The following is a 144,179-nucleotide window of genomic DNA, read 5'->3' on the forward strand; positions in this document are numbered from 1 at the left end:
CATGACAGAGCTGTCCACCTGCTGGTATCAGATGAGTTGAATTCTACTTCCCAAAATTCCTGTGTTGAAGTGCTAACCTGCGGTGCCTCAGAATGTGACAGTATTTGGAGATACGGTCTTTAAAGAGATAATTAAGTTAAACTAGGGTTGCTAGGAGGGGCCCTAATCCAATATGACTAGTGTTCTTATAAGAAGAGAAGATAAGGTCACAGACCTGCACAGAAGAAAAACCAGGTGAAGACCCAGGAAGGAGAAGACAGTCATCTACAAGCTAAGAGAAGCCTCAGAAGAAACAACCTTGCTGAACACCTTGATCTCTGGTTTCTGGCCTCCTTAACTGTAAGAGAGGTTTTTGTGTTTAAGCCACCCACCATGACACTTTTTTATAACAACAAACTAATATAGTATTAATGAGACCAGAATGCTTCCTCTTACTGGACCACCCACCCTTCAAGAGGCTTCCTAATTAATTACTTCTGGGGACAGGTGCAGGGAGGGGAAAGACTTTATCCATCTTCTCTAGTCTCCCAGAAGTCAATATTTCCCCCAAAGATATTATGACCTCTCCGTTCTGGAATGCTCAGATGTGGGCACTGAGTGGGTCTCCAAGTATCTCATATCGTAGCAACTATAGGAAGGTCCCACAGGAAAATCAGGAGGTCAGGAAAAGAGGAGGCCACTGTCAAGATACACCATGGGAGCAAGAAGAAGGCAAAGGTGACCCCCAGGCTTTCTGCTCAGGTAACTGGGTAGTTGGCAGTGTTTTTGTTGTGATGGGGAATAAAGGAGAAGAAACTGGTTTTGAAATGAATTTTGTATATATGGTATTCTCTTTTTTAACCTAAGTAAAGGGATCCTAAACTACTTTGAAAGGATATACTAATGTTGTGACTATTAAATGTCTCCCAATATCTAGTTTCCCTTTCCCATAATAATAGAACCTTTATTTTTTGGTAGGCTCAGGGTTACTCAGCAGGTAAGGGACCTAAAAATCACATTTCCTTCCTTGAAGCTAGATGTGGCCACAGGATTAAGCTCCAGGCAAAGGTATAGAACTCTGTACGTTAGAAAGTAAAGTGGAACTTCTGAGTCTGTCCTGGTAGCTGGAATATGACCATGACACTGGAGAGTGTCTATAACACAGGTCACAAGTCACATATTGAGGATGGCAGAGCAAGGAGGTGGAAGGATCCTGGGCTCCTGACACCTTTACCAGGGAAAATTGCCCTTCCAGCTTAGAATTTAGCATAAAACAGAAATAAGCTTCTATATTGGTTGAGCCATTGTTGAATTTGGGTTTTTTTTTTTTATATCCGTTCCACTCAATATGATCTTAGTAATAGAAGATCTAACCCAAGAAAAATTGTGAAATTGACAAATTTTGGGCTCTGTTCTCTTTCTCCCACCTTCTTCAGTATAATGTGTTCCTCAGGGATGTCCAGGATATTGTCCCCTAGATCCTCACTGGGGGATGTGTAAGGTGGGCATAATATCAGCACCAACTTTGACAATAGTTATAAGAATAACAAACTAAAATACAGTTGGCCCTCCATATCCACACATCCCACATCTGTGGATTCAACTAAACAATGGATCAAAAACATATGTCAAGAGCTTTGTAATGTTGTGAACAACCAATAAAAAAAAGAAAAAAAAAGAATATATATCTCCAATAAAAAAAAAAAGAGTGATCCAGAAGGTCTCAGAAAAAAAAAAAAACCATGAAAAAAATTGTGTCTGTACTGAACATGTACAGACTCTTTTTTTGGCATTATTTCTAGACAATATAGTCTACCAATTTTATAGTATGCCAGTATACTGGCATAGTATAGTATAGCAACATAGTGTTTACATTGCATTTGATATTATACGCAATCTAGGGATGGCTTAAAGTAAATAGGCAGGTATGGATACGTTATATGCAAACAGTACACCATTCTTCATAAGGAACTTGAGCATCCACAGATTTGGGTATCCATGAGGGGTCCTGGAACCAATTGCCCACAGATGCCAAAGGTTGATAGCATAGTGTTTAGTAGAGCTTCCAGAAGAGCATTAGAGTCAAATTAATTGTGATGGTTCCTGATTTGTGTATTTTCATCCAGGTTCAAGCTGAGCAAGTAAGATGGTCATTGATTCTGCCTTTAAAGGTCCCTGGGGATAGGATTTCCACAACCTCCTTAGCATGCATACTTAATTGACCTTGCAGCTTGTCTGTGGAGTCCTCTCACTGCCCTTTAAGCCTAGTTTAACATCTGTGGAGGACACACGGTCAGCTTCCTCCTTGAGATTCTTTGGTCTCTTCTGCAGATTAGAAACTTTGAATTCCTGATTGTTACCTCATAAAAAGCATTATCTGTTTCTGTGATAATTTAGCAATTTTGTCTTCGTTTTGAGGATTTAAAGGCGTTTTTTTGAGTCTTAAAGGCATTTAGTTAAGATCTCAGAAATTAGCAATTTGTAAAAGAAATTAATAGATTACTTTATCATAGGTCAAGTCTGGAATCCTAGGCTGGTGTTGTTCAGGTGTGGTCCCTGGATAAGCAGCAACGGTGGGTGCTAGAGATGCCAATTCTTAGGTCCTACCCCTGACCTCCTGCATCCGACAATCTGTGTGAGGCCCAGTGGTCTGTGCTTTAATAAGCTCTTTTGGTGATTCTGATGCTCATTAAATTTAGAAAACTACTGCTCTGCACAAAATGACAGTTTTGAACAAGTGGCTGAGGCCTGAGATGTAAACGAGCCTTTGTTGCTTCCTAAACCTAAATCTAGAACTCAGACTTCAGTCACCCTCTAGTTGGCAGAAAACAATAGAAAGGAACTTACATGGCTCATACAGGAGGAAAGAGACAGACTCCTAGGTTCCCTCTGGAACCAGCCAAGATCAACTACTTTGCCACTGAAAAGATAAAGGAAGATAGGTGGGTATCTTAATCTATTTTCAGTTGCTATAACTCAATACCACAGACTGGGTAATTTATAAAGAATATAGGTTTACCCAGCTTATGATTCTGGAGGCTGGGAGATCCAAGATCAAGAAGCCACATCTGGTGAAAGCCTTCTTGCTGGTGGGGAATTTCTGCAAAGGTCTAGTGACATGGGAAATCACCTGGCAAAAGAATTGCATAGAAGAGACAGAGCCAAACTGGCTTTTATAATAGACCCACTCTTAAAGTAGCACATCAGGCCATTAATCTGTCAATCCATGAATGGATGAAAACCTGGAAACAGCCTCAAAACACCTCACAATGGGACTAAATTTCAAATTAAGTCTTGTGGGAACATTCATGCCACAGCAGCAGGTCTGTACTGCCTCAGTGACACGCACAAAAGAGGGCATGAACTCCAGTGCCATTGTCCCCTGGTGAATGTGATCCAAAGTCCATGTCCTAGTATCTGAGCAACCAGATCTGCAGCATGTAAGAAGTAAGGAAGGGAGGGAGCGAGAGGAAAGACTTCACTGACAGGAATGAGAGGAGTCCAGGCTTCTGTCCGGCCCCGAGAACCACAGCTCTGCGGGTTTCTCTCCCTCTCAATTTACTGTGGGAGATAAACTTCCTTTGTTGTTTTTAATGAATTTATTTATTTTTGGTGGGGTGAACTAAAGTGCCCAGATTGTGGAGGTTTTATGATGTGTGGTAGGACTTATTAAGCAATAGACGCAAAATTTTCCCATATCAAAAGCTTGGGCATATTTCCAAGAACAGAACTTTCCATAGCAAAACATCATCTGATTTCAAATTACTCTAGAGGTCAAAGGCAATGAGAGTGTGGAAGATAGTTCAAATGCTCCAATTAGGAGCAGAACTCTCTCCCACGGTGTGAGGCTGGCCACTTCTAGGGCACCCACACTTTTGCCAGGTGTGGAAGGCCAGTCTGGGACCGAGAACAGCCAGACAAGCCGATTAAAATAAAAGGTATTTGTAGGACATGGTATTTTGTTTTTTTTTGTCCTGGCTTTCACTGTGGTATGAAGCTAGAAGTTTTACTTTTGTTCGACTCTCTGTTTTGTCACAATCAGTAGTATTCAAGAGTTTAAGATATTTAATCTAGAACAGTTGGGATCCCGTCTCTGTGCCCTGGATTTCAGCAAAGAAAAATTACATTATGTATTTGGGGAGAAAATCTTCATGAAAACGTTATAAATTTTATTTTATTATTGTTCTGCCTTTTTTTTTCTTTTTGCAAAATTATGCCTTTTCAAATTCAGTTCACATTAGTCACAGGCTATCTGAGGTAGGTCACTGGTTTGGTTTCCATAGTACTGTTGGCTGGGAAGCTAGCTGCACAGTAATTATTTATCCCATTTTGTCACAGGAAATGCTCATTCCAACCCAATATGCTCTCGAACTCTGCAGCAGTCTCAGTGTTTCAAAATAGATTAATTACAAGAGACCTTGTGTAAATCGGCTCTCTTCTAAATGATGTCCTATCTTCCTGCCCAAATTTACATCTGCTCATTTGTGAAGACACTGTGAGACACAAAGGATGTACGCGGGTTTGAAACTAATATTCATTCCTATTGTTGAATAAGATTTGAAGCACCAGACCCCAGACTGGCCTGCCATTCAAGTGAAGCAAGCCTATCACTTGTAACGAGTGGCCTTTAAGTTAGGCGGACCCCAGGGCCAAGGCTAGAGCGCAGGAGCTCCTAGCTGATAGAGCACCCGGTATCTGAGCCTTGTTCATGAAGCAGATATGTATGCAGAATGGCATATCAGGGTTGCAGGAAACACCTGCCCAATCCTGCAATAGGGAACTTGAACTCGGTCTGCAAAATGAGATAAGCTTAAGCTCATGAAGCACCCAGAGACACCACAAAACAATGAGAGACTGTGCTCAGACATTCTAGGTATCCTCTCTACCACCATCAGGGACTCAGGCTGGGATGCTGCTGCCTACAACACACTGAGTGAAGAGACTCGATAAACAAGCCCAGAGAGGATGTTAATCTGGCCACAGATTCAGCCCAATGTTGGCACCAAAGGATCTGTGTCATTCTCAACTTTGTCCCCTCTGAAGGAGATAATCACCCGACTGAAGCACATGGCCAGGGCGGGAGTGAAATTCTGAGCTTCTACTCAGTGGTTGCATGAGAATTCACACTTTTTTCAGGCATTTCCTTGAGTACAGTTTAGGAACCCCCAACAAGTCAAGGGACATTCTAGAAGCATTTTACAGAGTTTTTGGGCTGGGGGGGGGGGGAGAATGGTCCTTTAAATGACATGTCCATTCAGATTCCTGATGGCCAACCCACTGTATTCTAGGTCCTGGGGACACCAAGGTCAGGCAGATCCTGTCCTCAAGAGCCAAGAGTTTGATGTAGGAGGCAGGGAAGGAGATTAGGTGACAGCGCCTCTTTAGGAGGGAGCATGCACAGTGCTGAGGGAGGTGGAGGTGAGTGGGGAATCTTGCTTGTTCTCAGGTATTAGGTACCAGAGACTCAGGCAAGGGCCCTTAAAGAGGGCATGAGCTATTCGTTAGAATCCAAGTAGGTGTTACACAGGTAAGAGCAGGAGTGATTGGGTGGAGAGGAAAGTCAACGGGTTGGAATTCAGTATAACTTCCAGGGCCATCGGAAGGTGGAAGATAGTTATAAACACAGTCTTGGATTGATCCAGATAGGAGCTCCCTCTTAATTCTGGTAAATAATACTCAGCCTACACACTTCTTTCTCTCTAAGGCCATCAGTCAAGGAAAGGCTAGAGGAGCTCCTTAAGCTCAAACTCCCGCAACCCGGTGTTTTGATCTCAGGGATGGTACTAGCAGGGGTGGTGCAAAATGGCAATCATATTGTAGGGAAGAACCCATTAGATGATATTGCTGATGAGCAAACCACTTCAATTCTCTGGAAATTTTGTTTAAACTAAAATGTTAATTAGGAATTTTGGTCATTTGTACTAAAAAGTTAAGTGTGTGCGTGCGCGTTATCCCAATGTCACTCGTCTTTCCAGCTTTTAAGATTAACAGCTCAGCCTTGGAATTTTATGCTCAATTCAGATAAAAATCACGAAGAGGCAAGCAGTACCTTCCAAGGAAGGCTTGATTGGGTCTTAACCTGGAGCATCAGGGAAATGGTGCAGGAGCAATAGACAAATGGAGCAGGCTCGCGCAAGCGCACAGCCAGCTAGTGCACAGGATCCCAAGATTTCTGCAGTCCCGTTGGTTCTTTGCTCTTAGCACTGGGATTTGCACTTGACAGGGAGATGGGCTCACGCATGTTAGGTCTGTCTCCGCTCGCGGGTGAGGGATGGGGTGGGGCAAGAGATGAGATGGTGCTTAATACCGCCACCCTTAGAAAGTCACGTGTTAATCAAATTCAGAGATGTTGTTCGTGCAGGGGTTGTGGAAAAGCTTGGGGGAGGAGTCAGCAGCTCCTGAACTTGGTCATCGGAAGAAGCAATTTTTTGAAAGCAATTGTGTTGGATGGAAAAGCTTTGCTCTTATGAATGACTAGCATTGGCATGGAAGATGTTGGGGCAAAATGTTATCAATAGTGGAATCTAGGCAGATGGTATATGAGAGTTCATTGTAACTTTTGACTTTTATGTGTATTTGAAAATTTCCATAATAAAACATTGGAAATAATAGGGAAGTGATGGGTCCTCTTATACATGACTTTTCAAATCTCACACTTCAATTTCATGTTTAATGAATTGCCAAAATAGAACCGTGGAGTGAAAAGGTGTAAACAACTATAAGGATCATAATATACATTCCCCAATTGCCCTATGAGAGATTTGCATCACAGTGTAAGAAAGTGTATTCCATTTAATCCATGCCATCATTGAATGATATTGGTTTGATTACCATGAGCCCTCCTTTCATTAAAGAAAGTGGTGTCATTCAGTTTCTTTGATGACTAATAAGTTTGAGCAGTGCTTTCTTACTTTCATTAGCCCTTTGTATTTCTTTCTTGAATTGTAACTTTGACCCACGTTTCCATTGAAACTTTAATATTTTCTCATATCTTTGAATAAATTTTTAAAATTTAATGTTTTTTTTTTTTTCTTGGTAACACAAAGATTTGAACCTCATCCATCCTCTTCTCCAGAGATGATCCCTTGAGAGAGCTGTTTCTTCTGGTGGTTTTCTCTATGTATTTTTTTTCTCCCCCTTTTCAAATGTATTAAGATATCATTTACAAACAAGAAATTGAACATGTCTTAACTGTCCAGTTTGTTAAGTTTTCAAATTGTGGTAAAAAATACAGAACATAAAACTTATCCTCAACTATTTTTAAGCATGTGGTTCAGTATTGTTCACATTATTGGGTAACAGATCTCTAGAACTTTTTCATTTTGCAAAACTTAAATACTATACCAACTGAACAACTCTCCATATCTCACTCCCCCAGTTCCTGGAAACCATAACTCTCCTTTATATTTCCACGAGTTTGGCCATTTTATATACTTCATATAGGGGGAATCATATAGTAGTTGTCTTTTTGTGCTGGCTTATTTTACTTAGTATAATGTCTTAAATTTCATCTACATTTGTGGCATGTGGCAGGGTTTGCATCTTTTTTTAAGGCTGCACAATATTCTTTTAGGTGTATAGATTAGATTTTCTTTGTCATACATTTGTTGATGGCCATTCAGGCTGCTTTCACCTCTTGACTGCTGTAGATTTGCTGCAGTGAACAGGAAATTGGAAATATGTCTTCAAGGTCTCACTTCAATTCTTTAGGATAAACATGTAGAAGTGGGGTTACTGGATCATATGGTGATTCTATTTTTAATTTTTTGAGAAACTGTCATACTAAGCAATATGCTATTACAGATATTTCTTGATTTTTCCAATTTTATTTTTTAGAAGACGATCTTCCCATACTCTGGAAGATAAAGATATTTATTATAGGTCTCTGCCATCTCAATTTCCTCATTATACTGTCTTCCACGTTTATTTACATTCCAAGTTTTGGTTAAATTACTATCCTGTGTCTACATTTCTATGACTCTACAGGCGTTGTTATTAAATTTCCTTTCCTGTAGAGTGTTTTGTTTTTTCCTGGAGTTGATTTTGTTTATTTTTGATGCCCTTACATTTTCAAAATGCATATATCATTTATTTGTAGCCAGATTTACTTATTTAAAAGTGTGATCAAGCATATCAGGTAGCCAATTAGTCACACATTTTCCCTGGAGACATCCTCTGCCCACTTGTACCATCTTCTCTGCTTTCTTTGTTGACCTACTACAGAGCTATTCTCATGGAACTTACTTTCCTCATCATTTCTTTTCGTCATTTCTTTCCTGTGCTGGGTTTCCTATTTCCTGGATCCTATGTCTGAGCTTTCCTCCAGTCTGCTGACTATTGGCTGCTTATTTATCTTTAAGGGTCGAAGTTTTGTGCTTACAAGGAGGTTGCCAGTGAGAAGGTTGCTCTCCTGTTATGTCCCTAGGACAAGAGAATCTGAGGGCCTTGAAGAGAAGTAAAATTCAGAAGAAAACACACATGAACCACCACCACCACCCCTCTCCCCGCAAATCTAGAACAAGGACAGTGGTGGCACAGACAGGAAGAGTCAGCTGGTCCTTCTAGAATACGGTGATAGAGATAATGAGGATGGTAGCAGTAACAGCAGCTAACATTTAGTCAGAGACTACTAGGTACAGGTACAGTCAACGCCCTATTTAAGACCAACATTTTCCTTTGGTTTTGAAATAATAGCCTTTCCTGAAATAACAGAATTTGATTGTGTTGGGAAGGATGAGTCATAGATCAATAGTGTTAGAAGAATTGGCACAGGTTGACGAGTGGCATTTTGAACGTTTTTGTTTCTCCTTCAGTCACCATTCATCTTTTAAACTAAGACAAACTTTGTTAAAAATAATGCCCTTGTGAGGATGATCTGTATAATACATCGTTTTTGGAAAATAAATGGGTACATAATGCATATTGTTTGCACAAAATCCATATTTGCAAACATTTTTCTACAAGGGGATGTACAAGCATGTATAAACTAGAAGCGAGCTTTTTAATAAGTTTTCTAACCTTCTAATGAGTACGAATTTTAAACCATGTGTATGTATATTGCTTCTATAATTAAAAACTAATTTAAAATAAAGTAAAAATCTAACCATGTCAAAAATGGAATCCTACCTGGGTGTGGTGACACATCTCTATAATCCCAGGGATTCAAGAGACTAAGGCTGAAGGATCACAAGTTCAAAGCTAGCCTGGGCAATTTAGGGAGGCCCTAAGCAACTTAATGAGACCCTGTCTCAAAATTAAAAAAAGGGCTGGGGAATGTAGCTCAGTGGAAGTGCCCCAGTGTTAAATCCCCAGTAACCTCCCACCACCTCTGCCAAAGTACATGTACCTAAATAAATATAAATATTAAAGGAATGATTATAATGGGAAACACTCCATCAACATAAATCTTCTTAGAGTCTTTTTTCAGGACTAAAAGTCTCAAGTCGTGGGTGCGGAGGTAAGCTTTTACAGAATGTCACCCAACTGGGAGGAGAGTGAGAGAGGAAGCAATGAGGAAATATTATAAGAGCAGATTTGGGGAGCATTTTGGAGTGTTCACCTGCCTGTCGGCTCTCTGCCCTCCACTCACTTCCAACCTGTAGATGGCGCTGTCCCCAGGCCAGCGCTAGTTGGGTTCTGTTTTGCTCATGGGTTTTGCTTCTCTCCTGCAGCAGACCAGAGCCAAAGGCTAGTGATTTCAAGTTTAGCTTTGGGACTGTAAACAGGGTCTGGGATTGAAGACAAGAAACAGACAGAAATAAATCAATCTGACAGCAAAACTGGTTGGTCAAGACCAAGAAGTCAGGAGTGATTAAAATTGAGATCTCAAGTACATCTGTACTAGCAGAAATGCAAGGGTCAAAATGTTTTCCATAATAATAGTAGCTGGCATTTATGGAGCCAGGTATCATTCTGGGTTTCGTATGTGTTCATACACCTCACCCTGCCACCAACTCTAGGTTGACATTATTCTGATTCCTGCATTATAGTTGCAAAAACTAGGCTTAGATTAAGGTAGTGATTTACCTAAATCTGGTAGGTGTTGGTGATAGAATTTAAATCCTTGTAGTCTGGCTTTAGAGGAAGGAACTGTTCTAAGGATGGGGATGAAACACTCACTACATGAACTATTTCCTTACCTTTAATAAATGCATAATTGCAAATGAAGGTAAAAAGGCTAAATAGAAGAAAAACGCTTGTAGCTAAATGCTTGACCTATGCTGCAGGGTTAAGGTAAGATGTTCCTGATGGAAGGAAACTTAACAGAGACCCAGATTTGACTTTATTTAGATAAAAGGCTAGAGAGAGGAAGTCAGGGAAGCAAGAGAATTCTAGATAGCAGAGTTAACATGTGCAAAGTTCCTGTGGCAGAAGAGAGAATATTGAATTTGAGGAAAGCCAACATAGCAAGCTGGGCTGCAGGACAGCATAAGCCAATGACAGAACCACTTGGAGGTCCATGAAGGTTGATCAGAGCTTGTTAATTGCCATTGCATCCAGGATTTAGGGCAGAGTAATGCTCTGACAGGAAGGACCTGGGCTTCAAACAGGGGATTTGATGTGATCGTGTGTATCTCTATCTAGCACTATGTTTGCCCATGCACTGGTACATGTTCATTTTGTTCTTCCTCTTCCAGATCCTTATTCTTCACTTCTGCTATATCTCTGACTCTTTGGCACAGCCAGAAGTGAAAAACAATGCCCAGGTTGCACAGAGAACTGGGATGCGGCAGCCCCCGTTCATCTGCACTTTTCGTGACTGTTTTTTTAATATTTTTTAATTGATGCATTATAGCTATACACAATGGTGGGATTTGTTATTACATAGTCATACATTCACACAGTATAACAATATAATTTGGCCAATATCATTCCTTTGTATTTCCCCCTTACCCTCCCTTCTCCCTCTGCATGACCCCTCTCCTCTCCTCTCTGCTGATCTCCCCTTTGCAGTCTTCATAAGAGGCCTCTCTCCCTGCTTCCTCCGCCCTGGACTAGAGTGACTCACCGTAATGGAGAGGCAGACAGCTGAAGTGCATTTGGCCAAAGCCAGTAGCACATTGTGTTGCAGGGCTTGTCGGCTTTCCCTACCCTGGCCTCTCAAAAGCAATTCAAATAAGAGACGAACCAGGTGCCAGGCCCATTGATCTGTGTCTGTTAGAATTGAGGTGGATGTCAGCTGTGTCCCCATTTGGCACTACCCCTCTGCACTCTGCCAGAAAGGCCTTGGAGAATGCCTGTTGCGTGGGTGATGGAGAGCTGGCTGTCTGGCTTGCTCTCACTTTGTTTATCTGGGTCTCTGCACAGTGGCAAAGCCTCTGCCCACCATGAAATGGCCAAGCTCAGTGTATCCAACTTTGGGATTTTTCAGTTCTATGAGTATGAGATTATTTGTTTAATAATCAGAGGGCAATTGGTTATTCAAGAATGTCCTGTAAGCATTACAGGGATTTGTCCTTGACCCTCAGAAAGAAAGGCAACAGACACTCAGAATGATAAAAATCCAATTTAGGAACTATAGCAAAAAGGAGAAGGTTTTTAGTAGTGGTTTTGAACAGTGCTTCCAAAACTTCCTCTAAACTGGACTGACTTTGCAGAGCTGGACCTATATTGAATCTTAAACACTGAAAAGTATTCAACAATACTGAGTAATCCTCTCACATGGTCCAGCCCTGCTGCAGATCCTTGGATCCCAGAAGAGGAGAATACCATTATTATTCTGGAGCAGCTCACAATGGAATGGGGACATTGACTATCAATTACTTGGGGTGTGTGGGAGGGTGCCTCCAAAGAACCTAATGGAGGTTTGCACAAGGCATGATGGGAACAGAGTAAAACCCAGCTATGTTTGTCTGGGGAGGTCAGAGAAAGCCTCAGGAGGCCTTGCTAAAGTTCCCACTTGGAAGATAATTTGTTTTCAAAGCTTTATGGTTTAAGATCCCCTTTCTGTGCTTCTATAGCTTTCATCCTACTGTAGTCCCCTCTACCCTGATTGGGCTCCTGGCTTAGTAGTGATAGTTAACATTTGTGTTCTTACCAGGAGCTAGTCACTGCCCAGAGTGAGCCCATCTCACAGAATCTTAGAACAAGCTCACAAAGCAAACATTATTCATATTCCTACCCTACAAATAAGATATCTGAGACATGGAGGGATTAGTGGATTGACCAAAGTCCCACAGAGACAGAGCCAGGGTGGTCAAGCGCTCAGTCTGGTGGTAGAGACAAATCAGGGGTCAGCAAACTGTGGCCCACAGGTGAATCTAGCCTTGTTTTTGCAAATAAAGTTTTATTGGAATGTAGCTTTGTTCACTATGGTCTCTGGCTGCTCTCATGCAAAGGCAGAGTTACGTAGTGTGACAGTGACCATATGGCCCACAAAGCCATTTACTTATCTGACCCTCTTCAGAAGAAGTTTGCCAACCCCTGCTCCCAGTCACCACACGAAACAACTTCCTTTCTGATTAAATCAGAGGCTTCCTGAGGGCATGGATTGCCTCCTTCATCTCTGTCATCCAGCCTCTAACCTGGAAAGTTCCATTATTGGTGGTTACACTTCAGTAGAAATTAAAATGCTTATTCAATTTAATGAGTTTAATCTGTGTTTGAACAGTCCCAAAACTCCTTCTGAAAATGTAAAAATCATGTTTGCTGCAACCTTCATTAGTCCAAGCAAACCCAAGAGGTCAAGACTGATGGTTTTAACAGTGTAACAGGGACAAACTCTAAATTAAAGTGCATAGTACATCTGCTTTTCTTTTTTCCTGAATCTCTGCAATAAGCTGCCTGGTGGAGGAGGGGACCCAATATATCTTTCAGCACTTTGGAAACTGGAAAGTACCCAGAAGCAGAACCTCAAGAAGACAAGAATAAGCAGGAAAAGCTGACACTGAGTCCCCAGAGTCCTGAGCAGCCCTGAAAGGAAAAGCAAAGGGTAAGGGATGAAGCAGGTGTCATTCTTCAGTAGTAGGGAGGAGGTGAGGGCTTTCAGACTTGGAAGAAGCTACCCATTTCATGGTGGTCCCTAGAATGAGGTGAAATCACAAGTGCACCCCCCACCACCACATACACATACACTCTGGCTTTCCCCATGGAGCATGCCCCACTTGGGATCACAAGGGCTGCCTTGATGTGGGAGGAAAAACACGCCATGGAATAGGAGAGCTGGATCAGACCTGGCCCAGAGCCTGACACAGCACAGTAGTGACTGAGTTCCCCAAGGACTGTGTGTTGACCATCATAAGTGGTATCAAGTACTAGCATCAGCTGCAGGACTAATCTCAGCTTTGGCTGCACTAGCTCCAGTGCCTTGTGCAAGTAGTTTGTAAATTAGATTAAAAATTCTTTGAAGGCAGGGACTGCATCTTCTCCATCTTTATATTTCTAGAACCTAGGAAACAATAGATGCTCAATATTGAATTAATGAATCCCTCTAAACCTTGGGCATTCCTGTGACTATTAAGTGAGAAAATAAATGTCAGGCCCAAGCATTTAGTAAGTAGGACCGCAGATAACAGAGAATAAGGTTGAAGTAAAGCCAGCATTGCTGTGCCTCAGTTTCCTTGACAATAAAATGGAATCACAAGTGCCTGATAGAAATTAAGGATAGAATGAATACAAAAGCATTTTTTTCCTCTCACAGGAGCTTCTACCTATCTCCATGACAGCACTTGTTATATGCATCACAATTACCTGTTTCCAATTGCTCTACCTCCCAGCACAGGAGCTGGAAAATAGCAGGTGCTCAACAAATGTGTGCTAAGTTAACAGCCAATGTGATGCATAGCAGCATAATCAAGGAAAATGACAAATCAGCTTTTCATTTTGAATGTGGTAAACATTCTATAACGTTATAAAGAATCTTTAAGCAAAAAGCAAGTGGTTTTCAAATTGTGTATTTTATGCCAGTACATACATTTATTAACATTCCCCTGCCTTTGCCAATTTCTGGGGGTTTTCCCATCAAAAGAGTCAGCATTTCAGATCAGTGTGCTTTCCATATTTTGGTTCACATCTTTTATTTTCTGAAGTGGAAAATAATTTTTGTTTTTTGTCCAGGATTCTTACATCTTTGATGTTAGTGGAATCATTTCATCTATGCCACTAAGTTTGCCAAACTTGCTTGATTTTATAAATTACACCAGGGTGCTGATTTTCCTAGTCTTCAATAAAGGTGTTTCCCTCATGGAAGTCTACAAAGCACCTGAAAGCAAGCAAGATATTTCCACGCACCCACTTTCTCTGACTTCCAATTTGTTTTCATGTCCTGTGTCATACTTTTAGCTGAACGAGTATTATGAGCATACATCTTAAAAAATCTATGGAACTTAAGATGCATCTGATTGAATTATTACATTTGTAAATTTGGCTGAGCAGGTGGCTCCGTGAGAGTGCTTGTTTAGCATGCACGAGGTCCTGGGCTCTGTGAGAGTGCTTGTTTAGCATGCACGAGGTCCTGGGCTCCATCCCTAGCACTGTTAAAAAAAAAAAGTAAATTTTGCTAAAAACTAAATGATTAAGAGATTCTCAGCTATGGCATAATGTGAGGAATAAGATTCATGCAGTCTAGTAAAAAATGACAAACATGCACAGGCATTGATCAGCAGAGCCAGGGAGCACTAAAGCTATGCTTCTTTCCTCATTGTTGGTAGACATGGCAATCAATCACACCCAACTAAAGTTCTTAATCTTTGTTCTTTCTTCATGTGACATGAAACCAATAATTCCTATGCAGCAATGTGCAAGTCCTGGTACTGTCTCTGCAGCTCCATCTTTCTCAGCCACCCCTGAAAGTAATTCCCAATGTAAAGGAGTTACAAGAGCCATTCAATTGGGAGAACCTGGAGGCTACTTTGTTTTTAAGTCAGTCATTGGTCAAATTAGCATAAGTTGCAATAACCATTTTGCACTTGGTTGCCACAAAATAATGTTATAACTCTGTAAGAATCCTCAAGAAAAATGTATCATAGATAGGCACTATTGTGGACTGAATATTTGTGTCCCCCAGAATTCATGTTGGAATCCTAACCCCCAGAGTATTGGTAATTAGGAGGTGGGGCCTTTTGGGAGATGATTGGGCTATGAGCAAGCGTGGAAAGGTCCTGCATGGGATTAAAAGAGGCCCCAGAGAGCCCTTCTTCCTCTTCCACCAAGTGACAGCACAGCAAGAAGGTACACCTACGAGCCACACCAAGAGCTCGCACCAGACATAGAGTCTACTGGAACCTTGTCCTTGGACTTTCCAGTCTCCAGAACTGTGAGTAATGCATTTCTTTTGTTTATAAACTACCAGTTTACAGTATTTCGTTACAGCTGCCAGACTCAGACAGGCATGTGGGGTGCTTAGACTGTGGCCAGTCTATTTTACCTGGTGGGTGACTATTCATTTCTCCGAGTAAACATGACAGTTTTCTCATGGAATGTAGTTTAAATGAATGGTTTTTATGAATCCATTTGCCTTGCATTCTGTTTTGCAATCCAACTCCCCAGTTGATTTTAGTTAGCACACTTTTAGTCGGGTTCTTGAGACCTTCAAAACAAATAAAATGGAGCTTCATATTTAACTTTCTGTATAACGTGACTTTGCAGGAAATAAAACATACTTATAAAATCCAGCTCTTACTTTGTAATAGATCAGCCCAAAGTTTAGTAGATTCCAACAACAAATGTCATTATTTCTCAAATATTTAGTGTGGATTGAGTGGTACTTCTGGGCTGGCTTAATGGGAGTTGTTGGCCTCAGCTTAACTGCACTCAGGTGTTTTGGGATCTTGACTGGTAAAAGATTTCTTGGGCAGCTGGGACCTATCAAGGATAAACAAATCTAGACATTAAAAGCAACGAAAACAAAGCCAGGCATGGTGGCACCTGCCTGTAATCTCAGCTACTCAGGAGACTGAGGCGGGAGGAGCACATGTTTGAGGCCAGCCTGGGCAATTTAGTGAGACCCTCTTTCAAAATACAAAATAAAAAGGGCTGGAAGGGTGGGGATGTAGCTTTGTGGTAGAATGCCTCTAGATTCAATGCCCCCTATTGGGTGGGGGAGGGGGTCAGAATTTAAAAACAGATTATTCTATAAAAACAGCAGCCAGAAAGAGCTGAGCTCTATCCCAATTTGCAAAGCATAGACTGGGTCGTTTAAAGGGAGAATGATAGCTTTGCAGACACCCAGAGTCAGAAGTGAAGAATTACAAAAAGCCTGTGAGAATGCTGGCCAATGTCCATGTGATTAGGCCAGGGGTGTCTGCTAACTGGCCTTATCAGGTTTAGGCACCCATCTCCCCCAGAGACTGGGTGGCAAGATCCTGTCCTCCCTAAAGGTCACCTTTCAAAGGAATGGCCTTCAGATTCTGCAAAAAGACACTCTTGGCTGCAGGAGACACATATACATCTCATAAAGACACAGGAAGGATTTATGATTGCAAGCAGTTTTTGTTTTGTTTTGACTAAATGCTTAAAGAAAGGTTAGGGCCCTGTCTGCAGGCATTATCTGGAATGCACTGTAAATTCTTTGGGCAGCCTTGAGTTTGTCCAGACAAAGTCGGTCCGACAAACAAAGTTGTTAGAAACGATGCTAGAGTTTGGTCAGATGTCTCCAAGCTCTGGTGATTTTGCAGTTCTCAGACATCTGCACATGGAAGCTCATCTTCCAACAGGCTCATCACAAGTGACAGAGAAGGCAAGCCCCATATGTTGAAGTCTCTACTTGCTTCATGTGTAATAACATCTCAGTTGCCAAAGAGTCAGATGGTTAAGCCCAGATTCCAGGGAAGGAGAAACACACTCATCCACAGGATGAGCAGAGCATCAAGTTCTATTGCTGCAGGCTGTGCACAGATAAGTAGGAGGAATCATTGCAGCCAGCTTTGCAAACAATTACCAAAAAGGTGTGGTATATCATCAATCAGAATTTTCTCCCACAATCCTATTCCCCAAGCAAGCAAAAAAAAAGTAAATTTTAATCACATGGCATCTCAGCTTAAACTAGTATATTTGATCATTTAAATAGTCCACTTACATAGAGGGAGTCTCTCTGAAATAAAATTGGCTTTAGTCCTAATTGGCTAAGATGGTGTCTGGGGGTAGGAATGTGGTAGAGGAGAGTCTGGCCCAGTTTCTGTGTATGGTTGGTCCATTTGTGTCTTGAACTGGCTATGTTGTATTTGGAGTAGCGTTCCTTCTAGACCATGCCCTGTGTGCCACGTCATGATCCAACTGTAGCTGTATCAAATGAAGGGACATCTTTTTCCAGCTGATCATCCCAGATGGGTACTATTATAGTTCAAATATGAGGTATCCCCCTAAAGCTCACATATGAGACAATGCAAGAACATTCAGAAGTGAATGATTGGGTTTGGGTAGTCTTAACCTAATCAGTGCATTAATCCACTGATATATGGATTAACTGGGTGGTAACTGTAGATGGGTAGTGAGTGGCTGGAGGAGGCAGGTCACTCGGGGCATGCCTTTGGGGTTTATATTTTGTCTCCAGTGAGCAGGGATCTGCTTCCTGTTGCCATGTCTTGAGCTGCTTTTCTCTCCCCTGATGTTCTGCTACACTTTGGGTCCAGAGCTATGGAGTTGGCCCTCAATGGACTGAGACCCATGAAACTGGGTCAAAATAAATGTTTCCTCCTCTAATTGTTCTTGTCAGGTCTTTCTGTCACAGCAACAAAAATGATGACTAAAACGGGTACCCTTTTGCCTTATTCTAATGTACATAAAGACACTTTATATCTCTGGGCACAATGTTCCTCACCTTCTCTGGTCCCCTGCAGGGTGTTCCTTAGTGATCTACTTACTTCCTGCCTGCCTGGCCCTTGCAGTGGAAGCCTGGGTGGAGACTGACTAGTCTTGATTGGCCTCCCACAGCTTGCTAGGATCCAGTAGCACTTCCTGACTGGATCAGCCTCCCTCAGCTTTGGAAGGCACTAAAGATCTCTATGAGAGCTGTCTTCAGTCCCAGAGAGGGCCTTCCTGTGGGTTTGCTCAGTGGTATTCTCTCAAGAACTACTTGACTCTATCGTGTCCAGTATCTCCAGATATGTCTAAATCCTATTTTTGCCACAACAGATATGTGTGCTACTAAGTTGATGTGGCTGCTTTCTAGAATGTTCAGGGAGGGTCCCAACATGTGGGCTCTTTCCAGGATTCCACAGAAGCAGTATTCTCTGCCTCGGGAGCTCCCCTCAACTTCTCCATCCCCTCTACTCGGGATCTCCCTAGGCTGGAACTCAGGAGCACACAACTCTCTTTGTTTTCATTTTCCTACCAACATTGGGTCTGGAAATAGGCAAGCTTCCTTGTCATGGTCTCCTCACTCTGATTCTATCTAAGTTTTTATAAAATATTATTTTAGTTGTAGGTGGACATAATACTTTCATTTTATTGTATGTGGTGCTGAGAATCAAACCCAGGGCCTCACACATGCTAGGCAAGCACTCTACCGCTGAGCCACAACCCCAGCCCTCTATCTAAATTTTAATAGTGGGAAGGACAGTTAGTTCCCTCTATTCTGTAGACAGTCCTATCTGCTAATTGCTTCAAGTTTGATTTTTTTTAATATGCTAAAAGGATAAATTTCCAGATATGGATAATTATTTCTCAAAACAATAGCCTAACTTGTAGGATTACTGTCATTGTGTAATTGTATTTTGCATCACATTGAAGAGTTGACCTTCTTTGTCTTCCTTTGGAATAAATGCTAATCTCTGCCACATTTCTCCAAGAGAGGAATGAGGAACAGGAGGAGGGCTACCCACCCCCCACATCTACTGAATCAGAGTCTCTGTGAGTGGGGCCCAGGATTCTGTTTTAACAGTTCCTCCAGGAGACTTTGGTGCCCAGTGAAGTTTGAGAAATGCTGGACTTTGGTGTGGGAATTGTGCTATATATGAAAATGCATCTCAAAGCTTTCATGATTTCCCATGGAACAGTCTGGATCACTTGAGATGAGGTTGCTACAGTAGTTTGTAAATTGTCCACTTAATAAATGTACCATTACTCATTAATTGGCCCCAAACAGCAAAAACAATAAATCAATGAAGTTCCTCTCGCTTCTGTATAATGGTCTCCCATAGGACAAAAGCCAATACAGGAAAAGGAGGCCAGACATAATCCAGTGGATTTCTATTTTTCAGAGATTATCCCTCCATGATTATTCAATTGATCCTACTCTTTTTTTCCCCTTTTTGAGATGAGTTCTTGCTATGTTGCCAAAGCTACTCGTTTATTTCATATATGCAGAAGTAAACATTTCAAAAGGACTAGAGGTTGTGGGTTAATGAAGCCTTACCCAGGGCTTTGGGAGCACCTGTTCAGGAGGGCCCCAACTCTCATGGGAAGCTGTTGAGCCAGCACAAGGAATGTGGATCTTCTCTCAGACATCCAAAGGACGTCCAGCCCTCTGGAGTTAATTCTGCATTCAGGTGCTGCAATGCAGTTTTGGGTGGCTAGGGGGCAGCAGCAGGTTGAGTGTCTATGTAGCCAACTAGAAGGAAGAGAAGGGGCCACCACTCGGGAGGATCTTGCAGCCAACAGTGACATGACAAGGTCAGGAAAGGTGGCACTGACGAAGACAAGCATGGCACAGTTGAAACACAAGAGTCGAGGACCATTGCTGAAATATCATTCAGCTCGGGAGATGATAGAGTCGAAGCAAGAGCCCTTGAGCTGAGGATGGAGGTTAGATATGTGGGGAGACGATGCAACCCATCAGCCAGAGTGGCATCCAGGTCAGAGCTGGTGGTACCTCCTGTCCCTGGCCTCTGATCTCAGGACATCTCAGGACAGTGGTCTCCCAGAGAGGTAGCTCCAAGAGCAAGCCCAGCCCTTCACATTGCATCATTCTAAGTTTATCCATTTGTCAGTTTTCTGGCAGTAGGCTCTGTGCCTACTGCTGACTCATCTATTTCAGGACAAGAAGTCTAAGGACTTGGGGATGAAAAGCTCTTTAGCTGATCTGAAATGGAGGCAGCACCAGCCAGAGGGTTGGACACCAACATAGATCAAGACCTTCTTGTCTTTGGGGTCAAAGTTAGGGGAAACTGTGGCTTTGCTGTTTCTTTCTAGAAATATGTAGACTTGAAAAACCAGGGAGTAAAAACCTCCTGCCCACCTGTGAGCAAATGGCAGGAGGAGCCCAGAGAGTACTTCCCCGAGTATTGCCACATGTCGGGGTGATAGGTTCTGCTGCTGTGTGCTACAGGGGGTGACCTGGGGTGGCACAGCCATTCTGAGTCTCGTTAAAGGGAAGATGGTCATCCTGCTGGCCTCAAGGTGTCAGAGGATCTAGTAAATGCTCCTGTTTCCTCTCAACAGCTTCAGAATGTTATGACAACAGGAAGACCATTGCCTTCCACATTAAAATACAGAAGGAAAAGGAAGAAGGGTACCCTGTAAATATTACTTCCGGGAGGTCTCCTTACAGATGATAAAAAATCATTTCAACAGCAGGACAGTCTGTTCAAGGGGCAAGTTCCCTCATTGGAGGGCTGTGTGCCCTCCACTCGTCTGGCCCATCCACGATGTGGCATCGTTAATCAACAGGGCTAAGAGGGAGCGAAGCAGACAGTGCCAACTCCACATCAGGTGTTTTTCTCATATTTTGGTTTGGCTTTCCAGGGACATCTAAGCTTTATACATAGTGCTCAGAGCTGCTGACCAATTAGACTAAGGCTGTGAGAAAAAAAGACATTAAACTGAAGAAGGAAGGGAACCAAACCAACACTTTGTATCATTTTGATACCCTATTGAAAACATTTTAAAATTCTTCCAATCTGTTTGTGTCTGCTTTAGTATGGCGTTCTCAGAACCTATGACACCTACCAAATTCACATTTACTGATATGTAAAAATGGCTGTTCCCACACAGTGAAATACTATTGTTGTAGAGACAAACGAGGCAAGGCACCGAAGATAGCAGAAAACAGTTTTATTTGGCTGCAGCCAGGGTCAGAGGGCACAGCTTTGGCTGCAATCAATCAATCCCCTGAACCCCAAGTTTAGGTAGTTTCAGAATTTTATACCCAGCATGTAAGGGGAGGGGCTCAGAAGTTCACAGTCTGCAGAAGTTCGTATAAAAGCAGCTTTTCTTGCACTGTTCTGGGCAAGTTAACCCTTCAAGGACAACACCTGAGAAGGGGAGAGCTTCTTCTCCCCTTTCTTTCCTTCCCCTGCCAGCTGTTACCATGGAGCCCAACTGGTACCTTCTCTTATCTTAGAAATGTAGACATCTCTGTGAAGCCCAGCTCAAGGCCACAGGCCTTGTTTACACATTTCTACAAACTACTATACTGGATACATTTGTGGAAAAACTAGTAAGGGAGTGTCCAGCACCTGGAGTGCTGGTATCTTCTCTGCCAGTGGCCAAGTAAATCGGGGCAACAAGAAAATAGGAAGTTTATCTACATTGAACTCTTTTGCAGAGACTGTTTTGCTCTCGATCCTAAAATCGGCCATGGTGAAGATTTCTGGAGAAGCCCAGTTAAGACTTTTCTGTGGAGAAAGGGGGTGCCACTTTACTATGTTGTTATTTAGAGGGTCATGTATTTGTGGACGTGGGAAAGCCTTCACTTGAATATTAAAATAACATGTATTGTAAATATCCTTTTTGGGGAGAGACCCCAAAAATGTATGAATTAGTGTGTTAATTGTGTACATGGGATTATGATTCTTTCTTTTACTTAGGTATTTTTTTGTCTAATTTTTATGAAATAAACCTGTATCTTTTTACAAAGTTAAAGCATTTTTTTTTTAATAGTGAGTGACAGCACCAGGGAAAGGGCCTCTGCAATAGAATTTTCTAGAGTTGTGACATAGTCCAGGGTTGCTTTACAAACCAAGTCTTAATAAGTAAGGGCATTTAGTCATGCAAAAATTACTTCTGGAATACAGCGGGAATACTTTTTGTAATTGGCTCCAGCACCTCTGAGAAGCATTTGAGAAAGAGAGCCTATGTTCTGAGATAAGTCAGATATGAAGTGTTGTTCACTCAGAAATGTCATCAAGATGGCACAGGAGGACATCTAGCAGCCAGCAGCTAGATCTGTTTCTGTCCCTGTCTGGAGCCAACAGTCCCTGGACTCCAGGACTTGCCCTCAGAAAGTATATGTGTCTTTTTCGTCTGGTTCTGCTTTTCTGTGGCTGCTCCATTTCCTTGTGTTTGAGTTTTCTACAAGCCCAGAGCAACAGATGTGGAGAGGGAAGTGCACCAGGACCAGGGAGCAGAAACCAAAGGGCGTTGAGTGGCCTGAACACCCCGACTGCGGGGTCAGGCCTGCAGAGCGCCTCTCCTCACATATGTCGCTGGGTTCATCCTTCTGTGATCCATGTGGAGTATGGTGGCTTTTGTTTCTCATTCTATACTCAAATACCATAGAAATGCAAATTTTAAAAATTTTAATGTTAAAAAAAACTTGTGAACTGTTGATAGGAAATACCTAGTACTATCTTGGATGTGGTTTGAATATCTATCTTATACTGAAATTAGGATTAAATATTTTATATATTTAGCATAGTACCTGGTATGTCATAATAGATGCTAGCTAATAGTACTTTCTATTTTTCCTTTTTAGCATAAAATAAACTTGCCCATAATTCCAAATTTTGGCTATTTTGAATAAAAAGTTTAGATTAATTCTTGTCCCATGGAGAGTCAAAGTTCTCAGTTGTGAAATAATGCTTAATTTGATTCCCAGGCATAGATTCCTTGCTGTTTTCACCCTGATTACCCTACTTGATCTCCATCATGGTTTGGAAGTTTGGATAGTTTTTGCAATGCTTCTTTGCTCTGCTGATCTTGAGATGGGTGTTTGTGTTCTGGGACCCCCGGAGGTTCAATATCGGTGTTTTTATCTTGAGATCCAGTAGTTGCATCCAACTAGATTTTAGATAGTTAGCCCAGGAAGTTTGTGCCAGAAAAGGACTGTTGCTGCTGATCTGCTTTCTTCAGGCTGCCAAATGGTATAATAATGAAACTTCTAGAGACAACCAGGAGAAGCTATTAAAAAAAAAAAAGAGATGAGCAATTGCCAGCCGTGGCGATCCACTCCAAATGACACCTTAGGTAAGTGATGGATATGGGTTTTTTTGTTTCTTGTTCTTTTGTCTCATGGGAGAAACATGCCTTTCCTTCTTCATCCTGTGGTTCAGTCCTCATGTGACCTGAGTGGTCCCGCAGGGTACATCACAACCACACATTGGACTTTCTCAGGAACTCTTAAGAACTCCTTTCTTCACTTTAAAATTAACTGTGAGGATTATATAAATCAAAAGCTGCTTGTAGTCATCTGCCTTTACAAGGAGTGGTAGGGAAAATATTCCTAAGAATGAAGTAAAAATGGAGCTAAGAGGTGGAGAAATGGTCACCTGAATGCTCCTTATGAGCCCCACAGACCAGCCCTGCTAGAAGCCATCTGTGTCCTGCTCCTCCACAGGTATGAGAGGGAGCCAATAAAAGTCTGATTGGGCACAATGCCACATGCTTATAATCCCAACAACACAAGAGGCTGAGGCAGAAGGATCGCAATTTTGAGGCCAGGCTCAACACTTTAGCTAGACTCCGTCTCAAAATTTTTTTAAAAAATAAAAAGGGCTGAGGATGTAGCTCCATGGCAAAGCACCCTGGATTCAATTCCTAGTATCTACATACACACACACACACACACACACACACACACACACACGTCTGGATTGGTCTCTATCATTGACAATTGAAGATATTCCTGTATTACAAAGCTCCTTGAACAATATTTATTGACTTCCTCCTTTGTGACCGGCACAGAGCTATGATCTTTTCTTGATAGATTTTCATTCTACATTGAGGCAAATGAAGCAGATCTTCAGAAGTAGTGATCATCTCCTCAGAGTCCATGGAACCCAGAAATCTTGTTTGACCTCAACCTTAGAAGGTCAATAGATCATGAAATAGCAACAGTTTTCTCCTCTTCGGCCCATCAGATTCAGTCTAACCAAAAAGGAATATCACATCCCCAGCATTCCTCCAACATTGCCGTCGCCACTGGGACATCCAGGTCCATGCACCACATGGTGCTTTTAAGAATTCTTAGCTGACCCTGTGCCATTTCTGGAGATATTGGGTTCTCCATAAAGCCATCTCTATTTTCTAGAATTTCTGTAGCATTATCATAAACCAGGTGACCTAAGATCTAGAAATTTAAAATCACAATTCTGGTCAAAATGGCAGCAGGGCTACGTTCTGAAGGCTCTAAGAATCCTTCTTACCTCTTCCTAGGCTCTAGTGGTTTCCAGGAAACCTTGGAGTTGTTGGCTTGTAGCTGTACCAACCTCATCCCTGCCTCCATCCTCATATGCCTTCTAAATTCCCCTGTGACTCTGTCCTCACATGGCCTCCTGATCAGGACACCTGTCATTGGATGTCAGGCCCACCCTAATCCTGTATGATTGTCGCGACCCCCTTGCCCGCAAGGAAGACGCAACAACAGGAATCTTCTTTCAGCCGTTTATTCAGGTCCTTGATATTTCTTCTTCTTCCTTTCGGATGCCTCTCCCAGCCTTAATAAAGCATCTCAAGCCCCAATGCGAAGCTGCCACGTGGAGCTTTCTCATAGGGTGTTAAAAAACCATGCGCCAACTCTCCCAAATAAGGAGTTGTTTGTTACAGACCACAGCGGAGCCAGCGCCATCTTGTAATGGCGACCACAGTCCACAGAAACGGCTCACCACAGTTCCCCCTTTTGTTTTCCAAAAACAATACAGGCGAGAGTAGAGGTCCTATCCCACTGTGCAGAAGTGGCTGCATAGTATGGCTCAGCCCCAAGGAGGGCCCTTCCCCAGATCTGAGGCCATATCAGCCGACGCCTTTTTTCGTGGGACGGGGCGTGGACGCGTCTAACCCGCATGCAATAGGACATGCTCTCCTTGAGGTCCACTTCAAGGATCACTCAAGTGCAGTGCCTTGCCTCGCATCCTGTATCGTGACGATGGTGGACGAAGGGGGATAACCGAGGCTGAACTGTGGCTGTATAGAAATACGACGACAAACAAGTTGGCAACACCCTAAAAGAAAGGCACGGGTCTTAAGGCAATAGAAAAGCACTAGTGTGGAAACCCATCTGCGTGCAATGGCAGTAAAGCCGGCAGAGTGCAAGGGCTTTCCAACACTAAGAGAATAACAAAGAAAGACATGTCGATCCCAGTGCAATGTTCATAAAACTTGGGGTGCAACGACCATGTCAAAGATTTACTGTTTAATCTGCGCAAGCCAGACTTGAGGTGAGATGCCATTTTCTAAAGCTGCAAGAGCTTGTATGATCATAGCTTTATCTGGACCAATTTCCGGCCAAATATTCGCCAATGATACGGGAGGCATTCCTGGAATCATTAAATCATGAACCGGCATCGGCATTGGCCAAGCCCGTGCCGCTGCCCACCACTGCATTGGTGTCGTCCATGTCATCGGCACCAGCACCAGAGCCAGAGCACTCAGCAGAATGAAGATCCTCATCACGGGGTTGCTGTGGTATTTCTTGTTGCTGAGTAGCTGGTGTCAAGACTCTTCTTGTCAGGCGTTCAGGGACCCACAATGGTTCCGTGCGATCCTGGGAAAAAACACATACAGATCCTCGTGCCCATGTCAGCACGGTGTCGGGGCCGTTCCATTGGCCCGTAAGAACATCTTTCCACTTAACATAGCCAATCACAGAGGGCTGAGGGGACACATGTCTATCGGCCGCAGAGCGACCGTGAATATCCAAATTCAAAAAATTAATGGTAAAGAGAGCTAAGGACAGGCGTTCTTTAGGAGTATGTTCAGCTCCTATTCCCCCCTTTTGTTTTTGTAAAGTTTCCTTTAAGGTGCGATGAGCACGCTCAACAGTAGGCTGCCGCATAGTGGCAAGCACACATAATTGGAAAGGTTTATCACTCTGGAGCCTGCATAAAGTAGCATGTTGTATAGCTTCTTCTACTGTCATAAGGGCCGCTCTAGCCTCTTTAGTGAGGCTACGAGGGGAAGTAAGATCTGGATCACCCCTAAGAGTAGCATACAAAGGCTGTAGCATAACATTAGAAATATGTAAATATCCTCGTATCCAATTAATATCTCCCAGCAGTTTTTGATAATCATTTAGAGTTTGGAGATCCTGAGTTCGTATGGCGATTTTTTGTGGTCGTAATTTGCCATACCCAATTGTTGCTCCCAAATACTTAATAGAATCCCCTGTTTGAACCTTTTCAGGTGCAATATGCAGTCCATATTGAGCTAACAACTTCACTAGGTCTTTATAGGCCTCATGAATTGTCTGCTCTAATTTAGCAGCCAATAATACATCATCCATATAATGAATGATCTTGATGGAGGAATACTTTTGTCTGAGAGGTGCGAGTGTCTTCCCCACATACATCTGACACATCGTGGGACTATTAGCCATTCCCTGCGGCAACACTACCCACTCAAACCTTTGATCTGGTTCCTCGTGGTTACACGATGGTGCTGCTTTACATTCCTTGGTGCATTGCTCAAAGACCAATTGCTTAACAAGGGGCATGGCTCTATCAGGATCCCCAAAAATCTTTCCAGCGGCATCCACCATCCTTGCTACAAAGTCTGAAAAGGGTTCTGTAGGGCCTTGTATAATCTTGGTCAAATTACCAGATACCTCTCCTCTGTTTGGAAGTGACTTCCATGCCCGAATGCAAATGTTATTAATTTGATCATATACCTCAAGAGGGAATCCTGTCTGTTGATTAGCAAATCTACCTTGCCCCAAAAGCATGTCCTTATCCCAATGAGGATGTCCCGCCGCATGGTTTTGGGCGGCCTGTTCTATTGCGCCCTCTAACACGAATGTTCTCCAGTCCAAATATTTACCTGGGGAAACACAAGCCCGAACAAGGCTAGCCCAATCAGAGGGAGTCATACAGTATCTAGACAGACTCTCCACCTGAGTTAGTGTGAAGGCGGCATCCACCCCATAAGTGCGCACAGACTCCGCCAGGGTCTTCACAATTTTAAAATCTAAAGGCTCATGGAATCTTCCCCTATTATCGTCCTGAAAAACTGGATAAGCAAGACCCATCTCAGCGTGAACAGCCTTCCATGTTTGAGCATGGAAAGCTCTCCCCGAAACACCCCCACCATACGGCGGTGGATCCGGAGGATCACATTTCTTGAGCCCCTGCTTATCTTTGCTCCCTTCTCCTACAGCTAAACTCCCTAGCTGGCGAGACAGCCTCCCAAGCTCCTCCTCCTCATTCTCCTCTTCCTCTGACCCACTTTCACATGGAGGTGTGCGCAGCGCACTGAGATCTGGATACAATCGCCTCTTCCCCTGTTTCACGCTCCGCACACTTCCATCCTCCCGAGATACCTCACTTCCTGCCGTCTCTGATTTCTCCTCATGTAATTGTTCTAGAACTTCCTGTCCTTTAGTAAGTGCGTCATGACATCTGTCCTCTGTGAGGCAACTACGGACTATTCTCCAAAGGGGTATCACCCCGCCCTCTAATATGCCCTGCTCAGAAGCAAAGTCAAGATCTTTGCCTAATTTATCCCAACTAGGTATGGTAAGGCTGCCCGAAAATGCAAACCACGGTGCAGCAATATCTATCTTCTGTAAAAATCTCTGTAAAGTACGATGCTTCACTTCCAGGCCCTTGGAACGTAACAGGCCATCTAGGGCCAGGAGAAGCGGACTTGAAGATGCGGCACCCATGACACAACAACAAAAGAAACACAGAAAACAAAAGACACAGACGACAAAAGAAACACAGAAAACAAAAGTGAAAGTACACATTGCAGCTGCAATAAAATATGAGGCTCTCTCTTTCTTTGTAGAGGAGCTGACCCCGCTTTGGTCGCGGATCCCACTTACTGGGACTATCCCCGCTTTGGTCGCGGGTCCCACTTACCTGGGACTATCCGGTGCACCACCCCTGACGACTGAAAGTTCTGGTTCCCGGGTTTCGGCACCACTTGTCGCGACCCCCTTGCCCGCAAGGAAGACGCAACAACAGGAATCTTCTTTCAGCCGTTTATTCAGGTCCTTGATATTTCTTCTTCTTCCTTTCGGATGCCTCTCCCAGCCTTAATAAAGCATCTCAAGCCCCAATGCGAAGCTGCCACGTGGAGCTTTCTCATAGGGTGTTAAAAAACCATGCGCCAACTCTCCCAAATAAGGAGTTGTTTGTTACAGACCACAGCGGAGCCAGCGCCATCTTGTAATGGCGACCACAGTCCGCAGAAACGGCTCACCACATATGATGTCATCTTAACTTAGCTAATTACATCTGCAAAAGCTGTTTCCAAGTATAGAAGCCCAATTTATTTACAGAGGCTATGTTCTAAGACCCCCAGTGGATGTTTGAAACCTCAGAGAGGCTTGAGCTTGGTCTTAAAAAAAAAAAAAAAAAAATGTCAGGCAAAGAGAAAGTAAAGCCCAGCAGAGAGAAGAGTATAAGAACAAAGGAGATAAGGGAAAAGAGTGAAGGATCTAGTATGGGTAGAGGAGGGGCCCTCATTAGGGGGTTGACTCCATGATGATGTTCTCTTTGACCCCCAACTGGTACATGAAGAATGTGTCTGTCATCTTAAGTGCAAGGCATTTGAGCCCATATGGTCTTGTTTAAATAAATAAATAAATAAATAACACATTCTATACTTTGGAACGTTGTAATTTGGAAACCAATATCCAAGAATGGTCTATGAAAAAAACGGTATCTTTGCTATTTTTAGAAGCAACCACCCTCTTTCTCTGAGTAATAAGCCTAACACCCAGACTTATGATTCAAGGACTCAATGAAAACTATCAGATTAATTTTCTCACAATAGTATCCCTTTTGTACTCATAATGCTGCTCAAAATAACTCTGCCTACAAGGATATTGAGGCCCTTATGCACATGGTTTCACTTGCTGGAAAGAGCAAATGAAAAGCAGTGAGGCCTTGGGGGATGGTTATAAAGGGAGCCCTTGCAGGCACCAGCTATAGAACAACCTTTGAGAACATGTGCCACGACTACTTCTTCCCTACAATGGCAGCCACAGTGAGGCCCCTGAACTGCCCGGAGGACACGGGTGACCCATGCTGGGCCTCACGGAAGTGCTATATGGTTACTATTTGAAGGAGGTTTTTTGTTTCCATTTGTTTAAAAGTCTTGTCCCATGGTTCTTGATATTAGAAACTGCCACTTTTTTTTTTTTTTTTTTGGAAGAGCCCCATGATCACACATCTGAGTCTTAAGGTAACTGGAGCCAGGACAGAGCTTGAGAAGCCAAAAAAAAAAAAAAAAAAAAAAGTATTGATAAGTACCATTAACCATCACTCACTTTTTTTGTTTTTTGGTACCAGGGATTGAACTCGGGGGCACTCAACCACTGAGCCACATGCCCAGCCCTATTTTGTATTTTATTTAGAGACAGGGTCTCACTGGGTTGCTTAGCGCCTGATGACTTTGAACTCGGGATCTTCCTGTCTCAGCCTCCTGAGCTGCTGGGATTACAGGTGTCACCACCATGCCCAACCTAACACTAATCTTATTTCCTTTGTCCTTCACATCATCCTCATGGAGCATTGGCAGAGGAAACTCCTACCCAGCATCCATTTTGCTCATTCTGTTAAAAACTTTAGATCAATTAACTCCAACAGTTTATGTGAACAAAGAATGATTCAGCACTCTGAGCCAGAGGAGATTCGGAGAGCCCTACCCTGCCCAGTGAGCAAGGAGCTTTTATAGTCTGGACACGGGAACAAAGATTGGCCACAGCTAGGTGCTTGCCTTATTTGGGTACACTCTGATCAGTGGACTATTTGTGATTGCCTTAAACATTGTGGATTGTTACAAAATACACTTTTTTTTTTTTAAGAGTGAGAGGAGAGAGAGAGAGAGAGAATTTTTAATATTTATTTTTTAGTTCTCGGCAGACACAACATCTTTGTTTGTATGTGGTGCTGAGGATCGAACCCGGGCCGCACGCATGCCAGGCGAGGGCGCTACCGCTTGAGCCACATCCCCAGCCCCTACAAAATACACTCTTAAATTAGGTTTTGGTTTGTTTCTATACTAAGTTTGGTTGAGGTTCATTATGTTGGAACTCAGTATGGAGACAGCCTCGCACTAATGGTCTCTGATTGTGGAATTTCACACTTCTAATTGAACCCCAGTTTCCTTCTTCCCCAATATAACCTTGACCAAAGGGATCCATGCTCCAGGGAGGGCTCAGTTCACCTGAGGGTAATCCTGTCTCCATCCCAGGGACATTTGGGAATGCATATGTGCACCTCTTCTCTGGAAAGTGAGATTAGAGGAGGATGCTCCTGGGGATTATCAGAAAAATTTCCTTAATCTCTGACACCTGAATGGTGTAATCTCTGATGCCTGAGTGGTGGCAGCAGTCCAACTGACTATTTAGGCAGAGTTAGCACAAAGATGGCAGAGCTTCCTCAGTGGCACAGGTGAGCCATTGAGTTAAGAGCCTTCCAGATGTCCTCATGCCTAAGAGAAGCAAGGCCCTTACTGCTTAATCTAATTTGAGTTGAATTATCATGCTACTTGCAGCCAAAGGTATCCTAATTGACACTCTGCTATTATTTTCCTCACTTAGAAATCCAGAGTCAGTCAAGTGAGTAACTTGCTCAAAGCTTCCACCAAGTGAGTCAGAGTAGAGTTCAAGGTCATGTCTCTGACTAATGCCAAGCCCTAACCTGCTGATGAATGTAAGAATGGGCCAGCATCTTCGGGAGAAAAACCATGGAACCACAGATTCAGATGTTCATGGGGCTGGGATATGAGAAAGGAACTAGTCTAATTCCTCTCTGAATGTTCCTCACCACATTGGGGGAGATCTGAGATGGAGTCCCCCAAGCAGCCAGGGTGATGCAACATCCTGGCCTTTGGATGCTGGAGGGGTAGCATTTGGAAAGGACCCCATGGGTTTCTTTGGAAGAACTAAAGGGTCCTCGACCTCTTTTATAGCATTAAAAGTAACAACACTTTCACAGAACTTTTCTGTGTACAAGGTGCTTTTTGATATGAATTTAGTTCTGATTCTTTGAATAATTCTATTGAGATTATGAACTAGCCTCCACTTTACAGATGAGAAAACTGAGGCCCTGTGAAGTTATAGGGCTTGTCCCAAGTCTCTCAGCTAAGTGTTGGAGCTGGGACTTGGTTTGATGTCTGTCTGGTTCTAACTCCCCTGCTCTTCCCATGCCCCACTGTGTTGTCAATGTGATTCTTATTCCTGTGGGTGACAAGCTCAAGGACATAAACTTTAAAATTTTGAGCAACAACTTGGGCAATGGTGATTTGCATGGTTGATGCTATAACTCTAAGCAATTTAGAAGGTGGTTTAAAGTCTTACCCTTCTAGAAGGACCTAACTGTATTTGGAGTTCTCAACCAGTGTGCAGCCCTGGAGCCAAGAATCCTGATGGTCTAGTAATAGGAGAGTCCCTTTAGCACAGGTTGGAAAGCCTTGGGCAGTGAGCCTTTTGGCCAAACCTCAGGTAGGATTGGAGAATTTTGCAGGACAGAGAACCTTTCATTGAAAAGCTCTTTGCTCTCGACTAGTTCACTAGACAGGAGAAGATGCTTTCCACTGTCACCTGGCAATGTATCCTTGCTGAGAAAACTTTTGTCATAAAATCATGGAGGAATTCAGTCTATTGGTTTCTTAAAGCTACTTGCTGAGGTTTCTTCTTGATTGTTTCCAAAGATTATAAACTCACTTGCCTCAAGCAAGCACACACTCATCCAGAACTACTCTGTCACCAAAGGTTGTATATATTGCCAAGAGACTGGAATTGGGCATGTAGCCCCTGGTGTTGCCTTGGGATGGTCTGGTTTTTAAGAACATTAATTTGAATGCTGAGTACAAAGTACTAAACAAACCTTTAATCCTCATAACCTATGGCAGCAGGTGTTATCATTCCTATGGGAGTTCCAGAGTCTTATGTCCCATCTGACTTGGTAAAAGACCCACAATGAATAAGTAGTAGAGAAGACACTGTTTTGTGAGGGTCAACTTCTGTTGGCAGGTGTTAGTGCTACCCACTGTGACCCACCCATTGTGACGGGGTGACAAGAGCAGGATGTCGAGGCACTACTGGTTTATGGACCAGCATACTATGCATGCATATGTTAATATATGGTAGAATCAGGTTGGCCAGAGGCTTGGACCTCTATGAGCTTCCAGTCTAAAGGAGACAGATGGGGAAGAAACTTCCAGCTCAAAATGAACATCTCCCTGTCTTTGAAAGTGATGAGTGACAAGCTAACCCCTGAACTTCTCAGCATGCTTCACAGTTATAGTAAAGTTCTGGACAACGGGATATAAGAGAAAATGATCTGTGCAATTTATCAGTTGTGCCTTTAAAAATAAGCAATGTCCTCCACCCTTTCCCCTTTTCCTTTCTGTTGCTTCAGTCTTGATGGCAGGAGCTAGAGGTATAATCTAGAACCATGAGTTAGAGGTCACATATTGAGGACAGCAGAGCAGCAAGAATGAATGAACCTGGGCCCTGATGATTATGGAGCTGCCGTAGCATTCGGCATTGTGTCCCTGAGAGAAAGTCAATTATTCATTTAAATCACTGTTACTTAGGCCTCTGTTGAAGTTAGCATTCCATTGGAAAAATGTGCAGGTACAAATACCTAGGAATTTATGCCTAGTGACTAGATAGGCCCATCTGTATAAAGGTGGGAAATAAGAAAAGTACCACTGACTTGCTCCTGAAAGCCTTGAAAGGTGCCTCAAGAGCACCTACTAGTCTGTTGTGGTGTGTATTTGCTCTCTTTTTCTGCTCCCTGTCACCCACACGGCCTTCAGCGTGGCCAGTCTTCTCACAGCCATAGCAGATCAGTCTTCTAGTCTAGTGGAGTAAGATGCCGTGAAAAACATGTCCACAAAGAAGCTATAATCTTCAAGGACAGGTATGACGGACACAATTTTCGGGAGGAGGGAGCCACATCTTGCTGGAAGGAATCTGGATTGGCTGCCTAAAAGAAGCACCTTTTTTGTTTGTTTGTTTGTTTTCTGCAGGAGAATTTCAGGAAGGGAGAGCAGGGTCAGTAGCACCAAATGCTGCTCAGATGGAGGAAAATCCAGGGGAAGCCTGTTGACTTTGGCAAATAGGAGATAACAGGTCATCAAGAAGTGGGCATTCTAGGGAATAGGACTGAACAGTGGCAAAGCTACACAGGCAAGCAATGCCCCTTATCGGAGAGGACTGATTGGCAGGAAGTAAAAGAGGAAGAAAACACAGAGACCAGCAAGATAAGAAGAGATAATCTGAAATTGTAGGGAAAGGGGATGTAGGACAGGGAGAAATGGTTGATGCTGGAAAGGAACAGGAAGAGCAGACCTAAGAGGAAGGAGAGGAGGGTCCTGAGGGTTGGAACTTTGGCTGGAGCAGGGAAGCCTCCAAGAAAGGAAGGAAGCATCTCTCAGAAGACATCACAAATACCAAGACTGGCTTTAAATTCCCATTTCTTAAAAAAAAAAAAAAAAAAACACAATTTCGATGGAAGTTCATCTAAATAAATCTTTTTGATTTCAGGAAACATCTTTTGAGAAAATGGGAACTTGGAGAAAAGTTTTAAAGGGGGTTGGAGGCCATGCAAGTAAAGATGCACAAAATTCAGTTTGGCCCACGAGGAAACTAAGGGTGGGATTAGCATGAAGCATTTCTCTGGAGATGGAGAAAAATGTTCTAAAAGCCCATGTTAATAGAATGGGTTTATCTGTCAGGCAGAAAATAGCAATGACTCTCTTCATTATGAAACAGAAAAACAAAAGGATTAGACCACTATAAATTATTTTAAGAAGGTTTGGGAAAGATCTGTTGTGGTTACCCCCTTCACAGTGCATCCCAGCTCGCCCCTGTCAGGGAGAGCATTCGGCTTCTGCTCCTCTGCTGGGCCTGACTTTAGTTCTCCACTAACGCGAGCTCCAGATCTGGCTAGCACCAGCTGGTTCTCCTCAGTGGGTTCTTAGGAAGCCTCTATTTTCTTGTTACCCTAGTATTTATGACTCCACTAAATTTGTTCTCAATAGAATATTTAGTGACTTAATTTGTGACAATTTCACCACTCATGACCTCCAGGAAATTTCAGTAATTGTTTCTAAGGTGACATCAACTAGTGACAAGAAGCATGAATTGTGGCACATGCCTACTATGTGCTAGGCATGGCTCTAAATACACCATCTCATTCAATCCTGACAACAACCTCTGTCAAACTACTGCCACTCTCCGGCTATAAAACCTTAGGACAACTTCCTCCCTTTTCGTCAGTTGCTGCATTTTAAAATGTAATAATGATAATGATAATAATGAGTCTGTCATAGAGTTGTAAAGATTAAATGAGTTTAAGTCACTTTAAGTGCTTAAAAAAGTATTCAGTAAGCTCAATAAATGTTTATTATTTTGACATTAGGTGAGGGGCCATTATTATCTTTATTTTATATGTGGGGAAATTGCATGTTTAAATTACTTCCCTAATGTCGACATTGCCACCTAGAAAGTGGGTAGAGCCAATGATGCCAGAATCTTTTATTAAAAATAAAAATATATATAAAATAACCAATTAGGATGATGAACTAACAACTCCACACTTCAGGAAAGAAAAGTGAAGGCACCATGGTGGCATGGATTCCAGTCCCACCATCCTCTCTTTTTCAAGTGCAAGTGGTGATTGACAGCATCTCGCTCCATTTATTTATGTTCAGCTAGCTTCTGTGGTTTCTCCTGGGTGTTAGCTGTCCTGTGAAATTCTGTCACCACCCATACTTTAAAACTGACTACAGCATAAGCCATTTATGGGCAAAAATCTTCTGTAAACCTTGACCACAAGTATTTGCTCAACAGGGAGTTGTTTTTTTTTTTCCTCAGAGCCCTGATGGTTTATCATGTGAAAAGAACATGGGTCATGGAATTTGCAAAATGAATCGGAGACAAAGATTCCTTCATATGAAATGTTGTTAGAGGTTTCTGTTGGAAAAACATTGAATGTGCCTCATTTATTTTTCCTGATCCTCTTAGGAGTTGGCTCCGTTTCGGTGTATGCACCGCTGAAATTTCAAGACTTTTCACATCTATGCTAAAACTAGAGCTCAGTGAAGCTCTGTTATGCCACATGGAAAATCCCAGCCTAGATTTGAACATTCTGATGGACATACATTCCCAGTATCAGCATGCTATCTTTGCAGTGGTCAAGAGATTCTGAAGCCTCTGCTTTGTTCCTTTCAGTCCTGTTTTCACCAGATAGTTGTTATCATTACCCTTTGATGTCAACACTCTGTTCATGATGATAAGGAGAAGTGCAAAGATTTTATAGCCAAAGAAGAGCTAAATTGATGCCCCCCACGCTTTTTTTGTTATGGGGCATATAAATGTGTCATATTCTTTCAAGATTATGGATGGCTGCAATTAAACAAAAACCCAACTTAAGTGTTTAAAGACATAGGTGTGTGTGTGTGTGTGTGTGTGTGTGTGTGTGTATTTTTCACATAACAACCACAGAAAATCAAGAGGGGGATACTATTGATTCAGCAGCTCAATGTCAGGATCATTGTCTCATTTTCTCATTTGTAAATGACTGCTGAACATTTGAACACTTGTCCCTTTTTATCAAGGTATATCCCCCACCATTAACAGGCATGTGAGTACACTCATTTGCCAGAATGGCAGTATATAGCCACCCTTATCTAGCCACAAGAAAGGTTCAGATAGAAAGCAAGGAAGAAAAAAATTGGAGGTGGGTGCTTAAGAAGTACCCACTTTATTTTTATTGGTGCATCATAATTGTGCCTAACATGGGATTTGTTATTCTATATTTGCACACTATTACAATTTGCTCAATATCGCTCCCAAGCACTTCCCCAATCTTTCCTTCCTTCCCACCCCTTGGTCTCTTTCCTCTAGGGATCTCCCTTTGATTTTCATGAGCTCCAGCCCCACCTTTCTTTTCCTTTCTCCTCTCTAGCGTCCACATATGAGAGAAAACATATGACCCCACGGATCTTCTGAGTTTTACTTATTTCACTTAACATTATGGTCTTTAGTTACATCCATTTTCCTACAAATGACATAATTTCATTTTTCTGTAGGGATAAACAAAACTCCAAATGTATATATAAACACATTTTCTTTATCCATTCATCTGTTGATGGATACCTGGGCTGGTTCCATAGTTTGGCTATTGTGAATTATGCTGCTATAAACACGGGTATGCATGTAACACTGTAGTATGGTGACTTATGGTGACTTTAATTCTTGAGGATAAATACCAAGGAGTGGTAGTTTTTTGAGGAATTGCTGTGCTGATTTCCATAGTGGTTGTACTCATTTACAATCCCACAGTGTTAAATATTCCTTTTTTTTTTTACATCTTTTCCAGCATTTTATCATCTGTATTCTTAATGACTGCCATTCTGACTAGTGTGACATGAAACCTCAGTGTAGTTTTGATTTGCATTTCAAATGGCTGCTGCTGATGAACATCTTTTCCTTCAGTGTCTGGCCATTTGCATTTCTTCTTTTGAGAAGTGTCTGTTTAATTCATTTGCCCATTTATTGAGTTGGATTTTGGTGTAAAGTTTGAATTTAATATATTCTAGATATTAATCTTGTGTCAGAAGAGTTGCTAGCCAAGATTTTCTCCTATTCTATAGGTTCTCTTTTCACATTCCTAATTGTTTCCTTTGATGTACAGAAGCTTTTTAATTTTATGTCATCCAATTTATTAACTGTTATTATTTCCTAAGATTTAAGGATCCTACTGAGAAAGTCATTGCTTGTGCCCATATGCTGGAGTGTTGACCTTATTTCCTTCTAGGAATTGCATAGTTTATGGTCTAATTTCTAGGTCTGATCCATTTTGAGTTTTGTGTTTGAGAGATAAGGATCTAGTTTCATTCTTCTATGTATGGATAACCATTTTATTAAAAGGCTATCTTTTCTCCAATGTATGTTTTTGACACTTTCATCAAGGATCAGATGATTATAGATGTGTGTGTTTGTCTGTGTCTTCTGTACCATTGGTCTGTGTCTGTTTTTATGCCTGTACCATGCAGTTTTTGTTACTATAGCTCTGTAGTATAGTTCGAAGTCGGGTATTGTGATGACTCCAGCATTGCTCTTTTTGGCTTAAAATTGCTTTGGGTATTCTGGGTCTTTTATTCCTCCAAATTAATTTTAGGACTGTTTTTTCTAGTTCTGTGAAGAATGTCATTGGTATTTTGATGGGGATTGCATTGAGTCTATATATTGCTTTTAGTAGTATAGCCATTTTAACGATATTAATTCTGCCTATTCGTGAACATGGGAGGTTTATGCATCTTCTGAGGTCTTCTTTGAAAGAACAAACAAGGCTCGTCATCAGAGAAAATGCCCGTTTATTGAGGAACAGCTCTGCATATTTATAGAGCCGGGGGTGGTTTGACAGTTATGGCAGTTTAATGGTTGAACAGTTTGACAGTTGGCATGGGGTGCTTTCTGATTGGTGAGTAAGGATCAGGTGAGCCAGCAGGGCTAGTCTGATTGGTGGGTAAGGATCATGTGAGCCAGCAGGGCTCACTATTGGATGGCAGGATCATGTGAGCCAGCAGGGCTCACCATTGGATGGCTCTTCTCGGGGGATGGGGAAGTTAGTCTTTGGAGCCAGGGCAACTCCCAACATTCTTCAATTTCTTTTTTCAGTGTTCTATGGTTTTCATAGTAGAGGTAGTTCACCTCCTTAGTTATACTTATTCCTAGTTTTTGTTTTTATGCCTTCGCTTCTGATTCTTATTATATAATTCCCCCAAAACTAAAGTTTCTAAATCAAGAAGGGGATTGCATTGAGTCTATATATTGCTTTTGGTAGTGAAAAAAAAATATTTTGAGATTTCTTTGATGTATTGATCAACTGTGATTGTATATTTTATTATTCAATGGGTTGTTTAGCTTTGTTGGATTTATTTGGACAGTCTAATTCTGATAAAATTTTATGATTTTGATTTACTAAAATGATTAAAATCAGAACTAAGTCAATGGTTTGTAGTCACATTCAATGGATCAGTGTTTTGTTGGCTGCATAAGAATCACCTACCTATTCCTAAGTCAATTTGGGGAATTTTTAGAATTTTTAAAGAATTTTTCTATTTCATCCAAGTTTACAAATTTATTGGCACAAAGTCCATAGTATTCCCTTATTTTAAATGTTTGTCATATTGGTAGTGATGTCCCTTCTTTTGTTTCTGATACTGGCAATTTATATCCCCTCCCCACTTATCTTCCCTTATTTTTCTTTTCTCCCCTCCTAATCTTTATATGTCAATTTTTTCTTCTTAGCATGCCTAGCACTTTGTGATTGAATGTTGGACACTGAGTTACCCTGTTGAGCATCTGCATTTTACTATAGTCCTTTAAAGAGTGTCAGTCTTTATTTTGCAATCAGTTATGTGCTAATCTATTTTGTCCCTTTGACACTAGTTTTTAAGCTTTTCTATGAGAGGTCTAGAGTATTTTTCACTTCAAGCATGCATATTAACATGATGTGATTCCTCTTGGTTCTTCACTGAATGATGTAGGTAATCAAATAGAACTCATCAGTATGAGCCAGGCATAGTGGCACACACCTATAATCCTAGATACTCAGGGGCTTTAAGCAGGAGGATCACAAGTTCAAAGCCAGCCTGGGTGGTCTTAGCAAGACCCTGTCCAAAATAGAAGTTTACAAAGGGCTGGGAATAGAGTTCAGTGGTAGAGCACTTGCCTAGCATGGGTGAGGCCCTGGGTTCAATTTCCAAGTACTTAAAAAAAAAAAAAAAAGACAAATAAAACACCTTTCCTTGGTATGACTGGTCAGAGCCAAAACTTCTCCCCTCCCTATAGGAACTCTGGCAATTTTTCAGCGTGTAACTCTCTGATCATTCTATGCCAGGACTGGTGGAAATCTACACTTTATGCACATACAGCATAGTACTCAGCAATGACTTAGTTCTTTTTCTTAGATTATTCCCTTTTTCTTCCGCTCTAACAATTTCAGCCATCTTGACCTCCCCATACTCTCTTCTCCAGCTTGCTAACTCGGTCTGCTTCCCTCTTTGGACTCCTTCTTTTTGTCTCAGTGGTCTGTGAATTGCCTTTGAGCAGTGAGCTGAGCATTCACAAGGCATACTTTTGTCTGTTTCCCCTCAAGTATCAATCATGAGCTGCCTGTAGTGTCAAGTCTGAAAACAGTAGTTGCAAGTATTTTTGTCTAGTTTTCTAGTTTGTGTTTTTTGTTTTGTTTGGGTTTTGAGTTTTGTTTTTCTCTTGGTTGAAGGTTAAATCTAGACCCCTTTCCTCCATCATAGGAAGGTAAAGTTTTTTCATGTGAATTTTTTTTTTATATGCAGTCATGTTTGGGAACCACTAATAACACTGGTACTCTTATTCAGATTTTATCAATGTTACAATATTATTAATGTAATCACCTTTCCAGGTCCAATTTAAATAAGCATTTCTGATATCAATATATAGTATGCAGGTCATCTGCTAAGGGATTTGACATTTCATTTACTGTACACAAATACTATTGAGGTCCATCTCATAAAAGAAAAATGTGCAGTTCAGAGATGGCAATGTCATTGTTAGTAGTTGGCTTCTAACACAAGGTCCTGTGCTCTCAACCGTTCTATTGTGACGCATTCCAGCATGAATGGCACACAGATCACACATCTGCAGTTCATCTACCTTCAGAGCTGAAAACCATATTTGCATGGAGTTATATTAGTGCAGACTGCTGAGCATGAACAAAAGCAAAGAGATATTAGTAAAATTTGCATGCCTCCAATTCCTTGACATTTTGAAATGACTGTATTGATGATCAGATTATCTTACTGTGCCAAAAAAAATTCATCCCACTAAAAAAATTTTACATTTTAAAAATAACTACAATAAATGTAATACTTCAAGGTTGGCATCTTTACCACATCCCTAAATTTTGTCACATGACAATTCCTACCTGGAAATTACACTTGGGATGGTCTAGGAGGCACAGAGGATCCAGGGATAAAGAGATGGAGAAATCTTTTGGATACCTCACTTGGTAATTTAAAAGAACTAACAGTAATTTTTTATTTTGATAAAATATCAAAACAATAGGATCGAAACAGGTGCATCAAAATAATCCCTAAATCAAAATAACCATATCCAAATGGCTTTATTAAATCTTGTTAAAATGTTTCTGTTCAGGTATGTCATTTTAAAACCACAAATTGAAATCAAACTCCACTAAAAAAAATATCAGTTTGAAGTATATTTGGTTTGGACCATTGGTCATCTATTTTGTCTCTTTAGACAACTCCAATCCAATTTTGACTAAACAGACCTTGAAGTATAGGCATGAATTAAGAGACCAAATAGTAAGCTGAGTTGAAGACATCCATGTTGGCCCAGTCCTTGAGGCAATGGCTCTTCCCCTCCTCAAGGCCACAGGATCAGCACTCATTGCTGTTAGGCGAGTGTGTCTTCGGCAGGAACATTACAATGTTGGAGATACAGGAAAGGAATCCATGCCTGTGAACACATATTCCTAACATAGTAAATGACTGCAGGAATGTACTTGGATGCACATGGCTGTTGGCAGCCCCCAGGTTCTCGCTGACTCTTGACCAAGAACATCCGGTTTTTGTTTGGTTTGGTTTTTTGTCCATGTGAGCCTTTCCTTAGGACAGCTCATAATATGGCAGCTGGCTTCCCCTAGAACAAGCAAGTGAGAGAGCAAGACAGGGAAGCCTCAGATGCAGGCTTATTAGTATCAGAAATGCCATCCCTTCTGCTAGACTTTCACTAGGATTACAACACTAAATCCAGCCCACACCCATGGTAGGAGATTACAGAAAGGCATAAATACCAAGTATTGGGGCAATCTTAGAGGCTGTTGATTGAATTAATCTTTCATTCAGACTGCCACTCGTGTCACCCTGATTACCATTCAATTATTAAATTTCCTTGCCACCTATCAGTTCTGTTTTTCTACATTATACCTTGCCAATCACTTGTTCCTTCCCCCCCCCCCAATTTTTGTCAACACTTCAGTCCACAGGTTTTGCGTTATTTTTTTTGTTCAGTGATTCTATTCTTTGTCGTGGGCCATTTTACTCTGACAAACTTTGAGTTTTCAAAGTACTTTTATTCTTATTTTCTTCATCAGATGCCATATATTCTTATATGAATCAAATGAGCATTTACTGAGCCTCTGTCATGGTTTAGAGGCCCTGATGTAAACCACTTTAACCATTCAAAAATTGCTTTTGAATCAGTGGTCCGAGGTTTCTTTATAGGCATCTTATTGGTTCCAAAGGCAGAAGTACTGGAGATGTCTTTTGACTCTGCTTATAGATGTGAGATCACCTGCATACACAGGTGGGGTAAGAACAGATCATTCAGTTTTATTGTTTTCCATTTTGCTTTTGGAACATATGATGTAGTTTTAAAAGCTGGTAATGTTTGTCCTGAATTTGTTCATCTGAAAGTGATTTAAGTTGAGTAATTTAATGATTGGAACATTTTGGAGCTTTTTCCAAGGCACCAAAACTCTTAACATGGTTTATGAATTCTGCAGCACTGGACTGACTGTTCCCAGCTGCTGGGGAGCGTTTGCTAAGTCCTCTGTGTCTCCGCAGATCTGGCCTCTCACAGAGGTGGGTTTTCATGCTTTGCTTTTCCTTAAAATATTTTCCAGTTGATCTTAGGATCAGGTTCTGACTCTGGTAACATACCAAAGACAAGAATGGTCCAAGATGGGCAAACATTATAGTTAACACTCTTCATGTGGTAGAAGAATCCTTGAACCTGAAGTCTGGGATCATCCAAAATTCCTTCTAAAGACCCGAGAGCTCAGTTGAGCTAGAGGATTAATGGAAAGGAAATTTCAAGAACAAAAGTTGTGGTTGTTATTGATACTTTCTAACTATTTCTTAGGGATAGCAAAATAATGATTAGTATTTTGTGGGAAAAGTGATAATGTATGAATCTGAAGAAGGCGATTTGTTGTTAGTGCAGAGTACCCTAACTCGGGGAGCAAATATCATGCCACCCGTGGACATAACTTATCTGGAGGGCTCTCATGGACAGAGCAAGTATTTCCATACACCAGCCCTCAACACAGACTTTCTTTTCTCTCTCCTTTCCCTCACCCTGAGCATTTTACCATGCTTCTTTTATATTCTAAACATGATTTTTTTTAAAAGGCTATGAGTATTATTGATGTTAAGCTGTATTAAGGAGCTGGGCATATGTCAAAGAGAAAACCTTTCAGGGCAGGGTTCCAGAAAACACATACCCAGATGACTTCATTCCTAGCTCCATCACATGATGCTGTCCTTGGCCAAAATGTGGTGATTAATATTCCCTTCAGACTCTAAAATAGATAGAAGCTTCTAAAAACTGTTGGGATTTGTCATAGGGTTTTGTTTATATTTTAAAATTGTTCTATAGCACAAAGTTATTTTTAGTTCACTTTTTTTTATTCCTGTTCAATCATGTCTAGTTTGGCATAAGGAGAAGCTTTCCAAAGTAAGACCCTGTTCAGTTAAGGCGAAAAAATCTGACAAGGAAGACACATTTTGGTTTATGGGGTGTTTTATTCAGATTTCCATTGTTGTGACAAAATACCTGAGAAAATCAACTTTGAAAAGGGAAAGTTTTTTTCTGACTCATGGTTTCAGAGCTTTAAGTCCCTGTAGCCAGGCAGCAAATCATGGCATAGTGTGTGTGGTGGGATGAAGCTACTCGCCACCTGGAGACCAAAAAGCAAATGGAGGAAAGGGGCTATGTCCTCCCAATGAGTGGCATAGTCCCAGTGACCTAACCTTCTTTCACTAGGCCTACCTTCTGAAAGTTCTACCACTACTTAACAGTGCCCAGGGCTGGGAAACAGGGCTTCAACACATGGGCCTTTGGGGGGCACTTCAGATCCAAACTATAACAGAGTTAACAAGGATCAAGTGGACAGAGGCAATTTGCAATGCCAAAAAGCGCAGAGAAATGAACTTCTGTAAGGTCTTGAAATTCCTCCATTTTCTTCAATATTTTCCAGCAGCTATCTTATTAAAGATTTTTCTGAAGATTCTGTTGGAGAGTAGCAATGATAATAAGGCATGATCTCCTGCCCTCAATGAGCCAAGTGTGTGCTCGAGGGAGGGCAGGTAAGCATATGAAAAAAGAATAAAGCAAAAGGCTTGTACTCAGTGATGAGGTTAAGATAAATAATTGCCTACTAAACATCACCAGGTCATGTATCAAATGGTAACGAGCCTTGGCCTTTACTGACTACATGGTATAGACAATCCATGAAATTCAAATTGATAGTGTTTGATTCACTCACTGAATTATGTATGTCTATCTCTGTGTGAAAAATATCATAATTTTTCAAAACATCCTTACTATGAGGAGCCATATGTGAGTGCAGTATTAAGACTCCATTTGGTGCCCCAACAGAGCCCACAAGACAACTGGTCATTATTGTCTTCGTCCTGTATTTCTACAAGTAGCAGATGGGGCCCAGGAAGTCAGAGAAGCTAGTAGGATCCAGATACTGGAAATGAATGTGCTTTAATCCTACAGGGAAAATTTGGTCCTCTCGTAGGCTGGTTTTCTTCCCTCGCCATCCCTAACTCTGAATCCTGCCCCCTCTGTTCAACTCTGACATCTCCTTGACAATTTCAGCACACATCAATCTCTCCACTCTTCTAAGCAATTCAGCACTTCATTATTTTCTATGTCAGATGTGCGCCTTGACTCTGTAATCAGATTCTAAACTAAGCTATTTGTTCATTCAAAATTGGAGCTTTTCCCATAGGACAGGCAAAAATGCTCATTGCTAGAGGCTACAGTCAGCCAGGCCTCTGCCCCCAAAGATGCAAACTAATAAAGGACCTAATCACACTTTGTGAAAGGTCTTAGGAAGGAGATTAATAAGGTGCTGTGATGGAAAACAACAGGAAGAAGATCTCGGAGGAGGTGATCTTTACACTGAGCCCTAAAAACAAAAGAAAAGGCCAGTCATACAAAGTGGACCGAGGGAAGGAATACAGCTAGGCAGAGGCACATTAAAGGAACAGCAATGGAAGGAGCTGGACCTCAAGGAAGTGGCACATGGCCAGGGTGACTGAAGCATGGTGAGCAATGAGGAGGCAGGAGATGATCTGGGAAGGAAGGGCCAGATCTGGCCACCTGGGAAGGGACCCTACGTATACTTCATTCACCATTTGGGGTTTAGCCTGGGACTTCAGTAGTCCTTCTGGTGCCTCCAAGACTTTAGCTCAAAGTGAAACTTCAGCAAATACTGGACAGTTGAAATGATTCGGAGATCTCAGTCATGTGCCAATACTTCCAGAACCTCTCCCTGCTCATCAGTCATCCCAAGCCCAACTTCAGCCTGAGCTGAGGATCCTAAAATCTTCCCTCAGTGCTGTGTTCCGCCACGTCCAGCTATCACTCGGTCTTCTCCTAAGGAATGGAGAGTTCAGTGGAGAAGATGGATTTTGGTCACTAACCCACTTCCAAGAGGTGGGCCAGCAGCATGCAAGACATCTGAAACTTGAGAGCTGCTGGAGATCCTTATCCTCTGTTATCCATTAGCTATGTGCTGTGGGATAAATCGGTTAACTTCTTGAGCCTCCGGTTCCTCTCCTATAAAGTAGGACTAATAAGAGGGCTTTCTCAGAATTAGATGGGATGGTGCATAAAGTGAGCTTATCATAGCAGTAAGTGCTCAACAAGTTATTGGCCATCATTAGCTACTATTTTTAGTGTCAGTGTTATCAACTGTGACCCCTAAACATACTCAAGATTTCCAAATTCCATTCTTCCCCTCTATTTGGAGATACCCTGGGGCTCCACTGGGTGCCACTTCCTCTGCAAAGGGTTCCCAGACGACCTCAGGCAGAAGTAATGGTTTCCTCCTCTCTGCACACAGTGATTCATAAGCTTCTCTCGGTGGTACTTGGTACTTGGCAGTTATTTAGGCCTCTCCCCCATGCTCAGTTGTGCCCTGAGGACAGGCACGGCCCCTTTGTGTAATAACTGTCAGTTCACACTTGTTCACATTTTAATCTCTCTGAAATTGAGAATGTATTTTAATGGCACGTCAAAATTCATTGGCAATGTTCCTCGTGTCACACCAAATCTTGGCACATCTTATAATTGTATCTTCAATTAGATAAAATATGGTAGCTTCAGGCATAGGCTTTAGACTAACACTGCTGGGATCACTTATTCAATATGTGACCTTGAGTAAGTGACATAGTTAACCTTCCTCCGTGGCAGTTTCCCATCTGAAAAATGGGCACACCAAGTATCTCTGCTCTGTACAGTTTTTGTGAGGATTCAGTGATTTCACGTATGGGGAAGCATTTACAACCGAGCCTGCCATGTTGTAAATGCTGTATATTTATTAGTTGTTATGGTGTGTGATACCGATCTAGTACCTGGCCATAAAGGGGCTTAATAGATATCTGATGAATAAATTCAAAAGCACACTGTGACATTGATGGGAACACAGGCTCGGCTCCTCCCTCAAGAGGACCCTGCTGGGGGAGTGGGCTGGCAGGTGGCCTCCAGCTACTATACCTTTAAGATCACAGGATCACACTCCCAGAAGCAAAGGATCATGGTGGGTCCTGGAGCCAGATGGTTTCTTCCCAAAAGAGGGTCCTCCAGCACAGTATCATTGCTGTGGGGCTCTACATCATCCCAGCTCAGACTTTCTCAGTGCTGTGTGATGGCCCAAGAGAGCCTATCAAACCTTCTTCCTCCCCTCCCTTCTTTAAAAGCAAATTTTCTCCATGATCTGGAACTTTCCTCACCTCTTCTGTTCCCTTTGCTTAGTCTTTTGAGGCCTTCTCTCCCCACAATAAATCTCTTGCCTGTCTAATTATGTCATGGCCTTTGCTTCTTGGAAGTCAAAACTGACCTATTAATCCCAGGAAACACACTTGGGCCTGTTTGGACCCAGGCAACATTTTTCCAGTTTCTAGACTGATCCTACCAGAGAAGCTGACTGAGAAGATGGAGGAATAGCCAGAAAGAGCTTAAACCCTAGGGAGGGTTAACCTGAGTACAAATGTTCAACACGATCTGGGCCAGGGCTTCAGTGTCTACCAGGCCATATTTGTTTACATGGAAACCTCTGCCCTCTCCTCTCATGGGCTTCAGAGAGGCTGCCTGAGATCTACTGCAAAAGGCAGAACTTCAGCTAGGGCCTCCCCATCCTGCCCTACAGCTGACCTGGTCACTTTGAGACCTTTTCCCTGGTCTGTTGTATCCCATGGATCAAGGCCATGGCTGACTTTTGTCGTGCCTAAGCAGAGTCCCAGGAAATTCTGTCTTTGGAATCTGATCTTGGCCAGTAGCCAAAGAGGCCTAGTTTTGTCATTTTCTACCAAAAATATGTTTCCTCCCAGTCCTATGCTTAATTCTAGAGAGTAATGGGTAAACACATGGGCTATTTTTATTCCCACCTCCCATGCGCACATCCTCCTCCTTCCAAATGTAGCCTTCGGATTCTAGAGTCACACATCAGCTTGATGTTGCAATGGAAAAAATGAAAATGCTCTCCCTCAATCAGATGAACAATTGCTTCAGTAGCCGCCTCTTCCTTGACCTTCCTGCCTCACTGTCCTCTCAGACAGCTTGCCCAGGATGAGAAACAGAGGGGGAAGGGAGCTTTGGATTCTCTGCAAATAAACCAATGACTATTTGAAGACAAACAACAAATGGAGGTCTCAGTAAAACTGAGACTTTAGCCATCAACATTTACTACTCCTGGACTCCAGGCACCCCTCACCCTCCAGAATTGCCTACCACCCCAGGAGGGCATCCTCCTCCAGAGCCCAAATGTCTTACAAGTGACTTAAAACATAGAGCAGATACTCAGAAAATCACTTTGAAATATAGAATAAAACTTGGGCTAATGCTGGTATGTAAAAATAGGAATATGGAAAATCAATAAAACAGGAAGTCATTGTTTTACAAAACTATTCTTTGTTCTTTACATTGCCAATGGTATTCATTTATATCACCATTTCTCTAAGCAAATGCACAAGAGGGTCACTTCTGAGAGCTGCATATGGTAGAGAGAGACTTTACTGCTCCCTGCTTGGCTCTGGCCTATAGAAGGGGCTGCCTCCTACAGGTGAGAACCAGCTGTGTCCTTCTTGGCTTGGGCAGGGGAGTTTGCAGAGTGACTCAGGCTGTTCTTAGTAGAGGGGTCTCTGTGGATCTTTGGATGGCTTTCCCGATAGTGGCACCTCCTGTCTTCCTTGAGTTCCAGGTAATCGTCTATGGACATCTGGGGGAAGGTCTGTATGCACCTGGTTAGGGTTAAAGATGCCCAGGAAGTTGAGGGGATTGAGAAGGGAACTGGAGTGGGGGTGTTCTGAAGAAGGATCCTGACTTAGGTTTTGTATTCGTCTGCTCGGGCTGCCATAACCAACACCATCGACTGGGGGACTCAGAGAACACACAGTTGATCACAGTTCTAGAGGCTGGAAATTTCAGATCAAGGTCCAGAAGGGTTTGTTTTCAAAGTCGTTCTTTGATTTGGAGATGCCTCCTCTTTTTCTTCCTCACTGCATCCTCATGTGGCCTTCTTTGTGTGGGTATGTATGTATATGAGGGGAGGGAGGACAGGGGGAAGGGAAAGAGAAGGAGAGACGGGCAGAGTCGGGCAAAGCTGACCACCTATGGCCAGAAAGCGAAAAAGAGGAAGAGATCAGGATCCCATAATACCAAAGCCTGGGGCAATAGAATGGGGGTTGTTTAAAGGGTCCAGAGTTTTATTTGGAAGAGTGAAAATGTTCTGGAGATGGCTGGTGGTGGTGATGGTTGTATGACTATATTTAATGCTACAGAGCTGTACACTTGGTGAGGTTTAAGTGATATTGTAAGAAATATTCTTTCTGATCACTTGAGTTTCCAAGTTTGCCAAGTTACCATGATGAGTGTTGCATTGTACAGAATCTTGGAAGCAAATAATTTCCTTCCACTAGACACTGTACAGGTAATCTCCCTTTTTTCTTGTGCCTTTTCTATATCAAAATACCTTGGTAACTCTACTCTTCCTGCTCTGTAGAAGCCCCTGAGATGGGTTCTTGTGAGAGCTTATCTCCCCAACCCACCCCTGAAATCCTCTTGGTCTCACAGCTATTTCTTCAACATTCAGAAATTGAGGACCTTTGTAATGTATAGGTCTCGTTCAGCACTGTGACCTGCTCTGAGAATATTTGAATGGAGCATCAGGGTTTGTGTATAGACAAAAGGAGAGTGGAGTGGGAAAGAGTTTGAGGGGTCTTTGAGGATACTCTGAGCAAATAAATACAAAACATGAGTTATACCATTTCTTTAGTTCAGATTGTTGAACTAGTGGCATTTAAATGGACAAGATGAATTAGCTATTTCATGTACTCTTTAATAAAGTATGAAGAAGCTACCATGAACCAGCACTTCTGCTCACACAGTGGCACTGAGGTTTCTGAGAGGTCCCACACTAGTTGGGGAAATCAAATGGGTACTAATGGCAGAACAGGAGAAGGGCCATACACAAATATCTATTCTGTTGGTTGCTAGGGGTAGAAATCAATTGTGCTTGAGAGTCAAAGGAAAAATATTGGCTCATAGGCTAGAAAAGCCAAGGGCAGGTGCTTTTAGACACAGTGGGATCCAGTTACTCAGCATCTTCAGAATTTTCCCCCTCATCCTTCTCTGTAATCCTCCTTCTAGGGGAAAGCTCACCTCTTATGGTAACTGGAATGTATTAAGCTTACTGCTTACTTCTTACTATTTTAGTAAGTTACACATGAACAGAGTCCTTTTACAAGATTTTCTACCAAAATTGTCAAAGTAAATCTGAGATCAAGTACCCAACTCCAGATCTGGGGGTAAGCCAATCTAAGGATTAGCTCTACCCTACTATATAAACTGGGTGGTAACTGGGGGAGATGTTTCCCTTTGGGAAACCCAATGGCTCCTAAAAGAAGAGAGTAATGGGTCCTGGCTGGGGAGAGCATTTTTCTCACCAGAGTAGCAGTTTAGATAAGGCAGTGGCCTGGTCTCCTGGAAGAAGGCAGAGATGGCTTCCCAGAGGGACCATTGTTTACACTGGACCTTAAGATTGGGACAGTATGAAGGTTCAGAGAGAGAACCCACCCAAGAAAAGGCACAAACATATTGAATAACCAATTATTTTAGATGAGAAAGTTCTGTGTGATCAGCCTGTTATCAGGAGATACCAATAATTCCTGGGAGGACCATACAGTGGGGAGGCAGGAGGGACTCAATCCACTCAACAGACATACCTTGTTCTTCTAGTAATGCTAATAGAATTTCCTAAAATAAGAAAGGCAATACAATATTAAGTGACCTAAATGTCCCATTAGTTACTCCTTGGTTAAAGAGAGGCAAACGTTGGGCAGAGAGGTACATGCTTATAGTCCCAGATACTTGGTAGGCTGAGGCACTTGAGCCCAGAAGTTCTGGACCAGCCTGATACCCCATGCCTATTTTTTAAGTGCCTATAGAGCCACTAAGAAAGTTGGATTGTTCAACTTGGGATACAATTCACAAAGAAGATTTTCTCTTGATGTTCTTAGATTTGTTTTGCCTTTTACTGTGAAGTAGGCCAAGAGAGAACATTACCCATCATGAGAACTATCAATGATCCCCATGTGAAGACAGATAACTCATTTGAGAGGCACCATGTATCTTATACAAGAAAGATATATTTGGGACTGAGGTTTCAAAAACAGCTTAGGTATTTCATTTCACTTCTGTGCCTTTAAAAAACTAATAGATCACAAAGAAGATAATTTGTGACAAATTAGTCCTTGGTCTTCTTCCAACTGTCATAGGAGCACGGTTGAGTTCTTCTTGGATAACAATTCTAAGAGGTGGAACAATGTTGAATGCTCCAAGGGTTTACACCAAGAGCCACACAAGAGCTCCAGACCTAGAAATGCTCAACAAAGTTCTCGTGTACTTTCCAGGAATACCTAAACCCTGACCATATGAGCAGGAGGGACTTGGTTGCTTTTATTATCCCAAAGACACTTGCTCTTAGATTATTGAAATTGTCTCCTATGTAGAAGTAAACAGCTATTTGTTATGCAGGCTTCAACAAATAAAGAAATAAGCCAAGAGATTGGGAAAACAAAACCAGCCGCACACCGTTTATTCTTGATTTGTCACCAGTTCCGTGCTTCGGTATCTTCTCCACATATTAAATATATAACAAACTATTAATATACAAATAAAACGTGTGCAGTGCTGGGCACTGTGGCACATGCCTATAATCCCAGTGGCTTGGGAGACAGATGGGAGGATTGCAAGTTCAAAGCCAGCCTCGGTAACAGCGAGGCACTAAGCAACTCGGTGAGACCCTGTCTCAAAATACAAAAAAATGGGACTGGGGATGTAGCTCAGTGGTTGAGTGCCCTTAAGTTCAATCCCCAGTACCCCCCCAAAAAAAAAAAAACATGCGCAGCATGTTAGGAAATGAGTAAACCTGGGTAGTTGTGGTTCCTGTACCCAGGTTTATGAAATGGGCCCTTATAGAAACAGGGCAACTGTGTTGGGTAACTTCTGAGGGTCTATGCCATTCCTAAGCGGGAGGTTGTCCATCAAAGAGTAGAATCAGCCACAGTGGGTTCAAGGTGGTTAGTAAGTTTCTGTTCATAACAAGAACCAGGGATGCTCTTATTTTTTTCTTGGGTCCTCTTTGTTCTTTTGTGTGACAAATGTTCTCAATTCAGTACTATACCCCAGGAGATACGGACAAAGGGGGGCACAAGATGGAATCAGAGAAAGCTTAAATGGAATCCAGAAAGTTCTGTGGAAGACAGCTGATAATCTCCTCAATGAAGCAAAAATGTACAGAATATCTAATCATCTTTTCCTAAGGGGAAAACATTTTTGGTTTGGGTTAAGTAGCTAAGTTTTTTTGCAGAGGGGAAAAAATGTCATGGGAAATGGAAAAAATCTCTGTCTATAGCACATGAAATATCTAAGTAGTAAAATATTCCCTCTTGCCCTTTAATATCTGTAAAAATATATATATAGTGCACATGTGGATGAAAAGTAAGATTGAACAATAGTCATTGTAAGAGCACTTGGTATATAAACTCGAACATTCCTTTTCAAATTCAGCTTCTCAGAGGCTGGACTTCAGTTGTCTGAGCATTTTCAACATTATCTTTGCCTTTATCATTCTTCATGCGGATAAACACAACTGCTAAAATTATACCTAAAAGAGAAAACCCAGGGTCAAATAGATGGAATCTTCAGATGAAAAGTAGAATCTTCTTAGGAAAAAGTGACTCACACAGCTTCATTTGTTTGTTGAACTACAATGTTTCGTTGTCCTAGTGAACAAGGGACTCCAGACATTGGCTTTCTTGGGTAAGGAATCACTTGGTATTAGTGTTTATCAAGTTCCCAGTCATATCTAACCTGCTGGCCCTCTACCAGGGACGATAGCCCGATGTCCTACACTCGTGCATGGATAAGCTTCTGACAGCATTCCTGAACTTTGTACATATGCAGATAGTCCTCCTCCCTTAGAGAACAGTCCCATCAGAACAACCAGAGAGCTGTTCTGAGCTACTCACCCGCTTACAGCCTACTTTCATTGTCTACACAAAATATAAATTTTCTTTGACACCCTTCTTGTGGTTCCAGCCTAGGTTATTAAGGGACCTTAAGTAGACTGCCTAAGCTTTCTGGTTTCTCCCATCTCTGAACTCCTACAAAATTACATTGTACACCTTAGCACAAATGTTACTACTATGAAAAGGGGATTTTTTTAAAAGAATACTTTAGGTGTAAATGGTCACAATCTTTATTTTTATGTGGTGTGTCAAACGTTTTAGGCGAGTGCTCTACCCCTGAGCCACAACCCTAGCCCCAAAAAAGGGACTTTAAAGGAAATTAATCTCAGTACATTTACAAGACAAATCATAGCAGAAAAGACTCGATGCTCAGAAGCCCATTAAGAATCTTGTAATAACCCCAACCTTCTTTCAAAAAGAATAACAGTATGAGGCAGGAAAGATGGTGGAATGAGACGGTCGGTCATCATTACCTTAGATACATGTATGATTACATGAATGGTGTGACTCTATATTGTATACAACAATACAGAATTGAAAAATTGTGCTCCATTTATGTACACTGAATTGAAATGCATTCTGCTGTCATATATAACTAAGTAGAATAAAAGTATGAAATCGTAAGATTCCATTAGTTCTACCCATATATATGTACCCCCAACTTCATCCGTTCATTAACTAGTTGTGGGATTACAGGATTAAATAAGTGTGTAAGAAAACTGCTATCTGGTATATAAACTCAAACCCTTTCAAGGTAAGTGGGCAAAATAACAGAGTTGGAAGGGAGCTTGGTAAGTGAATGGGGCCTACAAGAGCCAGTTTCATTAGCATGAAATGTGTGTGGCGGGCAGTGGTCCTCAGGGAAGCACAGTCACTGTGCATGTTAGGGTGGGCTGCAACCATGTCATAAGGAGTTTGCACTGAAGGGTATAAAGAAAAGAAATCCTTTTTACGCCCATGAATCATAGTCTACCATGATCGTTTGGGTCATGAGACAAAAGAGGTAAAGAACAATCGAGAATACTTGGAACAGCCAGGCATGGTGGCACACGCCTGTAATTCCAGCATTTTGGGAGGCTGAGGCAGGAGGATTGTGAGTTCAAAACCAGCCTCAGCAAATTTGAGGTGCTAAATAACTCCGTGAGACCCTGTCTCTAAGTAAAATACAAAAAGGGGCTGGAGATGTGGCTCGAGTTCAATGCCTGGTACCCCCCCCCAAAAAAGTAAAAATACAATAAAGTATGTGAAACTGTTACCCTTACCATACGTGCACGTGACTGAAGGGGTTAACAACTGAAAAGGGTAATTACAATAGTAGGCGCTGAGTTGTTGGCAAAGAGCGCAAACTCAAAGAGGGAGCCAAGGCAATGATGCAGTGGAGCTATTTTGGGTCATAAAGAATCGGGGTCCAGTCGTGAAAATATACAGAGGGCAGTTTTGTCGCATTCCAGGCATGTCAGCACCTCCAGTGGAAAGCTAACGTCTACGTATTCCAGTAATGGCAGAGACTCTACCTCTGCGTCTCCCCAACCCTGGCCCAAGCACGCTGCGCCACCCATAGCTGGGCACTGCAATGACATTACTTTTTCTTTTGTCCTGAAAGCTGGGTAACTAGCCTTAGAATATAATAATTTATGCTTTAAAGCTGGATAGGGTATGGAGCTTTATGTCCCTCAGGGGTTCATGGTGCTCTGAGGAGGTGGTGAGATCTTTGAATTGGGGTCTTGTGGAAGAAAGGTCTTCCAATTCTTCAGGGAATGTCCTCAAAGAGGACCATGGAACCCCAGCCCTTTCCTCCTCTCTCATTTGTCCCCTCCTATGAAGTGAACAGCTTGGCTCTGCCACACACTTCTGCCACCACATGTTCCCTCCCCATGGACTCGATCAATAATGGATTGGAAACTCTGAACCAAATAAATCTTTTTAAGTTATCATCTCCAGGATTTGAGACAGTATTGTTAAGCTGACACAAAGCCTCTTATATTCCCAAACTAAAAAGGCAATGATATGTATAGGGTTACTTAAAGCAATCTCTCCAAACCAATAAAGTTTGATGTGGTTGGTTGGAGATCTCCGACTTGTGCCTGGCTTGCCATGTGAGCATCCACCCAAGCAATCCACCAAGGCAGTCACTGAGAAGAACTTGTGTTTCTGGGGCCTAGAGAAGCTGTACTCACCAATGACTAGAAGGGTTGTCAGGAGTATACCAACTGCCATAGCCACAGTGGGCCTCCCTTCCTGTGTATCTACTGGTCGGAAACAACTTCCTTCCACGCATGGGCAGAAAGTAACTGAAAAAACAGAACAGTATTTGGTAGGATTAAATTTCAAGTACATGGTGCAAAATTCTTCAAAGTCAAAAATCCTAAGTTGCTTGCAGTAAAATACCCACCTGGTAAAAAGACAGTCCCTTCCAAAGGTGGCCGACCCCCGTCATTAATGCGGATGGCGATTTTATAAAGTCTTTCTTCAAAGTTTGTGTGCTTGGTGGAGAGTCTGGCATGAGTGCCTGTCAAAATAGGGGAAAAGTGAATGAATGACATGAAAACACAACTTCTAGAGCCCTGGCTCACCAGGAAGAGAACTCAGCTTTATATTGTATACAAAGTTGGGAAGTGGTTAGAGATAAATTACCCAAAGCCATCACCTATATCCTTTGAGTGAGTTGTTTCATAATGCTGAATGGTTAAAGCATCCTTTAAGTTCTCAATTCATAATTTCTAGGTAGAAACAAATACAATTCTTTCCAGTAGTTGGCTCTATAAGTGTTGCCCTAAATACTCAAGTAGCAAATATTAAGTGACACACGGGGTTAGATTCCTGTGAGCTTTCAGTCACAGCATTTTAATCAAGTGATGAACATATTAGTGTGTTTCCGGCCTGTTTCTGGATAATCTTATTTAACATATATTGTTGACTCATTAACATTGAGCTCACAGCCAGCAGTGTCACACCCCCCACCTGAAGGCAGCTTATCATGTGTCCCTTCTCTCTAAGGTACATCACAGCCTTCTTTCACTTGGAACACTAGTTGGCACTTCACTCTGCTTTAGAGCCATTTAAATAACAAAACCCCCAAGGAAAAACAGAAACATTCCCCAAACAAGGCTCTAAGTAGGTTGCTAAAGAACATTTGCCAAGAGTGTGAGCAAAATCCAGAGGCCAAGTATCACCTTGTTCATCCTCAGCTGGGAGAATGCATTGTGCACTCTGCAGGGGTCCGTGAATGCAAAGCCTTTATTAAGTATTGGTTTGGGGGTTATAAATCTTAGCTAGACAATGATTTGTAAATATATAACCTATAAGTAATGAGAATTGATGTCTACAGCATGGTGTGTAGGGAGTACATAGGAGAGAACATCTGTAGAACTGATCCTGAGTTTCTAACCTGCTCCTCCTAAGCTCTGTGACACTGGTGAGTCACAGCATCAGTAGCCCTGAGAATCTCAAGTCCTGAAATAAGGGGATGTTATTCTGACGTTCAGAGTACTTCCCTTTCCCATTTTAGTTACTTTGCATTCTTAATTTTCTATAAGACTCACATTTCTAGAGACAGTTTTGATCTTGTTGCAACTCCCTATTCATATACATGCCTAGAAATTTTCCAGAGTTTGGTGAAAGATTTTTAGATTTCAAAATTATTTTGGCATACACTTTCATTTCTAGAAAAGATGGAATAACTGGGATCAGATTTAGCCATTTTTGGTAGATGGCAAAAGAACAAATTATGAAACCATAGTTTTAAAGACATTGGCTTTTAGACAACAAAGGACAACCATCCCTGAAAAATAGATGATGTAAGTCCTACCATTGCCTCTAGCTTACTACTTTAAAAGGGCCAGGCGTGACCTTGAATTGAGGCAATGGAGCTGAATAAGGAGATGGATATTAAGGCAACTGGAGTTCACAGAAGCAAGTACCTGGGAGACAGCACCTGTGTACGTAATAAAGTCCTTAACCAAGTATTGGTCAGAATATATGTACATAAGGTAGCTCCATAAGACTGGGGAAAGAACCCCCTAATAGAACAATTAGAACAATCTTTGTGAACTCCCAAGAACCAAAAAGCTCATAATTCAAGGGGCATCAGGTCGAGTTCACAGAAGGGTTTTGCTTCAGACATTTGGAAAAATTAGCTCTAAAATAAAACATTGCCCATGTCCCGCCTACCCAAACAAAATTGTTTAAAACTGATGCTTTCGTGTTGTTTTCAAACACTTTCCAAGTAACTGAAGCTCAAGAATATTTATGGGAACATAAAAACATTCAGCATCCAAATAACTTAATAAAAAAAATTGAGACATCCAAGAACAGAAAAATGAGAAAGCAAGATGTCAAAACCGACCCAGAAATGACACATCATGAGAATGGTGGGCAAGGACAAGTTACTGTGGTCATATTCTGTTTAGGAAGCTAGAAGAAAGGTTGAGAATGTTATATATAGACATGAAGACCCAAATTAGAGATTAAAAACTAAACAGTTTGATTTTTTCCCAATTTGAGATTTTCTGAAAAAAGATGAAATTAACATCAATGAATTTAAAGTTGCATAAGCTATTAACAATGGAGACAAACCAAAAACTTAACAGGGTATCAGTGAGCAATGATGGACTTCAAGTGGCTTAAATACATCTATTGATTGCATTTCTGAGGAGGAAGAAAGCAAAAAAAAATTAATATTTTTCCAATTCTAATGAAAACTCTAAGCCCTTATTCCAGAAAATCGGTAAACCTCAGGAACAAGAAAAATAAATAAAATTACACCATGGCAGGTAATCAAGTTGCTTTAAAGGAAAACAGTCTCAAAAATTTTTAAAGTAGAAAACATGGCGGCGGGCGCAGAGAGATCAAGTCTCTGACCGCTTCAGCTGTGCAGGCATAGGGAGCCGTAAACAACCTAAATCTGTTTGCTCAGGATCACTAGGCAATGCTGAGCTGACGTGGATCTGGGGCGAACAGTCTGGGCCTTTCAGAACACACACTGAGCCCGGATCGGCTGAATTCAAGCTCCCGTTCGCCTGCTTCCCACAGACAAACAGCTGTGACTCAGCACTAATCCATCCCACTGAAACAACTGGTCAGCCCTTCTCATCCTACGGAGGTAAATGCCTACCGAGCCTTCATAGGTAGTGGCCACAGGTTTGAAACGGGGCTTGGGAGAGACAGTAAGGACCCACCCGTTGCATTGGTCGCCCGGCAAAGGGAAACGAACTGTCGCCATTTGCAAGAGATACCACCATGGCAGAGAACTGACGTCATCAGACTGCGGCAGAGGAGATAACTTCATTGAAACCTTCGGCTACAGGTGTGTAATTCCCTAGCCTTCCCTCTCCACACATCGGGGAAACCTTAAGGGCCCCTCCCAGCTCTCCCGTGAGCACGATAATCAGACCGAGGGAATCAGAGGTGGCGCAGGACTACCGTTCCCACCAGTGCTGACAGCTGAGGTCTCTTGCACCAGCTACTGGGGGCGTGGCTACCGGAGGGCAAGTAAAATTTGCTGAGGATTCTCAGCCCCAAGCTCTACAAACTTAGGGTCTGAGGGAATGGCAAACAGGGAAAGTGTGCCCAGTCGTTCATGAAAACAGGGCTCCCGGGAGCAGCAGACCTGGCGTGTGGCCAGTATTGTGGTGAGCGGCACCCGTAGGAGGGGCCTGGCTAGAGGAAAAGTGGGAAGTGACTAGACACAAGAGGAGGCCCTAGGCACTCAGGATTGGAGACTCGCCCAGTCTGGGAGGAGCTGCTGCACAGTGATTGGTTCCCGCGTATTGACAGGAGAAACTTGGCCTGGGGGGCACAGCGCCACCTACTGGAACGGAAGTTAATCAAACTCTAAGACTGCATTTATTAGTTTTTTTTTTCCTTTTCTATTTTTTTTTATTTGGGTTTTTCTTTCATTTTCATTTTTCTTTCTTGTTTTTTTTAAATTTTTTTTTTACAATTTTAAAAATTAAAATTAAAATTAGAAGAAAAAAATTTTAATTATTATTTTTTTCTTATTTTTTTTATTTCCTATTTTTTTCTTCTTTTGTCTTTTCTTTTCAATTATCTTATCCCCCCTTCCTTGAATTCTACCTGCTTACTCTCATTCTCTTTAGTGACTTCTTCCCTTCCCTTCTAATACCTTTTCTCCCAAGCATCTAATAAATTGATAGGAGTAAACAGTAACTCAGCAGTCAAACAGAACAAGAAGTAACATGAACAGCTTCAAAAAGCAAGGAAGAAAAGGAGTACAAACAATGCAGGACAGCCTAAATATTCAGGAGGACCTAGAGTCATCAGAAAAATGGTCATATAAAGAACTCAAGGAACACCTTAGAGAGATGGAATGGAACCTTAAAGAGGATACAAGACAGCAAACTCAAGCAGTGAAAGAACACATTGAGAATGAATTACATAAACAGCTAAAAGAAGAAGTTAAGCATCTTTATCAGGAGATAGAGATTATAAAAAATAATCAAACAATAATTCTAGAAATGAAGGAAACGATAAACCAAATTAAAAACTCAATTGAGAGTATCACTAACAGAGTGGAGCAAGTAGAAGCCAGAACGTCAGATAATGAAGACAAAATATATCATCTTGAAAAGAGTCTAGCCAACTCAGAAAGGCTGGTAAAAAAATCACGAGAAAAACATCCAAGAGTTATGGGATAACATGAAGAAACCAAACTTACGATTCATCGGGATAGAAGAAGGTACAGAGATTCAAACCAAGGGAATGAGTAACCTGCTGAATGAAATAATTACAGAAAACTTTCCAGAAATAAAAAAGGAAACGGATATACAAATTGAAGATGCATACAGGACACCGAGCACACAAAATCACAGTAGACCAATGCCAAGACACATTGTTATGAAGATATCCAATATACAGAACACAGAGAAAATATTAAAAGCTACAAGAGAAAGGAGACAGATTACATTCAGGGGTAAACCAATAAGGTTAACAACGGATTTTTCATCACAGACCCTGAAAGCAAGAAGGTCATGGAACAATGTATTTCAAACACTGAAAGACAATGGATGCCAACCAAGAATTCTGTATCCAGCAAAATTAAGCTTCAGGTACGACAACGAAATAAAAATCTTTCATGATAAACAAAAGCTAAAAGAATTTGTAGCCAGAAAACCAGCATTGCAAAGCGTCTTGAGCAAAACACTACACGAGGAAGAAATGAAAAACAATAACCAAAACCATCAGTAGGAAGTGCCTCGGTAAAGACAGAGGGCGAGGGGAAAGATAATCATGGAGAAACAAACTAAATTTTTTGTAAAAAAAAAAAAAAAAAAAAAAAAAAAAGGATAAATAATCAAACATGGATGGAAGTACAAACCATATATCAATAGTAACTCTGAATGTTAATGGCTTAAACTCTCCAATAAAGCGACATAGGCTGGCATCATGGATTAAATCCAACAATATGCTGCCTCCAGGAGACACATCTGATTGGAAAAGACATACACAGGCTCAAGGTGAAAGCTGGGAAAAAATATACCATGCACACGGTCCTCGTAAGCAAGAAGGGGTGGCCATACTCATATCGAATAAAATCGACTTCAAGACTAAGTTAATCAAAAGGGATAAAGAAGGACATTATATACTGTTAAAAGGAACCATTCACCAACAAGACATAACAATTATCAATATTTATGCACCAAATAATGGTGCTGCGCATTCATAAAACAAATTCTCCTCAAGTTCAAGAATCAAATAGACCACAACACAATAATTATGGGTGACTTCAACACACCTCTCTCACCATTGGACAGATCCTCCAAACAAAAGTTGAATAAAGAAACTATAGAACTCAATATCACAATCAATAACCTAGACTTAACTGACATATATAGAATATATCAACCATCATCAAATGGATATACTTTTTTCTCAGCAGCACATGGATCCTTCTCAAAAATAGACCATATATTATGCCATAGGGCAACCCTCAGTAAATGTAAAGGGGTGGAGATAATACCTTGCATTTTATCTGATCCTAATGGAATGAAACTGGAAATCAATGATAAAAGAAGGAAGGAAAAATCCTACATCACATGGACAATGACCAATGTTACTGAATGATCAATGGGTTACAGAAGACATAAAGGAGGAAATCAAATTCTTAGAGATAAATGAAAATACAGACACAACATATCGGAATCTATGGGACACAATGAAAGCAGTTTTAAGAGGAAAATTCATCGCCCGGTGGTCATTCCTCAAAAAAAGAAAAAACCAACAAATAAATGAGCTCACACTTCATCTCAAAGCCCTAGAAAAGGAAGAGCAAAACAGCAGCAAATGTAGCAGAAGGCAAGAAATAATTAAAATCAGAGCGGAAATCAATGAAATTGACACAAAAGAAACTATTGAAAAAATTAACAAAACTAAAAGTTGGTTCTTCGAAAAAATAAATAAGATCGACAGACCTTTAGCCATGCTAACGAAGAGAAGAAGAGAGAGAACTCAAATTACTAACATACGGGATGAAAAAGGCAATATCACAACAGATGCTACAGAAATACAGAAGACAATGAGAAATTATTTTGAAAACCTATATTCCAATAAAATAGAAGACAGTGAAGACATCGATAAATTTCTTAAGTCATATGATTTGCCCAGACTGAGTCAGGAGGATACACACAATTTGAACAGACCAATATCAATGGATGAAATTGAAGAAGCCATCAAAAGACTACCAACCAAGAAAAGCCCAGGACCAGATGGGTATAGAGCGGAGTTTTACAAAACCTTTAAAGAAGAATTAATACCAATACTTTTCAAGTTATTTCAGGAAATAGAAAAAGAGGGAGCCCTTCCAAATTCATTCTATGAGGCCAACATCACCCTGATTCCGAAACCAGACAAAGACACCTCAAAGAAAGAAAACTACAGACCAATATCTCTAATGAACCTAGATGCAAAAATCCTCAATAAAATTCTGGCGAATCGAATACAAAAACACATCAAAAAAATTGTGCACCATGATCAAGTAGGATTCATCCCTGGGATGCAAGGATGGTTCAATATACGGAAATCAATAAATGTTATTCACCACATCAATAGACTTAAAGATAAGAACCATATGATCATCGATAGATGCAGAGAAAGCATTCGACAAAGTACAGCATCCATTTATGTTCAAAACATTAGAAAAACTAGGGATAACAGGAACTTACCTTGACATTGTAAAAGCTATCTATGCTAAGCCTCAGGCTAGCATCATTCTGAATGGACAAAAGTTAAAGGCATTCCCTCTAAAATCTGGAAGACGGGGATGCCCTCTCTCACCACTTCTATTCAATATAGTTCTCGAAACACTGGCCAGAGCAATTAGACGAAAGAAATTAAAGGCATAAAAATAGGAAAAGAAGAACTTAAATTATCACTATTTGCAGATGACATGATTCTATACCTAGAAGACCCAAAAGGGTCTACAAAGAAACTACTAGAACTAATAAATGAATTCAGCAAAGTGGCAGGATATAAAATCAACACGCATAAATCAAAGGCATTTCTGTATATCAGCGACAAAACTTCTGAAACGGAAATGAGGAAAAACACTCCATTCACAATATCCTCAAAAAAAAATAAAATACTTGGGAATCAATCTAACAAAAGAGGTGAAAGATTTATTTATTGGAGAGAGAGAATTTTTAATATTTTTTAGTTCTCGGCGGACACAACATCTTTGTTGGTATGTGGTGCTGAGGATCGAACCCGGGCCGCACGCATCCCAGGCGAGCGCACTACCGCTTGAGCCACATCCCCAGCCCAAGAGGTGAAAGATTTATACAATGAAAACTACAGAACCCTAAAGAGAGAAATAGAAGAAGATCTTAGAAGATGGAAAAATATACCCTGTTCATGGATAGGCAGAACTAACATCATCCAAATGGCGATATTACCAAAAGTTCTCTATAGGTTTAATGCAATGCCAATCAAAATCCCAACGGCATTTCTTGTAGAAATAGAGAAAGCAATCGTGAAATTCATATGGAAAAATAAAAGACCCAGAATAGCAAAAGCAATTCTAAGCAGAAAGTGTGAATCAGGCGGTATAGCAATACCAGATTTCAAACTATATTACAGAGCAATAGTGACAAAAACAGCATGGTACTGGTACCAAAACAGGCGGGTGGACCAATGGTATAGAATAGAGGACACAGAGACTAATCCACAAAGTTACAACTATCTTATATTTGATAAAGGGGCTAAAAGCATGCAATGGAGGAAGGATAGCATCTTCAACAAATGGTGTTGGGAAAACTGGAAATCCATATGCAACAAAATGAAACTGAATCCCTTTCTCTCGCCATGCACAAAAGTTAACTCAAAATGGATCAAGGAGCTTGATATCAAATCAGAGACTCTGCGTCTGATAGAAGAAAAAGTTGGCTCCGATCTACATATTGTGGGGTCAGGTTCCAAATTCCTTAATAGGACACCCATAGCACAAGAGTTAATAACCAGAATCAACAAATGGGACTTAATTAAATAAAGTTTTTTCTCAGCAAGAGAAACAATGAGAGGTAAATAGGGAGCCTACATCCTGGGAACAAATCTTTACCCCACACACTTCAGATAGAGCCCTAATATCCAGAGTATACAAAGAACTCAAAAAATTAGACAATAAGATAACAAATAACCCAATCAACAAATGAACCAAGGACCTGAACAGACACTTCACAGAGGGGACATACAATCAATCAACAAGTACATGAAAAAATGCTCACCATCTCTAGCAGTCAGAGAAATGCAAATCAAAACCACCGTAAGATTCCATCTCACTCCAGTAAGATTGGCAGCCATTACGAAGTCAAACAACAAGTGCTGGCGAGGATGTGGGGAAAAGGGTACTCTTGTACATTGCTGGTGGGACTGCAAATTGGTGTGGCCAATTTGGAAAGCAGTTTGGAGATTCCTGGGAAAGCTGGGAATGGAACCACCATTTGACCCTGCTATTGCCCTTCTCGGACTATTTCCTGAAGACCTTAAAAGAGCATGCTACAGGGATACTGCCACATCGATGTTCATAGCAGCACAATTCACAATAGCTAGACTGTGGAACCAACCCAGATGCCCTTCAATAGATGAATGGATAAAAAAAAAGTGGCATCTATACACAATGGAGTACTATGCAGCAATAAAAAATGACAAAATCATAGAATTTGCAGGGAAATGGATGGCACTAGAGCAGATTATGCTTAGTGAAGCTAGCCAATCCCTAAAAAACAAATACCAAATGTCTTCTTTGATATAATGAGAGCAACTATGAACAGAGCAGGGAGGAAGAGCAGGAAGAAATGAGTAACATTAAACAGAGACATGAGATGGGAGGGAAAGGGAGAGAAAAGGGAAATTGCATGGAAATGAAGGGAGACCCTCATTGCTATACAAAATTACATATAAGAGGTTGTGAGGGGAATGGGAAAATAAACAAGGAGAGAAATGAATTACAATAGATGGGGTAGAGAGATAAGATGGGAGGGGAGGGGAGGGGGGATAGTAGGGGATAGGAAAGGTAGCAGAATACAACAGTTACTAATAGGGCATTATGTAAAATTGTGGATGTGTAACCGACGTGATTCTGCAATCTGCATTTGGGGTAAAATTGAGGGTTCACAACCCACTTCAATCTAATGTATGAAATATGATATGTCAAGAGCTTTGTAATGTTGTGAACAACCAATAAAAAAAATTTTAAAAATTTAAAAAAATTTTTAAAGTAGCTCAACCATATGTTCTCTAGTCATGATAGAATTAAAAGAGAATATTTTATACATCTTTCTGGTTCTCAAAATATTTGGAAACTAAACACAGGTCACAGAAGAAGTCTAAAGAAAAACTATTTTGAACAAATGAAAATGAATACAGAGTATATAAAACTTTGCAGAATGCAGCTAAAATAAATTTATAGCAGATAAATTTATAGCACAAAATGCCTGATAAAAAATTTTCTAATTGTTGCAGCTTCTACATTAATACAATAAGAACAAAATTAAGCACAATATAAGAAATAAGACCTAAACAATCAAATATAAAACTGATGAAATGAAAAGCTGTTTCTTTGAAAATGCCAATAAAATTAAATTTGTAACTATATTTATAAGGAAAAAAATTTCTAATGTCAGAATGAATGACATCACTACATATCTGCAGATACTAAGATAATAAAATATGAATAACTGTATACCAACCCATTAAACAAATCAAACAAAATACATTATTTGAAAGATGTAAAAAAGCTCAACCAAAAAGAAATTGAATTTGTCATTAAAATTTCATACACACAAACCCAGTTCCAATGTCTTCTTCACTAGTTAAGTCCTCTCAAGTTAAGGAAAATCTAATACCAATATGAATCAGTGGTTAAGAACCCCTGGGTTTAATCCCAGTTTAAAAAAAAAATGTGGACAGGAAGAAAAAGTGTCGGTTCCAGACAACAAAACTTTCTAGGTAGAAAGATCTATAACTTTGCTGACTTATTTTTCAGGTTCCATATGATATAAAATCAAAATCCAAAAATCAATTTTATTCCTATATTTTAGAAATATGAATATTAAAATACCACTTAAAAGAGCATCAAAAATATGAAATAGGGGAAATTTTTCAAGAACTATACACTGAAATCTAAAACTTGCTAAGAGAAATTAATGGAGAACTAAATAACATGGCAACATATGCCTTGTTCCCAAACTAGAAGACTGGCCCAAGTCCCATAGATTCAGTACAGTCCAATCACAATCTCTGCAGGCTTCTCTCAGTAGAAATGGACACACTACATCCTGACTTCTACATAGAAATGCAAACCAGCTAGAAGAGATTACACAATTTTGAAAAAGGATAGTGGCAAAATTCTACCTAATCTCAAGTCTTATAGAGCCATGGTAATCAAGATAGACACATATCAATGAAACAAAGGAAAGTTCTGAAACAGATCCATGTATATACGCCCACTCAATTTTTGCCAAAGTTGCCAACATAGTCCAATGTGGGAAAAGTACAGTTTTTAAATGGTGTTAGCTCTAATAAAAATATGCCTTGATCTTTACCACATATCCTATATAAAAACAGATGAATTATAGAGACGCATGAAAGCTAAAACTATAAAATTCAAGGGAAGAAGACAGTGAAAGATTTTAGTGACCTTGGAATTGGCAAAATTTTTTCAACATTAGAAAAATTATACCAACTAAATCAATAAATCATTTAAAAAGCTTTAAAATCTTAAAACACTGCTGTAAGAAGAAAATGCCATTTCCTGGGAGAAAATATTTAAAAGATCCTTGCTGGAAAATGAAATTATATACAAATTACATTATACTGTATGCATGTCTGAATATATAACAATGAATCCCACTACTATGTATAATTATAAGGCACCAATAAGTTTTATATATTTTTTTTCAAGTTACTGTGGTCATATTCTGGAAGTGGAGAGCGACTCACAATTTTAAATATCTGACAAAGCACATGCATCTACTACATGTATTTTTAAATGCCTACAATTAAAAAATAGAAGCCAATTTTTTAAAAAATGGAAACAATATCTGACCATAAACTTCACCACCACAGTTAAATCAGCTCGCAAAAAGATGCTTTACTCATTAGTCATAAGGGAAATATAAATTAAAATCTTTTAAGATGCTACTCTACACTCATTAGAATGGCTAAAATTAAACTGAGCATAGCAAGTGTTGGGGAGAACTCTGGATCACGCTCATACATCAATGGGAATAAAAAATATTAATTTGGGACACAGTTTGACAATTTCTCAACTGACAGCCATTCCATTCCTTGCTATTTAACCAAGAAAAAAAATGAAAGGACATATCCCTACAAAATACTTGTGCATAAATGTTTCTTTCTGGGACATGGAAGCAGATCTGTGTCGAGGCAAATAAAACTTCATTTCATCATCTGTCAATGTTTTCCTCAATAGAGTTTTGACAACTCACCGTTGATTTTGGAAACTTCCCAGTCATTTTTTAAGTTTTCACTGCCAAGGGCAAATGTAAACTGGGGACCCCGAAATGACTGCTGGTCATCATCAGTGGCCTCAAAAATGACACTTCCAGGTGCAGTGAGAGGATGGCAGATAAACAGGCCTGTGTAGTCCTTGGTGAGCCGTGGGGGGTTGTCATTCACGTCCATGAGAGTCAGGTAGAAGTTCGATGTGGACTTCAAAGATGACCCGCCTAAGAAATTGAATTATTGGAATATGGTATCAGCATGCTCATTTTCTTCTCAGTAACAAAGAATATTTTTTTTTAAAAGGCATTTTTTAATGTCTAATGAGGTGTAGAAAGAAACTTAAAGTAGTAATAAAACCAAGCTTTTGATTCTAAATGTTCTGTGCTGAATGTCATAATTCAAAATATATTTTTTTAAAAAAAACTGTATATTTTCGGGTGAGAAGACCGAGGCTCAGAAGTTGTGTGGCTTACCCACAGCTAGTGAGGGGTAGAAAGGCTTCCCATCCAGGAGTCTAATGCCCACAGCCTTCATGACTCCTTAGCACTAATTTAGGCATAAAAGTCCAGTTTTCTAAGCAATTCTTCCGCTGAGAAACATGTAGCTTTGTGAGAATCTCACATGTGCGTGAATGTTCTAGAATATAGTAAAGTCTGCACAAATATTTATCATGCTATAGAGATGAAAAACATGTCCTCTGCTGCAGGGCCAGTGGGTAGCTGTGTGATCTTGGTTAAGTTTTTTAATTTCTCAGTGCATTGGTCTCCTTGGCCATGAAATGTGGTCCGCTGTAGAACCTTCCGATGTGTTACATGAGGAGTAAGTTGTTATGCTAAGTGCGTGGAAAGGGACAATGGGTGCAATGTAAACATGGACCATCTTTTCCCTGCCATCAAACGAGATTCCACAGTTTCCCTCTGCTTCAGTTCCAGTAAGCCCTGTTTTCTTGCCCCTTCTGATTCCAGGAAAGCCTGTTTTCTAGCTTCTTACTGTCTTCTACACCCTGGCTGCTCTGCACCAGAGAAAAATCCCCTGGTGTTCTTGAAGTCATTTTGTCTGTTTACTTTGTTTCAGTGCCAATAACTGAAAATGGAACGGGGTTTTGGACTGTGGTCTTGAATCCCGAGACTTATAAAATGTGAGAAGCCCTTCGGACACATAGAAGTGAAGTGTTGATCCCCAGGGCATGACGTAGGGGAGCATGAGGCATAGGAGCTCCGCCAGAAACTTCCTGCTGATTAACGGGGAGCTTTTAAATCAAGAGTTAAATGTATACAATGTGATAGTGGAATGCGCTCAACCCGAGGTGACCGACAGGGCCCGTCCATTCGCACGTTCGTTCCAAAGTTGGCACTCAGTTCTGCATCTCTGCCTGCTTCACTTTAACTTGATTGCTGTGATTTTTTTCTTAATCTTTTCACCTATGTGGTCCATTTCTATGGTTCCCTTCTCTGTTCCCCATTCCAGCCTCCAAACTCAAGCTTCACATTTTTTTAAATGTATTGACGGTCTAAAGCTATATTTAGTAGTAATTTGTTCAATTCTCTTTTTTTGGGAAGCCACATTGATATCTCTACTAGTTAATTACAGCATCTGATCTGCATAGTTCCTACTGTATATTGGAAAAAAAATCATTTAAATGCACAGAAACTCCAATTTTAGTCACCAGCCTTCTCACTCACAAGTATACTATTTCTGTTTACTTTCATCTTACTCTTGAAAAATCCCCTAGAATTCAACATTCAGAACCAGTGGGTGACACCTATCAACCACAACTGAATTAAATGGATGCAAAGATCATGTAGAGATGGCTCAAGCATCCTGAGCATATCTGTGCAAAGTCTTCTCTCAAAAGTTCACCCTGTTTCATCACAACAGATACCCTGGCCTCCCCCAACCTACTGAAGCAGAATCTCCAAAGGTGGACTCCTGGCTCTCTCTTGCCAAGCTTGCCTGGTAATTCTGATGCATATCAAAGCAGAAAGAATTCCATAAAACATTAGAAGCAGAATTTCACAAAGGGTAAAACCTGAGGAGCTAGAATGTGAGCCTCAAGGACCAGTCAGAGGACCACTGGTCTGACTTGGCTCCCAGGAGACATCTACAACCACTTCTTTGGGGGCTCCTGGCTGCCCTCCCTGCCTCACTCCAAAGAGAAAGCAACATCCCTGAAGCCCGGCCAGCCTTCAGGGACACAGCTTGTTTCTGCCTTTAACAAAACCAGAGAAGGGGGAGTGCTCCTACACTTTGTCCCCTTTTAGTTGTTCCAGTATGGTAGTTTGACCTTGAGTTTCTCACTCTCTTCTGTTTTATTGCTCATTTCTATTGATGCATCCCGCCCCCCACCCCCACCCGATTTATTTTGCTTACCTACTTCAGTGGCCACGACTTGTACCCGATACACACTTTCTGCTTCCCTGTCCAGCGGAGCCACACTAAAGATCTCACCAGTGACGGGGTCAATTTTAAGCCAACCTCTTGTGTCGCCGCTCAGTGAATATCTTCATAAAATGAACAGAGCAGAAAGCTGCGTGACTATGCGTGAAAAGAAAGTTTGCACACTGCCACACCGTCTACGTTATCACTAGTATATTTACACCATTAAAAGACTCGTTATCTTTTCAATTGCAATATCACATCTTTCAAAGGATTTGCTCAGCCTTGCAAAGTGGCGTTTGCTTTTTAGGAAAGGTCTAGTTGCAGGTGTGGTGAAAACATTTTATACATTCCTGGTAATCAAAGAACACAAATTAAAGAAACCTGGAAGCATATTTTAAAATCTCTCAGCAAATTGCCCCCTCTAAGGAAACCGGAGCACCCAGTGATGGAGACATTGGGTAAAATGGGTAGACAATCATCGACTACTGGTGACACCATGAATGCCTCATTCAGGAAACATCAGTGGAGAGCTCACCATCAGGCAGCACACCAACAGAGGGTTTATGCCAGTGGAAGAGGCTGACACAGAAACAGATAATTACCAAAAAGTGTGGTACATACAATGGAAGGGGTCCACTGGCATCTCAGGAAAATTTATGGCAATCTGAGAAGCCTTCTCTGAAGGTGATGTTAAGACAGGCAAGAAGGGTGCTTCAAGCAGGACAGGTCGCACAAGCTAGAGCAGAGAGGCCAAGGATAGCTTGCCGTGTGAGACGCAACAGCAGTGCTGGAATACACACTGAAGCAGGGGATGGAAAGAGATGAGGCCACAGATTTGAAGGTTGTCCCAGAGGGAGGGGAGGGCGACCATCCTATGGTGGTAAGTGGAAATGGAACCCATTGGGAGAGGTATGAAAGACGAATTTGCGAGACAAGCCCCGAATCACAGGAAGACCCATGAGTACAACACATCAAATCCATAGAGATATGCATATATTTAGACCAAATACTCTCTCTCTCCTGGAACATTTACCTAAACATATGATAGAAGTTAATAAGTTAAATGCTCACATATATTCAAGATATTTTCTATGATGAAAAGTGCTGAAAACAGCCAACTTGTCCAGGAATTAAAAAAAAAAAAGATCAAAATTCTGCTTAAATTTTTCCCTTTTAAGTATACTGTATAGGCCAACCACAGTTACATGGGTGCTGAACAAGAAATCCTCTGTATTTGGATTTCACTGTGAAACAAGTGAGAACTTTCCTGAGGGCTTGGAAAGAGGAGTTGGGTGATTTGGCTTTTAAAAAAATATTATTAGTTATGCATGATATTATATATATAAAATGTCAAAATTTATTCTAATGTATACATATATAATGGATTATAATTTCTCATTCTTCTGGTTGTACATGATGTAGAATTACATTAGTCGTGTAATCATATAGGCAAATAGGATAGTAACATCCTATTCGTTCTACTATCTTTCCTATTCCCATACCCCCTTCATTCCCTTTTGTCTAATCCAAAGTACTTCTATTCTTCCCTATTCTCCCCCTTACTGTGAGGTAGCATCCCCATATCAGAGATAACATTCAGCCTTTGTTTTTTTTGGGGGGGGGGGGGATTGGCTTATTTCACTTAGCATGATATTCTCCAGCTCCATCCATTTACTAGCTAATGCCATAATTTCATTCTTCTTTAAGGCTAGATAATGTGGCATATATACACAATGGAATATTTTCTTTATCCATTCCTCTGTGGAAGGGCACCTAGATTTGTTCTGTAGTTTAGCTATTGTGCATTGAGCTGCTATAAATATTGATGAGGGTGTGCCAATTCTAAGTCCTTTGCATATAAACCAACAATAAATGCTGGTGAGGATGCGGGGAACAAAGTACACTCATATACTGCTGGTGGAACTGCAAATTGGTACAACCACTATGGAAATCAGTATAGAGACGCTCCAGAAAACTTGGAATGGCTTGCTTTCTTTAAAAGCTCACTGTGACTACAGAACAGTGAATTGCCTCAGTACAGTACAGAGCAGTATGGTAGGAGCAAGGGTGGCTTCAAAGCTGAGAGGTCAGTGGCTTGGTACATGTCGGAGGGAGTGAGAATCATTAGGATTCTGGGTATATTTCAACAAAAGAATCTATTACATTTGCTGATGGATTCTGAAATGTATGGAGCTGGAGAATTAAATTATCCAAGCAAAAACTTGAGGCATCCCTAATTCTTTACTAACTTATTACTTGCATCTGAACTGACTGACCATTCCTAAGATACTCTTTTCATTTGTCCTTCAGGACCATGTCTTGCCCCGTTTCCTTCACTGACCTCAACTACAACTTCCTGGTATGTAGATGCTTTCCCTGATCCATCAGAGAAATGGTCTTAGTTGTTTTCATTTTTTCCCCCTTAAAAACTAAAATTTTTGTTCACTCGTTTTGGACCAACGATTTTTATAGCATTTTCAGGAAGGAGGTAGAAGCATTTGTTAGACAATACATGGCTGTATAATTTATAAATTTTTCTCCCCAGCATAATCTGTGACTGATAGTATAGCATAGATACTGTGCTTTATATCTAGTAGAACCTGTTTCTTTTTCTCTTGACAAAACTGGAGAAGTAGAGAGTGAAACAGCAGATGCTAACTTTTCTCCTAGCTTTGGTTTGAGTTTGTCCCCCAAGGGTTCATGTATTGGGAGGTAGGGCCTTTGGTAAGTGGGGCAGAGTGAGAGATCCTTGGGTCAACTGGCTAGTGCCTTCAGAAGGGATTGTGGAACCCCATCTGTCCAGCTTCCTACCAGGCAATATGATGTCTTCCCCTGGCACAGGCTCCTGTGATGTGATATCATCCATGAAGTTAGCCTGCCTCAGGTATTTGGTTCTGGTAATAAAACATGGACTAATATATGCCATGACTGATAATCCAAAAAGATATTAAAATTCATTCTAAATACCTAAAGGACAACTCGGTGGAATGAATGATTACCCTCAGAAGTTTAGAGAAACATGGGAAATTGTCATTTATAACCACATGCATATTAAGTCACACTAGTGGCAAAACTAACATTTATTATGCCCTAGATACAGAAAATGTCATACAATAGAAGCAAAAGATCCAAGTTCAAGACCTATCCATATGCTTAACTGTTCGATATTAAAGACTGTACCATTTAGTTATGTATATACGTACATATCTTGAGCAAATGATCATTGCACATTTTTAAGGCAAATCCATATGAGTCCTATTGCACTTTAAAAAAATGACTGAGCATTACTAAGATGGAAATTGTAATACATTTTGTTTAGCCACCTCACCTTGAGCATTGGCTCCTCCATGGGTGGGGTGTGGAACGAGTCTTGCTGCCTAGACAAGGTCTCTGGAAAGCCTAAGAATGTAAGCATCCTACAACCAGAAGATTCTCTTAACTACCTACAGTGGCCTCATCTATTAGTTGAGCTTTTGCTTCCTTCTATTTCGGGCTGGAACCTCTTCCCAGCCTCTATGACTGGCTTAGACACAGGGCCTGGCTCTGGATCACCCAGTGTGTAGGAGGTGAAGTCCACGCCTTCCACTCACCAGCTCTTGGCTTAAGCCAAACCTGTTGTTGCCTAGTCAAGGCCACAGACCTGCCTCTAGCTGCTGGGTCAGGAGACAGCCCTGGAGCCAGTGCACCTTCCCCTCCCTCCCTCATCCCCTTTGGCTGTGGTTGCCCCAGGCCATAAGTTCACCCAGCCCTAGTTTGTACCTGAGGTCCAGACCCTCAGGATCCCTGGCAGTCACGTTGCCCAGTTTAGTGTTAATGGCCACATCTTCTCTGACTTTTGCTTGGAATACATCCTGGGAAAATACGGGTGCTTCATTCACATCTGTTAAAATAAGCTTGAACGAGGCAAAAGAGCTTGCGTTGTACGTCACACCAGATACAAGAGGCTCAGGGTTTTCTGCTTTGAACACAATGTTGGAGAAGGCTGCCGTTTCAAAATCAAGAGGCTGTAGAGAGAGAAAAAAGGGGGGTTATATTCCATACCTTAAAAGGATCATTCCCTCTAAACCTTTAAAAATCTCATACAGAGTAGTAGTTCTTTAATCCAGCATCAGTTGTTCTGCCTCTCAGAATAGCAGAACCATGAAAAAGTCTTACCTGCAGAGTTTCCAATATGCTAACGTGCATTATGACTTTCCTCAAATGCACTCGGCCCTGGGAGACTTCATTCATTCACCAGAAACTTATTGATTTTCTCAAGACAGTTCTCAGAGGACGGTTTGTAAAATGCTACAGAGATTCCTACTTTGTATGGAGAAATCTTTCCAGGTGACCTCAGGACCCAAGTTCCCAAATAAAAGACTTTAAACTCAGGGAGGATGGGAAAAGAGAGCAGATAAAATTGATAGACAGATGATTTGCTGTCTTTCCAGGCCGTACCGGATGCGACCAGGAACGGAAATCAAGAAACCAGTTTCAGTTTAGGATGAAGAAGAATTTAGCAGGTAGGATTACCAACAGTAGAAAGAGCTGCATGGTAAGTTCCCAGCTCTGGAAGTTTCCAGGCACAGGCTTAACAACATGTGGCAGTTAGCACAGAAGGGAAAAAAGAAAATTATCATATAAGCAGATAGTTTTATGGGACCTGTATGGTCTCTCTCAAAGCAGGGTCTCCAAGAACCTATAGGGGAATTCTCCTGCCAAGAATAGACAACCCCAGCTGAGGTTGTTGAACCCCCTTAGAACTAAAATCTAAATATTTTTCTGTAATGTATATGTGTCTTTTGGGGGGAGGAGGAACTTTATCAGATTCTCAAAGGGACCCCAAAGTAAGAAGGAACCAATGTCCAACAGTTTCATCTTGGCTAATGGAAACTGCACTATTCACTCTTCCAAGATTTCTTGGTGAACTGACCCTTAAACCTTAATTTTTAACTTTTAGTTTTTAACACGTGCAATATCTTTTCATGAAGAGAAAAACTGAAGTGGGATGGCATTGGTCAGCTGCCCTTCCAAACAACTGAAGCTATTCTTCCCCTCCACCAGGGTTTGGCTCAGTGGTGTCCTCTTCATGTCTTTCCTGATTATTACCCTCCAACTGTACCTAAACCAGGACTCGAATGGTTAGTGAGGATCCAAAAACACTAAACAAACAGTTCCCTAAGAGGAAGAATTATGTTCCTCCTCACTTCCCACCTCCTCCCTGACATGTAGTAGCCATAGTATGTCGGTCAGGAAATGCAGTGAGAAGAAAGGTTTGGGCCTTGAGGGCTCCAATGGAGAGGAGACTCTGGAGGCCATTCCCACCTTCTAGAAACCCTCTCCCCATGCACAACTATGCCTTAGTTTAGAGCAATGAGAAGACTGTCTTGTGAAAGAGCAAGAATTATGTAACTCATAGTCATTTGAGATAGAAAAAGCACTGACATTTTTTAAATGATATAAAATTCTATAAGCCATCCAGGGTGTGAAAGGGGTTGTTCCTAGAAATAAGCACCTACTATCTGCAAAGAATGGCCCCTTGATGACCTCTGGATCACTGCACATATCCGGTGGGGCCCTCACTTAGAGGCCCATGATCTCCCCATCTCAGGGAATGATGCTAATGGTATCCAACTGAAATATAGCCCTGGTAGACCCAGAAGGAAGGTCCCAAAGTCAAGACTAAAGGACAAAAATAGATGGGACTTGAAATTCATCAACCACTACCATGTGGGCTAAGGACACTCTTTGTTCCTTATGGGTACAGTCAAGCCCAGTCGCAGGCAGGTGGCAGAGGAGGCCTGTCCATCCTCACCACCCAATGGATCTTGAATCTCCTGACTGGCTTTTCCATACCATCTCTGTAGTCCAAGAGGCAAAGGGATAAAGAAATGAGGAAAGTATTTCTGCAAGTGGGAAGCAGCCAGTTACCAGAATAGAATGTGTGAGACTGAGAGGAGACAGAGATGGCTGTGTACATCAAGGCAAAGAGCTGGGCCTTTGATTGTCAAGGTCAGATTCCTGTCTTAGAAAGATGGCTCTAGGAGCAATTGCACGAGGGCTGGGTTCAAACCAGGGAATGGACAAGAGTCAGGAGACAGTATCAGTGCCCCTTCCACATTTAAGGAATGGGAGGGACTAATGACAAAGGAGCTTTATTTGATTATTTTATTATTTCTTTATTATTTTATTTCTGCTTTATTTTATTTACACTTGAATAATAGCCAACCAAATCTGCCAGGGAAAGAATTAGAAATGAAAGGTACTAAATTAGCAAATGATAATTCAGCAAAGCAAAATCAGGGCCAAGTCTCATCAAGCCACTCTATGGCCTTTCATGACAGGGGGTGTGCGGCAGAGTCACGATAAGAGACCATCACAGCCTCTTGGGATGCACCCATTGGGTAAACTAAAACACCTGCTCCTGTCACAGTGTGCCTGAGGGGTCAAGCCAGTGATTTAGATGCAACATGGAAAAAAAGGGCTGAGGAAGAAGAGCCAAGATGGGGAATATTTAACATTTTCATCCAAGGAGGGAGATGAGAAAGCGGGCACATTAGGCGACACTGGTGGAACTGGTTAAAAAAATAGTCATGGATCAAGAATTCAAAAGTACCAGCCACAATGGAGCAGGGACAAAATTTGCATTTAAAAATTCAAAGCAAAACCCTGAGTTTCAAGGAAGGGGGTTCCAGAAGAGGTATGATGACCCAGGCAGGGCTCAAAGAAATGTCCTTCCTGATCAACACCTGTTTAGCCCCAGAGCCATGAATTTCTGCAACTTGCTTAATCTGAAGAATCGCTTGGGGTATTGTCAATTCTCTTGGTTTCCAGGCTTTTCCCTGGAGAGGCTGAAGCAGCAGTCCCTGGCATGCCCTTCAACTCTTAAATCAGGCAAGTTTGGTCCCCTTAGGCAAGAGGGAAAGCACACCTGTCAACAGATTCCCAGCTCTATTCAATCAGAATTAAGGTAGTGCCAGACATTTATACAGTTGGCTACATGCAGGATGCTGTGTGAAAAGCTCTATATGTATTTTCACACTTCATTCTACAATATCCTTATGAGGATGATGCTTACCATTTTACCTATTTTTATAGAATGGAAAACTAGAGGCCTTCAAGGTTACATCATTTGGTCAAGGTCACAGAGCTAGTAAGTGGCAATGCCAGGCCTTGCAGAAATCACTTCCTGATAGGACTCAGAAGCCCAGGTCAAATTCCCAGCTCTGCCATTATGGGGAAGCCTGACATCATACTACTGTGAACTTGTCTATACAACAGGGCTTACTCCTGCCTCCTTCCATGAGGGGCAGTGTGAGAAGTACAGGGCACAGGATCCTTCATGAAGGAAAATGATGGAAGTTGTCAGGCATGAATTCCTCAGTGAAATTGCCTTGTAATTCATAGAAGAAAAATCTCCCCCAGGATAGAGCTCTCTAGGGATTAAGGGAAGATAGTGACCTGCCCACCTGTAATTCAGATAATAGAATTCTGCCTCTGATAGGTTTCTTAATCATAATTCTGAGAACTGGGGACATCTCAGTGACACAATGTTTGTCTAGCATGCGTGTTTGTAGTGCCTTGATGGCTTCATAGGGACACAGAAATAAGACTAAGGCCTCCTTAAGAAACCACATTATAGAGTCTTTAAAATATTTTGGCAAAAACAGTAGGAATACCCATATTAGTCACTTTTTTCTGCATTCTGTGGGCTGACATGTGGTGTCTCCTGATCTAAAATCCACACCTGATGATTGGTTTTTACTCAGCATTGGAAACATCTTAATTTGAGGTCCATACCCCAGAGATAGCTACTACAGTCCTCCAGCTAGCACCACCTCAATCAGCACTGGAAGTCTTGTTAATTTGCAAAGTGATCTTACAAGAGATTTTCTTAGTGATACTTTTGCTATTAAAGATCCTTAGTCTGGCTGAGCATGGTAGCATATGCCTGTAATCCTAGCAACTCATGAGGCTGAGGCAGGAGGATCACAAATTCAAGGCCAGCCTAAGCAACTTAGTAAGGCCCTATGTCAAAAAAATAAAAAAGTAAAAAGGACTGAGGATGTAAGCACCCATAGGTTCAATCCCTAGTACAAAAATAAAAATAATCCAAAATAAATTCTGAGTTTGGTTACAGAGAGTCTCTCTTGGGACTGGGGCTGTAGCCCAATGGTAGAACAAGTGCTTAACATATGAGGTCCTGGGTTCGATCCCTAGCACTGCCAAAAACTAAAAACGGCAACAAAAAACTTTCAAAGACTGCCTCTCTTGAGTTTTGCCAACAGGTGCATACATCTTTGGCTGGCCCAGCAGCTTGTACTGAACAGTGTTCCAGGGCGCTAGTTCTAGATCTATTCTCAAGATCACCTTCCTTTGCATGGTCATACAACTCCTACTGCTTGAGTACTGTTATCACAGTGTCCAAAGGACAGAAAGCTTGGACTTCTGAGGCCCAAACCACAGGTTGAATAATTGTGATGTGACTGATAATTATATACAGGAAAGATTTCAATTGCTTCTTCAGTTAAGAAAAATTTATTGAACTGCACTATATGCCAGGCAATATTCTAAACATTTGAAATACATACAGAATAAGGATGTTTGGTCAGAGGCCTGCTCTACTATAATAAACCAGTTCATCTCAAGGCTGCATGGAAGGCTACCACAAATAATTGAGGTTATCAACTTCTCCCTAGAAGTGCCCATTCACCAAAAGTAGCCAGATTAGCTTAGGTTGGTTCACAATAAGCCACCCTAAAAAATGCTGATAATGTGGGAATCATTCTTGTTGAGATGGGTAGGTCTCTATCTTCCCTTAGATCGCTAGAGAGCACTGGTCCTGGGGCAGAAAAGCTACCCTTGTCCTGTATAAAAGAGGCACACCAACATGCTGCCTAGCCACCCACTCAGACACAGCCTTCTGCTTTCCTTCTGAGATTCTTTGTCTCCAAACAGACAACCATGAATAGAAGAAGAGAACGTAATGGCGTCTTTTTCAATGTCGGCCTTTCACAGAATGCTGGACTTCCACTAATCCAAACAGACCTCTCCGCTGAAACCCAGTGCAGCCTTGTCAGAGGAGGGACATATGACAACAATGTCATCTGCATTCTGAGATGCAGTCCCAGGCTCGATTCAGCACTAGCACTTTCCCCGCTTTGCTTCAGTTCATTTTCTATGAAATTATTTCATTTAGTCTTTATTATTAGCCTCAACTTGCACTTGTCCTTTATTCTGGCTCAAAACTGTCCTCCAGAAACTTCCTTTACAGCCTCCATCCCACTATACTGCAATCCTTCTGCAGTCAGCCACTCTTGCAGATTCTCTATTGCTCTACCTCTGGGCCTTTTTAATTACAAGTATTCTCTGTCTCCCCAAGGAAGGCCCTTAAGTATACTGGATTGACAGAGTGCTACTGACAAATGAGTCATCTCGTGAACCCGTCACGTAGACTAAGGAGGAGAGGAATGACTCTGCCAAGAGTCCACCACCATGCCTGAGAGGTCACTGCAAATGTGTCCCCTTTGCTGATGTCTTCACACAATCGTAAGTAAATTAACACACCAAAAAGACAAATGCATTAAATGGCCATTTACCTTTTTGACTGTGACATATCCTCTATTGGTTTGGGGATCTGTGTCAACCCCCAGTCTTCCTTCACTGTCTCCTTGTATAATCCGATACAGGATTTTAGAACTTCCAGTAAATGGCTCATCAGCATCAGTGGCATGAATGGTTAAAATGATGGTCCCAACTGCTGTGTCTTCAGGGAGAGTCAGGTTTCCATACTGTAGAGGAAGCAAATAATGATAATGTCCTTGGCCATCAAGCATAGTTGCCGAAGGGCAAACTTGTCCCTGATTTCAGAATGGACACAAGTCATAGTTTGTACTGACATTTACCAACCATGTTTTTCCTATTGATGATATGTTGTGGTTGATTTTAACAGTCATATTCATGAACCAATACCCATGGTACAAAGTACATTTCAGAGACCCACTGGCAGGATTCCCAGACAGAATCTCACTCTGATATCCAATATGTTGAATAACCATCATGATATTTTAATAGCAATAATAGCTACAATATATTGAGTACCTACAATGTGACAGGCACTCTGCATCTATTAATTTTGTTCATTAATTTATTTTAATGCATTTCATACATTGTTTTAATTCTTAATCAAGGAGTAGAGCTTAAGAGCTTGAACATAGGAGTCGACATACTGGGTAAACTTGCCATTTGTTAACTAAATGACCTGAAGCAAGTTACCTCCCTTGAGTGTCAATTTGATCATAAGTTTCATGGGGACAGTAATAGAATCTACATCATGCTTGCTGTAGGGATTAAGAAAGATAATAATGCATCTAAAGCCCCTGAATATCTGGTACATAAGTAGGGCTCAATAAATGTAAGAAAGGTAGCTATGTTATCTCCCTTTGACAGAGGGGCAAAGGATTGGACAGATTAAACCCACCCAGGATCACACAGCTAGTGAGTCCCAGAATCAGGATTCAAACCCATGTGTCTCCAACTCCAAAGACGATGCTGTTAGTCACTGGTGTGAACCATTTCCTAAGTCCCCTGAAACTTCCCCAGGTCATCTCTCCTGATCTTAAAGAGGGGGAGGACCACCACAAAGAAGGAAGCATATTCTCTCCCCATAGCCTGATCGGCATTTCTAAGCTTCTGAGACATCCAGAGCAGAATTTTTACCTTCAATCTAAATAATATTGTCTACATGAAATGCAGAAAAAAAATCACAATATTGGGAAATGAAAAATTGCTCAAAAAATGGAGCCTGAGGAAAAAAAAACCCGTTCTTTATTTTATACTTGCTTAACCTTGCCTCTTAGACGAGTTCAGTCACATCTCTTACCATTCCAACCCCCATCACACATCAGTCCCCTTCTTTGCCACAGCCTTGTCCCCGTTTTGATTTATGAACATCATGAGAAGGCTCTGGGTCGCCTCATAACTGTCTTCAAACATGACATAACAATCTAGCCAAATAGGCATCTCTATCCTTCAAAATAAACAGACATTCCTTTGAAGGGAAGCAGTGGGAAAATCATCAGCAAGTCTCATGCCTGTATTAATGACTAAAAACAGTGATTTGCATTTTTCTTGATGTCTATATTGAGCTTTTCTTCTTTATGCCCAATTCTCCTATTCTTGCAAATATCGAGCACATCTTTTTCTTCCATTTAATCCAGAGATTCAATTCTTCTTTTCTCTTACCCAAATATTGCAAAGTGAGTTAAGTCAACAGTATTCCAAAAATTAAATTTTTGACTCAAAAAATCAAAAATTTTGGCTTGGTTGAGAACTTCCAATAATCTACTAATTGTCCAGTGCGCGCGCGCACAAAATCTACAACAATAAACGGCAAACAACCACTCAATTCCTTTCAGTTTGACAAAGATTGTGGTTGTAGTTTTTAAGCAGCTCTTAGAATAAATGAGCTGTTGGCAGGAGTTTATAAACATTCGTTCCCAGATCCTGTAACAATGAATGTTACTGTTCCCTGAAGATTTCCACTAAAGATGGTGCCTGTGTTTATTACTGGTTCATTGACCAAGGCTACCTGTCAGGTCTGATATGTTCCTTAACTAGTATCTGTGCTTCTATCCCAGTAGTCAGGATTTAGTAACATGAACAAAGCAAAGAAAAAACAAATGGTCTCAACTACTCACATCTGACTTTTCAAAGATGGGAATCTGATCATTGATATCAATGACATGGATTTGCACAAAACAGGAGGTCTTGAAATCTGAAAAACAGTCATATCACAGAAATTTTCATTGCAAATCATGCATTAAAATCAGAAACCTGTAAGGAAAAATTGGCAAGAGACGTGACAACCGCAGCCAAGATTTCACAACTGACATGCAATTTGTGCGGAAAGAGGATGCTCTCTCTGTTCCCCACCTGCACCCGCAGGCATGGGAGGTGTGCGCTGAAGAAAGACCAAACAGACGTTCTCCTGGGCTTTCCATTGCCTTCCACCTGCTCTCACCCTAGGGAGGGCTTGTCCCCGAGGATGGTTCTTTCTGGAAAGAGCAGCCTCCCTTTTCTGACTAGTGAAATATAAGCCATCTTCAGTGTCCTCTGTAAAACTATCATTCCAGAAAGCCTTCTTGAGGCAGTTCTGACCTACGTCAGCTCTGTCCCCTGGGATGGGAGATTCAAGGGCACCAACTCCCTCCCCTCCAAGTCAGGGAGAAAGTGGTACAATTATCCAAAGGAAGCTATGAGATAACTTGTGGAACCCTGAGGAAATGGCACAGGCTTTGAGGGGTGGAGCTGACAAGTCAAAGACCCAGTCAGACAGCAGGTTGATCCTAGATCCAAAATCATCATGCAGTGAAGGTGGGGATGGGATGCCCGAGGAGGGAGCCAGAAGGAGAAGCAAAATGACAGGTTCTTCCTAGGGGCTGCAATCCCAGCAAACCATATTGGATAATGGTTAAGCCTCTGGTTCTGCGATCCCACTTATCAGAGGTGTGAATGTGGGTGTGTCTCTGTGCCTCAGCTTATCTACCCAAGGTGGATAAGCACAGAATGGAGGTTCTCGTCACAATACAAATTGTTAGTGACGTCCCTGTATCAGGCACCATGTTAAGTGTCTGCTTTACCCATTTCATCTTTACAATAACTTCATGATGTAGTTGCTGTGATCATTCTCATTTAAAAATGGAGGAAGCCAAGGGATATAGAAATGAGGAAACCCTCCAAAGGCCACACAACTAACTAGTGGTGGGGCCAGGATTCAAATCCACATGCTGCTTTTGTCCTCCCCATGCACTGCCCGCTCTGAGCCCCCAGGGCTGACTTATCAACATCATCAGTGGATGTCACTGCCCTATGGGCAACAGTTGGGTTCTGCCAATGGGAGCCCCCACAGGACTGGGGGGAAGGGGCAGGAGGAAAGTGAGGTGTCCCTCTTTCCTGGCTACCAACTAAGGTCGTGCGCTCCTAGCGAAAGCTTCCTCCCTTCACCCCCAACGCTTCAAATCAGTCAAAGCCTCCTTCCCATCTCCTATTGGTTTCCCTTAGCCCTGTCCATGACCTTTATAAATAATCCTTGTTTAAAATGTTTGGTTACTCCTTTTGTAAAGGCCATCCATTTTCTGCTCGGATCTTGACTAAACTACACAGGTGGTCTAACTCTAGAGTTTGCACTCCATGCACTGGAACAGGATGCCAGGAGTACTTTAATAATAATCATAAGAAGACCAATATCAATTAAAGTTGGGGCCAGTTCCCCAACATTGGCCCCTCCAAGGTCCTGAACTTGCTGGCCCACTGACTTTGCAAAACCTTTCTTTGGGCCAGCAGTGGGTCTTCCACTTAATGGCCCTGCTGGATTAATGTAAAACTATGTTAATTATGGCCTCAGCTAATTATCTACAGTACACAATTGAGCATTAATTCCATCAATACACATACTTACATATAAATAATATATTATAATCTGGTCCATGTTTTCTCTAGATGTACTCATGCACACAAATAAATTTATAACTTGATGTCTACTTTATACTCCAATAATCTCAAACTACCTGATGTCTTTGCACGTGGTATCCCCACTCCTCAGTAAGTCTTACACATTTTTATAACTTGTCATATCCTTCAAAACTTAGCTCAATGTTACTCTTGCAGAAAGTTTCTGCTCTCTCCCTCCACTTAGTCACTCCTCTGTGAGCTGCCTTATATATTCCTTACAATTGATTGATTCATATATCTATCTTCTCTCCCAGAATGAGCCCTCCTTGAGGACACTGGATCTGGTTTAGCTGCGTCTCTCAATACCTTGACCAGTACCTCAAATAAGGTAAATGATAACTGCTGAAAGAATGAATAATAGTGTGAAATTGTCACTTCTTCATTGAGACGGATGGTTTACTATACTGATTTCTGTTGTACTTCTTAACATAGTACTAAACAAATATTTGACCTTCAGTATTTGCTGGGTTTCAAACATTCTGCACTGGGGACCTATACATCTCTTCCAGTACATCAACTTCCATGGAAGGGAGAGAGATGTGAAGTGCAGAGTGCAACAATGCTCTTTTTTTTCCTTCTTATTTATATAACCAGTGCTGCCTAGCAGCATAATAATTACTAAATTCCTTGGCAATCTAAAATTCAGTGCTAATTAACTCAAAGAAGGATTTTCAACCTCCTAGAAGTATGAGTATCCCAGAAATGAGTCTCTGAATAAATATTTCTGCGTTTGCACACAATTGTTTAAGTGTATGCTTGTTTGAGAATGCAGTTTTCATCAGATCCTCAGAAGGCCTTGTGACCCAGGTATTAAGAACCACTTGTTTTGAAAGTGTACAAAGAGCAGGGAAGAAAGTCTCCTGACACTGTCAAATGACCAACTAGAAGCTAGCAGGAGAAGATAGTACCTCTCACTTTTATCCCAGAGCCCATGGAGTCTGAAGGCAAGAACTAGAAAATACAATTAATTTCCTGTTATCATGGTGGCTGTAAAAATGTACCTGACAGAACTTCCAATGACTAGGATATTGATTGATGATTGCCCCGCTGGTAGGCTACAAAATCCAACACTATATTTGTAACAAGGCCTCAATACCCACAGGCTGCCCCGCCAGTTATTAAGCAAGGCAGTGATATGAGGATGGGCTCATTTTTAGAGATAATGTACTTTGGAATCCCAGGGTGTTCCCAGTCTTCCTCCCCTGTCTCCTTCATTCAGAGTCAGGTTTATATTGCAATCTGCTGGCTCTCCCAGACTTCTGAGTCTCCCTTTCCATTTCTTCTCAAAGGCATCCCCTTCAGGATGTACATTTAGCCCCATCTTGGTGTCTGCTTCTTGGAGGATGCAGAACAACAATGTTGCCTGAGCTAGAGCTCTGGCCTTTATGAAAACACCCGCCTCTGTGTTGCATGATTTCACAAAGGAAGCAAAGAATTCTTAAATGGCATCCTTCTGTAACATACCCAGGCACTGGAGCCACCCAACAAATCAGAACTGGAAAGAAGGCAGGTATTTGTACACATGACAGCAGATGGATACTCACCTGGGTCGGACACCTCTACTGTTAGGTTGTACTGAGGAGTATCTTGCTTCTTCAAAGCCTGTCTAGCTAACTGGAGCTTTCCCGTATATTCCTCAACCAGGAAGAGTCCATCTGTGGGAATTTGTGGGGTTTGTGCCACAATTTTGTACTTTAAAATACTATTGATAGTGTTTTTTTCATCCATGTCATTGGCAGTAAAGGTCCCAATGCTGCTTCCTATGGAGAAGAGAAGGAAGAAATCCATTCATACTGACTCCATGGATTCTACTTAAAATTGGTTTCACAGGATAAGCAGGTTCCTAGAAAACACTGTAAATAATTTTTGGTATAAAGACAAGGATTTTAGGTTTATTTTGGTTCCTTAACCCTTCCCATAGTATAGTGTGTTGAACACTTTATCAGCCAGGGCTGCCGTTAACTGCCATGGGCTAGATGACTTAAAAGAAATTTATTTTCTCTCACTTCCGGAAGTTTGAGTTCAGGGATTTGACAAGATTGCTTTCTTCTGAGCCTCCTCTCTCCTTGACTTGTAAATGGCTTTTTTCTCTTCCCCCATGCATTCATATCATCTTCCCTCTGAACATCTCTGTCCTAATTTCTTATTATAACAACACCAGTCTCAGTGGATTAGGGCCCACCATAGGGACCTCCTTTTACCTTAATTCTCTTTAAATATTCTAAGATTGAATGTGGTGGCACAGGCCTATAATCCTAGTGCCTGGGGAGTCTGAGATAGGAGGATCACAAGTTCAAGCCCAGCCTCAGCAACTTAGCAAGACCCTCAGGAACTTAAGGAACCTGTCTCAAAATAAAAAAGGCTGTAGCTCAGTGGTAAAGTACCTTTGGGTCCATTCCCTAATCCCCCCCAAATAATAACTTTTTCATTTTAAAAAAAGAACCTATCTTCAAATATAACCACATTCTGAAGCACTGGGCTTAGAACTTTACCATATGAATTTGGGGAGACAACTGCTGGCTCTCCCAGACTTCTGAGTCTCCCTCACCACTTCTTCAAGGCATCCCCTTCAGGATGTACAGAAAGATAGCAGTAACAGTGTTCCACCCTCAAAATTTATGTCCTCACCAAACCTCAGTACAGGACCTTATTTGGAAATAGGGTCATTACTGATGTAACTAGTTAAGGATATTGAGATGAAATCATCCTGGATTTAGGGTAACTCATAAGCTGAAATCTTTCATTGCTGTTTAAGAAATTAAATTTTCTTCTTCTCTAATTAAAAAAAATGAGTGCTGAGGGAGAAGCCAGCAAGTCACCAGGAAAGCAGCCTCTGGGGCAAAGGTGTGTGGTGACAGGAGTGGAGACACCAAAAGGAAATGGTGAGAATGTCCACAGGCACATGTGCATCTGCCCACAGAGCAGCACAGCCCCAGAAATGAGTCATAAGAGGCCACAGGGCTTTTAAGCCTCTGAAGCTTACATGGCACAACAGGTCAGAACATTCAAGACACATCTGCCTACTCAATGGGATCAACACTAACAGCAGGAATGAACAAGGTATGTCCCAAGACTCCCAGAAATCATAACAGTCCCTATGCCAGCCTCCCAAATTATCAGCTGCCTAGAGAGGGAGGCTCAAGGGTCAAATTCGATTCCCATTGATATTATTTACATTTATCTCAGGATACCTGACTTTGAGTGTAAATGTTTAAATTTTTAGCAGACTTGATGAGATTTGGTCCTTTAATTGATTAGAGGTCAAATAAGATAATTTGTAGAAGAATCTTGCAAATGATTGTACATCCTATTGATGTACACAGGACACTGGTAAGCTGGTAATGGCGACAGGGAGGTAGCAGTAATAGTAGATGGTAGTAATCATTAGTGGGGATGGTAGTCATAAAAGCTTCAATTTAAGAATACTCTCCGAACAATGCTTGATCTAAACTATTGTGCCCATGTGACTCTCACAGTGCATTCAGCCTCTGTGCTGTGCCACAGCTGACCGCCAAATAAGTCTCCCCACCCACCATTTACCAGACAGAGGAGAAAGACTGCAGAGTTAACACAGGGCGGGCAGCTCTTACCCAGTCCTTCATTCTCCTGGATCTCAAATACAGTCACCGGAAATGGACATGTTGGTGGATTGTCATTAATATCTTTAACTTTCACATGAATTTCCAGTGGGAATGCAAGTGGTTTTCCATTCTCATCCTTTGCAATGGCGTAAAAAGTGTACTACAATAGGAAGGTCAGAATTATGACAAGACTCCTTCACTGTCCCCTCTAAGAAGCAGAGAAAATAGCTGTTTCATTTCTATTTCATTGACCATCCTGCCCCACCCCCACTTATTTTCAATTTATTTAGAAATGAAGAGGAGGAAAAAAATCAAATGGATCAGATGTGCAGGGAATTTGTCAAGTTATGTCTTGAGAGCCAATAGTATGTCCAGGACACAGATTATTATTTTTTTTTTTAAGAAAAATGGATCTTGCTCCCAAGGGTAAGTGGACGCTGGACTCTGTCTTCTCATCTGTGAAACTCTTCCCATTTTACTCACTGAATCCTTTTTTTCTCTGTCCAAGGGTTGAGTCACATAAATGTCTCCTTCTTGGTCAATTGAGAATGGGAATACTGGCAGCTTGTCTCTGTCAGATAAGGAATAGTGTGCACCTGGCTCATTCCACCGCACCTACAGGGCCCAAAGAGAATCGTGAGGAAGGACACACTGGACCAAGGGAACTTGATATAAACAAATTTCTGGTTCTCAATTTCTGACAACTTTGTATATCAGTAGTTTCCTATAGTAACCAATACCCATTTTTTCATTTTCAACCTAAAATAGGATTAAAAAAAAAAAGCAAGCCAGAGAATTTTTCTTCTCTAAAGCAATTCTTTATAAATCCCTAAAGAGTTTGTGGGTGGTTCCTTTTAGAAGTTAGACTATGGAGGCTTCACCTTCATGAAACATCAGTTTAAGAAACAGAAATGAACTTCGTAGTAGTTATCTGAGAATCACACCGTGACATACGATGAGCCTCTAAAACTCACCAAGGAAGATGAATAAGTAATTTCTCTATGAAATTAGTTAAGTAAGACAAATGATATGTAAAGGCACACTCCTCCCCTATTTAGTCTTCAGGATTAGAGTGAACTGCCCACTGTAATTGTAATTGAAAATAAGTGGGGATGGGGCAGTTGTTCTGCAACAACCTAACAAAAAATAAACAGACTCCATAGTAAGACCAGTCCACTTGCTTAGAGAAGAGCCTCACTTCAGATATTCTGCCGCTACTAATAATTATCAAGGCTTTACCACATAGCATGCACAATTCTCAATACTTTTATGTATATCTCATTTAATCTTCAAACACTACTATGAAACAGGGGCCACTGATACACCTCATAGATGAGAAAATTAGTGTGCAAAAAAAATTAAGATTGTTTTCCCCCCAAGGTCTTGGAGTCAGTTCAAATTTCGATATGAAACTCTTCTCTCAGACCAGCTTGGAAAACCATCAAGGAGACAAATTTATCTCTTGTTAGTTACTTAAGCCCCACCCATGGTCTGTGCCAAAGACTATATTCCTAGCTCTAAAGTGAGCTGCTCTTATATCCTAAAAGTTCTTCCTATACTTTTTTCCTTGAGCTGTGCCTCTCTACTCTTCTTCATGGGGTTCAGAACACTCAAAGCACTTCTTCTGGGCCTGGAAACAGAGTGGCCCTCCAGAATTTCTTTTCTTTGGAAGCCCCAAGAGCAACTAAGTACATGAGTTCTTTTTAGCATTTATGAATCCTCATGGGAATAACTTAAATAATAAACAGACTTTAGGCCCCGAATCTGAAATCCTCTTGGTAATAAGTTCTGGCAAGCTTTTTAAGTTGGCAAAGTAGAACCCCTTTTGTTTTTTGCCCTTTGAGGTTAACATCAGCTAATTCAACATTCAATAAATAAATCCCTTTTAGGTAAGATAATAGATATGATGAGATGGGCTATCATATTTCATCCCCCTTAACAATAGTCTCATTTTTTTAAAAAAAATCTTCAGGGAAGAACAAATGAGCACTTCTTCATAACATTAACATCTTTCATTTACTTTTATAAATACTACCTCAATGAACCTTTACAATATCCCCCAAGAGGTGTTATTAACGCCCATTTTATTGATGAGAAGTTGGGGATTGGAAGAGCTCGACTTGTTCATGATTAGTCATTAAGGGAACAAGAACTTGGTTTCAGTCACCTGCTTCCAACTCCTGGGCTCTCCCAGTAGCCCACGGCTTTCATGCCATGAGAAAAGATCAGACATTGGTGGGATCCAGACTGGATTTCCAGGAACTGAGATAGGAGGGTCCCAGGGTAAGCACCCCTCCATGGAGGTGGGAAGGAGGACCATGGAGCATTTGAATAAAAAGCAGCAGCAACAGGAGACAGAACAGGGAGTCTCCTAGGAGAAAGACTGCCTGCTCTGACTCTGACCCTTGGCCAGTCCCGTCTGTGCCCCTCATCCTCTGAGTCTATTGGGTAAAGAATTTCCCATAAGATTAAACACCAGCCGTCTAAAAATATTTGCAATCCCAAATTCAAACTATATGCATGTACATGATGTGCGTACCACATGGGACCTGCTCTAAGGCAGCCCCCATATTCTATCCTAGTGACAGGGAAGAATAAATAGCCCCAGTGTATTTTTTTTTTTTTAAAGGTGAGGGGAATGAAGTTCTCTCTGAAAGTCCAAATTTGTATTTGAATCCAAGTTTTCTACCCATGATGATAAACTCCAGAGGCCTGGGACCAGAAACTATGTGCTTTGTGTTATAAAAACATCTCTAGTAAGTGTATCCGTGAAGACCGTGGGGGGTACGTAGGTTTCCACAAAGCAAGGATATTTATGTAGGAGGCTCTAGGTGTCCCTGGGCTCTACCTGAGTGATTTTGAGGGGATGAGGAGCAGTTGAGTTTTCTTCAATCTCCACCGGTTCTGGTGCTTTCCAAATATTCTCCTTCACCTTAATGTCCACAGAAGCAGTATCACTGAAGGAATTCTCAGTCTGGCCTCCCATGTCCTGTACTGAGACCACCAGATTGTAGGAAGGATTCTTAACAGGATCCAGTTGCTGAGACCCTACAGGGGAGAAGAGTAGGGGAGAGAAGGAAATATCTCTGAAGGCGACAGCCCCTTTCTCCGACTCAGTCTGATGAGAGCATCCCTTGACTTACCTTGTGGGGTAAGTGATATTTCTCCTGTTTTGTTGTTGATCTGAAAGTACATGACATTGTTGACATTGGGAAGCTGAATGACAATTTGATAAAAAAGCTGACCATTGGGAGTGGCTGGGTCATCCAAGTCTGTAGCATTGACATACATGAAGGGTTTTCCTGTTGAACAAAACACACCCAGAAAAGATAAGTGAAACCCAAACCAATCGTAGCCATTTTTCCCCCTAAGAAGCAGAGACGTGGGGGAAGGGGGCCATGATTCATATCCGTGGGGAAATGAATTTTTATTCTGCTCCCTTCCCCTAAGAGAGGTTTATCAAAGTGTAGGTCAGGGAATTCTGGGAATCCAAGTCTATTTCAAGGATTCTGTGGCATTGAAATTCATGCCTATGTAAAAATCCATTCAAAGCACAAGATCATTTGACGGATTTTAATGTAAAGGAGTACAGAGTACAAAAGAGTTTACTGATGTAGTTTCAGATCCTTCTTTGCAACTAATTTCTTTTCATAGCAGGTATTAAACCCAGAGGTACTTTACCACTGAGCTATCTCCCCAGCCTTTTTTAAAAATTTTAGGACAGGGTCTCCCTAAGTTGCTTAGGGCCTTGGTAAATTGCTGAGGCTGGCCTCAAACTTGTGATCCTCCTGCCTTAGCCTCCTGAGTCACTGGGATGACAGGCATGTGCCACTATGCCCAGCCACAACTAATCTTTAGGAAACCATCACTTCAAGTTTTGATACCTTACCAAAGAAGATCCACAGTTATCTGAAAATACTATTATAATATGCATCTCTTTCCCTACTACATATCTGTGCAAGACTAATTTTTTTCATGTACTACTTCAACCAAAATAGCAGGCAGCAACAGAATGAATGTTGAAACAGCTATGATAACCCAATTGTTTTTTTATTAATTCAACCATCAAAGAAATCTGCAAAGATCAAAACAATGCCACTCCTCTTACTAAATTATTTTTGTCTTGAAAACATAGTTTTCATTAAAATGTTCCTTAACATTCCTTTAAATTATTTAGTAATTTTTTTAAATCTAATACAGTAAATATTGATAGATGTAACCAGTGAGATACTGGAATCGCCTTGCAAGAACCAGTTTTGAACTTTCAAAAATTTTGTGAGTCAAACTTAACTACACACACACACACAAAAAAAAAAAAGCCCAAGGAACTGAACAGACATTTCACAGAAAAAAACACAATCAACATGAAAAATGATAGTCATCTCTAGCAATTAGAGAAATGCAAATCAAAACTACTCTAAGATTTCATCTCACTCCAGTTAGAAGGGCAATTACCAAGAATACAATAAGTGTTGGTGAGGATGTGGGGAAAAGATACACTTGTACATTGCTGATGGGACTACAAATTGGTGCAACCACTCTGGAAAGCAGTGTGGAGATTCATCAGAAAATTTGAAAGGGAACCACCATTTGACCCAGCTATCCCATTCCTCAGTTTATACCCAAAGGACTTGAAATCGGCATTTACAGTTACAAAGCCACATCCATATTTATAGCAGTTCAATTCACAATAGCTAAACTATGAAACCAACCTAGATGCCCATCAACAGATGAATGGATAAAGAAAATGTGGTACATATATGCAATGGAATATTACTCAGCCTTAAAAAAGAATGAAATTATTTCATTTGTAGGTAAATAGATGGACCTAGAGAAATCATGCTAAATGAAATAAGCCACTCCCAAAAACCCAAAGGCCAATTGCTTTCTCTGATAAGCAGATGCTAATCCATAGTGGGGGTAGGGGGGAGTAGGGAAGAATGAACTTTGTGCAGAGTGGAGCGAGGAGAGGGATAGGGCTATTGGGATAGGAAGGACAGTAGAATGCAACAGACATTATTACCCTACCCCTGTGACTCTGTACCATGTACAGTCAGAGGAATAAGTTATGCTCCATTTGTGTACAATGTGTCAAAATGCATTCTGCTGTCATATATAATTAGAACAAATTTTAAAATAATAAATAAAATATTTTGTGAGTCAATTAGTAGCATCATTGGTAGATTGAGAGTTTTTATATCCTGGATATTGGCAAATGCCACAAATCAGGGCTTTGTCCCCCAGAGAAACAGCTGTTAAATTCTGATCAAAACACTGGATTTAACCCACATGTCTAAATATTCATTGAAGACTTCAGAAAAATTCAAGAGAATATAGGAGTCCCAGGAACAAAAAAATTTGAACCACTTCTGTAGAAGATTTTATTATTAAAGAAAAAAAATTAAGGCATGGAGAATTCTGAATGGCAGTCTATGGTATGCAAACTCAGAGATGCGGGACTGTGAACTGCTCTATGTAAAAAAGTGGAAGGAACTTTGCTTCCTAAGTTATTAGTTGTAGGCACTGAAGACTGAGAAAAGGAAAAGATTAACGTGAAGGTGGAATTGATGTCACGGCCAAGAGTCTGAGAACTTGGAAGTTCATCTTTGTTTTGTGCCCTGTTTTTGATGGATGTTACTTCACTGGTGCCTGCTGTATGCACTAATGCCTCTAGGGAGGGCTGCTGTGGAAATGAAGGGTAGAAGGTCAATGGAGCACAGAGGAAAAAATGAACCATCACTGGGACATGAAGGTAAGAGAAGAAAAGGAACTGGGACCCCACAGTGACTATGATCATGGAGGTTCTTGTAAGCGTATTGCAGAATGGGTTCACTTCTCCAGATTGTTCTAGGGTGTTCTAGAACTCTAAAGTGTCTTCAAGTTCACCATAAAGCAGTGGTTCTACTCCCCTCCCCCAGGACATTTGGCACTGTCTAGAGACATTGTCAATAGTGCCAAAAAGTCAATAGTGCCAAGGACAGATGAAAAACCCTAGGATAATAAAACAACTCCTAAAAGATGACTGTGAAATTTAAATAAGTCCGTAAGTGCTTAATGAATGACGGCTGCAACTATTAGCTGCCTCCTCTACCTGACCCCTTATGTCTTTCCACAAACATCTCCAGGCTCCTGCCTGTTACCTGGGCGAGAGTTCTGCCTTACTGAGCCTTCATACTTTGACTGGAGAAACATGGGTCGGTTGTCATTGATGTCCTTCACTTCTATGGTGATGGGGACTGGGCCCTCCACTGTAGCTCCTTGGGCATTCAGGGCTGAAATCTGATTTTGAGGAAAAGAAAACCACTTTCATGAGACATCACATTACATGTCCAAAAATCATTTGAAGGAAATTACAGTGGCCTGGTGAAAATAGGAAAGGAAGGACCCACAAAAGCCCAAATTGATAGCTGCTAAAAGAGAGGTCCAGTTAGTTAAGCCTGGCTAATCTCAGAAGCCTTCTAGCAGTGGGGTGTGCTGGGCACTAACATACTCTGTTCTAAGTGACTTCAAGTGGTGAAAGGAGAACCCTTTGTGCCTATGAAGTGTGTGTCTTCTTACAGAGCTGTTATGGTGACCTCCAAAGCACAGCCATTTTAGAAGGGGCCAAGAGGAGGCTATTGGCTTGCTCTTTTTCCAGTTAACTTTCTGTCCTAGGTATTCAGATACCAACCATGAAAACTATGGTGGAAAGAGAAAGATCAGGGTCTTTGGAGACCCCGAGTTCCTTCTGCTTTCTCCAAGGCCAAAGGAGCTCCATCCCAGCATGGAGGCCGACTAAGCTGCGAGTCTAGGGCCCACCCAAGAGCTGCACGTAGACATCAGTGCAACACTGGCTTGGTTTGGGCCCCGATGCCTGAACAGGGCCTTCACGAGGAGGTCATTTGAGGGTCTTAGCTACATAAATTGAGTTACTTTGGTCAACCAACTACTTCTGGTGTAGTTGGTTAAAAAAAAATGGTGATATGAGGTTCACAAAGTATGCTACTAACGTCAGAAGAGTTGTCACGGGATGCAGGGATGAGGGTACCAGTGAGATTCCCAGGATGAAGGGTGCTGCAGAAGTTAGAGTTAGAGCCCTTCATCTGGTCTCAGTTTACCTGGAGGTGGTGAGTAGCTCTCGTTTCCCTGTCCAGTGCTCTAACGTAATACAGAAGTCCATCTGATTGTATCATAAATATGTCGTCTGTTTCCCCAGTTAGTTCAAAACTCACTGCAGGAGGATTGGCCTTAAACTGGGAGAAAGCAAAAACAGATTAGGTTGTAAGAAAAAATGATGTTGTGGAATTTCCAGAAATTCACCACTTTCAAGCAGACTTTTCATTCATGTAATCACTAAGAAATCCTTAATAGTTATCAGTCTAAAATTGTGCTTGTGCATTAATTATGTAACAATTCAAAATATGTTTTCCTCAGAAAACAATATATAATTCAATACATTGACAAAAGTCATTAATGCTTTAAAGCAGAATTAATTATTAATTGATAATTATTTGAATGATAATTTGTTAAAATACTTGATTTATTAACAATTGTTAATTTATTAAGATAATTTAATAATTATTGGATTATTAAAGCATTAGTGAGGTTAAAGGATATTTTTCATGGAATATCTAAAAGCTATAATATTACGTCAGAAACGTTTTCAAAGGTAGCATTAGAGTAAAAAGATGTCACTTAGTACTTCTAAAACTTGTGACAAAATTAAGAAGCATGTTAATATTCAGGGAGGAATTCGTAAGTGGCTTCAACTTAAAAAAAAAAAACAGCCACTATTCATGTGATAGCTATATAACCTTTAAAGACCACAATAGAAACTTTACATAAAATTTTAAAAACTTTTTACCCTCAAAAATTCCAAATATATTTTATATATTAATAAATTTTATAATCATGCCAGTGTTAATAAGGCTATAAATAAAACACATTGATGGAAATATAATTCACATAATGCTCTTAGAAATAACTTGAAGCATAAAATATTTGTAGCTTTTGATAGTAAACTTTACTGTTTTCAAATATTCCTTAAGATTAATTCTATATACTTGTCGTATAAGTATATAGAATACTACTACTACTAATAATATCATTTCTGATACTGGGTAAGGTTGAAAACTTTAAAGGGTAAAAAAAAAAAGAATGAAATTATTATAACAAACTTGATAGAATATTAATCATTAAGAGGTTCGTTATGAAGACAAATAAGAAACAATGACATGATGCAAAGTATCAGAAGAACATAAGGGTAAAACCAGGCTGGGCTGTAACAGTACCAAAAATATTCATGTCAGTGGGCAAAAAATGGAAGTTTTAAAAAATACAATACTTGGTGTGTTTGTGAGTAATATTATGGGTAAAGAGATTTTTGTGCATATCTTATTGATATTGTATTTAGTTAATAGATAAAAGTGTAGTTTGTGTTTAAAGATACAGACATCAGTGGAAGAGGTGGCACCAAAGCTGGCACAAAACCACTCCTCCATAAAAGCAGTGGGCACACTGACAAATATTATAAATATCAACTTTCTCAGAACCACAGAAATTAACCAATGCTTGTGAAATCCAAGGCATGTTTATAAGAAAAAAAAAACTCTTGAATATCAATAAGAATCAAGTTTCGTGGTAGTTTGCTTTGCCTAATCCCTTTGTGCTTTTCTAAAACCTGAAGTGCCCTTGAAAATCAGCAACTTCATAACTACAGTACCATAGAGCAGGCAGAAGGGGCTTGGAGCTTCCCCGAAACCCAACAGAGAACTTCATCATCTCACCTGTCAGGCAGCGCCTGGAAGCACTTACTCACAAGGCCTGTCTTTATTTGACTTAGAGCTTTCCGACTGATTTTTCCCCCAGGGGCATTTGATGAAAAGAATCATCAGCTATTGTTTAACATTGTAGCTGCCCGATTCTGTGGTAACAACTGAAGCAAGTAAGAAATCAACTAAAAATTTTAAAGGAAAAGCTGAGAGGAAAGCTATCCATAGAAAATTGAAAATCTCTGATTTGTTCCTAGGAATCTAGAAGGTCACATTCATGAGCAGGGCTGTGAACATGTCCAGGAAGGTCCCGAGAAGGCCCTCTCCCTCATCTTTGGCTGACTTTGAGGCTCTGCATGAGAAGGATGTGAAGGGTAAGGCAGAGTTATAAACTGATGACAAACTGTTGAAGGTGTGCCCAACATGGACCAGTGGCCCTTGGTAAGGATTAGAGATGTATTGGTGCAAAGCACCTAAGGTAATCTGTATCTGGACATTAACTGGATGCTATGCTAACTGAGCAGAGACTTCAGTGGCCGCCCATCACAGAATTTGTTTATGAAAGTCACTAAACAAGCAATAACAATTCTTAAAAGGAAGAGAGATGATTTCTAGAGTTGCTACATTATACTATTTAAAATGCCAAATTTTCAGCAAATTATTAGACATAAGTAAACGTCCATATATAAAAGATAAATTATAGAAATAATCCCTAAGAAAACTCAGATGTTGGATTTATTAAACACTTCAAATCATTTCTTTTAAAAAAGTTCAAAACTTAAAAACTCTTTAAAGAGCCAAAATAGAAAGCATGAGAACTACAGATCAATATCCCTGATGCACATCAATTCTAATAAAATATTCACAAACCAGATTCAAAAACACATCAAGAAGATAGGATACCATGATCAAATGGATTTCATCCCAGGGATGCAGGCTTGGTTCAACATATGCCAATCAACAAATGTAATTCACCACAAAAGTGGAATTCAGGACAAGAAGCATGTGATCATCTCAATTGATGCAGAAAAAAAAGCCTTTTATAAAATCCAGCACCCATTTATGCTAGAATGCTGGAGAAATTAGGGAATTCACCTACACATTATAAAGACACCAATCTAAAGCCATACTCAACCTAAAAATTAAGAAAGCATTTTCTCTAAAATCTGGAACGAAAGGATGTCCACTCTCACCATTCATACTCAATATAGTTCTTGAAACTCTAGCCAGAGCAATTAGAGAAGAAACTTAAAGAGATATGAAGTCAAATTATCCACTGATGACATGATCCTATATGTAGAATACCCCCAAAAACTCCATTTCTAGAGCTAATAAATTCAGCAAAGTAGCAGGACATAATGTCAACATTCATAAATTAGTAATTTTCCTATACTCTAATAGTGATTCTGCTAAGAAATCAGGAAAACTATTGCATTCACATTCTCAAGTATTTTTAAAATTTTAATCTAAGGAGGTGAAAGACCTCTGCAATGAAAACTATAGAATGCTGAAGAAAGAAATTGAAGACCATCTTAGAAAATTTGGGAAGACCTCCCATGTTCCTGAATATGCAGAATTAATAGTCAAAATTACCATACTGCCAAAAGCATTATACATATCCAATGCAATCCCCATCAAAATACCAATAACATTCTTCACAGAACTATGGGGAAAAGTCCCTAAAATTTAGAAAAACAAAGTTCCCAGAATAGCCAAAGAAATCTTAAGCAAGAAGAGTGATACTGGAGGTATCACAATATCTGATCTCAATAATAACTAACAAAAACAGTATGGTATTGGCATCAAAATAGACATGAAGACCAACAGAATAGAAGACACACAGGCAGACCCACGTGGTTACAGGTATCTGACACTTGCCAAAAATATATGAAGAAAAGATAGCCTTTTAAATAAATGGTGCTGGAAAAAACAAATATTTACATGTAGAAGAATGAAACTAGACCTATCTGTATAAAAGTCAAGTCAAAGTTGATCAAAGACTTCAGAATTAGACCAGAAACCTTGAACTGCTAGAAGAAAACAGAGGGTCAACACTCCAACATATTGCCATAGGTAGTGACTTCCTTAACAAGACCCCTAATACTCAAAAAAAATAAAACCAAGAACCAATAAGTGGGATAGCTTCAAACTTACAAACTTCTGCACAGCAAAAGAAATTATTTAAGAATGTGAAGAGAGAAAATCTCTACCAGCTACTCCTCTGACAGGAGATTAATGTCCAGAATATATGAAGAACTCAAAAAGCTTAACATTGAAGAACAAATAACCCAATCAATATATGAGCAAAAGAACTCTGCACACACTTCTCAAAGAAAAATACAAATGATCAAACATGAAAAACATGTTCAACTTTCCAGCAATCAGGAAAATGTACATCAAAACTACACTGAGATTTCATCTCACTCCAGTTAGAACAGCAATCATCAAAAATATAAATCATAAATGGGCAAGGATGTGGGATAAAAGGTACACTCATACATTGTTAGTGGGACTGCAAATTAGTACAACCACTCTGGAAAGCAGTGTGGAGATTCCTCAAAACGAGGAATGAAAGCACCAGATGACCCAGCCATCCTATTCCTTGGTATTTCCCCCAAAAAACCAAAATAGCATACAATAGCAGCACAGCCACCTTTCTGTTTACAGCAGTGCAATTCACAATAGTCAAGTTATGAAGCCAGCTCAGGGGCCCTTCAATAGATGGATTAAGAAAATGTGGCATATTCACACACACACACACACACACACACAATGGATTTTTACTGAGCCATAAATAAGAATGAAATTAGGGCAGTTGCTAGTGGATGGATGGAAACAGAGAATGATGCCAACTGAAGTGAGACTCAGAAAATCAGGTGTTGAATGTTTTCTCTCATTGGTGGAAGATAGAGCAAAGTAAGGGGGAAAGGCAGTGTGGGGGATGGATGGGGATAGGGACACCCTATGGAGAGGGAAGACCGTGGCGTAGGAGGAGGAAATGGAAGGGGAAGGAAGAAAGATGAGAAAGGGAAGAAATGTGGAATGCATTTGACACAATTATGCTATGTGCATGTATAAATATACCACAGTGAACTCCTGTCCTGTGCATATCTATAAAGCAGAAATTAAAAATAAGTAGATAAATAGAAGGAAAACCAACTGAGTAAAGGAAAGTGAATAAAGTAAAGGGGAGGGGAGAGGGGATGGAAAGAAGAGGACGTGGGACCTGAAAGGGAGCAAATTAAATTTTATACATGTGTGACTATGTCAAAATAAACCCAGCTATTATACATAACTATATTGTACTAATAAAAGCATTAAAAAAGTATGTAAGCAATGTCTCACCAAATAGAGAATGTCAATAAAGATATAGAAATTTTAAAAAAAATTTTTGGAGATAAGTACATTCACTGAAATGAAAATTCTCTTTGAGGGGGCTTGAAAGCAGCTTTGAGCTAACAGAAGAATCTGTCAACTTAAGTAGATTATCTACCCTGAAGCACAGAAAGACAAAAGAATAAAATTAATAGAGCCCTAGAGACCAGCAGAACACAATCAAGCAGACACACATGCTTAATAAGAGTCCTAGGAGGAAAGGAAACATAAAAGGGGAAGAAAGATCATTTGAAGATGAAATGATGGAAAATGTTCCATATTTGGAGAAAACACTGATCTACATACCCAAGAAGATCAATAAACTTCAAGTAAGATAAACTGAAAGGGTCCCAATTCTAGACACATCCTAATCAAACATTTGAAAGAAAATCTTGAGAGCAGCAGGAAAAAATCTCAAATGTGCATAGACTCATCACAGGGGTTCCTCAATAAAATTAAGAGTTTCTCATTAAGGCAAGAAGGCAGTGCACTGACATAGTCTAAGTGCTTCAAGAGGAAGACTGCCAAGTAAGGTTTATAAATCCAACAAAACTATTGTTCAAAATAAGGATAAAATCAAGCTATACTACTTACTATCAGACAAAATAGATTTTAAAAATGATATTCAAGGGGCAACTGCTGGGAGTGATATGGGTCAAATTATATTGTTATAGTGTGTACATGTACTAATATGTAACAAATCCTATCATTATGTACAACTAGAATGCCCCAATAAAAATATGTGGAAGGAAAAAAATGACAATTACTAATGACACAGGGTCAATATATCAGAAAAAAATCAATGATTATGAACATGTGCCTACACACACCCCCCAAAAAAACATGAAAGACCGTTGATTCAAGAGTAATTATTGAGGATTTCAAATTTCATTTGTAATAAGGTATACAATTTAAAAAATATAAGATTTGAACTATAAGCTAACTGGAAGCTAAGAGATACCGATAGAATATTTCTTCCACTAAAGGCTGATTATATTGAATATTCTCCAGAGTAGATCTTATGTTAGACCACAGACAAGTCTCAAGTTTAAAAGAATTGAAGTTATACAAAGTAGGTTCTCTTACACAATGCAATGAAATCAGAAATCAATAATAGAATGAAATTTGAGGAATTCACAAATCTGTGGAAATATGTTCTAATAATCAATGAAGAAATCTTGTTCTTTTTAATGAACAGAACAAGAGGATGAATTGGTAATCAAAAATTTTCACAAAGAAAAGACTACATCAGAAGCTTTTACTGGTAAATCATACCTAACAAGTAAAATTTAACACTAAACCTTCACAAATTCTTCCAAAAACCAGAAAAGAAATATTTCCTACCTCAGTCCAGTATTATCCTAATACCCAAACTGGAAAAAGGCAACCCAATAAAACTTCAGTATTCTTATGAATATAAACACTAAATTTTTAAAAAATTTTTATTTGTTCCTTTTAGTTATACATGACAGTAGAATGTATTTTGACATTATGTATACTTAGAGTAACTTCCCATTTTTGTGGTTGTACATAATGTGGAGTTACACTGGTCATGAAAATAATATGTTCTAATAATCAACAGGTCTAAGAAGAAATCCAAAGAAAACACTTTGAGATAAATAAGAATCAGTACACCAAACCTTCATATATGAACATAGGAATGTTTTGTCCAATCATTCTATTGTCTTTCCAATTCCCAACCTCCTCCATCCCTCCCCCCACCCTCCACTATCCCTGTCGAATCTGGTAAACCTCCACTCCTTCCGTCCCAGCCTATTGTGAGTCAGCATCCCACATATCAGAAGACATTCAGCCTTTGGATTTGGGGAGATTGGCTTATTTCATTTGGCATGATAGTCTCCTGTTCCATCCATTTACTGGCAAATGCCGTAATTTCATTCTTTAAAGCTGAGTAATATTCCATTGTGTACATGAACCACATTTTCTTTATCCATTCATCTGTTGAAGGGCATATAAGTTGGTTTTATAGCTTAGCTATTGTGAATTAAACTGCTACATAAATATTGACCACATCATTGTAGTATGCTGATTTTAAGTCCTTTGGTAATATGCTGAGGAATAGGATAACTGAGTCAAATGGTGGTTCCATTCCCAATTTTCTGAGGAATCTCCATACTGCATTCCAGAGCGGTTGTACCAATTTGCAGTCCCACCAGCAACGTATGAGTGTATCCTTTTCCCCATATCCTCACCAACATTTGTTACTTGGACTCATAATTGCCATTCTGACTAGAGATGGAATCTCACTGTAGATTTAGTTTGCATTTCTTTAATTGCTAAAGATGTTAAACATTTTTCATATATTAACTGATCATATTTTTCTATGAAGTGTCTATTCCTTAGATTTGATTGGGTTATTTGTATTTTGGTGTTAAATTTTTTAGTTCTTTATATATCCTTGAGATTAATGCTCTAAGGTGCAGGTGGCAAAGATTTTCTCCCATTCTGTAGGCTCTCTTCACGTTCTTGATTGTTTCTTTTGCTGTGAAGAAGCCTTTTAGTTTGCTATTTTCCCATTTATTAATTCTTGATTTTACTTCTTGCACTTTGGGAGTTTTGTTGAGGAATTTGGTTCCTAAGGGTCTCTAATGCATAGGTCCTTGATCTACTTTAAGTTTTATGCAAGGTGAAAGATAGGGGTCTGATTTCACGTTACATATGGATTTCCAGATTTATTAGCACCATTTGTTCTCCAATGTATGTTTATGGAACTTTTGCCTAGTATAGGATAACTGTTTTTATGCACGGTTTTCCCTATGTCTTCTATACCATTGGTCTTTGTCTGTTTTGGTGCCAATACTATGCCATTTTGTTACTATATTTCTGTAGTATAATTTAAGGTCTGGTATTGTGATGCCTCCTGTTTCAACTTTTCTCAAGGATTGCTTTGGCTATTCTGGGCCTCTTATTTTTCCAAATAAGTTTCATGATTGCTTTTTCTATTTCTATGAAGACCATCATCAGAACCTTAATAGGAATTGCATTAAATCTGTATAGCACTTTTTGGTAGTATGGCTATTTTGACAATATTAATTCTGTCTATCCAAGAACACAGGAGATCTTTCCACATTCTAAGGTCTCCTTCAATTTCTTTCTTTAGAGTTCTGTAGTTTTCATTGTAGATGTCTTTCACCTCTTTTGTTAGATTTCCAGGCTATTGTGAGTGGGATAATTTCTCTTTCATTTGATTCATATTAATGTATAGGAATGCAATTGATTTATGTGTGTTAATTTTATATCCTAATTTGCTAAATTCATTTGTGAATTCTAGAAGTTTTCTGGTGGAGTTTTTTTTGAGTCTTCTAAACATAGAATCATGTTGTCAGCAAATAGAGATAGTTTGAGTTTGAGTTCGTTTCCTATTCATAATCCCTTTAATTTCTTTCTTCCAATTGCTCTGGCGAGAGTTTCCAGGACTATGTCGAAGAGAAGTGATAAGAGAAGGCATGGGCATCCCTGTCTGAGTTCTTATAGGGAATGCTTTCAATTTTTCTTCATTTAGAAAGATGTTAACGTTAGGTTTAGTATTTATAGCTTTTACAATGTTAGGTATATTCCTTCTATCCCTAGTTTTTCTGGTGTTTTGAACATGAATGGATGATGTATTTTGCCAAATGCTTTTTCTGAATCTATTTCGGGAACCATCTGATTCTTGTCTTTAAGTCTATTGATGGGATGTATTACATTCATTGATTTTCATATGTTGAACCAAACTTGTATCCATGGGATGAACTCCACTTGATCATGGGGCACTATCTTTTTTAATGTGTTTTTGTATGCAACTTATCAGTATTTTATTAAGAATTTTTGCATTTATGTTCATCAGGGATATTGGTCTGAAATTCTTTCCTCGATGTAGACACCATTTTTTTTAATAAAATTCTAGCAAACTGAATCCAGCAATATGAAAAAGGATTATATATAATAACCAGGTGGATGGCTGGCTCAGTATGTGAAAAATCAACCAATATAATTCTTTGTATTAATAGACCAAAAGACAAAACCCAGACAAATATCTCCAAAGAGGCAGAAAATCATTTGATAAAATCCAACATCCTTTCATTAAAAATATATTCAATACACAATATACTAGGAATAGAAGATAGAGGTCATCTTAAAAAAAAAACAAAAAAACAAAAAACCTCCTGGCTAACATCCTACTTAATGGTGAAATACTAAAAGCCTTACCCATAAGATTAAGAACTAGCAAGAAGGTTCAATCTTTCCATGTCAATTTAACCTTGTGCTGGAGGTACCAGCAAGGGGAATTAGCAAGAAAGAGAAAGAAAATGCATCTAGATTAGAAAGAAAAAAATAAAACTTGCTGTTCACAGAAGACCTAATCTTATCTATGGAAAATCCTAACTGCGTGGGTGGGGGACTCTTATAGGTAATAGCTAAAACAAATTCTGTAAATCCTGTAATGGTATAAGTTAAAGGATATATATATGAAAGTCAATTATCTCTTTACTAGTGTTAAAGAGCAACCTGACAATACTTCTTAAATGCTATTTAAAATAGGATAAAAAAGAGCGATACCAGAATCAATGTAATGAAAGACAAATTGTAATTTGCTTGTAAAATGAAAACAAGAAAATATTGTTGAAAATTAAAAGATCTAAGCAAATAGAATACATCCCATGTTGACAGATTGGAAGTTTTAATGTGAAGATGGCAATACTGCCCAAGTTGACCTGGGGATTCAGCACAATTCCTATCAAAATTATAGCTGCTTTGTTTATAGAATTGACAAATTGATCCTAACATTCATATACAAATGCAAGGGACCCAGAATAGACAAAACAATCCTGAAGATTAAAAAAAAAAGTTGTAGAACACTACCCAATTTCCAAATGTAATATAAAGCTACCGTACAAGATACTGTGGTATTTAAGGCAGACAAATAGATCAATGCAATAAATGGGAGTCCAGAAACAAAACTTTACAACTGTGGTCAGCCAATTTCATTATCAGCCGAGGGGGGTGAGATAGTCAATAGGGAAAAAAATCTTATTTTCTTTTTTCAATTTTAATTTGTTATATATAACAATATAATGCATTACAACTCATGAGAATCATATTTTCAACCAATGGTACTGAAACAATTGGATATCCTCATGCAGAAGAATGAAACTGTATCCCTATCCCATAACATACACAAAAACTTAATCGAAATGCTTCAAAGACCCTAAATATAAAACTATAAAACACTAAGAATAATATATAAAACTTCATGGCCGTGAATGAGGCAAAGTTTTCTAAGATCTGATCTCAAAAACACAAATAACGAAAATAAAAAAAAAATGAGACTTCATCAAAATTAAAGGCATTTTGTGTTTCAAAGGACACTATCAATAAAGTAAAAAAAAATAGGGGCATGGCTTAGAAGTAGAGGGCTTGCCTGGCATATTCAAGAACCCGAGTTTGATTCCCAGAATTGCACAAAAGGAGAAAGAGTAGGAGGTTTAAAACAAAAAATTAAACTACAGAGTGTGAGAAAATATTTGCAAAACATATCTGAGAGGGGAAGACTTGTATACAGATTCTCAGAATGTACAAAGAACTACAACAACAACAAAGACAAAATGATACAACTAAGTAGGCAAATGATTCAAATAGACATTTCACTAAAGAAAACACAGAGAACCAATAACCTTTTGAAAAGACACTCAACACCATTAGTCATTAGGGAAATACAATCCAAATCTACAAAGCAATATCACTTCACAAACATTTGGATAGCTATAATTAAAAGAGACAGATAAAGCTAATGTTGAGAATGTGTAGAAATTGGAACTTTCATACAATGCTGGTAGAAATAAAAATGTTTCTTAAGAACAGTTTCATACTTCCTCAAAAATTAAACATAGAATTAATTATGTCCCAATCATTTCACTACTGTATGTGTGAGTGACCAAGAGTAGAAAACATTCTCAGAAAGTTGTACATGAATGTCCATAGCAACATTCTTCATTATAGCCCTAAGTGAAAACAGCCCAAATGTCCATTATTTAATACATAAATACACAAAATGCAGTACATCCATGCAATCGAATATTATTCAGTCATTCAAATAAAGTTCTGATATAGGATACAACTTGTATGAACATTGAAAAGTGATACAACTCGAATTAACATCAAAAACATGGCTAATAGAAAAAAACCAAACAAATGAAGCCTAAGGAATGATGTTTACTGGCTGGCAGTATGCTAGTATTTCTAAGCCAGAGAATTTTACATAAATAGAAAAACTTCTGAATTTTGTAGAAAAATTGATAAATCTGGCATTTCAGTACCTGAATTCTGACTTGTGAAAATTGTCTGGAGCTGAATTGAGCCTGTCCCCTTTCCGTGCGCTCCCAGATGACTGTAGTTCCCACTGTTCCTTATTGTTTCATATACTGAGGACAAGTATCAGAAACCAATTTCCCATGTACAGTTGGGACTTTTTCCTCACATTTTTGTTATCCTTGTTGGCTTGTTTGCTCTTGTTTTTCACATCTCCAAATAGCTTTGTTTAGCATCTCGTTGACCAACAAGCAACTGAGATAACTCACAAAGGATGGGCTTTTGAGTCACATATAAGCACTTGATTAGGATGCTCCAATCTTCCTTCCTCCCTCTTTCTTGCACACACGACACTATGCCATTAACTACCCAAGTCAGAGACCTAAGGGTTATCCTAAGCAGCCCACCCCTTCACCTCCTGCACCCATTCAGTGACAGATTCTAGTATATATGACTTCCTTCACACAGCTCCTGTCTTCCTGCCTTCCAGTCTCCCTATCGTACTCCATTAAAGCTGCTACAACATATCTTAGAATGGGTAACTTAAACACAACAGAAATTTATTGCCCATAGTTCTGGGGGCTGGGAATTCCAAGGTCAAGTCACCAGCAGGTTTGTGCCAATGGGCCTGCTCCTCATAGATAACACCTTCTATGAATCCTCCCATAGCAGAGGGGACAAACAGGTTCCCTCAAGCCTTTTTTTTTTTTTTTTTTTGGAAAATTCATCATGTTTCATTGTTTTTTTGTTGTCAGTATTTGGAGTCAAACCAATTACCATTATACTCAGTTACACATATTTCCTCAAGCCTTTTTTAATAAAGGGCACTGATCATATGCATGATGGTTCTGCACTCATGACCTAATTACCTCCTTAGGTCCCAAGTCTTAATACTACTGCCAGGGTGATTAGGTTTCAACATACGAATTTGAGGGGACAGACATTCAGACCACAGTACCCCCTTTGCCCTTCATTAAACAAGGCCCTCTCACTCCTCACTGCACTATTGCAAATAGTCCCCTAAGACCCTCCATGCCTCTAGGCTCACCTCCTTCAACTATGTTCCCTGTGGTCCCAGATTAGCTTGCACAAGCACAAATCTATTTAGAGCACTCAGCATTGAAACGTTTCGGTGGCACACAGCACCTACACAGGGCAGAGGTCAGTCCAGCCCATGCAGACCTCAGCAGGTGTGCCAACCCGACACACCCGCCTCCTACCGTCAACCCTGCACCACCTGTCATCTGTCATTTTCTTGCTAAATGCACACCCCTGTGCTTTTCCCTGCTGCACTCAGTGCCTGCCTCCTGTTCATGAACACCTGCTCATCCTTCAGTACTCAGTCCAGGGCTTGAGAAAACCATGTCCGTTTACCCCACCACCATCCTCAGTTAAAACTGGTTACTCATACCTTTTGAGTGTTTTTATCACACACACACACACACACAAAAAAAAGAATGATACATGTTAATTAGCTCATTTAGCTATTCCACAGTGCATATGTATTTCAAAAACCATGTTGTATATGAAGAATATGTACAACTGTCAATTTTAAAAATAAAAATCAGTCTCTTCACCAGCCCTTTGACCACCCGCTAGATTCCATGGGAATCTTTCGTGCATGCGCTGATCTACTTGTCAGTTTTTACCTTTCAACTGGTGAGCTCACCGAGCCAGGGGTAGTATTGGTATCCCCAGCACCTGGCATAGTGCCTGGTACACTGTAGGCACTCCATTCATGGGTAATCAAAGAAAGTGAATGTTTGCCTAGCACACAAAATTCTTATCGGCCTATGAAACATGAGTTACAAATGAACAAAAAATGTCACAGAACAGATGACCAAGTGCTCCCTGGCAGGGCAGAGAAAGCAAGAAAACGAAGAATTCAACTCTTGTGAGAGACCCTGCAGGAGACTCCTAACCAGGTCCCCAAGCCCGTTTGCAGCCAGAGGGGTCTTTTCTGAATACAACCTGGATTCAAACACTTTCCTTTTGGGGGACTCCCTCAGCACCTCCGGAGGCAGGGCTTTCCTGTCTCTGAAGCCCCAGCCCCAGCTTCTCCTGGTTCTCTCCTCCCCAGTCATGTGGCCTTCGGCCAGTCCTTGCTTGCTGCTGCTCTGCCTCTCCCATGGCAAGTTCAGCTGTCCCTGCTGTGTCTCTGCTGAACACCATCCCTCCCTACTGCTTCAAGTTGATTCCTGCCAGCCTCCTGCCCTCAAGGCATTCTCACTTGCTCAGTACCAGGCTTCCCTGTCCTGAGAGGTCAGGAAAACCCTGCACAGCTCAATTCCCAGTTCAAGTGCATCCCTGCCAGGGGATGCAGACCCGGGGCCCCTGTGTACTAATCTGGCTCCAAATGAGAGAAAGGGAAATGAAACAGCTTTGAGCCTTCACTCTGGACAGGAACTGTCCAACAATGTTCAGTAGTTAATGGAAGGCATGTAGTTCAGAAGTCATTCAGTAACCTTGGGTTGCTTCTCTGATGCATGGGTGGGGAGGGGGCAAGAGCCCTGCCCTGCCCACCCCCAGGGACTCATTAAAGCACCTCCAACCAAGCAGCTTCCAAGGGAATGTCCTGGCAAAACAGTAGTATGAGTTTCTCCTTCTCCGTTACATTTCCAGGACTATTTCAGTGCCCTTAATAGCTAAAGTCCCCATTCCACCTTCAGGGCACCCCTTAGTCTGATGCATTTCACAGTTACCTAACCAAATGACAGAACCACCTCCCAATCCATATCCAAGTGCCCAGTCCTGAGCTCAGAGAAGGCAGGAAAGAAAAAGTAGGCCTTGGCCACACAGAGCCCCACCTTCCAACACTTCAATCAGGGAGCTTTCTGGGCAGACAATGCCTTTTCCAGAGGCTGATGCCACTCCCACTCCAGGGGAGGGGCGGAGCCCACAGATACCAAGCTGTCTTCAAGAGGGACAGAGCACTGACTCCAGAGATGATTGAGGAAGTGGGTAGGACTCATACATACTGCAGCCACTCATCTGTTTAATTAGGCTTCTGAAATCATTCCTGATGAGATTTGCCAGTCTCTATTTTATTTCCTGCTGTACAGTAGAGAAAGGAGCAAAAAAGAAAAAAGAAATTCCACTGAGAGAACATGAGAAAACAAAACGACCGTGGTCTAGGGAAGACCTTACCTGGAATATGACTTGACTCGGCTCTTGACCTTCAAAAATAGAAAACGTCATGGGCTTCAGGGGTCCACTAAACTTCCCCTCCTGGCTATATCCAATTGTCTGTTAACAAAGAAAGAGAAAATCAGCATCTATGATGAACGTATGAGTGTGTGTCCCTGGCTGACCTTATTAGGGATTTCAGAAGCAGTAATGTGAAACACGGGATTCAAAAACAATGTGAAATCTGGTCAAAACAGGGCAGAAAACAATCTAATATTGTCAAAGGGACCACCCTGTCAAAGCAGTTTGCTGTGGGCTTGGCATTGCTCTTGCTGTTTAACCATCTCTGCAGTTGCTCAAGGCGAGAATATTAACATCCCCTGTTACTGATGAGGCCGAGAGAAGTTGAGCCCAGAGTGACACATATAAGTGATGGACAGATATGCCCGAGCCAAAGCTCAAGTTCTCTCACAATACTGCTCAGCCTTCTAAATTCTATAGGGTTTTACACAGGCTTCCTAAAAACACTTCCCTCCACTCCTATTTTATGAGGCCATCCATGGCAAATTCCCAGCATTCTAGAGTTTATAGTCACCTTAAGGCCAACTGATTCTATAAGGAAAGAAAATATGTGGATGTGTGAAGCACAGGCTTACTTGGCATGAAGTTAATTTTAGTCCAATTTGAATCTGAAATTGTACTTAAACTGTTAAAAAGCTTACTACTTTAACATTGGGTTGTACCTTATATTCACTTAGAAAAATAAAATCACAAAATATTTACTGTAAGCAGTGACCTCACAATGATTCTAAAATCTAAAGACCTTAAACAAACCCAGACCAGTTGTGACAGTAAGAGTTCATATTTGCTAAGTTAGTACACGTGGGGCTCTGTCATGGGTACATTTAATCCTGGTGGCAGGATTTACTCTACCAGAGTAAACTCTACCATTATCCACTTTTACAGAAGATAAACTCAAGAGGAAGAGAAGCAATATTGCCCAATCCATGGCTAGAAGCAGAATTTAAACCTTTAATTCTGAGACAGGCTCTCTTAGCCACTATGTGCCACTGCCCACCAGAGGATACAAAAGCAGCCTGAATGGAAAGCCAGCTGCAATGGCAATGTGCCAGAAGTTGTGACTTCCATCCTGGAGAATGGGGAGCCTTCAGGGGCAGCCCTGCCAGCACAGCATTCCTCACCATGACAGCTTACCGAAGGGAGATGCCAGGCAGAGTGGAGCAGGGGTATAGAGGAAGCCAGCCACCCAGGCGGTGGGGACACCCTCTAGGACCAAGGACTTGGTGTCCCATATGGGATGCTGACCTCCCCTCCTTCCCGGGTGGCTCTTTGTGTCTCCCATTTTTGGTGGAAATGGGACATAGGTTAGATTAGAATCAGAAGCATGAATGACAAGGCCAATTTTTGAAACTAGACAAGTAAAAATCAAAAAAGGGAGAACGGGGTAGGGTGAAGAGAATGTGTTTTCTACTTTAGGGAGAGCAAGCACACTCTTGTCATGGAAACTTCTGCCCACCGAGGGTCACCTAAAATGATCAGAATATGAGAAAAGTCCTACATATAATCCCTCAGTTTGTTGAATCATAACTAGTTGATATTAGTAGTCTGATTTAAAAAAAAAAAACAGCCACACACAAAAACAGAAGGCTGTTAAACTTGCTCTTCTGAGTTGTGGCAGATCTTTGGGTTTGCTATCCTTGGTCATTACCAACCCCTCTCTTTTGCTGTATTCCACCAACTGGAAGTCAAGTCGCATCTCTTCCAGATTCTGTTGCAGCCAGAATGGTGGCCAAGTCAACCACTTCTGGTTTGTGAAATAAGAGGGAATTCTGCATTTTATACTCCTGACGGAGGAGGAAAGATATGGGTGTCACCGCCCTTCCCTGTGGCTCCTGCTGATTTAGTGGACCTCATGTCTGCAGCCAGGACAGCCACCAGGATCCACAAGGGCACAAACCAGATCAAAAGATACTGGAGCAAAGAGAAAGAAGCCCGAGTCACTGATAACTTCACGGAACTGCTGCACCTATCACCCGCCCTGGATTAACCACTTCAGGTTTCTTATTATCTGAGGAAAACAAACTCCTCTTTATTCAAGAAGTTCTAGAGTCAAATTTCCTCTTACTTGCAGCTAAAAGCACATTTACTCAGTAACTTTACAGACTTCTAGTCATCTAGTTCTTACTAAGTTTTCTTCCTTTGAGGGCTCAGCCTTCTTTCCACTTCTTCTCCTGCTTGGGGGTGGGGACACAAGAGCTGGTACTGATGTCCAGGTGCCACCCTGGTGGCTCCAGGATGCAGGCAGTGCTTTCTGTGGAGCTACTGCTCAATAGCAACCCACAACCATCAGCTCTGTGCTCACTCCAGCCAGCAGACAGCCTTTGAGCTGCTCACACCAGTGAAACTACCTTAGCTAGCAAACCTCACTAACAAGGCTCCATATCCCTATGGGGACGAGCTGTCCCACCCACCGGAAAGGAAGGCTGGGTCACAGTTCCAGGGTTCAAAGTTGCATTCTTGTATCGGGGCAACAAATCTTTCTTCCTGCCCATTAATATGACTATTGGGGCTATAAAGATTTCAAAATACATGTGCATGCTATGAGTCATCAGGCCACACCAGAAGAACTGGGAAGGATGGTGTGGTAGAAAGTGGTGAAAGGACACCTTCATCCAGCAAGAAAAACGCATGTCCCCTTCTCAGACAAGAAGTAAATGAGCTCACTTATAGCCAAGAACTGTGTTAGAATCTTCTCTTGAATCTCACTGTTGCTTCTTTTTTTTTTTTTTTAAAGAGAGAGAGAGAGAGAGAGAGAGAAAGAATTTTAATATTTATTTTTTTTAGTTATCGGTGGACACTTTGTATGTGGTGCTGAGGATCGAACCCGGGCTGCACGCATGCCAGGCGAGCGCGCTACAGCTTGAGCCACATCCCCAGCCCTGCTTCTTAATATAAGTCCATAATCATGTATTTCTACTGCTTCTGGTACTGTGCTAGGTGCCAAGTTTGTTGCAAAGATCACTATACAGTCCTTTCATGGAGGTCAGGGTCCATATGGCTGTAGACACTGAACATTTAAAATGCTATAGCGACACTAACAGCTAATATTTATTGAGCTCTTAGATTGTGTGAGTCACTGACCCAAGAGCTTTATAAGTACATTTTATTTAACTGCAACAATATCCCACAAGGCAAGTACTGTCCTTCAAGCCATTTCAAAGGGCAGAAAACTGAGGTCCAAATCCAACATAATTCATTCAAGTTCCCACCAGCGATAAGTGGTAGCAACAAGTTTGAACCAGGTCTGACTTTACCGCCACCATAAAGTCATGTAGATAGAAAGTCAAATGAGAGAGTAGGAAGGATAGTGAAGTCCAATGGGGACGTTTGTCCCAGCCCTTATACAATCCTGGGACAAGCCTTGAGCAACCAGACTGTGAGGACGCACATGGCTCCAAGTTTGAGCTGTGTTTTTTTTTCCCCTGGAGGAAGTTCAGATGGTTTGGCAAGTTGGACTATTTCACTCCATGAAGATGTTGAGCTGTGTGAGCTTTAAGGGACTTTCTGGGACTTCAAATTTGGTGTATTATTTTGGAATCCCAGAAGAAAGGAAGATTTGAGGTGTGTGGATCTAAAGTTTCTTTCTAAGGAAAAAAAAAAAAACAGATGAGTCCCTATAACCTTGCTTCATAATACAACGAACTTTTGGGCAAACTTTGTGAACCTCAGGAGCCTCATGGGTAAGATAAGAATGGTTCCCACTCTCACCCCAAGGTCAAGGGAGAGACTCTAACCCCCTTTGGTTCCAAGCTCTAGAAACTGATCAGTCCATGGATGAGCTCAACAAATGGCTAACAACAACTGAACCAGAGAACTCCAGAACTTCTATTAGAAGAAAAAAGAAAAACACAGAGCAAAGAAGAGTTGAAAATAGAGGGAATGATTTTCTTGATACGTTTCAGTGATGGTCATTCATGATCAAAGTGAAAAAAAAAAAAAAAAGGATTAAGGAATACAGATTCAGACATGTGTCACTATCATTTCTTTCCTTCCCTAAACTGTATGTCTTCACACAAAGGATAGATTAGTTTTAGACTTTGCCCGAGTGCTGGTATTGGGTTTTAGAAGCTGAGGAGAAAGCGCCTCCTCCAGATAAAGGACAGACATGATTGTACCCACTTCATTGGAATTGTCACATCGGAACACCGTGTCCATTCTATAGCAAGGTGATTTTGATAGGACGCCTTTTGAAGTGATGATAACCATTCTTTCTCTAGTATGAGGTAGAAGGATAACAGAAAATATTCCAGTAAACAAGCAGAGAAGAACACCCTCTTCTCTTACCAAATAAAGTGTAAGAAGACACAGAGAGCGAAGGAGTGCTGGAGACATCTTGCTTTTCTCGACTCACACTCCTGTGAATAAACCGCAGATAAAGGTGATTAGTCGCCAGTCTTAAAACCATCTCTTTCCAAACCAGTAAGAATCACTGGATGATATCCAGTTGCAAACCTTGTAAAACGGGATTCCTACTGGCCAGTTCCCCTCTGTGGAACAGCCCGGTCTTCCAGAAGTTTCATTGTTCCCCTATCCATAGCAACTTGTAAGCTGACATCTCCCAAGGAGCTCTCTGCAATTTCATTTAACTGCTTTCCTCTATTATAACTTTCTTCAGAGTCTTAAAAGATAGTCAAGGAGTCTTTTTCAACTTTGGGGATTATTTTGTTTGGATTTGGTTTTTAAAATAGTTTTCACTCTTATTATATGGGTGTGGAAGATACATTTTCGCAAATGCCAGGATAACTAGGTTAAAAAAAATTAATCGTTCTTATTGAAATCTGCAAATACAGCCAGCCGGGTGGTTGGACATTGCCTGTAATGCCAGTGGCTCAGGAGGCTGAGGCAGGAGGATTGTGAGTTCAAAGCCAGCCTCAGCAAAAGTGAGGCACTAAGCAATTCACTGAGACCCTGTCTCTAAATAAAATTCAAAATAGGGCTGGGGATGTGACTCAGTGGTTGAGTGCCCGCGAGTTCAGTCCCTGGTATGCACGTGCATACGCGCATACACACACACACACACACACACACACACACACACACACCACCAAAAAAAAAGAAAAAAAAACTGCAAATACATAAGATTCCGCAAGTAGAAAAAGCTCAAGAATGTTCATGACCCTTCATTCAAAGGCCTCACCCTGCTGCCTCTTTGGTGTTCTAAGTTTTATTGTGACCTGGTGCAATACACCTGAAGAAAATAATATATTACTTATTTCTCCAAAAGAGACCAAATAAAAATCCAAACTCTGTTCACATTGTCTTCTGTTCAGAATAATTTTTCGTTTTCTCCTTGAGGTTTTATATTTGAGAAATTATAACTTTCAGCCAGAGACATGTCATGATTAAACAACTTTAAGATGTGACATAAATTTTTCAAATGGCCTATAAAGCAGCACTGCTGCCTGTTTTAACACCGGACTGCCAAAAATTTAAATTAAATTTAAAAACAAGGAAATAAATGTATTCATTTCACTACAATCTAATAATTCTATTATCTTTAGGGATTGTGGATGATCCTGATTTACTTCATCTTTTTCTTTATTTTTAAAGTTTTTCTATGTTGAACATAAATATCACTAATAATCAGGGGAAAATGGTTATTAAAAATTTAACTACCCTGAAAATGTAGACCCTAAAATTAGTAAACGCTTTTACATTTCTGTAGCTGGTATTTGAACTTTAAAATGGTGAAAGTGCTATCCCAACTTAGTCTCACAAATGCCCTGGGAGATTAAAAAAAATGAGCATTTATTATGATTACCTATGAGGTATATTTGTGGAGAGAACTTTAAAAACTTTAAAAACAGGCCTGGTGTGGTGGCACACACCTGTAATCCCAATGGCTCTGGAGGCTGAGGCAGGAAGATAGCGAGTTCAAAGCCAGCCTCAGCAAAAAGCAAGGCACTAAGCAACTCTGAGACCCCGTCTCTAAATAAAATACAAAATAGGGCTGGGGATGTGGCTCAGTGGTAGAGTTCCGGAGTTCAATCCCTATACCCCCTCCCCCGGAAAAAAAAAAAAAAAAAAAAAGATCTAACAGAGTGGTACAGAAGGGAGGCTCAGAGCCAGATAGTCTAGGCTACAACCCAGCTCTGCTTTGGCCATGAGTGTACAACTTCATTGATCAGTGACTCAGTTTCCTGAAAACACCTAGCAATTGCTTAACAAATATGTGTTCTTATGGTTTTCTCAGACATGAGTTAGGAATTGTTATTCTCATTTTGAGGAAATTGAGATTCAAAGTTAAACCTTTTGCCTAAAGACATAGCTAAGAAGTAACGTTATTGGGATTCACCAGATCTCTTGATGGCAAAGTTCAAAACTTCTTTCAACTCTTTCTGCTATAACCTATTAAAGTGTGATAGCTACATGTATACAGATAGACATACAGAGATGTAAATATATATAAACAGATATAGACAGATAAAATAGCTATATAGACATCTATATCTACATAGATCTATATAGATACATATATACATTATATATAGATATATAGTTATATTTACATAGATCTATCTTATGCCAAGGTTCCACAGCAATTTTAATGAAAAGCTAGGATTAAAATCTTTCTAGATACTTAGATTCATGAATTCCTTGATTGTTTTAAAATTAGTTTTGGGGGCTGGGGATGCGGCTCAAGCAGTAGCGCGCTCGCCTGGCATGCACCGGGCACTGGGTTCAATCCTCAGTACCACATAAAAATAAAATAAAGATGTTGTCTCCACCGAAAACTAAAAAATATTAAAAAATTAGTTTTTGCAAAAGAATTTGGTTTGCATGTGCAAACATCATTTTAGACTAACTTGTTAAACACAAGAGATTTTTTTTTATTGTTATAGACTTCTAATTAAGAAGACAGGTATGGAGACACATGGAAACAAGTTACAAGTAATCCCAGAACCTAGAATATTACAAGATGAAATACTTCCATATCCATAAATTCCACATCCACAGGATCAAACAGATTAAAAATATTCATAGAAAAATGCATCTGTACCAAACATGCACACATTTTTTGTCATTATTCTCTAAACAATACAGTATAATTATTATTTACATAGTATTTGCATTGTATTAGGTATTTAAGTAACCTAGAGATAATTTCAAGTATTGGAGAAAATAAGCAGGTTATATGCAAGTACCATTTTATACAGGGGATTTGAGCACACTTGGATTTTGGTATCTAGAGGGATCATGGAACTAATCCTTATGGAAACTTTAGGATGACGATATGTATAAATGAATAAATTTCTCTTAACTAGTTTTTTTTTAATATTAGCAAACTGAACCACAATGCACATGATCAGCTATCAACCAAGATTTGCTTAGAAGTAAAAAGGGAGCTGGGCACAGTGGTGCAGGCCTGTAATCCCAGCATCTTGGGAGGCCGAGACAGGAAGATCGTGTGTTCAAAGTCAGCCTCAGCAACAGCAAGGTGCTAAGCAAATCAGTGAGACCTCATCTCTAAGTAAAATACAAAATAGAGCTGGGCATGTGGCTTAGTAATTAGGTGCCCCTGGGTTCAATCCCTGATACAAAGAAAAAAGTTTTGAGATAGATCCCCAGATGTGTGGTTACTTTCTCCTCAAACTGCTCAGCATTCAGATCTCACAGGCTGCTCCCAACTCTCCTATCCTTATCTGTCCCTCCCTCCCACACCCAGCCATGCTATACACCCCATGCACTTTGCCCCAAAGCTCCACTGGGTCCATGCTTCAGCCCTTGCAGCTTTCCCCAACCTAGCACAGGCCTGGCACAGAGAAGACGGACAATGGATACTTGCTCAATGAACTTGGATTGAGATGATCCTTTTTTATCTCTGCTTTTAGTCTTCATACCTTATCGTCTAGGTCCAACTTATTCGTTTATTCAAACAATATTGAACCAAGCTTCCTATATGTGCCAGATCTTGTGTTAAGAATTAGGACACCAAAATAAAGAGTTTGGGGTCTGCCTTCATAGAGCTATGACTCAAATCCTTTGAAATTTGCCCTGATTTCCAGTCAAAAGCCTCTTCTTCCCAAAGCCCTTCTCCACCCCCATTTTCCATCATTTATTTATATGTTGGAATTACTGTCTCTAATAGAAAATAAAATCCTACAGGCTAGAGGCCTTATTTTTTTTTTAACCTCTTAGAGCTCTTTATACTATATCTTGAGTATATTAAGCCCTCAACAAATGTTTGCCAAAATCTAAAATACTTGTCATTGTCTAAGATGGATGTCCTATTAATTTGTCCTCATCTATAAGAGCTTTCAGAATAATAGGCTGGGGATACAGTTCAGTTGGTAGAGTGCTTGCCTCACATGCACAAGGCCCTGGGTTCAATCCCCAACACCACACACACACACACACACACACACACACATACACACACACCCAAAAAACATAATAACATGTTAAAGGAAACTAGTTTCAGATTTAAAGCGTTATTGGACATAAAATACAATCACACATTTTTACTATCAATAAGAAAGCTGGTTTCTCTTTTAAATACCCTAACATTTTTGCTGGGTAATGGTTGAAAAATGGTTGAAATATATCATCTATCCTTAAACCAATTTTGTTTTTTAGCACTTTTAACCTTTCAAAGAAATACAGGTTGAATGATAGAAAAGCAAATAAAATGAATGCCTTACTTTAGTCCGATGCTCCACAGGCCACTAATGTTTTAATGGAAATGCATTTATCTTTTGTCATTCACATTTAGTCTCACCCATTACAGGAGGATTTCCAGTGGGAAACAGAATCGCTTTCCACTCCCATGCATGGGGTGCCATGAACTTGAGGACAAATCTACCACACCATGCAGTTGGTGGGAATGTGAACTTGGAGTTAGACCGATTCATTTGGGCCCTGGCTCCTCCACTGCCTCATGGCCCCATTTACTCCTCTGTAACTCAGGAATAATAACAGCATCTATCTTTGAGAGTGATGGCATTCAATGGGTTAATATTTGGAACAGTGTTTGTCAAACAGAAAGTCACCCTGCAATCAAGTTTGCTTGGTGGAGATTTAGGTTGCCCTACAGGACCCCTCCCCTCCCAATGCTCAACTTCTGGCAGCCCACCATTGAGAATATTCAAGAACCAGCCTCCACAGCACATCATCACAGCCAAATCAAGTGGTGAGGCACAGCCTTTACCCAAATGATTCAGAGCAAATTACACTAATGCTAGGATTATGTCTGAAGAGGACTTTGTTCTCTCAAATAAGTCTTGCTTTTACTTCCTCTTTGCAAGGACACCATACACCAATACTATATCTGGGGTCATGATGAGGCTGATGGGAAACCATTGTTTGAAACTGAAGCTGTCTAAAACCACCAATCATCCATATACAATAGGTCCACTCAGTAGATTTTCAGAGAGTTCAGTGACATTTCATCTGAACTATTGAAACAGTTGACCCAACCATCTGCTTGGAATTTCTGCTATTTATCAGTGTCTCCCTCAGGTGCAAGGACTAACTTCAGACAGTTCCTATGGCAACTATCAGACAGGCCAAGCATATCCTTAGCAGGCTCTTTTCAAAAGGAATTTTGAAAAGAAAAACTCAGTCCCTAAAATGTGGACACACCTCACCTACCAGACATCACCACCTTGGCTTGCTTTAACCACAGATCAGGGCCTTAACTTAAAATGTGGAATCAGGGCTGCTGGCCTTGATCTCCAGGGAGGTACCTTCACTGAATTCACTGCAGCCCAGAAAACATGGAAATCCCTGCACATTGAAACTGAGTCCACCGGGATCACAACACAAAGGCATCTCACATTTATCAGAAACCATTTGCCACAGTTTTGAGTCTTTTTTTTTTTTTAAAGTGCTATACTAGGAATTGAGCCCAGGGGTATCCTACCACTGAGCTACATCCTCAGCCTTTTTAAAATTTTTTATTTTTAAGACAGGGTCTTGCTAAGTTACTGAGGCTGGCCTCAACTTGTGATCCTCTTGCCTCAGCCTCCTGAGCTACTAGGATTATAGGTATGTGCATCCGGCATGCTGGGACTTTTATGTGAATTATCTTACCAATTTCTCAGAAGAACCCTAGGAAGCAGATACTATCATAATCTGCCTCTTAAATGAAATCAAAAGATAAAGGTCAAGGAAGTTAATAGACTTGCCCAAAGTTACATTGCCAGGTTCATTCCCATGCCTGTGCTCTTAGCTACATAATCTTCAACCTCTGAAAGTATGAACGTCCTGATAAGATACCAAGTATCACCTCACCTGGCACATCTTTCCAAAGACACAAGAAATAAACTTCTTTACTTCATGGCTGTTTCTCCTCTTCATATGCTGACATGGCTCCCCCTGCCCCCCACACACATCACCTCCATCCAAAGACAGAGACTGCATCAGCCTGGGATTCTTGCCCCTATGCTGAATATACTTCTGTGTCAAGTTCTCTCTCCTCATTTCCCTTCATGCATCTCCAATTTTTTAAATTAATCCAAATGTCAGCATGGACCACCCCCCTCCCCAATTCATATGCTGGAGTCCAAACTCCCAAGTACCTCAGAATGTGACCTTAGGGTCTTTACAGACAAAGTTAAAATGAGGCCATTAGGATGGGCCCCAATCCAGTATGACTAGTGACCTTATAAAAAGGGACAATTCAGAGACAGACTCATATATACAGGAAGAAGAGAGGCAAATATGTAGATAATATTTATAAGCCAAGAAGACAGATCTGGAAGAGATCTTTCCTGCAGCCCTCAAAGGATGCAACCCTGTAAACACATTGATCTTGGACTTATAGCTCCAGATCTGATACAGCAAATTTTTGTCATTTAAGCCATTCATTCTCTGGTATTTTGTTATGGCAACCCTAGTAAACCAATAGATCAAACTACTCTTGGTTTTGACTGAGTAAGGTGCTACTATTTCAGGACAGGAATGGCCTCAAAGCCGGGGGGGGGGGGGGGTTACTCTGCTATTATACATGCAGTGCTCCTGGCATCCCTGGGGAACTTGAAGCTTGATTTATTCTCCAACTGGGCTCCAATTCTTCCAAGAGACATTAAGACATTTTTAGATAGTTTTGTAATATCCCTATTTATCTGAGTAAGGACAGGGAATTTCCAGTCCCAGTTTTCCAAACCTACAAGTAACTTCAATATGCAAACATTGATTCCACCCACCCCCCTCCCTTGCAAAAACAAAAGTGCTAGGTAAATTTTAAGTAGAGCCAGAATCAGTAAGATAATTCATATAAAAGACTTTGAATTAAAGTAATTCATCTAAGGCTGAGGTTGAGCCAGGCAACTCCAAAGAACAAAGAAGGGACAGGAGGAGAGGATTGCAAATTTTGTTTTCAAATATTATAGGGTGATGTGGGCAGGAAATGATGTGACTAGAATTTATAACAGCACCCGGAAGAAGAGCATGAGTGGGGTGGGAGAAAGGGAGAGAGAAGGGAAACTGTATGGAAATGGAAGGAGACCCTCATTGTTACACAAAATTACATATAAGAGTTTGTGAGGGGAAAGGGGAAAAAAAAACAAGGGAGAGAATTAAACAACAGCAGATGGAGTAGAGAGGGAAAATGAGAGGGAAGGGGAGGGGGGATATTAGGGGATAGGAAAGGTAGCAAAATACAACAGTCATTAATACGGTATTATGTAAAAATGTGGATGTGTAACCGATGTGATTCTGCAATCTGTATACGGGGTAAAAAATTGGAGTTCATAACCCACTTGAATCAAATGTATGGAAGATGATATGTCATGAGCTTTGTAATGTTTTGAACAACCAATAAAAAAAATAACAGCACCCGGACTGAATAGCACCAAATATCCTGTGTGCCATTTATTTTACATCTGCATTGTGTATTGCTAAGAGCAGCATAAATTATAAGGCAAGGCCAGAGATGAATAAAAATCAGATTAAAAGCTGGCTCACACTATTGTTCATCAAGCAGTGTTCAGATCAATCATGCCCATCTTTTGGTCTGACTCACAAATCACAGGCACCAATTACATCACTTAAGGTTTAGAAAACCACAGGAGGAGAAGACCACTTTGCACTTTGACAAATTAGGGACCCAATTAAAGTGGCTCTTAATAAGCTAGGAGCAAGCAGGCAGGCATAAAATCTGGGCTGCTGCCTCACACTTCAGACTGATTATTCCACCTGAGGAGGGAGTGGGCCGCTGGATGGCGTGTTTTTAGCATCGAGAGAGAAAAGGAGGGAGAGACATCCCTACCCCTGCCTCCCCCCCACACACACACACACACACGAGCACTTTTTTTTCACTAAACTTTACAATATAGATATATAAGTCTTTCAGAATGTGAAATTTTTATACATATGTAAAACTGGGGTGATTATTAATATGTTCATGACTAGGGCCCATGACTTCATGGGAAGATAGATGGCTTCCCTGGAAAACTTAACATGGTTCAAATTTATATGATCAATTGCCATATAAATTGCTAGAATAATTATTCTTATTAAAGAATAAGGAGGAGCTGGGGTTGGGGCTCAATGGCACATGAGGCACTAGGTTCCATCCTCAGCACCACATAAAAATAAATAAAATAAAGGTATTGTGTCCAACTACAACTAAAAACTATATTTTAAGAAAAGAATAAGGAGTTCTAAGGAATATTTTGAGAAATGTGGTCTTGTTTATTCCTGGTTAGCTTTCTTTCTCCCAGCACAACCCCAAACTGAGCAAGGGATGGTCAACTGAGAAGAAGGGGGTCTCTCTGCAGAGTCAGAGTGTGCCAGCCCTGAACTAGTCAGCAGAGGGAAGGCAAGCTCTTACATGGGGCAACAGAGGGCCACTTTGCCCGGGTGCCCCTCTGACATCTTAAGCCTGTAGACAGCATTGAATTCCTTGAGGGAGACAGGTTCACACCTCAGAAGCCCTAGGTGGGAGGCAGGGGAAGGACTATTCTTTCCTCCATATCTAGCAGATCATCATCCCAAAGTGACTCCCATCCTCCTCTTTACACCAGGGGAGACCTATTTCTTATAAAAGGCAACTTAATTATTTTTGACAGAGGGTTTCTTCATGTATTAAACCATGCTTCTTCATGTATTATAAAGTGCACAGATGAGCACTTTGTCAAGATAATAAGATCACACTCCCTGGCCTTAGCAATTCAGTAGGAGGTAAGTCTAAATTAGATTCCATCCCATAGGGTTTAGACATTGAAGGATTTAAAAAAAAAAAAACCACTTGCTATAGTTCCTTTACAAGGTGACCCCAAGGCAAGAATTATAATGGCAAAAAATGTACAGTCATGCCCAGGTGCAACAGGTTAATGCTGTGATTCTATAATTAAATCATAACTGATGATGGATGAGTAGGAGGGCAAGGAAAAGTGAATTTAATTCTACCTAATAAAAGGTGCCATGCCACTGTGAAATCTTATGAATTAGTTTTTTTAATTAAAATCCTCAAAAAACCCTTCATATTTATTGAAAATTTGCTAAGTTAAGTACTCTGAACAACATGAATCCTGTTATCCTTTGGGGTAGGAAAATAGTTTACAGAGGATGTCAATCTCAGCACTGAGACCAAGCTCAGAACCACAGGACTTGGTGAGGGGAGGAGATGCCCATCTTTATTTTAAGTATTCTTCAAGAGCAAAAATCTATCATTTTGATTCTCTTTGACCTTTACACAACAACTATAAATGCTGATGTTTTAAAGTAATTAAAATATGGTAAGAAATAATTGACTAGACTACCAAGGATGAAAGACTTCAAAATGTCAGCATTACAAAATATTTTAAGAATAATTTTCTTGCACTGCCTACATATCATCATCAAGTATAGCTTAGTCTGTTACAAATTTCTTATGTGGAAAAAGAAAATCAGCTCTAGTATAATTAATACCTTAGCCACTGAGTGAACATCTGCTTTTATTAAGTTAATATTTCTTATACTTAGGGGAATATCCATCTACCTATTTGTGAATTGTGAGAACAAACAGAAATGTTTACCTAACAAAATTCAGAATAGCTTCTCTTATTTAGTCAGCAAGCAGGCTGACTAAATAAGAGCAACTAACTCCATTCTAAATCAACACCAGGGATTTCTGAATGGATGCAATTTTATGGCAGCAAATAAATATATATTCTAGCCATGTAAATTAGCACCTATACCATTCATTTATGGCCCTTCAGAGAAAGGAAGGTGACAAAACTCAGCTTTCCTTCTCAGTCACCTCTCTGGACATGGAGAAAAGTGAGGACATGCTCTCCCTTCCAGACATTTCCTTCAACAATGGAATGAAAGTTTAAGTTCCCACCAGGATTTTTTTTCCCCTTTTATAAGATAAGGAAGAAGGTGCTGTAGGTGTGACCTTCATCTTAAACAACATAGACTTTTTTCAGGGCTCATCTTGGTAAGTTTCAAAGGATGCCACACCCACATTGAACCTGAAGATTTAAATGGGAACCATTAGAAGGGCATTTATCTGGGTTTTAACTAAATATCTATCAGAACCCAACAGTATATCATTCTCTTCCTATATTGTTGGATCCCACCTCCTTAACATAACATTAGTTGCTTTCTTGAAAAATGGAAGATATGTGTTTGTGGCAATAGTGATTTTTTTTTCCCTCTTACAGAACAAACAGTAGTTTCTCGGTTAAACCCGAGTCATGACCTGAACTTGCTCATGAAAAAGGGAGCCAGCACTCATTGAACTTCCACCATGGCCAATAAATGTGGCAATTCTTTACCTTCTAACCTAATTTACTTTACTTCTCAAAATTACCTAGTTAGGCAGGTTATCTGGTTTTACAGATGAAAAAATTAAGAGAGAGATGGAGCCTTCTGCTCTGGGCTTGACACTTTGGACATGATGAAACTGGCCTGACTCATCTGACCAACCCTGAAGACTCATAAACCACATGCCCCATAATCGACTGTAAAGTCTTGCTCAGGAGACGACTCATCTTGCTTCCTGGTGAGAGCTGAATGTCATCCATTTTCCTGATCATTTAAACATGTACTTCTTTCAAACACTGCCTCACTTACTAGTGAAGCTTTTAAAAATAATAATAAAGTCAAGAAAATCTCAGGAAATGCATTCATTGCCTTTTCAATCTCCCATTTGGCATCGTCCACCCCACCCCACATAGGGTCTTTCTCCCTAGAAAGTTGTCCAGCAAAGACTGGAACTTTGAAGCGTTCAATAAGCGGGACCATGATTTAACATCTCAAGATAATACCGATCCACCAACACAGCAGATGCAGCACCTGAAGCTGACCGGCACCATCAGCCTTCCTTTCGCAGTAAAGGCAGGTCTGCCTTGATGTCTTTAATTCTTACTCCAGTACTTTCTTTAAAAGTCTTCTTTTCTCCTTTCTACCTCCTTCCATGCTGCATCCCAAACAGTCCTACAAATTCCAAATCAAATCTTGTTCTGAGAAGTAGATGGAATGGTCAATCTTTGAAGACCACATCTGAGAGATGCCACACTTTTCGAAAATAAGACTCTAACCTCCTTTTTCTAGGATATAAGGGCTTCAGAACATTGTAAGTCCAGGCATTTATATGTTAATCACAAAGAGTAAATATATGTTTAACCCAAGAACCCCATTTTTCCTTTAATTCCACTACTAAGCTTGGTCTAACTAAGTCAAATGAATTTCCAAAACATAGACCCACAAAAAGGAACTGCAAAAGAAAGCAACTGTGTTCCACTCGTCACACCGGGAGTGTCTTCCTAGCAATGTCACATAGATCACCTCAAGGAATATATTTGCCTGACAATCCCCCTGCCAATCTAATTTGTCCTTCTTGAAGAAATATGTTGACATAATTAAGACGTATCAAGACTTACCGTTCTGTAAATAAGAAAACGGTGGCTAAAAGTTCTTTTCTTCCATTCGGTTGTGGAGACGCCTGCTGAGTCTGAAGGCTCTCTGGAGAATACTGCCTCTGCCCTGCTCTGCCTCCCCAGCCTCTCCCTCACCTTCAGTTAAACATTAACCAGTAACATTTTTTATTGATCTTTGGGAACCAGTGGGTATCATAAAAGTTATCATTGCATTCATTCCAGCAAAGAAATGAGTGTGTGCTGAAAGAAGTTCCATTCCACCCTAGTACATCTCAAAACAGGTTGCTGAATTTTTATTTTTCATTGTTTTTAACGTAGATGAGCAAATTAGAGGACCAGGAGAAGCTAGGATAGAAAAGTTTTGTGTATTTTCAACCATCTCCAGACTGAGCTCTATGACATCAAAGACAGCATTTTGTTAATATTTTACATCCCCAACACTTAGCATCCATCTACAGAGGAGACTCCATCAAATGTAGATTCCATGTTAAACACAAAAGACAGAGCACAGGGCACTAAGTCTGAGCAGCAGTGGTGTTTATGGATGACCAGCCACAAGAGACATTATAACAGGTTCAGAAGGCGTGATTGAAGCCACAAGCTGGCTGTCCCTGTGTCTGAAATTAAGGGTCCCCTGCAAATTCATCAAGTCTGCATGAAACAACCTATAACAAACTTTCCCTTTATTAAAAAAAAAAAAAAATAGTCCTTTTCCCCCCTAACTCACAACTCAGGGAATGGACTTTAAAAAAGCAAGTTATTTTTTCCCCTCAAAATGAGGTTTCCAACTAGCCAATGAGAGCCAAGACCCCCAGACTTCTGAAGTCAAGACCTCTTTAACCAATTCCCGATTCCCTCATTTGAGTCGCTCTGGGAGCCTATGCTGAAGAAGAATCAAGGCCATCTTGGGATCAGAGGAGTCACACTTTGCCCCGTTTTCCTGGGCCCCTCCTGAGCAGAGGTGGAGCTACCCTGGGTGGGCATCTGTGCAGTGAAAGTCCCAGGGGCCCAGCGCTCTCTAGGTGGGCACCCTCCTTCCTGGATCCTGGGAGAAGCCTTCTTAGGTGCCCTCAGCCATGTTGAGAGGGGACCACACTCATCTTGGGGACCCTAAAAGTGAAACCACTTTGCTGCCTGCCCGTGGTCAGCATCCTCATTGGATGAGCCCTGGAAGGGTCCCTCCTTTGTTTCACAGCCAACATCACCATGTTAGGGAAATGGGAGTAGTGAGGCTAAGCCCTTCTCAAGTTCAGACCACTTCTGCTCACCCCGTAGCTGAATCAAATGAACTTCTTCTACAAAGTCAAGTAGCTTCCCCCTGCCCGAGTTTCACTTCCTAGAACCAGTGTGGTCTCCTCTCACGGCATTGCTCTGAAAGGAGATGGTTTCTTCTCCACACACTTTTTAATAACATACATAAAAAGCAATTTTAAGCCTATCAAGTTTTTTAAAAAGAAAGTACATCTATGTGTCATTTTTAGATTTTTTTTTTTAGAAACATTATACTACTATGTTCATGGCATATTGGTGTATCAGTTAAAAGTAGGTTTTTCTCAGTTACTCTTTTATAACATCAATGAAATAGAAAACAGAATCAGAGGTTTTCCCTTTTTGCTCAAGTCATACAGCCTGTACAACAAAATTGGGACTCCCTTCTGGTCCAGTTCAAAGCCCAGCCAATTCACCATAACTATAAATCTGCTGGATTCTTTTCCTCCAGTTCCATGAAAATAAAAATTCCCCAGGGAAGAAATCCCCCTGTGGGAGCCCATTGTTGTTGGAAGATGGCCAAGACTCTACCTGTGCTTTCCTGAACATCTCACGCCACTTCATGCCTTAGCTTCCAACTCCATAAGATGGCCAAACCAGCCATCAAAGAAAGTGTCATGTAACTGCACTTCTGAATGACAGTGTCTGTTCCTGTACTCTATGGCACAAAAGGTCCACATGGTTCTGAGTGCTATTGATAATATTCATCACATCTATGATACATTCTTCTAGGTTAAATTCAAAGATAAAGAGCATGCACATTTCAAAGGGAGCACCACTACATTTTAGGAATCTGTTTTGTGTGCAAGAGTGAGACATTGCTAGTTCAAGAACTTAGCACTAATATAGAAATAAAGAAAATATAGTTCATAGATACTAATTATTTCCTTTCTCAGAGCAAAGGAGATGTGATTTTCATGATGGAAACAAGTAAACAGTTAAAGGGATTTGGGCAGATGCTTTTAGTTAACAGTTTCATGAGGGTAAAAATATTTCAGCACTTCATCCTTTTGAACTATTCCTCCAACACTGGCCCAAGTAATACACAATGTTTAATTTATGGTTAGTTAGCAAGAATAAAGTCTGGATGGCCTCCCAGACAAAAATTTTTATGAAATTTTGGAATTATTCTTAAAATTCAAAGTATGTTACATTTCTATTATTTTTATCCTTTAAAACTCTAAATAAATGGAATCTGAGTTTCATTGTTAATGTTTTCCATTCTTTGTGCACTTATATTTTAATATGATCCTTAATTACATGTTACATATCAATCATGTATTTTAACATTTTTGTCATGAGTATCAGTATAAAGCTTCAAACAAAAGTATAATATTTTAATTATCTAATATGTCCTCTGTTAGTTCTTAGAAAATATTTCTTAAAAGAAAAGCTGGGGTGGGGGGGAATCTATCAAAATAGTAGATAGATCAGTGGAGTAGAAGGGCGTGGCGGGGGGAGGGAAGAGGGATGAGATAGGGAAAGACAGTGGAATGAATCTGGCCTGATCTTCCTGTGTACATATCTGAATATACCACAGTGAATCTCACCATCATGTATGTCCACAAAAATACTAAAAAACACTGAGTAAATAGCAAAAAGATCAGGACAGTAGAGGGAAGGTAACCAGGGAGAGATGAAGAAGGGAAAGGAGAAGTACTGGGGACTGAATTAGAGCATATTATGTTCCACGCTTTTAAAATTATGCTAAAATGAATCCTAATACTATGTATAATTAAGAAGAACCAATAAAAAAGTTCTATTTCTTAGAACTGAACTCCTGTTATTTAATTCAATAGTTCTAAATGGCCAGGATTACCTACAACCAAACCTAGTGGGAGTCTAGACAGTGAATGATTTTATAGCCTTTAGCCAATATTTTACATTTTTTTGGTTCACACTTAGTGGAATGGATGAAAACTTTCTGCTAGCCTGTGCTTTAGGTTGAAACACAATCCTCCCTAATTACTCTAATCAGCCAGAAGAGATTGCTTTCTGATAAATGCAAGTAAAGCAACCCCCACTTGCGTATAGCTGTTAAACCTATTTCTGGGTTGGTTTGTTTGGATTGGGGTTTTTGGTTGTTATGGTTTTTGTTCTAAGCCATTTTCCAAACCAGATCACTTTAAAGAATCATGAAAGGGTTTAAAACTTAGATAACAAAATGAATCACTGGGTTCAAGTAGAAACATGGAACCATAAACCATGTTGTTACAAGATCTTAGCCGACAGCCACCTTGTGTGCCTCCTAAAAAGACTCAACAAAGATGGTTTGAAGCTAATAAAACACCTCCACCCCATCTCCATCCTCCTCTGAAAGAAGTGGATCCAGTATGCAACCGTTTATTCCAGAAATATGTCAACTCCTTCACCTATAGTTGTAGCTTCAAGCAACTATCCAGTAGGTAAGGCCCTTTATCTGGCTTCTGATCCCCAGGCCAGGAAACTGGTGGAGAATCCATGAATGGAACAGGTAGTAAAAGTATTCACATCACATCTTTATAATAAACAAAAGCCTTCTTGTCTTGCCAAACCTAAAGAGTTTATTTAAAAACTAGGCCTTACACCATGAGATCCTGGGTCAGTAAGTCTGGGATCTTACACAATCGACAATTTAAAACACTCTACATTTCTGCTACAGAAAAACACAGACCCTTTCATGAGAACCAACCCAGCTTAGGAATTTTGTGCTTTATCTGCCAGAAAATATTCTTTAGCAAAGTTTGTGTCTGAGACTAATTTTGTCCCCACTGTGTAGGATCCATTTCTGCAGGAATGTCTCAGACCATGGAAAGAAGGTTTGGTGGTGAACGTGGCAGGCCAAGTCTGGCAGACACAGACATGATCGTCTTCCCTCACCTCCCTCAGACATTTTTTCCCTCACAGTCAGCTGAACTTCTTCATTTGACCTCGGGTATTCTTTCAATTCCACAGAATGATAACAATGTCGATGGTTTTCTGAGACCTCTCTCTCTCACACACCAGGTTTCAACAAGACTGTTCATACCAAGTTCACAGCTCATCACTGCATCTGGCTTCCACCTCCATGCTTGCAAAGGTGACCAACCACCTCATAATGATCGAGGGACACTTCCCAGTCTGCACCTTACCAACCTCTGACACTGTTGGTCACCATCAATAGCTGTCCCTTCATCCCTGGCTTCCTCACCAATACTGTTCTGGTTTTTCTTCTACCTCTCAAGCCAGTCCCTGGTAGTCCCCTTGTGGGCTCCTCAGATTGTCAGGTCTAATTCCAGATTATCTTACCTTGTCACTTACTCTGGGAGATCAGATCTGATCTGATCTTAATTACATGCCTTAGCCTCAAAGGTCTCTCTCCAGCCCAGGGTTCTAGTCTTCTATGTCCAGCCTCCTATTACACAACTCCATTCCCATGTTCCATACACACGACAAACTCCACATATCCGATATTAACTTTACTGTTTTCATTTCTCCAAATCATGCTCCTCCTGGGATAACACCTCCTCCTGTCACCTCTGAAATTGTCACAGCTTAGCCAGATGGTGTGCTGTGATTGATTAGAAACTCCTGTCACATATACAAACAGACTAGCTTGCAGATGTCCGGGTTTCACCCCCTTGCCTGGAAGGACTCTGACAGTAGATACCTGTTCCCCTTCTCTGCCTATGAGTCTCCCACTAGACACTAAAACCTTAGAATTTCTTCTAGAAATTTTGCCCTTAAGAAGGGTTTCCTGGGAAAGAACAAATGGTAAGAAGGACATCCCCATGCAAATGGATGAAATTGGATCCCTACCTTACAACCATTCAGAAAAATTAAACTGGATCGAAGATACAAATGTAGGAACTAAAACTATAAAACTCTTAGAAGAAAACAGGGGTAAATCTTCCTGATATTGGATTTGGAAATGGTTTGTTAGATATAAATACCAAAAGCACAAACAATAGTGGGGGGAAAGCAGATAAACTGGACTTCATCAAAATTAATAACTTTCATGCTTCAAAGAACATTATTAAAAAAACTGGGCAGGGTACTATTGGAGAAACTTGGTAAATTCCAACCCTAACCAGTTCTCTTGGGCTTGTGAGATGAGGAGGAGGCAAAGATGTCAGAGAAGTTTTAAACAAATACTATCTACCAGACTTTACCTGGTTGAAGACTCCTAAACTGAAGCTTTTCAGTGACTGGCAGGAAGTGCAATAGTTAGTGACCCCCATCAAGATGGATTATAAGAAGTCTATAGAGTAAATCAAGGGGAAGAAGTTTAATGTTGGCAAAGAGGTGGTGCAGAATGATCTGGGCCTGCCCATCTTCCAGGTGTACATTTAGTACACCTACTGCCTGACAGAAGTCACTTTCAAGACAGACTCTGAAAACACAGACAGTACCATAGAGCATGAAACCATAAATAATTTCCAGACTACGAACCTCAAAGGGTACAGAAGAAAAGGAAGGAAGAGGAGCTGAACAACCCTATGAAGGTGTTGGAGAACAGGAGAAACTAAAGAAACTGAGGTTCAAGGACTTGAGCCAGTGGCAGGTCCACACGGACACCAAACTCATGCTGCAGCAATACCTTCTGTCTGTGGAAGAGCAGCAGGAACAGGCAGAAGGAGGAGGAGGAGATAATGGTTAGCATTATGAAGCAGCTAGAAATTAAGACTTCTGGAGACTCCAACCCAAAAGATGATATTGCTCCTGCCCTGGCTAATCCTTTTGCCCAACCCCACTGCCATCTTAGAGAAGATGCTGGGTGGCATGCCTTGACAGCAGGTGCCAGCTATCATGGTAAAGAGGACAAACTTGGATTGCAGCACCATCAAAGCCAGGTGGCACCTACCTCAGGTACCCCAGAAAGCAGGGAGGCATTAACCCTGCACCTTAGATACCTGATACCTCACTCCTAAAACAGCTTGGTGCACATTCAGTGAAAGCAGCAGCAGGGTCTAATCCCCCATTCAGGATCTCCCCCAGGTCAAAGGTCCCAGATCCAGCTACATCAACTACATCAAAGACTGGAGGGTCTGGTGGTCAGGGCAGGGATGTCTTAGCCTCTGATCCAAACCATGGCTGAATAAAGTGCCAGCATCCTCCAATGACTATGGTGCTGGTAGGGGCTTCATCCCAGGGAGTTCACTTTCTCCTGTCCCCCAACCATCCCTACAGCACCTCAGAGAACCCCAGCTCCTCCTGACCCCACCGAGCACTATGTTGAGAGCTGTGACAGCCTTGGAGCATCTCTAAGCTGAGACATGCATAGAGTATGCAAAGGCCTCTCCTAGACCATCTTTTAGGTCCTGGGGCATTGTATTAGGCATGTAGGGACCCACTTCAGAGCCAGAACCTAGAAGTGGAGAGTGTTACCCCAAAGCTGCCCATTCTGGTCCAACTCCACACCAAAGAGGGGGCTCCATGTCTCAGGAGCCATGGAAAACTGAGCAGCTCATTATTGACCACAGCATTTCCAGTAGGTACAAGGGGGATATTTCCCCGCTGAACGCACACTTCTGGAAGAGGTCATCCTACAACTCAGGTTGTATAATCAGACTACATTGGATTATTATACCACCACCCAAATGTGATAAATATGCTCACCAAGGAGAAGATTTATTTTATAAAACAAGTGGAAAAATACAGAGCACAGATTATATATTTGCTCCATAATTACTACATAAAAACAATGTGCATTTGAACAGAAGAACCCAAAGACATAAAAATAATTACCACTTAAGAGTATACCATTGTATTATGAATGAGTCCTTCTAAATTTCTTACAATCTTACAAAGTTGATACAGTAATGAATCAAAAATAAAGAGCCATATTAGACTGGACTCAGAAAAATTGGACTCTGGTGCCAGATCAACCAAGAATTGGCTATGAGACTTCAGAAGTCATTTAACTCCTCTAGACCTTCCTATAAAGTCAAACAAAATGGTTTAAAATAGACTTCTGACACTCTGTGGGCTTTCTCCAGTGGAATGCGTTTTATTTTCTACAATGTAGTATATGATTATAAAGTACTATGAATTAATTTTTAACCAGTACATGAGAACTTCAGAGTAATTCTTATAGTTCATTCCCAGAAAGAGCGACCTCTTCTGTTCCTCCATAGCTCACTTTACATGTTTTTGTCAATCTGCTTTAGGATAATTTTTCCTCCTTTAAGGCAGAATATAACTTCTGGAAACATCTGAAAGGGACTTTTGGCAGAGTCTGGTAAAAAGGGATGATCAAACTGTACACTAACATATTAGGTCATAAAGGGAGAAAAAAAAATAGATTTCCCTCTGTACTTCACAGCCATTCAAAAGTATTTTTGAAGAATGGCAAAGACATTCCTATGGTGGCAACTCAGAATGCCAAATTCACTCAGAGGTACAGTAAGTTCTGTGGCTCATCAAAGCCAATGTCATATTTTAGGGATGGCTCTTGGAGTTCTTCTCTCAGGTGTGGCAATCATAAAGATATGTAAAGGAAAAAAAATTTACTTTGCCCACAAGTCTTAGCTCTGCCAAAATAGATTTCTAAAGTTGAAATTCAAAAGGAAGAAAAGGAAGAATACAACTCATAGAAAAAAAATTTGTAAAACATCCGAGAAAGGAATTGAATATATAAACAACTTTTTTTTTCCTTTTGCAGTACTGGGGATGAACTCAGGGCATCATGCATACTAGGCAAACAGCAACTGAGCTACTCTTCAGCCCTATACACAGCTCTTACAACTCAAAGAACCTATCAGAAAATGGGCAAAGATTGGAATATACATATTTTAATAAAAAGACAATACATGGATGGCCAACAAGCACAAAAAAGATGTTCAACATAAAGAAGCATATACAAAATGCAAATAAAAATAATTGATGTCACTTCATATCCTCCAGAATAGTTATAATAAAAAAAAAGATACTATTGTTGGGGACAATATGGAGAAATTAGAATTCTCAGATACTTCTAATGGAAATGTACAATGATGCAACCACTTGGGAAAATTGGGAATTTCCTCAAGAACTTAAACTCAGAATTTCCATATGACCCAGCAATTTCACTCCCTGGTATATATCCAAGAGAAAAGGAAATATATGTTCCACCAAAACATAGAAACGTGTTCACCACAACTAAGTACAAAACCCCCAAGTGTCCATAACTGAAAAATGGGTCAAGAAAATGTGGCATATCCATAGATTATTCAACCATAAAAATGAATGGAGTACTTACATAGATGAACCATGAAACCATTATGCTAAGAAGCCATACCAAAAGACTCCAAACTGTAAGCTTCCACTCATGAAATATCCAGAATAAGCAAGTTCTTGGAGACAGAAAACAGATTGAGTGATTGTCCAGGGTTCAAGGATGATTGGGTGTTTAGAACTGAGCTAAGGCACATGGAGTTTTCTTTGAGGGTGATAAAAATTTTCTAAGTTTATTGGAGTGGTGGTTGCACAACTCTGAGAATATATTAAAAACTATTGTGGGGCTGAGGATGTGGCTCAACCGGTAGCGCACTCGCCTGGCATGCGTGCGGCGCAGGTTTGATCCTTAGCACCACCGCCAAAAACTAAAAAATAAATATTAAAAAATTATCTCTCTCTCTCCATCTCTCACTCTTTAAAAAAAAAAAAAAAAGAAACTATTGTGGTTGAACTGTATGGTATGTGAATTGTATCCCAATAAAGCCAATAGAAAAAAAGAAGTATTCTGGCAATCCCACCCTGACAAATACACAAGTTCTGGGCTAAACCAGGCTTGGTGGAGCACACCTGTAATCCCTCAGGAGGCTGAGGCAAGAGGATTGCAGGTTCAAAGCCAGCTTCAGCAACTTAGCAAGGCTGTAAGTAACCTAGTGAGATTATGTCTCAAAATAAAAGACAACTGGGGATGTGAACCAATGGTACTGAATTCAATCCCCAGTACCAAATATATACACACACACACACACACACACACACACAGGCAAAAACTTTCAATCACCTCAGTCTAATCACATCAGATCACTTGTGTTCCATTATCATAGGTGTTTTGGGTTTTGTCATTTTTTTTCCTTTAAATATATTAGTTTTTACTAGTTTTACCATGATCTATGTTCTACTTTGTAAAATGTGAATAAGAACATTTCAGTACATGGAAGTTATCTTTGTTCTAAGCAATAAAATAAGGAGAAAACAAATGACCACAGTGGCCCTCTTGTCTCTCCCCTAGACTTTCAGCTCAGGCAGTTCAAGCTCTTGACCCTGCTGCCTGTAGGCGAGAGGGACGACTTTCTTTCTAAGTGACTAAACCTAGTAACTCAGGAGACAAAAGAGGCCAAATTACCCTCCCTTTGGTCTTCCCACTCAGGATAACATAAAGCCTAGTCCTAGGAATGACACAGGAAATTTTCTGGAGAAGCCAAGTTATCTCAACACTGGAATTTTCCAGTTGCTATATGAGGAAACACAGGAACTGAAATCTCATGATTTTCATCCACTTAATTCCCCTGCCAAAGGAAGTCCCTACCCAGCCCACCAGGCAGAGGACATAGCGAAGGACTCCCTCAAATCCTTGAAAGGCAGCATGGGGGCTGCCCAGTGGGAGATCCCTAATTATGTGGCTGGAAAACAAATTAGCCCCCTTCTCCTGGTTTAAGCCTGATTAGATTGACCTGCTTCTCTAAAAGGCTAAGCTTCAGAGGGAGGTTTTTGTCCCCCCCCCCGATTTTTTTTTTAATTGGTGCATTAGAGTTGTACATAATGTTGGCATTTGTTACATATTCGTACATGCACATGAATTTGACCAGTATCATTCCCCAGTATTTCCCCTTTCCTTCCCTCCTCCCTCTCCGGGTCCTTCCTCTGTCCTACTGATGGAGGTAGGTTTGTTCACTCCCAGATCTTCCAAGCTCTGTGTAGCCATAAGAGACAAAGGCAATTCCACAGAATCAGGCTTATATCCAACCAGATTTACAACTGAGGTGCCAAGTCATCATGTTATAAAAAGATATCAAGGGCATCAAAAAAAACAAAGGCCAAATATTCTTTCTGATAGGTGGATGGCGTGGGGGATAGAAGTTCACTGGATTAGACAAATGGGAATGAAGGAAAGGGAGGAGGATAGGAATAGGAAAGACTGTAGAATGATTTGGACCTAACATTCCTATGTTCATTTATGAATACACGACTAGTGAAACTCCACATCCTGTTCAACCATAAAAATGGAAGTTAAACTCCATGTATGTATGTCAAAATACATTGTACTGTCATGTATTACTAAAATACAAAATTTGTTATTTAAAATATAAATAAAAATATCAAGGATAGCTAACCAGGTATACATGTCCAAAAGTTAAACTTCACTAATCATTCCTGGAAAGTTTTTCTGAGCTTCTGAGTACAAATACAAGAATTTCCTTGCTTTAAACCCTCTTATTTACTTAATCACATAGACTCTCTTATCCAGAAACACATTTTCCTTCTATTAAATCCATACTTAGAACCTTCTAATTTCTCTTTCCCATCTGTTAACTCCTTTATTCACACCTTGAAACAATTCTTGTAAATTTCTGAATTTAGGCAAATTATTCCATTTTAATAAGATATTTTGTTATTTGTACTACACAATTAATCACATCTGTTTACCATTTCATGAAAACAAAGCGTAAGTATATAGAATTATACTGTTGTAGGGACAGACAAGGCAAGGCACCTCAGATAGCACTGGAGATAGGGAAACAGCTTTATTTGGTTGCAGCCAGATTCAGAGGGCACTGCTTCTACTATAATCAATCCCCTGAACCCCAAGTTTAGGTAGTTTCAAAATTTTGCACCCAGCATGTAAGGGGAGGGGCTCAGCAGTTCACAGTCTGCAGAAGTTCACATAAAAGCAGCTTTTTCACCGGTTTGGGCAAGTTAACCCTTCAAGGACAACACCTGAGGACGGGAGAGCTTCTTCTCCCCCCTCTTTCCTCCCCCTGCCAGCTGTTACCATGGAGCCCAGTTGGTAACTTCTCTTAAAAATGTAGACATCTCTGTGAAGCCCAGCTCAAGGCCAGAGGCCTTGTTTTCATATTTTTGTGAAAAACTAGTAAGGGGTGTCCAGCACCTGGAGTGCCGATTTTTCCTAGCCAGTGGCCAAGTAAAACAGGGCAACACAAAAAGAGGAAGTTTATCTACACTGAACTCTTTTATAGAGACACTTTTCTGACAGTCCTAAAGTCATCCATGGTGAAGATTTCTGGAGAAGCCCAGTTAAGACTTTTCTGTGGGCCTGGGTAGGGAGGGGCAAGACAGGAGTCGGGGCTGAGAGCAGCTCTGGTGGATCTGAGAATGAGGAAGGAGAGATGTAAAAGAATAATGGGAAAGGGGTTTGGGGTTTTCCCTAGCAACAAAAACTTGAGCAGTAGAACAGGTAGAGCAGAGGGGAGGACAGGAGCAAATATCCCCAAAAGCCTGTAAGGGACAATTCTTAGTAACCCGTTTTCAGTGATGACAAAGCAACTTTAAAGGCCATTTTCACCAGATCTCGGATCGGGGTCTGAGGGCCCTCTTCAGCTGGTTTGAGCTTTGGGTTAGCTTGTAAGAGGGCCTGGTGGGACCTGGTGTAGGCACAGGAGAAGAGAGGAGCGAGTGAGTGGAGGGATAATTTGAGAAAGCGCAGTGGTGTGGGTTTTTGATCTAGTAATTGGAGGAGAGAAAGCAGGTTGTGGAGGTGGGGGTGACGGTGGGGGGCTCTGGCAGAAGGTTGAGAGTGAGGACCTATTTGAGCCGGGCCATAGGGTGGAAATTCATCAGCAGGGTCAAAGTAGTGGATGAGTCTGGAGGAGGAGGAGATTGGGGATCAGTGGTTGGGGGGGGTTGGTTTGCAAGCTAGAAGAATTTGTAGAGGTTTGCAAGAGGTGCAGAGAGCAGGATCGGATCAGAGCAAGAAGAAAGCTTGGACACAGGGGATGTCTACCCATTTTTTCGAATGCTCACAGTAATTGTAGAGATCCATTAGAATGGAGGGATCCAGAGACCCAAAGGGGGTCCATCTGCTTTGGTTGTCTAGAGGATAAGTGGACCAATCCTGGGTGCTATATTTGATCAATTTTGGGGGTTTGAATTCACAATAGCTAGACTGTGGAACCAACCCAGATGCCCTTCAATAGATGAATGGATAAAAAAAAATGTGGGATGTATACACAATGGAGTACTATGCAGCAATAAAAAATGACAAAATCATAGAATTTGCAGGGAAATGGATGGCACTAGAGCAGATTATGCTTAGTGAAGCTAGCCAATCCCTAAAAAACAAATACCAAATGTCTTCTTTGATATAATGAGAGCAACTATGAACAGAGCAGGGAGGAAGAGTAGGAAGAAAAGAGTAACATTAAACAGAGACATGAGATGGGAGGGAAAGGGAGAGAAAAGGGAAATTGCATGGAAATGAAGGGAGACCCTCATTGCTATACAAAATTACATATAAGAGGTTGTGAGGGGAATGGGAAAATAAACAAGGAGAGAAATGAATTACAGTAGATGGGGTAGAGAGAGAAGATGGGAGGGGAGGGGAGGGGGGATAGTAGGGGATAGGAAAGGTAGCAGAATACAACAATTACTAATAGGGCATTATGTAAAATTGTGGATGTGTAACCGACGTGATTCTGCAATCTGCATTTGGGGTAAAATTGGGGGTTCATAACCCACTTCAATCTAATGTATGAAATATGATATGTCAAGAGCTTTGTAATGTTGTGAACAACCAATAAAAAAAAATTGGGGGGTTTGATGTCTGGTGTCAAGGACCTCTCCTTGAGGTTATCCAAGAGGCATTGTAGGGGAGTTGAACAGAGAGGACGCATTACCCATGTCGAAAACATAGTATGAGGAGGAGGGGGGAGGACACAAACGTAGTATGAGAGAGGGAGAAGAAACTGATTTATTGGCAAAAGGGGCATCCCCGCTAGGGCCAAAAATCAGGAGTGTCTAGTGGCAGGTTTGAGCTGCAGAGATTGGTCATCACGGAATCCTGACAGTCGAGGCTCTCGACTGGCCAAGGCTTTTCGGGACCCCTTCTGGAGAAGCTGGAGACTCCCAGGGCCAGAAACAGGGGAGACAGGAAGGGGAAGAGAGTGGAAGGGGAGGGTAAGCGTCTCTCTAGCGGCCGAGTCTTAAAGGTGCAAGGACTAGGACTTTATGAGAGCCACCAAAACTGTGAAGGTCTGGGTGGGGTGTGATGTTTAGTTCTCTGTTATGTGTCCCTGGAGGTTACACAGTCCTTTGAGGGTGACCTACAAAGCCTATGCTGGTAAACTAGCAGCTGGGAAGGGGAAGGGAAATAATTTTGAACCCAAGAGTCGAATCTGCCCAAGGAAGGAGTCCCTGAGGGCCACCATGGCCTTGAAGGCTGTGGTGGGGTGTTTTCCTCCCCGCAGGTGGGCAAAGAGGTTTGCCGGATGATCAACAGTCAAATCCTCCTGACACCACCATTGGGTTTAGGACTCCAGGGAGGGGAAACTCACCAATCGAAAGCCAGGGGTGCATGGAGTTCTGGCAGTCGAGAAAATGGGTGCAGGCCATCTGGTGAGTGGCACTTCCAAAGGAAGAGGGACCCAAAAGTGGGTTTTAGCCCTCTTCCCGGGTTTCTGCCCAATGAAAGGAAAGTGACCACAACACTTGGAGTGACCAAGAGATCTTTATTGCAGGAGTGCAAAAGAGAAGAGAGAGAGAGAGAAGAGAGAGCAAGAGAGGGAGACAGAGCAAGAGAGAGGGGCCCGGCAGGAGGGAATTTTTATAGCCCAAATCTAATGGGGTCTCTGGGTCTGCAAACTGCCTTGTTGGCGTATTGTGATTGAATCATACAATAGTGTCATCTTCTGCCTTCAGACAGATGGGGCTGGGGCTAGATGTGGGTTTCCATTGCACCAGATGGGCGAGGGTCGAGTATTCAGCCTTGAGTGGGGTCAAGTGTTCACACTTGAGGCAAACAGATGATAAAGACCAAACAGAGAAGGGTTTGAGTGCATGAGTTATCCTGTAGCTAACATTTGTTCAGCCTGTCCTGCACCTAACACACATAACAAATTTTTAGCCCAACGGTTTCAACCATGGTTGCACAGAATCATAGGGATTCTGACTTTAGGGGGGTTTGGTGAACCTGATGGAAGTGCGTTTGTTTGTTTTTAAATTCCCTTGGTTCCAACCTACAGTTGAGGTTGAGAACTACCAGTTTGAATGTCTCCTCTCTACCAGGTATTTTTAAAATAATTCTCTGTATATATTATCTCATTTAATCTTTTCAGCAAAACTGAGAGGTAGTTCTTACTAGCTTACAAATGAAGAAACGGAAGAACGAAGAAAGTAAAAGTAGATTCTCTAAGATTTGATTCCAGTTCTGATTTTAAAAAACATACTAAAAGCACTTAACCGCTACCCTCCAGCAAGCCCACTGGGGGGGGGGGGACATTCTCTCGCATCACTCTACTTCTTCTTACCTAGGAGGAGCAGCAATCCCATGTCGATGACCCAAGTCTACATCGCAGTCAATCAACTCACAGATCCATAGCCAAAATATAAACGCTCCTACCCCACGAGCATTCTCGCCTGCCGTCCCGCCCCCTCGCTCTTTTCTGAGTGTTCCATCCATCACCAGCAACACGCCTCAGCTGAGAAAGCTACTCAGGTGGCACTTGCACCAGCCAAAGGCACGGACCACGTTTTCTCCTCGCTCTCCTCCCCAGCTGCTAGCCCTACCTTCCTCCGGACCTCCCGGGCGTGGAGCAAGAGCACAGACTTCATCTAGCCACTCACTTTCAGCTAATCTGGGGGAATGCTGTTCTCCCTCACAGCTAATAAGGCATGATTAGCTGAGCCCTAGCTCAGCTCAGCTCTGACTCCCCAGGCCTAGCCAACCCACATTACTCAAAGAACACCAGGAGCACCTCAGTTCCAGCAATAATTGAATTAGCTCCACTCAGTGGAGTTCCTAAAGGGCATCCTCCCTCAATGTGGACAACCCTTTCCAGATCAGGGGTAGCATGTGGCTCCCAATACCACGATTGACTTGCTGCCCTTCATTCTGAAATTTATCATTGATCTGCAAGGACCTTAAACTTTGGCAAACTAATTTTCCAATATCATTGGAATATGGGGTGCTTTGCTCTTGGGTCATGAAGCAAGGGTATGTAGGGAGAATGACCAGGAACCTAGTTGCTTGGGACTCAGTGTGGCACATTTCCCGAGCCTGACATAGGCAACCAGAACCTCCCCATATCTCCATGCAGCTTCCTAATTAGTTAGTCTCGTATTCTCTAAGGCATAGTGTTTAAGACCAGAGACTTTGGAGACTGGCAAATTGGGATCTGAATCCCAATTCCAGTGCTATTCTTTGGGCTCTGTATTTAACACCAACATGGATTTGGAATTCTTCCTCTAGATAACCTTGTTCTATTGCTATTGCAGCCTCCTTGGAACTCACAATTACAGTGACCCAATGGGACAGGGATATGAGGGCTTAAGAGGTCTAGGTGAGGGAATCCTGTTTATCTCAAAATGATACTAAGTTCCTTGAGTATATATTGAAGATGGAAAGAGAAGATTCCAACATTTTCCAAAATTAAGAGACTTTCAGCTCTACTTCCCCCACCTTATTTTCCCATTTGTCTCCCAACCACTCTCAATCCAGAAACTGATAGCAATTAGCCTAAGCAATCAGGAGGTTGATTACTCATCCTGTAGTATCACAAAGGCTGTTGGAAAACTAAAAGCAAAACCTAGAGTCATTAACATCAATGGTCTCCCCATCAGAAGCTGCCCAGAGTATCCAAGTTTCTCCTGAGGTTGAGGAAAGCAACAGGTGATACCCTTCTTTAGCATTTTCCAGCCTTAAGCCCTGTCTACCATGCTTCATGGAGAGAACTTTAGTGTCTCAAGGAACAGTCTCTTTTTTTTTTTTTTAAAGAGAGAGGGAGAAGGAGAGAGAGAGAGAGAGGAGAGAGAATTTTAATATTTTATTTTTTAGTTCTCGGCGGACACAACATCTTTGTATGTGGTGCTGAGGATCGAACCCGGGCCGCACGCATGCTAGGCGAGCGCGCTACCGCTGAGCCACATCTCCAGCCCCGACAGTGTCTCTTATTAAAGTCTTTCTGCTAATAAATGAGAGGATGATGGAGTTAGAATACGACAACGGTGTAAACTAATACAGAAATAAGTCTAGGCAAGGATCATCAACGGCTACTACATCACAAAGAAAGACAGCTGATTGCCATGTCCCTCCTGGTATAAGTTTGCAATACTACTTACGAGAGAGTCCTATTAAAAGAACAATATGGCTAAATCAGATAAAACCAATTCTACAGATCAAACAATGTACAGGGAAATCTCTTTGTGTTGATTATACAGATGATGCAGAGACATTCTCTGTATGGGCAAGTTTTAAATCCACCCTTGATAAGAACTAAGGAAGAAACTTCAAAGGGTAACTCAGTGAAGACTTTTCTTGCAAGGGTTAAGTTAATGGGGTCCATCTTCTGGTGATTAATTTGATTCAAGGATAGTGTAGAAAGCCCAGAAGAGTGCATGTAATCAGATACAGATGTCTCCAGTAGGCTGTGTGTGTGTGTGTGTGTGAGAGAGAGAGAGAGAGAGAGAGAGAGAGAGAGAGAGAGAGAGAGAGATGATTGGGATTTTTTGATTTTAGTAGTTTGTAATAGAAATTTTCAAACAGAAGCAAAAATAATGAGAATAATGTTATTAACCTCCATGTACAATCACCCAGCTTCAGCAGTGATCAGCTCATGCCAAATCTTGTTTCCTTGAATCATAAGACCCATCCCCAAAGCATCCAAATTGGCTTCTTAAAAGAAAACAAAATCAACAACCATGGTGAGCAAGTCTGGAAGCAGCCCTCGGGAAGATGCTGGACAGGATGGAATGGCCTTCTGTGTACCTGGAATCTAGGCCAGGTTTTCGGATTCATGAAATCTTGCATTACCTTTGTTCTACACCTGACTGATATGCAAAATATAGAAGGTCTACTTACAAACAGGGTGGGCTCTGGAAGGCCTTTTTTCAAGTCCCCTTGTGGTCCAATCTGATGTGGTACCATCCAAGTCCCTTCTTACACCACAGTTTATGGTCTACAATTTTGAGGAACTTTTGCTCTGACCCCTCACCACACAAGTTCCTCAGTTGAGCTTGTGTTCATGGCTACTCAGAGTAATGAATAGAATAGCCTTGAAGATCCTTACCTAGACCTATTTCTGTAAGAGTTTACACAATGGTCATATTCTAATTCCCCAGTTCCAACCAAACTGCTAAGTCTTTGCCTAACTACTGCCACCTAAATCTAGTAAAACCCCTGAAGGAATATGGGGAAAGAGCCATTCCTCACACCAAGATATATTTCAAATACACCAGAAATTGAAGTGTTAAAAAAATACAAGTACTAGAAGAAAATATGGTTCTTTATAACCAGGGAATTTTAAGTTTCCTAACTATAATTCAAAATCCAGAATCGACAATGAAAAGATTGAAACATTTAATAATATTAACATTTAAATTTTTTTCACATGGAAATGAACACCAAGAACAAAGTGAAAAGAAATGATAGTTTTTCAAAAAATGCAACATATAACAGGGAAAGGGTTAATGGACTTGATACATAAGAGCTTCTAAGGCCAGGGATGTGGCTTATGGAAGAGCACTTGCCTACCATGTGCAAGGTCCTGGGTTCCATCCCTAGCACCAGAAAAAGCAATGATAATAATTTTTTCGATAAATAATGAATAAAAAGACCAAAAAGCAGACAAATGGGCAAGCGATATGAACAATATTTCATAGAAAAGAAATGCAATGGCTCTTAAATACATGCAAAAAAAACCAGTGTATCTCACTAAAAATAAGAAAGGTGTATATTAAAAACTTCACTTATTAGGGCTGGGGTTATAGCTCAGTGGTAGAGTGCTTGCCCAGCATGTGTGAGGCACTGGGTTCAATTCTCAGCACCACATATAAATAAATAAAATAAAGGTGTCATGTTCATCTATAACTAAAAATATTTTTTTAAAAAACTACATTTATCAGATTAACAAAAACCCAAATTACCTGGCCTATGGGAGATGATGTGGGGAAATAGTTACCCTCAGACACTTCTAGTGAGAAAGCCAAATGATACAACCCCAGGGATGGAAATGTGGCAACATCAGCAAAATCACACTTAACTTTTGTCCTGGAAATCTCACTTGTAGGAATATATCCAAGATATGCTGGACACACTGTCCAAAGATGTATGTGAAAACTTATTCGTTGCAGCACTAGTTATTGCCAGAAAAATCTGGAAACAACCAAAATGTCCACCAATAGGGTTCTAGTTGAGCAAAATACAGCACATTACTCAATGAATAGTTTGCAACTTTTAAGAATAAAGAAACAACTCAACAGAAAAACAAATCCAATTAAAAAAAAAAAAAAGAAAAAAATGACCTATAATCCCAGTGGCTTGGGAGACTGAGGCAGGAGAATTTTAAGTTCAAAGCCAGCCTTAAGCAGCTTAGTGAGGCCCTAAGCAACTCAGTGAAATCTGTCTCTAAATAAAATACAAAAAATGGATAGGGATGTGGTTCAGTGATTTAATGCCCCTGAGTTCAACTCCAGTGCAAAAGAAAAAAAAAAAAGCAAATGATCTGTGAACAGACATTTCTCAAAAGAAGGCATACAAAGGGCCAAGTATATAAAAAAATGTTCAATTTCACAAACCATTATGGAAATGCAAATCAAAATCACAGTGAGATATCATCTCACCCCTGTTAGAGTGACTACTATCAAAAACACAAAAATAACAAATGCTGGTGAGGCTGCAGAGAAAGGGGAACTCTCACACACTGTGATGGGATTGTAAATTGGTTCTGCCATTATTGAAAACAGTGGAGGTTCCTCAAAAATTGGAAATAGAACTACCATATGATTCAGCAAGTTCACTATCAGGTATAGACCCAAAGAAAAGCAAATTAGTATATTGAAGATTCACCTGCACTTCCATGTTTATTGCAGCACTAGTCAAAATAGCCAAGATATGGAATCAACGTAGGTGTCCATTGATGGATAGAGAAAATGTGGTACATGTGCATACACAGAGAGAGAAGGGGGGTGGATATTCAGCCATGAAAAATCAAGTCCTGTCATCTGTAGCAACCTAGATGGATCTGAAGGACATTATATTAAGTAAAATAAGCCAAGCACAGAAAGACAAACACTGCATATTCTCATTTATATTTGGAAGCTAAAAATGTTGATCTTATAGAAGTAATGCATATAATAGTGATTACTACTAGAGCCTGGGAAGGGTTGGGGAATAACTGTTGGAGAGGCAATGGTGCTTAGTGCAGTTGAATAGAAGGAATATCTCCTAATGTTCTACAGTACAGTGAGATAACTATGATTGACAACATTTAATTGTATATTTCAAATAGCAGTGGAGGATGATGAAATCCCCCAGCACAAAGAAATGGTAAATGTTCGGGGGTGATGAATATGCCAATTACCGTGATCTGATAACATATTGTATCTATGTATTAAAATATCACACTGTACCCCACAAATGTGAACAACTACTATGTGTCAACCACACATTTTTTAATATTTTTAATTCACAATATAAATGAAGACACTTTATATATCTCATTCTAGAGCAATCTCTAGGATATACTGTTAAGTGAAAAATTATGGAAGGAAAGATCATGAGCTAGGGCTGTAGCTCAGTAGAAAAGCATGTGCTGAATATGTGTAAAGCCCTGAGTTTAATCTCCAACACCAAAAAAAAAGTATATATAGCATACTTTTTACATATACATATATACTGTTTATGATAGACATTTATCAATATCTAAAAAGAAGATACAAATTTAGGCATACATGTGTATAATAGTATATAGTTCATACATGTGTATATATAAAATTATATACTGATGCAAATATATATATATATATATATATATGGATTTGATTATATTTTAGAAATTAGAAGAATAAACCACTTTGGTTACCACAGGCAAGAAAGAGATCAAGTGGAGAGAGCAAGCACAGAAGCTGGAACTTGAATATAATTTACTATATAGATTTGACATTGAAAAAATGTAAATTACTTACATAATTATAAAACCACATTAAATCAAAATGAAAAGAGAGCAATTCCTAAAAGTTGAAAGTAAAATGAAATAAATGAACTTCACTGTGTGTTGAGTTGGCAGCATAATCACTGAAGAATTAATCTAAGTAATTTAAGAACAGTTTTTTGACTATATATCCCTATTGGGATAAAGCCTAAGGACAAAAAACACTTTTAAAAAATCTTAAACTGTTTTCAGAAATCTTGCATTAACCATGAAACCAATATTCTTATTCTGAAACATGTACAGTAAAGCAAATAAGCAATCATATTAATATTGTTTAGAACCAAGATTTTAGGTGGAGAAAATATACAAATTAAAATTAAAGAAATAAACTTAAAACCCTGCATACCAAATTCAAATTCAAAATATTAGTATGCACTCATGATGTGTTTTCTCTTAAGTATTGTTCTTAATTCTGTCCACTGAAAAAGGCTAGAAATTATGACCAACTCTTGAGCCAGCTTGTGATTTTTCAGCATCATCTAAAAGTGCTCTTTAAAGGAACCAAGCCTCCTTGGAGAAATTGCTGACTCTAGGTCTGGTGCAAGAAATGTACAAGATGTGCCTCGAACATCTGTCACAAGAGACAGCAAGGGAGTTATCAAACATAAGAAGACAACAGGAAGAAGTTCTCACCAGTAAAAATGGAAAAATTTAAGAACCAGTAAGAGTAATGATGTCAATGAATTTAAGTGCACCAAATGTGAAAATCCATGTGATCATAACTATACTGAACAATAACTTCTCATAGACTACCTTTGGAGGATGACAGGAAACCAACTTTTTATTCTGAAAACAAGTCAAGAATCAAGGATTTAATCTGTGCTTGATGTATAAACAATATATCAGGTTAACCAAATAGGTTTTTTTTAGTTTTTATTTTTTTGTATTGTTTTATTTTGTTTTCATGGAACCCAGGGCTTAGCACATTCTAGGCAAGTGCTCTACCATTGAGCCACATCCTTAGCCACCCAAATAGTTTTTAAGGAAAAGTTTCTCTTTATGGAAGTCTTTCATTTAATAAATGAATGCTAGAATTAGAATATAACCATTTTATAATGAGTACTGAAATAACAGATTGTATTAGTCTATTTTGTATTGCTGTAATAAAATACCTGGGTGTTTTATTAAGTAAGGAGTTCTACTTGGCTCATGATTCTGGTGGCTAGGAGTCTAAATAGCATAGCACTGGCATCATAGCAAGGGGCGCCTACCTGTGTCACATCATTGCAGAGAAACAGAAAGGGAATTAGTTCTTGAAGAAGCTAAGCTCATGGGGTGACCACACATTATAACAACCTGCTCTTGTGAGAACTCACTCACTCCACCAGATGAATT

General features: G+C 40.6%; 1 protein-coding gene and 1 long non-coding RNA gene across 8 annotated transcripts; one reads left to right on the forward strand and one right to left on the reverse strand.

The window, feature by feature from the left end:
• Positions 1-15,140: 15,140 nt before the first annotated feature.
• LOC308633704 lies at positions 15,141-81,766 on the forward strand. Its single transcript, XR_014018849.1, has 4 exons — positions 15,141-15,232; positions 72,372-72,443; positions 77,303-77,469; positions 81,687-81,766. It is a non-coding gene; the product is annotated as an uncharacterized lncRNA (long non-coding RNA).
• CDH17 (cadherin 17) lies at positions 51,121-110,986 on the reverse strand (the record flags this gene model as incomplete). Of its 7 annotated transcripts, XM_081266668.1 has the most annotated exons (17): positions 51,121-51,221; positions 53,763-53,876; positions 53,978-54,094; positions 65,547-65,786; positions 67,933-68,063; positions 71,701-71,945; positions 77,520-77,711; positions 79,620-79,696; positions 82,977-83,192; positions 85,023-85,173; positions 85,497-85,628; positions 87,862-88,061; positions 88,157-88,315; positions 91,154-91,292; positions 92,111-92,245; positions 106,595-106,693; positions 110,939-110,986. In XM_081266668.1, the coding sequence occupies 17 exons, from the start codon at positions 110,984-110,986 to the stop codon at positions 51,121-51,123; spliced, it is 2,496 nt and encodes an 831-aa protein (XP_081122794.1). The 7 variants fall into 7 exon arrangements, with proteins under 7 accessions (XP_081122794.1, XP_081122798.1, XP_081122797.1 ...); XM_081266672.1 differs by lacking the exons at positions 88,157-88,315; positions 110,939-110,986 and having other exon boundaries at positions 106,595-106,681; XM_081266671.1 differs by lacking the exons at positions 85,497-85,628; positions 110,939-110,986 and having other exon boundaries at positions 106,595-106,681.
• Between the last annotated feature and the right edge of the window lie 33,193 nt (positions 110,987-144,179).

The sequence above is a fragment of the Spermophilus citellus genome, assembly GCF_964194105.1.
Source record: "Spermophilus citellus genome assembly, chromosome: 14".
Classification (NCBI taxonomy): domain Eukaryota; kingdom Metazoa; phylum Chordata; class Mammalia; order Rodentia; family Sciuridae; genus Spermophilus; species Spermophilus citellus.